Source organism: Labrus bergylta, chromosome 4 (assembly GCF_963930695.1).
Source record: "Labrus bergylta chromosome 4, fLabBer1.1, whole genome shotgun sequence".
Lineage (NCBI taxonomy): Eukaryota > Metazoa > Chordata > Actinopteri > Labriformes > Labridae > Labrus > Labrus bergylta.
In genome coordinates, this window is record NC_089198.1 from 23,111,085 (window position 1) to 23,252,878 (window position 141,794).

General features: G+C 39.9%; 10 protein-coding genes and 1 long non-coding RNA gene across 37 annotated transcripts in view; 4 read left to right on the forward strand and 7 right to left on the reverse strand.

Annotated features, from left to right (window-relative positions):
- Positions 1-31,291: 31,291 nt before the first annotated feature.
- mylk4a (myosin light chain kinase family, member 4a) lies at positions 31,292-49,850 on the reverse strand. Of its 6 annotated transcripts, none has more exons than XM_065954111.1 (15): positions 49,452-49,850; positions 38,884-39,045; positions 38,445-38,541; positions 37,953-38,325; positions 37,055-37,389; positions 35,663-35,768; positions 35,088-35,181; positions 34,621-34,730; positions 34,192-34,333; positions 34,042-34,112; positions 33,819-33,947; positions 33,585-33,737; positions 33,424-33,502; positions 33,104-33,158; positions 31,292-32,886 (listed from the first exon to the last, which is right to left on the reverse strand). In XM_065954111.1, exons 1-14 carry the CDS (start codon positions 49,608-49,610, stop codon positions 33,105-33,107), a joined length of 2,064 nt encoding a protein of 687 aa, XP_065810183.1. In that variant the 5' UTR covers positions 49,611-49,850; the 3' UTR covers positions 31,292-32,886; position 33,104. The 6 variants fall into 6 exon arrangements, with proteins under 6 accessions (XP_065810183.1, XP_065810179.1, XP_065810181.1 ...); XM_065954107.1 differs by lacking the exon at positions 49,452-49,850 and adding an exon at positions 41,510-42,346; XM_065954109.1 differs by lacking the exon at positions 49,452-49,850 and adding an exon at positions 41,510-42,345 and having other exon boundaries at positions 38,908-39,045.
- LOC136179068 (uncharacterized) lies at positions 42,555-47,067 on the forward strand. Its single transcript, XR_010666347.1, has 5 exons — positions 42,555-42,693; positions 43,392-43,543; positions 43,729-43,857; positions 44,484-44,528; positions 45,588-47,067. It is a non-coding gene; the product is annotated as an uncharacterized lncRNA (long non-coding RNA).
- A 3,052-nt stretch (positions 49,851-52,902) lies between the features above and the next one.
- Positions 52,903-59,397, forward strand: wrnip1 (WRN helicase interacting protein 1). The gene is made up of 7 exons (XM_020636356.3): positions 52,903-53,595; positions 54,528-54,722; positions 55,210-55,439; positions 56,269-56,489; positions 57,477-57,632; positions 58,499-58,578; positions 58,713-59,397. Exons 1-7 carry the CDS (start codon positions 52,933-52,935, stop codon positions 58,992-58,994), a joined length of 1,827 nt encoding a protein of 608 aa, XP_020492012.2. The 5' UTR covers positions 52,903-52,932; the 3' UTR covers positions 58,995-59,397.
- Positions 59,265-61,143, reverse strand: LOC109985948 (chymotrypsin-like elastase family member 3B). The gene is made up of 7 exons (XM_020636417.3): positions 60,987-61,143; positions 60,701-60,872; positions 60,368-60,493; positions 60,052-60,188; positions 59,784-59,926; positions 59,545-59,697; positions 59,265-59,462 (listed from the first exon to the last, which is right to left on the reverse strand). Exons 1-7 carry the CDS (start codon positions 61,024-61,026, stop codon positions 59,445-59,447), a joined length of 789 nt encoding a protein of 262 aa, XP_020492073.2. The 5' UTR covers positions 61,027-61,143; the 3' UTR covers positions 59,265-59,444.
- A 1,240-nt stretch (positions 61,144-62,383) lies between these two features.
- Positions 62,384-71,353, forward strand: dhx30 (DEAH (Asp-Glu-Ala-His) box helicase 30). Its single transcript, XM_020636322.3, has 19 exons — positions 62,384-62,589; positions 62,789-62,925; positions 63,048-63,158; positions 63,250-63,543; positions 63,631-63,780; positions 63,860-64,012; positions 64,712-65,179; positions 65,888-66,271; positions 66,366-66,444; positions 66,554-66,658; positions 66,767-66,942; positions 67,065-67,271; positions 67,375-67,456; positions 67,586-67,779; positions 67,913-68,072; positions 68,756-68,913; positions 69,176-69,276; positions 69,359-69,498; positions 70,447-71,353. Exons 1-19 carry the CDS (start codon positions 62,418-62,420, stop codon positions 70,704-70,706), a joined length of 3,531 nt encoding a protein of 1,176 aa, XP_020491978.1. The 5' UTR covers positions 62,384-62,417; the 3' UTR covers positions 70,707-71,353.
- Positions 71,349-77,206, reverse strand: LOC109985917 (alanine aminotransferase 2). 4 transcript variants are annotated; one of them, XM_020636378.3, is made up of 11 exons: positions 77,069-77,206; positions 74,687-74,776; positions 74,127-74,235; positions 73,354-73,487; positions 73,021-73,264; positions 72,861-72,940; positions 72,632-72,768; positions 72,292-72,466; positions 72,062-72,217; positions 71,831-71,943; positions 71,349-71,529 (listed from the first exon to the last, which is right to left on the reverse strand). In XM_020636378.3, exons 1-11 carry the CDS (start codon positions 77,111-77,113, stop codon positions 71,439-71,441), a joined length of 1,374 nt encoding a protein of 457 aa, XP_020492034.1. In that variant the 5' UTR covers positions 77,114-77,206; the 3' UTR covers positions 71,349-71,438. The 4 variants fall into 4 exon arrangements, with proteins under 4 accessions (XP_020492034.1, XP_065810186.1, XP_020492028.2 ...); XM_065954114.1 differs by lacking the exon at positions 77,069-77,206 and adding an exon at positions 76,487-76,686; XM_020636372.3 differs by lacking the exon at positions 77,069-77,206 and adding an exon at positions 76,469-76,685.
- A 71-nt stretch (positions 77,207-77,277) lies between these two features.
- sharpin (SHANK-associated RH domain interacting protein) lies at positions 77,278-85,276 on the forward strand. Of its 2 annotated transcripts, none has more exons than XM_020636398.3 (9): positions 77,278-77,541; positions 80,895-81,069; positions 82,387-82,479; positions 82,594-82,735; positions 82,826-82,916; positions 82,997-83,282; positions 83,867-83,970; positions 84,229-84,330; positions 84,418-85,276. In XM_020636398.3, the coding sequence occupies exons 1-9, from the start codon at positions 77,278-77,280 to the stop codon at positions 84,466-84,468; spliced, it is 1,308 nt and encodes a 435-aa protein (XP_020492054.2). In that variant the 3' UTR covers positions 84,469-85,276. The 2 variants fall into 2 exon arrangements, with proteins under 2 accessions (XP_020492054.2, XP_065810187.1); XM_065954115.1 differs by having other exon boundaries at positions 84,232-84,330.
- Positions 85,277-86,967: 1,691 nt separating this feature from the next.
- gpaa1 (glycosylphosphatidylinositol anchor attachment 1) lies at positions 86,968-92,105 on the reverse strand. Of its 3 annotated transcripts, none has more exons than XM_065954113.1 (13): positions 92,018-92,105; positions 91,456-91,668; positions 91,136-91,315; positions 90,810-90,921; positions 90,543-90,690; positions 90,347-90,448; positions 90,000-90,196; positions 89,709-89,905; positions 89,459-89,612; positions 89,205-89,276; positions 88,920-89,116; positions 88,085-88,255; positions 86,968-87,991 (listed from the first exon to the last, which is right to left on the reverse strand). In XM_065954113.1, exons 2-13 carry the CDS (start codon positions 91,527-91,529, stop codon positions 87,748-87,750), a joined length of 1,848 nt encoding a protein of 615 aa, XP_065810185.1. In that variant the 5' UTR covers positions 91,530-91,668; positions 92,018-92,105; the 3' UTR covers positions 86,968-87,747. The 3 variants fall into 3 exon arrangements, with proteins under 3 accessions (XP_065810185.1, XP_020507852.2, XP_020507853.2); XM_020652196.3 differs by having other exon boundaries at positions 91,456-91,573; positions 92,018-92,102; XM_020652197.3 differs by having other exon boundaries at positions 91,456-91,602; positions 92,018-92,074.
- A 720-nt stretch (positions 92,106-92,825) lies between these two features.
- exosc4 (exosome component 4) lies at positions 92,826-94,583 on the reverse strand. The gene is made up of 3 exons (XM_020652200.3): positions 94,354-94,583; positions 93,414-93,620; positions 92,826-93,315 (listed from the first exon to the last, which is right to left on the reverse strand). Exons 1-3 carry the CDS (start codon positions 94,522-94,524, stop codon positions 92,956-92,958), a joined length of 738 nt encoding a protein of 245 aa, XP_020507856.1. The 5' UTR covers positions 94,525-94,583; the 3' UTR covers positions 92,826-92,955.
- A 920-nt stretch (positions 94,584-95,503) lies between these two features.
- On the reverse strand, positions 95,504-107,322 carry prkacbb (protein kinase, cAMP-dependent, catalytic, beta b). 3 transcript variants are annotated; one of them, XM_065954116.1, is made up of 11 exons: positions 106,991-107,322; positions 103,432-103,485; positions 102,969-103,030; positions 101,905-102,033; positions 101,582-101,680; positions 101,394-101,476; positions 100,631-100,757; positions 100,450-100,545; positions 99,695-99,817; positions 99,441-99,605; positions 95,504-96,987 (listed from the first exon to the last, which is right to left on the reverse strand). In XM_065954116.1, exons 1-11 carry the CDS (start codon positions 107,034-107,036, stop codon positions 96,862-96,864), a joined length of 1,110 nt encoding a protein of 369 aa, XP_065810188.1. In that variant the 5' UTR covers positions 107,037-107,322; the 3' UTR covers positions 95,504-96,861. The 3 variants fall into 3 exon arrangements, with proteins under 3 accessions (XP_065810188.1, XP_065810190.1, XP_020507849.1); XM_065954118.1 differs by lacking the exon at positions 103,432-103,485 and having other exon boundaries at positions 102,969-103,024; positions 106,991-107,321; XM_020652193.3 differs by lacking the exon at positions 103,432-103,485 and having other exon boundaries at positions 106,991-107,319.
- A 28,980-nt stretch (positions 107,323-136,302) lies between these two features.
- The window catches only part of LOC109997634 (adhesion G protein-coupled receptor L2), an 85,855-nt gene continuing 80,363 nt past the window's right edge, over positions 136,303-141,794 (reverse strand). For 10 of the 14 annotated variants that reach the window (XM_020652177.3, XM_020652172.3, XM_020652174.3 and 7 more), the window contains one exon: positions 136,303-138,345. In XM_020652177.3, the coding sequence (XP_020507833.1) occupies positions 137,480-138,345 (866 nt within the window). In that variant the 3' untranslated portion in view covers positions 136,303-137,479. Of the gene's footprint in view, positions 138,346-138,954; positions 139,009-141,794 lie in introns of all 14 variants that reach the window. The other 4 variants (XM_029280830.2, XM_020652179.3, XM_020652180.3 and 1 more) reach the window with 3 other exon arrangements.

The following is a 141,794-nucleotide window of genomic DNA, read 5'->3' on the forward strand; positions in this document are numbered from 1 at the left end:
TTGCCCTTTAGTGTCTGTCGCAAGCTGATTTTATCAGCCGTAGTTTGCTAGCATAGCTATAGCTAATGCGTACATGAAAAACTCACTGCATTGTGAATAGCTCTGTGAGTGGATTGAAAACTCTGTGTCCATCAGAGTTTGTACGTTTCCAGCCGGTTTCATTTTAAAACCAGTAACTCAACCTGTAGTAGTCTCCAAGTTTGGCCATTTGTGTTTGGCTGCTACAGAGGCCAGGTATTTCTCATAAAAGACTATGTTAATCTTAATGGGACTTCCTGGTGAAATAAATGTAAAATTAAAATAAAAAATAAATGTGCTTTTTACACCCAAATGACCAAATAATGATATACCGCCGGCCTAAGCTAGTCCAAAAACGTCAGAATCCTAGCATTAACCCTGTGAGTTGACAAGAAAAATCCCTCATTCTCACTTTTTTAATCAGAATGCTGCAAATTTAACAAGAGAAAGAGACCCATATGGAATAACAGAGACAGCTAGCACTGTTAGTGTCTCAGTTTTGCCTAAAGAGTCTGGCAAAATAACTGGTAAACCAGCTGTTTTGGGTTCACCTGACAAACATGTATAGTTAGTAAATGTTATGCCCTTTTGTTGGGAATGCTAGTACTGTAGATAAACCAGACATGGAAACGTTTGCGTGAAGTTAAATGACCAAGGTTGAAACGATTCAGTAAACCTTGAGTTTTGTAAATAACAAAGACAAACACAACACCCTCTGAACTATTTTCAATCTGTCTCTATTTCTTATTAAAGCCTCGTACACATGGTTTCATTTAGTAGAGAAATCCAAAACATGCTAGGTCTAGCATGCACTTACACAGTTTTCAATGGACTAACCTCTTTCAAACGGTCTCTGTCTGATCATTTCCTAGTTTCCCATCAGATTTTGACCATCTATTGTAGTTATTGACATGATGATTGCTTTTCTGATCTACATGCAGTATTTTGAAATGACAATAAGTCAAGGACAGATGACAATGGAGAAATGAATGCACTCTTCCAGTAAATCTGATCATTTTCAATTTGAATCTTTTTGCTGTTATTTTTGACTGAAACCTTTCTTCTCTTTTTGCCTTCTATTTCAGTTATACCGTTGTTGTTTTTTTATGTGACACAGTAATCAAAGAGACTAGAGCTGCAAACAGCAGTAATTGCAGTAATTCATCCTGAACTGCCAAGAACAATCCTCATTTTTTACAGTCTAACAATCAGGTAGTGACAGCAGGAGTCCCCCCCTAAAGTTCAACCCTTGTCCTCACCCTGGGAGGTAGAAACAAGCAGAGTATTGGATGGCCAATGTTTACTGCGCAGGCTAATATAGTTGTCATGAAGTCCTGCTCGGACCCATTCACAAGCCTGGTGAAATTGGGTGGGCCAAACCCCTCCTGAGTTGATAACGATGATTACAGCAACATCTGCAGTACCCACGGAAATGGAAAAGCTCTGAACTGTGGATGACCCGTACTTTGGAAAGAGAAAGACTTTAAATTATGTCAAGTGGGCAGACACAGCACTCTGTTGGATGTCAACATACTGAAAAATATATCCACTTGCCTTGAGCTTCCAGTGTTATAACTACAGTTGGAAGTTACCTTTTTATTGGAGTTGTTCCAGTAACAGGACCAGAAATGCTTCTGATACTGCCTAACATGCAGGTTTTGGTTGAGTAAGCCAGTACCTGCAAAGATTTGACTCGTAATTTTTGAGCCTTGAATGAAATCAAGGCCGCCATGGCTGCCAATGATAACTACTGATTTACTGCCCCAAAGAAAAGATCATTCCTGGTCATTTATTATGTAACGTTAGCAAACAATACGAGTGCAGAGCTAGCACAGAGTGTTTTGATAGTAAGCTATACTAAAGCAGTTTCATGTTAAAAGTCTGTTTCACTTAAGCGTCATCGGACACAGCCTATCTGACAGAGTGCAGATCTTGCTGCTTCTCTAACTATCTTAGCTTATTTATAATCTCATTTGATCTTTTAGATGAGTATTGTTTGTTGCTCCTAAGGTTTTGAACTAAAGACAAATTAAATGTATCCTCATCAAAACAAACAGAACTCGTAATTTAAACTGGTAAATACAATGAATAAAGCAACTTGAAGTTTAAAATAAATGTTTCTTCAACACCCCTAATCTGACACAAGTGAGCTCCCTAATGAGTCATTATTTTGTTGCATCGCATTAATAAATGCCTTTTGCTCCCTGTCAAACAAGAAAGTAATTAGATCACATTCATACAAGAACAATATTAAGGTGTAATTAAATGTCTCGTACTTGTACCTGATTGATACTGGTCAATTTGCAAATTCAGGTATTGGACTCCATAATATCTGAAAAGGAAAAAGGAACAGAACATATTTTCACTTTAAATCATCCAACATTTCTTCAGTACAAACTTAAAAAAAAGAAAAAGAAATGGAGTTAACTCCCTGCCAAGTCAGTCCTGCTGTGGTGACATCAACCAACAGATGGTGGTTAGGTTAATGCTAGTCATCACGGTTATGAAGGCGATGATGATGACAATAATAGCTCCAGCAGCAGACGAGGATTACAGTTGCAGGTGGGGGGATGCTAGGAGAAGGAAATGTGTATAATTGTGTATGTGTGTGTCCATGCAAACACCTGAGTGTCTTGGCAACACTCAAAGGAAGGGTCCCAGCCATCGGACATCCATGTTGCAGGCCCCACTCCCTTCAGCAGACCACCTAATCAGTAGGAACAAAGAGGGGAGGGAATCTAGAGGCTCCAAAATAGCATGAGGTGTGGAAGGATGTAGGGGATTTGATGCAATGGCTTTTATGGTTGATTTGACAGCACCCCTGGTAAAATGTTGTGCATTTTATGATGCAAATCTTGTAGGTCATCGTGTGTGTATGTCTGTGTGTGTCTGTGCATGTGGTGGTATGTGACTTCTTAAGGTGGTCATTATGAAGTGACAGCCTGACAAACTGTGGCTCTAGTGGTTGCATTGACTTCCTGACCCCACAGGCAACAGTGTTTTCCCTGATTGACTTTTCCTCTCAGACCCCACACAAGAAGGCGAGGCGAGTTGTAGTTTCTGGGAATGATTGCATCACTAATCTCCAGACAAATCTGGCAATTTAACTCAACTAAATATTGAATTAATTTTCTCCAAAGCCAGTGGACAAAGACATGTACAGTATTTGGTTTCATGTGGAGTATTTGCTTTTGTTTTCAAAAAATAATTTCTTAGACTTTCACAGAAATCCATTCCAGCGACACATGCTGGCTTCCTTAAATGTACCGCAAAGCAGGCCTGTCTGTCTCGTGTGTCTCTTTTACGTGATAAGTCCCTGTCCCTATAGAGAAAAGCCCATCAAAAGCAAAAGATGATAAAATGGACAATAAGCGGGGGCCATCAGGTCCCCCCCTCCTCTTGGGGCCACAGATTAGGCCTCCTGCACTTCCTTTGGAAAACAGGCAACCGGACCCAGAGGAAGCTCCTGTCAGCTGCGCTCCTTCACCTCCCTGGCCTCTCTTGCTCTAATTTGTAACTTCTCTCTCACTCTTATTCTCTCTGTCTGCGAGATGAAACACAGGCCTTTCCATCCACAACTGGCCACCGTACTCCACCCGGATACCACAGGCCGAGCCTCATCAGGCTACTGCAGCTTGTCACACTGACACTTTTTTTCCCCCACAAGAAATTGTGGCCGAATTTTAAAATCATTATAAGTTCATCATAATGAACCATACTATGTGTGCCGTGTGGGGGGGTTGTAATTATGGAGGAAGACAGATCTGTGAATAGAACAGCGGAGCTCCTGCTGAGAATATCCTGGAGTCTGCTAAAAAGGGCAGGGGAGTGAGAGGATGGAGGGTGGAGTTAATAGGGTCAGGTGGTTAATAGTGATTGAGTATGAACTCCCCCCCAACTGCAGGGCCAAATCACTGTTTTAGTCATCAGACAGATAATCACATGTCGCCTCCACCCTCCTTCTGTCTTGAAGATGACCCAGACAGCTTTGTCAGGAATATAAGTGGGGTTTTAGCCTTTAACTTGGCTGGAGTAAATTTGGTTTGGTACTTTTTTGTGATCAGAATTTGTTTTTTTTTGTTTTTTTTTACTTTCAAATTAATCGCAAAAAGACATGAAAATCTAAAATCAACATACTCAGAGCGTCATGGCTGCAGCCTCCTTGTGTTTGGCATGATCAGTCTCTCAGGTGCATGGCTAAAAGGTTTATTTTCTCTATTGCCTTGCAATAAGTGAATTGCACGAGTCTTTCACAGAAATTACTACAGCGAAACGATGCTGCTTTTCTGTTGACAAGCTTCCTTTCAGGACAAATGCTAATACAAAAAGCTTACATTTGAACAAAAACAATGGCAAAATGTCCTCACACTTTTCCAAAAAAATCATAAAAAGTATGATGTCCAATTAGCAAGCCCATTAACATTGTAGATAGTGTCTCTGCGTTGCTTCACAAAGATTTTACCAAAATATTTTATTGAGGTGCAATTTCTTCACCACTGTGTTTAGCTTCTATCGGCTTACACATTTAAATGTAACAATATCAACTGAAACTGAGTGGATCATGTTGAACTTTCACTGCTATGCTAGAAATATGCACATAATATGCTTCTTTGGAACAATCTTACATGATGCAAAGTGTCCAAAGTTTCACACTTATGGTGTATTACAGTGTAGAATACAGTATCAGACCTCAGTGTGTTTATTACCACAGAGCAGAGTATAATGTCAATTGAGTATGTGAACCTCATTCTTATAATCAGGTGTGGAGAAACATGAGATAGAGAGTCTTGATGGATGAATGAAACTTCAATGAGTCAACTGCATACAAGTTAAAAAGAATGCTGTCAGGTTAGTCAAAGTTATTTGGAATGGGATTCTAAAGGGAAACATCAATAATGATTCAAGTCTGCAGTAAACCTCTGTCATTTTCACAAGTTGACTTCTTGGTTCAATTTGAACTCTTTTTAGTACTCATAAAGATTTTACAGTGTATTTAATAATTATAACTCTTAGACTGTAAATATTAATGGATGAAGCCTGCGTGACGTCACCCATCTGTTCTTCAGTGGGATTTGGAAACCCATTGATGGTGGTCGCCTTGCTGAAATGCTGTCTCAACCTAACTTTCAGTCAACCTAACAACAGCAGGCTAAGAGCTGGAGCTGAGGCGGGTTTTAAGCCTCCTGACAAACCGTTACATCGTGCCCACCCTTCAATCAGGTCAGACATGCACCTAACTACTACTTGTATTTGTATTGTTTATAAAACCACATACAGTGTGTGCCCATGAAAACAATAACTAATCATACTAAAATCATCCTTTCTGGCTGTGAACATGTTAATATATACAGTAAAAACTGGCTTTTCTTTAATTTGGTGTGTATGTGACTTCCAGGTCTCTTGGACACAGCATCCAGTGGACAGTTGAGGAACTGCAGTTTTGTGCACTTCCGCTTTGGCTTCATTTTTCAACACAGCAGGTTGGTGCTTGTGTTTTTAAAAAGATTTATTTTTGGGCTTTTTGTGCCTTTAATGGAGAGATAGGACAGTAGATAGAGTTGGAAATCAGGGAGAGAGAGTCGGGAATGACATGCGGGAAAGGAGCCACAGGCTGGATTTGAACCTGGGCCACCTGCTTTGAGGACTACAGCCTTGTGCGCACTAACCACTGCACCATCATCGCCCCAGGTTGCTACTTGTTACTGTATAACTAGACAATTGCTCACTTTGGTTTTAACTTCAAAAGGAGATCATCTGTTTTAACTGTCAGCCTGTAAACTTATCCCATTGTCTGAACATTTTTTTGTTGACACAACGATACTATTCTTAAGTCAAAAGTCTTTGTGTCTCAAAATTTCAGCTATTACTTAAGAGATTTCATAACTCCAGGGCCAATGGTCTAAGATCTTAAAAAAATAAAAATAAACCTTGATTATTGATTTCGAAGAATATTCAGAAGTTCTCATGAACAGACTTTCAGTTACCCATGTGACTGTAGCTCAGGCTTTATTAAGTCGGGAACACACAATGCCAAAAAAGCATGCTAGTCACAGACCCTGATGGTGGTTATTATTCCAACCATGGGTTGAGTTCTGTCCTCGTCAAGCAATTCAGACAACTGCAGTACTAAAGGTTCTATTTTCAGCAGTAACGCCACAGGCAATATGGACCTTCATGCAAGCCAAGTAGTTCTTCTGGTGTGGTCGTGCATGGAAAAGACTAAGTGGGTTACTTTGTCAGGTCTCCCTGCAGACCCAGCAGCCACTGAAGGGCTGGCACATAGTGTCCTCTTCACCCCAGTCACTGCCACAGGTAATGTTTTCCTGAAGCCATGCCAGAGTTTTAAGAATTTCCATGCATCGAGGAAAAAGACACAGACCTACACACAAAATACAAGCAGTCTTTTCAGCCAAGACCTGCACTGATGTAGTCAGCCAGCAGTGTAAAGCTCTCCTGTCCTGGAACCACAGAGGTGAGAGGATTAGGGCTGGCCGCAACATTGAGCGGAGTCAAACCTTGTTTGATTCAATCAAGTGTTGTAAAAAGCAGGCTCTGACCTAAACCTGCTGTTTTTGACCCTGCCATGTGGTTGAGTACATTTGTATGGACTTCTTTGTGTGTGTTGCAGAATGACAGATGTCTGGCTCATCGCCACACCGTCAGGAGTGGAGAGACAGATTGATCCAGAAGCTGATTTCATCATGTTTTTCCCCTGACAACGTTGACAAATTCACAGGAAAATCCTTTCATGTGAAATGAGATTAAAGGTGAGACACTGGTTCTTTCAGAGAAGCACTTACTTCACGTCTGAATCCTGAAAAAAGCCCATACAGTATACATGAGTCATTTAATCTTTTAGAAAACTGTTTTCTTCTGCTTAATGTGTCAACTCTATGTAAGTCAGACTGAGGTTTTCTAAAATATTACTAAACTTTCCTAACTCTCCCTCAGGTTCACGTCAGCCTTGCACACCTACTCACTCTGCATTCATTTCTTATGTTTGACTACAAACAAAATCATTCTCAACACCAAACTTACTGCTTAAATTTGACATTTAAAAAAAAAATAAAAGCTCAGGTCCTGAATGAGATACATCTAGATGTCTTTCAGAATCAAAAATCCTTTTCACACATGCACTGCACTCCTAAAAAATCTCCCTACATTCTGCAGGTGGACTGTATGCATCAACATTATTGCCTGAATCTGTTCATCCCGATTTTGTGCAAATTGTTTTCTGCAGTGCCCCTGGTAAAAAAGTCTGAGGAGAGCTGTAGTGTGGATTCAGCAAGTTATAGTCTGGGGGCAGTGACGTTGTTAACAGTACAGATGCACTTCTTTATACTCTTTACTGCTCGCCTCATTTAATATAATCATGTTTTCCAGTATTGCTCGGAAACCTCCTGTAACATGTTGTGGTGATATAAACCTAGAAACAGCCATTACAGAAGTCTCCTCCTCCTGTGTGTTCTACAGACATCCTCAATGTCCTAAATTAAATGAAACAGTATTATAGGTTGTGAGAGAGCATTCAACACAGACACACTCCTGCTGCTGAACAAAAGGCAATTCCAACAAATCCTTGAAAAATAAAGGATTTTATATGCTATCAGAGTGCCTCGGACTTTCAATTTAAGACTGCCTCTCCACAATTCATTTTTCTTTTCATCAGGACAGTCAAACAACTTTTTTTATTTGCTATTCAACTATTGTCCCCTGTTTCGGAAGAGGACCTGATTTTTATACATTTTTTGACCCAGTGCAGCACTCACTTCTACGTTTTTTCACAATTCCAAAAGCTTTTAAGCTCTAAACTTGGTGTTCATGTGTGGAGGGAGCTAAAATCATCTTTGTTGGCTGCAAGTTTGTGTACACATACAAGGAATCTCACTCCAGTCATATGTCACATCTCATGCACATGCACAGGAATAATAAAAAAATATGCTTATGAAAAGACAACAGGCTTACACAAAGGAAACAAACTTTAGACATTACACTTCTATTTACAGGCCTAAATATACATTTGAAAATATAATAAGAAAAAGACATATGAACAACAGTAACATAACTAGACAGAGAGTGAATAGTGAAAATTATTAGTGAAATTATTAGCGGTGCAAAGGATTCCTTCTATTTCTTATGAACCAGAAACCAGAAGCTCAGCCAGACACCAAAACAACCTAATCCTCTGGAGACAGGTTCTGTGATTTGACAGGGTCTGGGCCTCAATCTGGTCGGGCCGGAGCGGACCCATGGAGGAACGACATGTGATAAATGGGTCTTATCTGGAGGTTGTGGCGTTGGGAAGCTGACTCTGTTTCCCTGCGATTGCATTAGCAGGCAGGAAAATGGGACGTGGCTGGAATTCCACAGAATGAGGGGCAGACACTCATTTTCACTTGTTTTGGCCGACTGATAAAGAGAGCAGGAGGAGGTGTGCCTGTGTGGGTACATTTACGTGAGGTCTGAGTATTACTTTTGCCTGACTGTTTTTATCTCACAATGAAGGGTAAATCATGAAGAGCACACACCTGCCTGACTTTCAGTCTCAGGGGTTAATAAAAGGTTTGACACACACTCTGCGCTGACTTTAGCCCCCTGCATTAACACACTGTTTAGAGCCATTATCATGTTGACGGCATGGGTCCACACAAGTGATTCATTGCTAGGTGCCATAATGACACCTGTGCACTTAACTGCACTTGACCGGATTGTTTCCCCACCACATCTGTGTTCAGTGTGTTCACACGTGCTTCACCAGGCTATTTATCAGAAGCAATTTGCTTTCAGGGAGGACAAAAAGACATGAATTTGATCATATTAGAATAACATTTAAAATATCTGAGGTTACTTTAAATGTATAGCGATAAGGATAAATAAAAAAATAAAAACATTTAATTATGTTTATACATTTTCTGGTTATTGTTTTTTGAATATATTTGCATAAATAGCATTTTATATGTTTTCAATTAATGTTTTCTTTACACTTTTTAAAGAATTATACTCCAAAAATAGCTTTAAATAACTACGTTATTTTTCCATTTTTGCAAGCAATTTTAAACAGATTCATTAACCTATTTATAGATTATTCTGTCAATAAATGGCATCATCAATATTTTGGAGAAATCCAAGAGTTTACATGATTCCTTTTTAAATAGTGAAGAATTTTATGGTTAAAATTGTAAGTAAGAGTTGAATGAGAAATCTTTAAGCATAACAGTGCCTACAGAAATGTCATACAAATGATTCAACTCATCCCAAAGATGAAAGGTGAAAGTTATGGTATGAGTCCTAAAACGTTTCAGGCGTAGGAATGGTTTAGTTTTGGGCCGTGTCATATGAAAAAAACAGCATATCCCTGTTACAAATGTTCTTCTTCTGAAAATAAAATAGGACAATGTTTCAAGATTTTGGACGGATACGAAATAAAGAGATAAAGAAAGATGTTGGGGAAGAGGGGGGAGGAGGGGGGAAGGGAGGAGAGAGTGATTGTGATAAGTAGAAGGCAGCGGTCGAGACAAACATGGCGTGGTCCTTCCTCACTGACATCCTGAGGAGGAAGCTGCGGTTCTCTGGCCTCCTCTGTTTCAATCCCCCAGAGACGAGCTCCTCCAGCGGGTCATCTGAGTGATTCCAGATAAATGCTTATTAACACTTTCCCTTCCACTTTCTCTGACTCTCTTTGTCATCTTACCCTTAAACTCAGTATTAGACCAGTACATACGTGCTCTCTGCCTTTTTCATTTCTCCTTGTCCCTGACATGTCATCTTCGTTCTTGCTAGCTTTAGCTTCCACATTGTCTCCTTACCCCATTTTATTTCTCTTTTTCCATCTTTTTATTCCATTTCTTCCCACTCTCCTCATCACTTATTTTCCACACCTGCTTGTCAAAGTTATGAATGTGCATCATCTAGCAAATAACTACAGATATCCACCAGACATGCAGGTCATCTAGCAAGGGGGAAAGCACTACTCCAGGCTCCATAAATCACTACTCAGACAATCAAGCTAATTGCCGCTTAAATGGCTTCCAACGGTGCTCTAATTGAAAAGGTGACTGGTGCATTAAAGCCGAACTCTGGAAAGAATATCCTAAAGAGTGAGTGTGTGTGCGAGGGAGAGCGAGTGTTTTTTAAGCATTGCAGGCCTGCTGGCACCAGAGACGCGGTGGTAAACTGCTCAGTTTAGCATTACAGTGGCGGCTCCCTGCGGGCCTGTCCTCCACTGTAGCAGCAACCTGAGCAATTGCAGGCACTCTGGGAAAAAAAAAAAGGATGGAAAATAAAGAGTGAGACCAGAAGAGAACCAGGTTGTGCCAGTAAAATATGCACGCTGCAAACACACAAGAGTAAGCAGTTTAGACACAGACTCGCGAGTGCATTTTTTTGCTGCAAAATACAAACGAGTCTGCGCAGTTCTTGTCCTGGATGTTTATAGATTTCTGTTTAGAGCATGTTTCTTTTTCAGCTTCGAACGCTAAAGTGTTGATGGACATGTTTTGAAAAAGGCGTCACTGTCGAAAAAACAAAACTTGTAGACACTGAGAAACACATTTTTTTGTCACCGTGTTGAGTCAATATTACTGCGCTGTGTTGTTTTTCTGCCTTCATTTAGTTCCCACATCTCTTCATCCTCTCCATGGTTATCTGCCCTCTCCATGCCTGTCCAGCTCAGCGGGGGTCCCCCGGGAGAACAAACCCACACCGGTGGGTATGGAGCAGTCCCACAATTCCCCTCTCCCTCCCTCTTCCCCTCTCCCACTCAGTCCCACCGTGTCCCTGCCTGTATGCCCCCCCCCCACTCTCCCCAGTCTGCCTTATGACCTGGCTGCTGATAAGAACAGAGGCCCCGCAGTGCCCAACGCCTGGTGCCAGCACTTCCCTCTCATACAAAATCATTCTGACTGTGTCACAGATGGGATAGGTGATCAAAAACCCAGCTAAAAAAAGAAAAAGAAGTACAAACTATTAGACAATAGGGCTCCATGTAAGGCCTGTTAAACCATGTGTAACGATTTCTTGCAATGCTAAAGCAGCATACCTTCAGTGGAGGGATGGTAGGTCAGCTTGTCCACCACTTTGATCCAGACTTAAACATCTAAACTATCTGATGGATTGCTTGAAATTTTATGAAGACTTTTGTTGTTTTCAGACATTGAACCCATTGATTTTGTTCATCTCCTTACTTTTTCTCCTGCTCCAAAAAGAGCAGATCAAGTTTGTGGATTTGAGAGAAAAATTTTGACAAATACATTTCCATGAAACTGACAATGTAATTAGATATTCCCCTGTTGTCATATTTCCTTAATCAGGTCAATATTTCAATGTTATGGAGTTAAATTGTATCTCCAGATACATTTCAATCAGCCTCATCAGTACTCCTGTTTAATTCTAGCACATGTTAGCAAGCTAAGCTAAGATATGATTGTTAATTAAATATGTACATTTGTTTAAACCTACAACACAATATTTTTCTGGTCACTTGGAGGCTGCAAAAACAACATGTTGTAAAAACAACTTATAACTTAAGTTGTGTTAACTTATACTTAAAATATATTGATAATGACAGATAGACTGATATTAACTAGTTAGCTAACAGTTAACACATCCAGCATCTAACGAGGGACAAACTGAGTTGACTTCTCTTCACTTGATGAATTCAATTTTCTCTCTCTTTCCAGATCTTCGTTCTCTGTCGACTCCTTTGAGAAACATTTGATATTTTAGCTACTAAATGATCCTCTCTCCTCAGTTGCTTGTTGCTAAGTATAGTAGAAAAACAATGACTTTACCTTAAAGCACTTCTGTGCCTACAAGTACATTGTCACAGACCTGTTAACATGGATGTAGACTTCTTTTCTTTCTTTTTGAACTTTTGAAACTTGATGAACTAATTTCACCTGCTGAGAAGACTCTGATTTGTTCCATTTCAGTGCATGACTACAAGAAGGTACCCACAAGCTCCTGCAAATACATGTTTACATTCAACCCTTCATTCAGTCCCCCACTCAATCATTCAGTAATTCCTTCAAACGCACACCTATTAACAGAAAGAGAGTGTGTGTGTGTGTATGTGTGTTTATGTGTGTGCTGTCTGGCATGGCTGAGTGCAGTTATTTGTCTGGACACATATAACAAGGCTCATCAATCTTCTTCAGGGACTGTTGGGAGTTTGGATTAAAAACACCTGGGCCTCTGCTGGCCGACTCCTGAAGTGGAAACACGCTCCTGCCCTGTCAGAGCGGCGAGGTGCAGTAAGTCTAACACAGCTGCAGACAGATAGAGATGGAGACCTGGGCAGGGTGAACAACCAGGCTGGTGTTGGAGTGATCTGGGACCTGTCTGAAACATTATCTCCATACTTCCAGAGCACCAGTGGAAAGAAAAAGACAGCTTTTGAACCACTTCATTCAAACCAAGAATACATCAGTTGGGAAAGATTTGAGGTATAAGACAGCAACACTTTTACCCAAAATCTGCACTTATTAATAGGTAATCATAAGAGAACCTGCAATGTCCCGATTGAACATTTTAATGCAAATTCAAATACCCCCATTTATCTTGGGGGACCTTGCTATTTTGTCCAATCTCTGTGATGTTTGCAAATTTGACCAATCACCCTTATTCCCCAATGTTAAGTCATTAAATATGTCACCAAACTCAGTTCTTTGATATTCAAAAACTTATTTGCTGAGGTCAGCCTTTAATGGGTCTTTGATATCACTGAAATGCTCATGGCTCATTAGATAGTTCTCCCAGTCTATAATTTATGTCTTAATTCTAGTTTAGCACCCAAAATAAAAGTTCTGAAGAGTTAAAATGTTTTTTTTAGAACTCTTGGTAATCAATAGCACTCACCACAGTTACAACTTTTTATAGGCCTATATATATGTGTGTGTATATATATATATACAGTATTCCAGCATTTATTTATTTTTTTAAATGCCTCAAAACATCCCAACTTGCAAAAAGCCACCCATAAAATCAAGCATTATAGCTTGTGACTATCAAATTTAAAAAAGTCCCTATCCTGGAGGTACTGGATTAGGGACTGGTCTCACTATGCAATGCACCACCTACTGGTCAATGATTGAAGCAAAACATCTCACAGCAGTGAGAAGGATATTGGCTTCCCTTGTGGTCTCTTTGCCTTCCTGAGCTGTTCTTGGCTGTCCCAAAGACTAATTCAACTACAGGAACAAGAAAGGTGAGACCTGAAGTAGACTTAAAAGTGTGCCCATGTTGAAAGGTTGGTATAACCCACTGAGGAAGGAAGAGCAGGCAGTGTGAGGGTGATTCATAAACACATTCCTGAACAAAGCTGAAGCAGTAGAGACATTAAAAAAATGTTGGAGGAGGCAAAGAAAGACAATGAAGACATAGTGTGTATATCTGTGTGTTGACGTGATCATGTATGCGTGTGTGTGGCTGGGAGAGGTGCTTTGACCCCAGTCAAGTCACTTGACTTCTCGGCACCTCTGCCTACTCCAGCTGTATCAACACATCCCCGCTCCACACAGGCAGGCAGGCAGGCAGGCAGGCAGGCAGGCAGGCAGGCGGGCAGAGGGCCGGCGGTGTGTCAGGAGCCTGGACCTCGGCCCGTCACACACAGACTGACTGGGTGTTTGTGTGAGTATGGGTGGAGGGGATAAAGGGTGTTGGAAAGAGACCTGCATCCCTCACCACAACTCCACTCCATGGAATTCAGATTATTCTCCTCCACCCCCTACATCCCCCGCCAGCAACCATGCCCTGAGTAAACAAGCAGCTGGGGTCAGGGGCAAAGCAATCAGCACCACCAGGTCACTTTAATGGATGGCTGTGTTTGCTGACAGGTGGCTCAGTGGTGCCTCAGAATCAATATGTTATCAGTTGGACCCCTTCTATGATAAACTCTATACTGATTGAACATTGCTCTACTGATATACACATAGTAAACTGCCTCTCTATAAAAAAGGTACTTTGTACTATTTAAGTTTATTGATAACTTTGTAATCAGAATCAGAATCAGAAATACTTTATTTTTTCCAGAGGGAAATTCAGTCGTTACAGTTGCTCTAAAGCACAATGAGCTAAGGATGTTCACTTTTTGTTACTCTGTTGTAAGACACTTACCGAAGGTGTGTCAATCACATAGTCAAGTCCATATTTTTAAATATCAAGATATTCAAAAAGGTAGGTTCCAGTTGCGTTGCAGCTCTAAACGCTGAGTAGCTGAATCATCCATAAGAAATGATTCATAATAAATAAAAGAGCTGGCAAAACAAGTGTCGTTCTTTAAATCGTCATGTGTTTCTTTAAAAAATTGAGTTTTGGGATTGTTTATTTGTTGCAGAATAAAGACACTTGATTCTTCACTTAACAAATTACTACACTGATCATGGGGACTAACAGCAGATAAGAAAACAGAAAAGTCGGCACACTCAATGTCCTTCAAAGGTGCACTATGGAGTTTTGATAGAGAAATGTGAAAGTTGGAGAAATGTACACACATTTAATGTACCACAGATTCTGTGGTAAATGTTTATAACTCTATACACAAACTTTCCTCAGAGGAAAATTTGCTCCCTGTAACACTGTTTGAAGATAAAATGCTATGCGAGAAGCTATGGTGGTGGGCCCGCTACAGTGAAACCCTAACTCTCCTGGTAGCTTTTTAGCTCCAAACAGAGTTCCAGAGACCCATTTATTCCTTTGAATAAAGTTTGTGTATTTTGTTCAGAAAATATAGCATGGAATTGTTTCACTTCTCCAACTTTCAAATTTCAATACCAAACCTACATAGTGCACCTTTAACGTTTTATCATCTGGGTAGAGCAGCAGTGTACAGATCAAAAGCTTCATATTTTACAGTAAATGGAAATTTTCTCAGAATGACTAACAGTATGATCAGTTAATACATGTAATAGAGATATTAAATGGAGTTGAAGAAAGTGGGAATGGTATCTTAACCCAAGGTGATGGCAGGACACCGGCCGGTTATTCATCACATTCATCAACAACATGGTGTTGCATATCTTTGTTTGAACATTTGTCTCTGTTCTACAGTTTGTATATTTTGCACTCATTATGGATTCAGAATTTTAACACACGAGCAAAATGGTCAAAATTATAGAAAATAATTGGATGTTTTTGGTGCAAAGGCCCAGAGAGAAAACCCTTCTTTATATACCCGTGAGGTTTGGAGTTTACTGTCTTCATATCCCACTTCACTTGCTTATTAGGGCCTGCAGCGGAAGAGGATGTGGATGTGGGTGGAGGGTGAAGGTGGAGGGGGTGCACCCTGAGAGGGGATTGTTTGTCTAGACATTTGATATGAATGCTAGCAAACTGTGAAATATGGCATACAGAATATAACATTATATACTTTTCATCAATTAATGAGAGACTCTTGTTGATTTTTCCTTTTAAAGGATCTGCATCCAATCTAACAGCCTCTCTTAATCTTAGTCTAAAACCTCTTTTTATCCAAACTGATATGTAAAAATGATAAGACCCTGTGTTTATGTCTGAGGGTGACACAAATGTCACACCACAGGAAGAATGACTTTCTGTACCGGCAGCTCTGCTTGAGCAGCTGTTAAAAATATGTTGTTTGATTTCGATCCACATGGGTTCCTTTTGGATAGATTTAAGGATGTTGGACGCCCTCAGCAGTGACATTAAAAGAGAAAAAAGATTGTTACTTTGCTAATCCTCTCTGAACCATTAATATCATTACTGCTAAATTCATCTTGGGGGAGGAGGAATGAATAGGCCTCTTTGTTTTATTAGTATTATTTCTGGCACAGAGAACCACCACACACACACACACACACACACACACACACACACACACGTCTGTGCAGTGCTGACCGAGAGGTCTTTACACAGATGGCAGCAGTGCTGCAACTTACTGTACTACAAAACACATCTTTCAGGATGTTAAAGCCAGCAGCAGCTTCTTACAGGCTGGGAGAAGGGCCAAACAATGCATTACCTCTCACCGCCTAACCTCCAGCGCTTCCATCTCGCAGAGTTAGCCCTCCTCTGAACAGGAGCATCCCAATCCCCAGGATGATTTAATGTGTAAGGGATGCTGTGGGTTTCCTGCTCCAAACACAGAAGCCTCAGTCAGACTCAAAAGCAGACAATATCCTTTAAAACTTATTGTACAATAAGTGGAATAAATATGAGCACTGAGGCTTTTAATTGCTTATCAAATATTGCATGCTAGCCGTTGCATGACAAACAACTATTTGGAGTTGAAAGTGTTAGTGGGACCTTGAGTGCTTGGGTGTGCAGTTCTGTACAGTCGTTGTTCTGACAGCTGGCAGAGGAAAAAATGAACCTGGCAGAAAGCTGCTCTCCACATAAAAAAGCAGTCAATAACAGGAACTCAATCAAACTGCCCTGGTTTCCGGTAAGTCCTGCACTCTGGACTGCCTGCTCCGACAGACGCTGGCTCGCTGAAAGACCGTTTGGCTGCAGGTCGGCCCCGACCACAGCAGCAGCACAGAGGTCTCTCACATGTTGGCTCTGTGGCTCTGCACTCATTTGTACCTCATCTGAATGAGGTTTCCACCTTTTTATTCAGCTGGCTTAAAAGAATCAGCTAATTTTGCCGAACACTTCAATGACATGCCAAAGAAAGTAGCATGCGCCAGAATCAAGTTAGGTTAGTGCAACATACAGATCTGTGTTTTTCTGTGCTTCCTTTTCATGCAGCACAATGTGATTTGAACAGAAGACTTTTGGAAAACTGGCGCTTGTTTTTATATTTTAGAAAATACAAGAATGGAGTATGAAAAAAGGAGACATTTTAAAATAATGTATCCTTATAATCCATGTCAATTCCTGGGTGAATAGGCTGTAAAATGTTTAATTCCAATAAATGTTTCATGGCAGAAAAAATAGACAAACATCCATAGAAAGCTGTAGCAAAATTATTTTTACTAAAAAAGATTAGCATTTCCATGTCCAAGTGTATATTCCTTACTGTTTATTCTGGACTGTATTGCAGCCAAAGAGTGTAGGCTCACTGAACCCTTCTGTCTTGGCTGAACTCCAATAATTTATCATTTAATGTATCATACTATTCTACTGCCAATAATGGATATGTTTTCAAGCTAAATATCTGTGCATTCCAGTCAAGGAAGTGTTACAATTTTCTTAAAATCAAATGTTATAGAGGAAACATGGAGTAGGATTATGAGGTAAAATATCAGGACTGTGACAACAAAAGAAAGGTTGTCCATTGTGAAGCAATGTTGTGACTACTACACATGAACTTATGATGATTTTAAGTTTGCATTTTGGGGTTTTTACCCACTAATCTTTTCCTAACCTTTGTCCTAAAATTGCAATCAAACAGTTTGATTATGTAAGGCAAAGCAAATGTATTTATACAGCACATTTCAGCAACAACACAATTCGAAGTGCTTCACAAGACATTAAAAGCATCACGGCAAAGAAGGATAGAAAGATTAAAAAAAATACATTTAAAAATCATTAAAACAACCACAATGTGCCATCATTTCTAAAAGCAGATATTGTGAGGGGGGGTTAAATTAAATTGCCAAATACATTGCAGAAAAAACTCTTGCGAGACTGAAAACATTACAAAATTTGTTCACACTGTGAATTAATTATTCCACCAAAAACAAAGCTCCACTTACCATGTGCTCACCTTCATAAATGAAGAGGAGAAATGCACAACTGAATGAAAGCATCATTAATCAGTTAGAAGTTGTTGCTTTGAATAATATGATAGATGATAGGAGAAAAACACAAATGTGTGTTTCTCCACAGCCGTACAGAGAGGACAGCGCTTTTCACAACCAAACTATTTTCTGCCCACTTCCTGTCCATGTGCATGCTAGTTTAAAAACTCACATAATATGATGAAATTGACATTGATTGTCTCGAGTGTGGGTTTATAAAAAAGCAAACAAGCATATAACTCAAAATGTCAAAATGTGTTCTGATTTTTTTTGGCCTCAGGGAGGCAACAAAAGAAGCTGTAAACACAGTCTGACATGTAATAAACTAATACGATGATTTGTCAAACACAATAGAAAACAGTTTTAGTTTTTTGTTGGTTAACTGTTTGCAAATTCTTACAGAGAGATACAAGCTGGACGGAGGTCAGGCCATGGTTGGAGGTAGAGGTAGCGGTAAACGTGGCACCTACTGTCACAGCCAGTAAACCTGCAGAGTGACACGCAGTTTGAGCAGGGTCCACGTTTGGATTCCACAGCTCCTGTCATCACCTCCACCTTGTTTAGTCTGAGTGTCAGTGTCTATCAGCTCACCGTTACACTGAAATATTCCTCTTTTTTCCCCCTGCAGACAAAAAGGAGAAAATCAGATCCAGAAGCAAGAAGCAAGACAGACGTTTATTGGGACTTTTAATGTGGTGCAGATATGTTTTCAGATGTAATCCTATATGAGACATTTTATTTGAAGCTTCACATAACTTGTGAAAGGGTTCAGCCATGTGACTATGCACAAATTTCTTTCTTAAACCAAAGTCAGAACTTGTGTCCTCAATATTTTCCCCATTTTTTAAGAGCCTTTGTCATTGTTGTTGTACAGTTGTTAAATGACACACAATGATTGTGCATGTGTTTGTTAACCTGCCATTTCAAAGGTTTTGAGCATTTTTTGTTCTTTTTTAGCTTTATTTCATCAACCTATCACCATCCAGCATCCTGTGCATCCTTAGCTGCCTAGCAAAAAAGCTTTTACCTTTTTTAAGTTTTTGGGTCAAACTTCACATATTTGACGATTATGTATGATACAAGGTTATTCCTGTCAGAAATTATCTCCCTAAATACATTAAGCTGATACACATATGAATATGTGTCACTTAACTTTACAAGACAGCTTTACAACACAGTTGGTTATCAGTTAATCAAACTTAGTCTAATGATGTAAATGACATTTTCTTTATCAGGATGTACAACATATCCAAATATATTCACAGCTACTGAACGCATGCACAAATTATGATTGCAAAGTTGATCCATGAATTCATGAAAAACAAATCTCGCTGAGCAGACCTACATGCTGCTTTAAGTAGAAATGGTTTCATGTTTAAGTATTCTGAATAATATGTGAACATTCGGTTTCCATAATTTGTGATTATTTAAAAAAAAAAAAAAGAGAAGTGGCACAGCTTTTTCTAAGAAGGCATTTTTACAGAAGAGGAAGCAGTTGATGACTTAAGAGCTGCTAATCTGAATAGTCCCATTATGTAGTGCTGTTTGAGATTCAGGCATAAACACGACCCCTCTCGACCGGGCTGCAGCCTCTCATGTTCTCTTTTACCAAACAAATATATTAACGCCTACATCTGAGGTGTCATACAGGCGCCACCCTCTGGCAGGAGCTCCGATCTACAGTTTACAACGACTTCATATCACTAAACATGTTCAGTCTTTCATGTACTCTCTGATGAGTCCTGTATCTTTAGTCCGTCATAAAAAAAGACAAAAACTGTTTAATACAAACATTGTGCAGCTCAATCGGTGGCCCCCACACCATCACAGACCACCATCCTCTATCTCCACACTTTCTCACACTCTTTCTTGCCCCTCCATGCTTGGAACCGTGGCTTCGGACTAATTGAATAAGCAGCGACCCTGTGGAGCGCCTCTCTCAGGGATTAGGATATGATCTGAAAAGAGCACTCCTCCGAGGGCAAACACAGCCAATTTAGAACCATTTCATGCTCTGCACTTCAGCCCACGAGAGGCCACACACACACACACACACACAATCACACACACCAGAGAAATGTAATTCATGGCCTTTCAAATCAGGCATGCTTTAAATTCTAGTCTTTTTATCAAGAAACGCAGCTGCTTTTCTTTTTTTCCGACCATTTTTTCTCGCCCTTGCCTACCAAAATTTTTTTTTTTTATGCACCTGAATTACGCATGTTTGTCAGAGAGAAATTCAAAGTCAGGTTTTAAAATGTGTAAAGATTAAAGTCTCACAGGTGAAATCTTTGGATTTTGAAATAACGTAGAAATAAACTTTTTTCTTGTTATGTCTTGTTTTTTTAATATCAGTTGTTATTTATTATTTAGGGTCACCTAGCAGTCATCTCTCTAATGCTTTTTGGCCCACTACTATGTCAGTTTTTTCATCCAATGACATTGATTGAATTCTGTTTTTTAATGATTTATGTGTCCTTTAGGTGCAAAACAAACCCTCCTATGAACTGCTTCTTATAGGTTGTTTTGCATTTGCATTATTTCCTTGTTTTTTGCTTTCCTGACAGGTGTCATAATGATTCCCAATTTTTCCCAGTCTTGAAAATGTCCATTTTTTTTATCATTGAATTGCAACAACATATAACCATTATTATTGAAACCATTGCTATATGTTTTTTAAATTCATAATTTCTTCATGCAAATATTAAATATTGAGTTTTTTCTCTGGGATGGATACAGCGAGTAAAGTTCTGTAATCCTCTCATATTTTACTCTTTTTTTATCCGCCTGCTTTGACTTTTCACTCCCTCCCTAAATATGAAATCCATAAGCGTTCCCATCACCTTAAACACCATTTCTTGAGGCTCCAGGGTTCAGAGGAAGCGAGTCAAACAGTGTGTGTTTTATTACATGCCTCAGTAATCCAGGAAAGGGGAAGCACATGTTTCGCTGAAATACGATCGAATTCAGATTATCTGTGGACGTTTTGCCCTGTTTTAACCTCACACATAAAATGAATCGTATAAAAGTCTATTCTAATTCAGCGTAGGTTATTTGTAACGTGGAAGAGAGTCTTCTTCTTCTTCTGCTGTAGTTTATGTCTGCCTCTCTTTTTCCAGCTGCCTATTAGGATTGTGGCTTCCCCTGTGGCGGTCTATTTCTCCCCTCTGGCAGAAAGAGAAGCATGCCATTAGTTCACCAGACCTGCCGTTGCTGTCAAAATAGAAAGAGGGGAGTAGATCTATTAGATACCTATATTTCCTGCTAGAACGGCCTCAATCTCTGCTTTCCCCCCTTTGGCACATTAAATAGAGAGACAAAACCCAGATGACTGCTTCTGAATCTATGAAAACATGCTCTAAGTACACTGCTTTGGATGTGGATTCTCAAAGAAAATAATGAAAAAGCAACCGCTGGAAAAAAAAGTCGTTTCTCAGAGGACATTTCAATTGAGAAGACACAGTTAGCTGTCTTGGTTAGTAACACCGCCCAATGTAAAAAAAAAATATATATATTATTTTTCTGTTGATTTTATCTCTTTTATGCCTTTGTCTTTGTGTTTGGAAAACTTCTACTATGTTTGCAAGAATTCAACTTTGGCTTTCATCTCCCTTACAAACAAAGTTAATCATTTTTCCTTGACAGAGCAAGTCCTGAATCCTCTGAGCGGTTTCACCTCATCCATCTTTATCATGAGAGTGAAAAACAGTTGGAAGCCATCATTGGTATTTAGTGCAGGGTTTCATTTCAACAATGGAGCGAGTCTGATTCCTTAAGTAGCACAGGGAACGGTGCAAGAAAGATTTGTAATAAAAGCTTGCTCAGGTAAATCACTTTTCAGCCTGTCATCACCTGCCGGGGTAATATTATTGGAAACAGGCGGTGTGTATAACATGTGGATGTTGGCTACTTCTTTCACCGTCCCTGAAGACCTGGGCACCGCCGAATTCCACACTTCTTCCTGAATTATCTTTATCCTCCGTTTGGCAGACAGTTTGATGTCTCTCTTGTTCTCTGCCAAGCATTTGATCGCTCGTCCATTTGTGTGTAAACTTTAAATTGCAGCTGTTAGTTTGAAAATGTCAAATCTTAGTCGTGCAGCACGTATAGAGGTTATTTCCTAAGCAAAAGTTAAACACTGCAAATAACACTTTTCTTCAAATCAAAATCATTCAGAATTGTTCTGAAGAAAAATGTACAACTATATATTTTCACAATGTACCAAAAGAGTAAGAACTTAATACAGATGAATGCATGATGTGAATGCTATAGTGTTAAAAAAAATATATATATTTTTATAAAATTATCTAGTCAACTTTGCTACAAAGCGTTAAACTGGAGATATTACACAACGATTGTATAAAATTCATAATTCACCTGGTTGGTTTCAAAGGCTAAACCTCACCTAGAAACAATGTATTCCTTTGACCCAGTGTTCGTGTTAGTTTTTGTTTTACTGTTTGATTATTTAGACAAATTAATATATGTATTTCCACCAAGCGTTTTACCCATTAAAGCTCAAGTTTGTACTTCAAACTGTCACAATGACTTACACAGTAAAGTCGATATTGCAGTCAAAATATATAACATTCAGTTACACATTGTAACATGAATGTTTAGAAGAAGAGTGGAACATAACAATCGTTTTTTAACAACAATTAGAAGGGCACTCATACACACTACTAGGACAGAAAAAAACAATACTTGAAGACATTTTTCAAAGTAGTGTTTAAATGTATTGTTTAGTGTTTATGTCTATTGGAAAGTTCAGTTGTGCAACAAGGTATTTTGTTAATTCATCATGTTTCATGTGCAAAATAACTCTAAAGCTGAATAGATGTGGTTGAGTAAAGAGAGCAAAACTATTCTTTAAAGCGTGGGACAGTAAAAGGATAAAGATTCAACCCAAATGGTCTGGTAGTTCACGTGAAGCAAACAAATAAATAATTGGCTCTACTGCTGAATAGAATGGAAATGGCTAAAAATATATATTTTATAATAACTTAGTAATTGGGTTCTATAAAAACAAGTTTGTGCTCTGAGGTAAATTAATCCACATTTCTGTGGATCCGTGTCTGGCCAAATCCTGAATCTCAGGGCGGTCCGCTGTTTGTGTGAGCTCTGAGTCTTTGGGCTTTACAGGCTTTCCTCTCCCCCCGGCAGGCCAGGCGGAGAGGCTGCTGACTCCACATTCTCATCTCTCCACTCTTCCTCCATCCCTCCATCCCCCTGGTGTCCTGTTTACTCTCTGCAGCCCTGCGGCTGTGCCACCTCAGAGACACTCCAGACCACCAAGGCCCTGGCGGCCTCCTCTGATTGGCCTGCGACTGCGCCCTCACCATGGGAACAGCGGGGAGAGGTGCTGCAGTGGGCGGGGGAGTGGTGCTGCTGACGGTGGCTTTGGTGGTGGGGATTTTTTAATGCTGCAGTGGACCTGGCAGGAGGTTGACGGTATGATTACATATGGCTGGGCCTTGGCATTTGAAATATATAGAGATGCTGTTGCATTATGGGGCAAGGTGAGCGCTTAAAGGGCCAATGCGTGAAAAAACCACAACCATTAAAAAGTAAGGGCATTTTCCTATAAATACAGAGAATTTAAACTGTTTCACTTCTCAGTTTCAGTTTCTACTTGCAGATTCTACCGCTACAGTTCGTCTCAGCACTAGTTGGCAGGAGCTTTTCTTACCATCCTACTTAAATTTCCTCCATAGCCATGAATGTAACAGGAGATGTTATTTTTGACACTCTGAGAAAATGGGGAGGGAGGTCATGTTGGCCCTAAAAATAATGAATGTCCTGGGATTCTTTCCACAGCTTTGGTTGCCCTCTGCTGGCTTAAACCTGCACTGGCATCCTTTATCCAGTCAGCAATAATGTGGTGTGTTTGCACAGAACTACAGAAAACCACAAAAACAACCACACCAGGGTCCATTATGACATCTAATTTTGTATGGGTGGTCCCATTTTTACATTGTTGAATTGACTTCTGAAAACGAAACGACAGCACTGGCCGGATTTTTGCCAGTTAGAGACATTTTTCCTTGGGTCGGTCTGTCAGCGACCCATCAAAGCAGAACAGCACCAGCCAAACTGTGCTTGCAGATATTGAAAGGTTTTCTCAAAACGCTCACTGCCAGGACATTTAAGTCTGCTAGAAGGCTGCCATTGTGAAATGACAGGGAGTAAAAGCAATACTGGTTTCAGTTTTGGATTGTATATGAGGTGTTCAAGGACTATTATTTTGGGGGCAGACATTTAGACAGGGAGAGAGACTGAGAAGGATACAGGTGTTTGTGCCTCAGCATGCAGCCAGTCTGCAATAATTTTCTGCTGAGTTTTTGGAAAGCGGGTTCCCGTTTGGAGACAATCAGCATGGTTTTCCCCGCTCAGATGTGGTGTGTGTGTGTGTGTGTGTGTGTGTGTGTGTGTGTGTGTGTGTGTGTGTGCGTGTGTGTGTGTGTGTGTGTGTGTGCGTGTGTGTGTCTGTGTGTGTGTGTGCTGATGTGAAGTGGGCTCTGTGGGTCTGCAGGTTGTTGGTCACTAACTCTCAGCAGCAGGGAGGAGGGGATCTGCTGACACAGCACACACAGAAAGGCTGAATCCAAGATTAAGAAGATTTTTTAAAAATCTTGCTTTCTTGTGCTCTTTTAGTAAGCAAGACTCCTTTGGGCTTTCTTAAGGAAGTCTGGGAAAAAAATAGATTGCTATTTTCTGCTAAGATTCCTGCAGTTGTGTCCAAAAAGGAGGCTTCCACACTGAAGCTTCAAATAACCTTGAAATATCCAGACCAAGACAGTGGAACCTCAAAACAAAAACAAGTTTAAAAAAAAAAAAAATCAATGCAACTCTTCACAGAAAGGAATTTGAAAGACAGCTTTCAAGTCTCTTCCAAATAACTCGCCCAAAACTGAAACAAAAGATGGAACCGTGACGGAAAAGGGGGATTGTGGGTTCAGACTCCAAAATGTTTGTATAGGGTCTTCAAGATTTGACAGCGGCAGGATATGTGTGGGCCATTGTTAGTCCCTCTGAGTGCTACCTCAGTGGTACAACTTCCTCTTCTTCCACCGACCGCTTTGCCCACTGGAGCACACACACGCTCACTCACACACATTCACACACATTCACACACAGCGATATGCATCAATCACAATACGCATTATTCTGTCTTTTCTTTGCGGCTTATTTTGCAAGAACTGAATTAATATATACATGTACATTTTAATGCATCATCATACATCATCATCAAACCATCTATGACATCTATGACTAAATGAAAGGTCTTTTGTGATGTCACAGCTTTGTAATGTAACTAAATCCACAGGTATTGCATAAAACAGTCTAATCAACAAAAGCAAAATGTTTAATCTTGCAAACAAGTGAACGCTAAATAAAAGATGATAAAGAAGATGAGGAAAAAGTCTGGTTCTTACTCTAGACTTGATTTAAACAACTATAAATAAGTGAAACATTTCAAGAGCAACAGAATAAATCGTATCTATGATTGATCATTTGAAGAATTAGGAACAATATTTGATTAATCTGGTAGATGCACATATGAAGATGTTAACAATTCATCATAACAAGCTTGCAATTTTTCCATATCTATTTCATTCATTATGAACATTTCTCAAAAAAAAAGAAACATGAAGAAGAGTTTAATATATCTGGAAAAATATTCATTAATGTAAAAGTTGTTTGCTATCTTTTTTTTTCTCTCAAAATCTCTTTATTGGTTTGCACGGAGGATAAGAACACATACAGTTGACTTAAGAGTTGAGATTGTACTGTGGTCATCTTTTATAAACCCCATTCCTGCCTTCTCCCGCCCAGATAGTGCATCACATCAGAAAAATTAATTTGTGTTTACAAAGGCATTATATCATCCGTGTGAGTATATATGACAGATGTGTAAAATTCATTGTTATAATTTGATGGAATAGAAAGGAAATTGACCACTCTTAATTATTGTGGAGTTAGCTGTATATATATATTTTATTCACCTGTTAAAATATAACCATGTCACTGTTAACAGAAACATCTACCTGACAGTATTTCCCAGCGTCTAGAAATCCCCGGCCTCTACCAGTAAGAGCAAGAAAAAACCATCCAAAGCGCCCCTGAACAGACACAGACGCAGTAAATCTTTCTGGCCTGCGCCGCTCGCCACACAACACATAAAATGTCTCCCTCAAAATGGGCTCTTTGTGTGGTCAAGTGAATATGGCCTGAAGAATGAACCGCAGCACTGTGACTCTTTTCCTGTTTCCCCTGTCTAAAAGCAGACTGGACATAAAATGAAGGCAGGCCCCCAAAAAAATGCCAACACAGAATAAACCAGCGAAGCATTTTTAGCTGAAGTATGGTCAGATATCACAAACTGCCCGCAGGTTTCACCAATGACCTAAACCCCAATGGATGTAAATGTTGCTGAACAATAATACAAATGAGGTGTGAGGCCTCTGTGGTTGTATTGTTTTCTGGCAATATGCAACATTGTTTAGCTTTTTCTTTTTTTTCACCATTCATCATTTTTACATCTCAACATTGAGCAAACTGAGGATGGAAGATGGAAGAAATTGAACTTTTGCATCTTTACCTCAGTCTGACCTTTCCTAATGTCAGGGATTTGTCATCAAATGAATTAGTCTCTTCTGTCTGAGATCGTGGGAAACATCTTGCAATACAATAGCAGATGCCGTTTGGGTTGCCATTTGGGTGCCTTGTTCTGTGTTTTTGTTGGCCATGACAGCTGTTTTTGGGAGTCAAACACAAATTTAGGCTGAGGGTTGTTTTTTTTATTTCTTAGTTCGTGCTGCAGGGGACAGGGCTCAGATCATCGATCACTGCACGCAGGGAGGGAGGACAGACGCTGTGGGAGGGATAGGAGAACATCGCCGAGAGATGTCGAATTGCAGCTCATGTGTGTCAAGTATTTGCCATGCTGTAACATGTAAAAAAAAAAAAAAGGAAAATGCAAACGTGTGTGTAAATCTGTGGGGGAGTAGATCAGATAAAACATGACAGGGGTATTTTGTGGGCAGGAAAAGTAGATGTTTGCATGTTTTTAGGGTCAATAAGGAGTTCATTTGTCTGGCTGCAGAGGTCTGATGTGATTAAAAACACACACACACACCAGCATGTTCATACACCCACACGAGCTTGTATTAACACACTAACCTCAGACACAGAGAACATGCTCCCTCAGCCTGTTTGAACAAGACGCTTGGCTCCATTTAGTCCCCTCACTAAAGACTCCTCAGCAAGAGCTAAAGCATAAAAGAGTGAAGCACGTACACACACCAAGGCCTGATGGATGACGGCTATCCCGGACACAGAGGCCTCTCAGCAGGGCTGGCAGACTGAACAGAGACCCCGTGCAGGCCGAGGGGTGAGCCAGAGGGATGAATAAATACAAAGATGACGGAAAGGGCCCCTATGTGGGACTGCCTGACCAGCAGTAGGGCCCAAATGGGAGGTGATACGGAGCCAAGCAGATGACCCAGCAGCAGGGAAGCTCTCAGATCATTAAAGGCTTCAGCGTGGCCATTTGATCAGTGTTGAAACCACCAACCGAAAACACTGGACACAGCAAGCTGCTGTGTTTCCCCCTCGTCTGAAAATCAATCTGTGTGTGGGTGGGAGCTGGCTGTTTGCATTTCAAAAGTGCTGTTGGGCTGTTACTAAAACATAGGGTCCCAGTATCAAAGTGGACATGGCATATTCATACATTCACATAATTATGAATAAACAAGACCATGCAATTATTGAAATGAAAGTTATATATGATGCGTACGTAATTAAATATTCTTAGTCTTTTATCACTTCATTAAAAGGTTTCATATGATGGGAAAAATAGCAGATGTGTGGATGAAATCCGGAATACATTTTAAAGTTAAAGGACTAACTGAAAACCCATCTTATATCCATGTCATGTTTTTATTGATGCCTGTTAGCATTGATATCTATGAACAAATCAAGAAGACAGAAATACTTTAGCTCATTGGATTTGTGTTTATGTTCACCACCAGACGGGAAATCTCTCTTTTATCCAGGTCCAATAAGTCAAATATATATTATTTTGTTGTCACTACTTTTGGTCTCTGACAACTTACTGTGAAATACCTTGGTACTTATACTTACTGGTTTGCAATAGTGACTAATTAATTAAATAAGCAATTGGAGTCAGTGTAGTAGAATATGTATTTGCAGTTTTATTGATAAAATGACAGTGCCAAAATCAGATGACTGAAGTAGAAAGTATTTCAGTGTCATTGATGTAAGATTATAGGCTCAAGAGTTCACATAATCACAAAATAATCACAAATCCTAACAGCAGCATTGGACAGAAGAAGTGTCAGCTGCAAGGCAAACATAGCTAACATTAGCTAACATTAGCAACATTAGCTTCTAGCCGGACCCATCAAGCTTATATTTGTTTTAAAAAAAACAGCTGAATATTGTTGGAGAACTTTTTTTCAATAGGAGAAAACTCTTTTTCTTTAAAAGTTACAAAGCTAAACAAAGAAGACAATTTGTCTGTTGGAAAGACTGAATGTAATCAGTGATATCCAGGTTTAAGACTATAAAGGGATATTTAAACATTGTTTGTTATTGGTGGCGAACCTCAGCACCTTTAAAAACAGATCACTCATCTATGCTTGTGTCCACCGCTGGACGTGGCGACACGTGTACTGCCATTAACTGAACATAAATGTGGTCTGTTGCCCCGACCCCACCCCTTGCAAATCAGAACCACCTGCCCCCCGGCCCTGAGAACCGGCTGTTCCTCTCCCTGGACCTCCTCGGAGAGAGAGCGTCTCTTGTTTGGACAAACGTCAGGGCTAGCTCCGGGGCTCTTACATGAAACGCAAAGTAAAGGAGAGAATCCTACCCTCCAAATACACTCCTACAACCTCGGACCTCATCTCCTCCCTTCTGAGCAGGGCCTAATATTTTTTAATCACGTACAGGAAACTCCTGTTACAAAGGACACTTTCTTAGTCAATCTGCAGGGGAGGCTGTGAGGGGTCAACCTCCCTACTTTTCTTTTTTTTTCTAAAAGTGTGTGTGGGCGGTAAAGGTGTATCGCCTAACAAACTGGAGTGCATGCCACCCAGGGATTCGGGTCACTGCTGACAGCCCACCTTCCCAAGCCAAGATGGCACCTGCATGGCCTGGCATCTCCCTTTTATAATACACACCTCTTACCAGTGTAAAAGCCCCCAATCCCCCCAAAAAACAGATTCTAGCACTAAATTAAACATTACATTCTCCTTCTCATACAGTATAATAATATCTGTACATTTTGATAATATTGTACGTATATTAGCAGGACAATATAGTAGACATGTCAGTTAATTTTTTCCACCCAGAGCTTCTTAGCTCCGGTGGTCTCTAACTGACAGGAACTCAGGCACTATTTGTTATCTTTAGGCCCAATAAGTCCATCTGGTTTTGGTTTGGCTCCTCGAGATCGCCCCTGGAGATGTGGATGGAGGGGGACGTAAGGGTGAGGCGAGGTGGTGGAGGGCGCAGTTCTTCTTGGAGGGGGCTTTTTTCTCCTGCTTAATTGAATTTCTCACCATTTCGACCTGGGCCTTGGACCAGGGCTAGAACGAGTGCTTGCATTCAGCTTACAACCCTCAGGCATTTGGAAATCCATGGGAAAAATAAGACAGAAGGGAAAGACTACTTGGAAGAAATCAGTATCACCTGTTTGCCAAACGACTTGCATGTATGTAGAATTTGCTTTTAAAGGACTCAGACTCTCTCTAACTGGGTTTGTAATAGTGGAATGTGTGAACTCTCTTTGAACCATTTCCTGACATTTAACTCTTTTGTTTGATGAAATGATGTGTGAAGATAAACAAATAGAGCTCGAATAAACAAAGCTGCCAGTCCTTTGTAGGAAATTAGGATGGAAAGTATTTTAATGCTGTAAAAGTTGTTTTTTATTCAATACAGCTGGATTTTATTTAAAACTTGACTCTATAAAGGTCCATGCAGTGTTGATGGTTACAGGGGCAGTAGCCAAAGCCAAAAAAATACCACAAGCAAGCTAGCTAGCTAGCTACTTCTAGCTAGCCGGATGTGAGCTAGCTGTAAACACAGTCTTCATTACTTCAGTCGTTTAAATTTAAATTTTGTTGATAAATTTAATGTTTTCTACTCTTATACGGTTTCTACTGTTCGTATAAAAAGTTAAATTGTTGTTTTACAACAGTGAGTGTTCAAGTGTAGAAGCAGCAATTGAAACATGCACACATTTTTTAAATTAAATCAGAAATCTAGGTCTATCCAAGAATGCCTACGCATTACCACAGGAATATTTAAGCGATTATTTGAGTTGTTTGAAGTTTAAGAAGGAATAATGAGTTTTTCAATGGGTATTTCTGTCATCGTCTGATATGGAACAAACAATCAAATACACTTGTCGGGTAGGCGTATTATATTTTCAGATTTTCATACAAACTGTTTCTCTCTTTTTCATCCATCTTTCTTGTCACTGTTCAGTGTAAACTATATACAACTGTAAAATAAATGAAAACCCAAAAATGTTAGTCATTTCCTCAGCCCTTACACTTTTATGGCCATAATAGTCTCAAACTACTAGATGTAAAGGTGGTCAACTACTGGGTTTGTCTGCCCTTTGTTGGTACAGTTTGGTTCACTGGTATTTCTGTACAATTTGATATATATTTACCATAGCACGCCCAAATAAAGTCTGCACTTATCCCTGACTAATCCTGTGGCGTTGGCAAAATAAGATCTTACTGTCTTTAAAGGATAGCACCGGCTAAAAGTAAAGGTATATTTTGAGGAAATCTAGCTTGAAATGTTGGCATGCCTCTCAACAAGTCAATTTGTTTGTTCTCTCTGACATTGTTCCTCATTTCTTCTGTGCCTTAGTCTTTCCTCTGACCTCAAACCAAAACTACTGATACCCTATTTTTTCCTCCAAAATATGTGAGCCAAAGCCCCATTCCCTCCGACATCATCATAATACCACACACTCTGTTTATTTTCTCAGGTGAACAGACTTTGTTGCTCACACTGGCTCCCTCAGATGCTCTTTATTAGGCTCCTGGAATCAGTTGTGCTTTCATCTGGAGTAAGAGAGTGTTTGTGTGTTTAAGGTTTAAATAGACCCGGCTGGGGATTATAACATTCTCCCCAAAAATAGTTTAAAAAATGTGTCAGAGATAGAAAAAATGCAGAAGTCAGCGTTGAATTGTGTAAACAATTAGCATTAGGGTTAGCATAGCATTACTGCCTACCTCTTTATTAAAGAACGAGGTCTGTAGTTTTATGTAAATGTGGTAGTTTGAAAATGCTGCTGTATGCTGTTTTTAGAAGCACCAGCCACTTAATCCCAGTGTAACATAACATACCTTATTTGTGATGACGTTTTAGGATTAAGTGTCATTGCAAATATGCCTCCACTAAAACCCTCCATGTCTTTGGTACAAACTATTTTCTTTACTCTCTATGTCCATTCACAAATAAGTATAATGGATACCTTATAACTGAGCTTCCAGCAAAGGAAACAGAGGGAAACACACACATGATTTAAGACACTAATTCAGTTTAATGGATGTGTGCACACTTCACAAATACATGCTGAGTTTGAAACTGCTCAAACTCGGCGAGGACAACTTCTTTTACTAGCACTCTGTGTTCAACAATAATTACTATTGCATTCATCATTAAGTTTAAAGACAAAACACAAATGTAGTTCTAACAACAGTTTTGCAACTTAGGCAACATAAGGTAGGTAGTGTTTTACCAGTGGACCTTCACAGAAGGCACATTTACACTGTTATGTGGGGGGAAAAAGCATCTACAGTAGCATGAATATGCTGCTAGAGTGGTGTGACAGCTGAAGAATACAGTACAATAAAAAAGTTTTAAAAAAGTGATTAATCTGTGTTTAAGGGTGAAGCTATAATGATTAATAAATATGAAAACATAAGGACATGCAACAAAGAATTTAACAACAACACAATAACAGCTGATAAGACATGAACTGAGTGGGTGAACTGATAGTTATGAAGTAAAAATGTTTTTCTATAAAAACACCTGGACAAAGCAGGATGAGAAAAAAATATGGATCAATTCTAAACTGTGGTAGCCTCTAAGTATATTATCTTTTTTTTTTTTAAATAAATAACATTATAAAGTGCACATACTAAAGCTCATGACACCAACCACATACAATTCACTTAGCATTGAATACACAGATTCCACTATTACCATATGCACAATACACATATAGCTGTTTTATGCAGACCTTGCACTAAAATAACAAAATATATAATTTTTAATCTACAGTTTGGTGCTTATTTATAGAGCAGAGAAAGGGGATGCAAATTACAAAAACAAAGAAAATAAAAAATAAAAAGAGGGTATTGGAGTATATTTAAAAAACGAACCATGCTGTAGCCTTCACGCAGAAAAAGTTGAGGTATGTTTCTATCTAACAAAACAAAATGAAAAAAAGCAGCAAAAGAGAAAAGCACATTTGAGATAACTGACAGTGGCTCAATGAGAGGATATGTCATTGTGAAGTATACAGATACTTTAAAGCAAAGGTGCAAAGTAATCAAGCATTTACAGTTTTATGAGAAAATATGATGTCCCAATAAGCTAGGTCACATTATGACATTAGCACCGTTTTGAAGAACTGCCATACACAAAGGGATTCAAAAACAGTCATGAAAACTAAGACAATCTAACAGAATTCTTCCACAGTGGTTCTTACCGGATTGGTTTCAGTCATAAATGTTATTATCATTTTATTTGGCCTTTGTTTCCCTCTTATGACACGTGTTAAAGTTTGGGTAAAAAGGGTATAACTTCATTAGTACATTATTGAAGAAAAGATATAATTAACATGCATTAGACTGCATGGCGGGACTATACACTGCTACATCCCATTTGAACAAATTTTTTTTTCTTATTTTTAAATCTGTAAATAATTGTTCTATATTGCTTACAGTTACACAACACATTGGATCACATGTCAGAAAAAGGATTGTGGGGCTGCAAGAATTTACAGCCTATTCGTCCGTCAGGTGCAGAGACTGAAGAATCGGGTAATTTACATGGACAGGAGGGTTGGTCCTATAGTGGCCACAGCTGGAGACGTCGCATCACTGTAGCCCTGAGGAAAGAAAGTGACGGGGGAGGGATTCACTTCCAGGAGACCACAGTTTCTATACGCTATGTCCCACAGTATAACAAGCAGGCATTGAATGACTCTGTTTGCTGCACAAAACTTGAGACATGCTTCCCCCTTGTGGATGATTTGGCAACAAGCTGATCTGTTTTTCTATGAATACATAAACAAACAGCCAAGAGAATAATGAAAAAGAACCAACCTCAGCTATCAGTCGTGGGCACACATGATGATCGCCGTGATCTGCACATAGTTTTCTAAGAAATTAAGCAAAAACATGATTTATTCTTCATGGGAACAAATGTAAGGACATTAGCACATATGCAGTCAGTACCTTCATTTACACGAGTCTACATCTGTTATATTACTTCTTCTACTACTGCAATATTAGGAATGTTGGAATTCAACAAATCATATCTCTTAGTGCAATGAAGGAAAGTTGAATTTGGTGTTAGGCAATATCTTTTTCCATATTCATAGAGAGAAGTAAGTCATGCAGGCCTGGATTCTTGTGTATTCTACCTTTGTATGAAGGTGATGATGAAGGACTGTGTCAGATAGCCAAGGATGTCTTAAAGCCTCAGACGCCCCCATCCTCCAGCTGATGACAAACACAACAACATCATTAATATGTTTTAAATCCTTTAGCACAGAGGCAGACAACAGAGTGAGACGAGGGATACCTTTTATTCACCACGAGTAGTTTGGAAATGAAGTCTTTGGCTTGTTCAGATGTATCCACAAACTCTTGTTCATCAAAGTTCCATTTACAGGCCAGGATGTTATTGAGAGTCTCGTTGTCGTCATCGCCCAGGAAGGGGCAGAGGCCACTCAGACTAATAGGAAGAGACAGACTAATCATTAATACTGAAAAATCTGATTATGGTTTTTTTGGATGCGTTTGTGCGTTTCCTTACAGCATGTAGGTGATAACGCCAAGGCTCCACATGTCTGTGTTGAACGACACAAAGTCGTAGTTGATGACTTCAGGAGCGAGAAACTCTGGAGTGCCAAAGTTCACCCGCAGTTTCTCCCGAGGTTTATATCTAGATGTGGAATCGGTACAACTCATTACATTTTACATGATTACAACAATCGGTTAAACAGTTAATGCAATAAAAGGGAAATAGCTGTACTTACATTCTAGCAAGACCAAAGTCGATGATTTTGATCTTGTTTGTAACTCTGCTCACACACAGAATGTTTTCCGGCTGTAATCATTAACAAAATAAAACCCTGTAGTAACTGTTTTAATTTAACTTTGAGAAATAAAACCAATATTACTGTTACCTTTAAGTCCAGATGTAGGATGTACATTTTGTGCATGTGCTGCAGACCATCACAGATCTGTCTGATGAACACCACAGCGTCCAGCTCCATTAGGGTGTAGTTTTCATCAATGATCCTGTCAAACAGCTCCCCGCCACCAACACTATGGTTAGAGACAAATGGATCAAATATAACTATTTAAAATCCCAGAATGTTAAGCATTGTTAAAGTCTCAACGTCTTCAGTGTTGTTTTTAAAAACATAGTCATTTAAACTACTGAGACAAAAACATTTAAAAATAAAACTTGTAAGAAATGAATTGACCCAAATTCAACCAGGCATTATTGAATAATTTTTACTTTTAAAGTATACAAAGGTTCTCGATAAGCTGTTTTGAAGGAAATAAACATGTGGAGAAAATGTAAAAAAAAAAAAAAAGGAGGTGCATACTATTCAAGTACAAGGATGATGTCATTCCTTGACTCATAAGCTGCATAGAGCTGGATCAGGCTGGCATGGTCCAGATTATTCATGACCTGGATCTCATTCTTCACCACCTCCTACCAAAAACACAGGCGCAGACAGATACATAGCCAGATGCAGACAGGAGCCGACAAACAGACAGAGAGGCAGACAAGTCAAGTAAGCAGACAAACACACACACATGGACACACGGACACAATCAGAGGTGTCAGCTGTTCTCTGCTATGAGACAATGCATCTTCTCTTCTAGGTCAAATATTTCTCACCTAAGTGAGAAGTATTTCCTCTGCTTCTGTTCCAAGTGGCCTTGTCGTGTACTACTATGTACTAAAAATTGTTACTAAGCCTCTGCTTTTTATATCATGTGGTGCGGCTCTCACTGAAGTGTCGACATTTAGGACTAATCCCTCCTCATGAATGCGAGGGTGCTTTACCTTTTCTTTCAGACTCCTGGCTTTGATGACCTTTGCTGCCAAAGTGAGACCAGAGGAGTTTTCAACACATTTGTGCACCTGACCAAAGCGACCCCTGGAGGAGAGGACGGGGAAAAAAGTCAAATCTAAAGTTGCAGAGTAACAGTCAGTTCACATCTCTATTACCTCAAGTAGAACATCTGAGCAGCCTAGTAAAAAGTGTTTTATGTTTCCATGATGAATCAAAAACTGATCTTCCCTCAGGCGGAGGAGTATTACTGATGGACAGTGTTGTTGCTTAATCGGTTATTTCATTAAATCTGAGCCGGGCTCTGTCTCCTCTTTGAAGACTTGGATTAACACTTAGTGATTAGCTACCAGCTGGCACCAGGGATATAGTTTCACATACCACTCAGGCCTGAGGTAAAAATAACCGCTGTGACTCTGAAGTTATGAACCAAGAGAGAGGAGAGGGGGGAGGGTTACGCAATTAGGCTTTATTGGAATTGAGGAGTTCTTTCTCACCTTTGACATCAATTGGTCATCTATAGCATTTGGATTTCATGTGGTGATTTTTTTTTTATTATGTTGCTCACCCGCCCAGGACCTCCTGCCAGTTGATGGCGTAGAAGTTGATGATCTGGTTGGGCTTGGCAGAAACGACACGGTGATTAAAAGGAGCCGATGGAGGAGGGCCGGTATCTGAAGTAGGAGGGCAAAAAAAAGAAAGATATAATCTGGTTTAATAAGATAGGAGGAACGTGAGAACATAAGAGCTTCATTGTTAATCAGCTGTGGTGAGGCTTTTGAATGAGTCCATGGCTGCTATAATCAACTTAGCACATTGTGCATTGAATCACTATGATAAACATCAACCAGACACAGTTGTTGTTTTAAATTACAGAGGAGTAACGGTGCTTTTTTTCATTTTGTAGTCCAAGTGCCAGACTACTTCTAGAGCTTTATCTTACATCACACTTCTGCACTGTACCAACTTAGCACTCTGGCATCCTCAAGGAAGACTATATGAGAAAGACTGTGAATATGTCCAGAAATTTCACAGGGTTGTTTTACGTAAAAGATTACATCAATATATTAGTGCGTTTGAAAAAAAAAAAAGTTAACCATGACATGGCAAAATGTATGATTTTACAAAATCATTAAAACTGAATACGTTAAATAAAATACACTCTTATTTTCATATTCCCCTTACTCCACTCTGTGATGCTCTTCACTCTCTGGACTATATTTTGCACACTCCTGCATAATTTCACATAATGAAAAAACTGATATTTTGTCCAGAAGTTTCTTGTTTGACATCATGAATTTAGAAATATTCATATTTTGTCTACAAAATATTTGTGTCCTTACATTTATTGTGTGCACCATCAGAGCAAGGCCTATTCCATGAAATGTAAACATTACTTGCCAATGAATCTGTTTCTAATTTCAGTTCAATACAGACCCTTCAGAGTTGTTTTTTTTACACACTTCAATTAGTTCAAATGGCAAATATATCACACTTGCAAATTGTTAAGTCTATTACTCTATAGTGAAGCAATTTAAAATCAAACGGTTCAGTTCTAAAAGGAGCATTTTCTCTTTTAGTACAGTACATCATCATCAACCTTCATTTAAGTTCTCAGAGAGATCAACATAATTAAAGCAACTTTAACAGGTTCTTTGACATTCAAGTGTAGTTTTTAATGCTTTTAGTCTGCAAGTGGACTTTTATGCACCAAAACAGTGTTAAAACTCAGTGAATAAAACGTTTTTTTAAAGATTTATCTTTGCCTCTATTTGATAGGGCAGTGGAAAGTAGGAAAGCAGGGAGAGAGAGCGAGAATGGGGAATGACATGCAGGGAGGGAGCCACAGGTCAGACTCAAACCCAGACCGCCTGCCTGGAGGACCATAGCCTTCGTTCACTTAACTGCTTGGCACTCTGCGGCCCGGACTTGTTAATAGTAAACAGGAATGTAAACTCACCGATAAAGTACCGCTCTACATCCTCCTCATCATCATCGTCCTCCACCTCGGCATCATTTTCTTTTTGCGCTCTCTCCAGCCTTTCTTTGAGATCAAACTGGACTTCGACTCCTTCTGCTCTGAAGAAAGCCCAGCCCTCAGACTCAGACCTCTGTTCGCCCTCCTCGTTGTCTTCCTTCTTGTCCTCTTCCATCACCTCTACCACCTGCGTGTTTGTGTGGTCCTCCACTTCAAAGTGTTCCTCAGTCACAAAGGATTTGGTACTTGTGATGCTGACAGCAGATATCTGGTCTTTCTCCCCAGAAGATGAGGAGGCGTCTTTGCTGTCATCACTGCTGGAATAAAATTGTGTAGCTTTGGTTTATACACTGAAGATGTGGAACAGCGTAATCGGTATAGCAAAAGCTTATCCAACATCTTAGAAAATTAAGTCATGATATCAATAACAAGCCTGGATAATTGAAAACATAAAAGGACAAGGCTTATAACAAATGAAAAAAATAAATGTGCACAGATTGGCTGTTTATAACCCAAATCATGCTTTATGTTTGTATAGGGTTTCTTAAATTCCAAATGAACAGATTTATAAGAGTCAATAACCCTGAACTACTGAATTCAAAGAATTACCTTTTTTAAATTCTAATACCAATATATTTATAATGTCATAATTTGTTTTTTAAATTACCAAAACAATGTAAATATAATTTCCTAATTTTAATATTAATATATTTTTTAAATTACACAAAGATGTAACTTTTCAAAAGATGATAGATTCTTTCATTATATTTTCTGTATTTTTACATTCAAAATAACTGAAATGACAAATATTCTGTTAATCAAATAATCGACAAATCAATCTTTCAACAAAATATTAGAAAGTCCAAACACATGATATCACCTTGTAGCAGTGAGCTCCTTCTCCTCCTCAGGGGCAGCCTCGACCACATCCTCAGCAGAAGAACCACCCACATCCTTTTCTTCCTCTTTCTCTTCAAGCTCAGGTTTCTTCTCTGTATCTGCTGCCTCCTCCTCCTCCTCCTCCTCCTCTTCCTCAGCCTGATCTCCCTCGGTCACAGTCACTTGAGAATCCTCGCGCAGGTAGTCCACCAGGTTGCAAGCAGGGTCGTAAAGTTGTTGATCTTTAGGGGAAACTCCAGCCTCCAGGTCCAATAATCCAGAGCTCGGCTGCTGACCTGATTTCTCGGTATTCTCCCTGTTCAGTTTCTGCACCTCCTCCAAAAGCAACGCCTGCTTCTTCAGAGATATATTTTCTGCGGAACGTCCCAAAACAATCTTGGTTTAGTCTCTTAGAATAGCTCTCAAACCGATTTAGACACAAACATATTAAATACTTTTGAATGAATGGTTATATTTTTGTCATTTTCAGCACCTGTTGTGTCTGGGGGCTTCATCTTCTTCTGAGCTTTCAGAACCTTTGGGCTCAGACAAGGCTTATCTGTCCCATCTTTACCTTTATGGTCCTTCAACTGTGAAATCAAATAAAAACTTCAGCGTTTACATTCTGAAAGATGTTACATCCATTAAAAAGTTGTGTCTTTCTTAAACTCACTATGATTAGCTAATAATTTGTGTCTGTATGTACCTTGATCATATTTGGACTATAGAAAGCCCCAAAGCTAAATTAAAAGGCATCAATGTTATTTCTTTCTCTAGCATCTCACAATATTCAATTGTCTTGTCTGATAGATTAGCTAAATGAAAGAAAGCATCTTTAAGATAAAACATGAAGAATGTGACTCTGGCCTGAAGCAAAGGAAAAAGCACATGAAGTGTATTTAGAATAAAAAGACCAGTTCCTGTATACGTACAGTCCATAAGCACAATAAACCTACAAAGTTTCCACATTTGCGAGAGGCGAGGAAATGCTTTGGTCCACGGAGCTTTATCTTGTGAGCAGGCTGTGGAGAACTGGACTCACATGCAGGAGTTATCGCCTGAATCCCTTTACTGGCTTTATTAGAGGTAGATTTCTATTAAAAAGACAAATATGGCAAAGCTTAGTAGGGTTATATGAATGCACATGGAATAAAATCAAATGAACATGTTAAGAAAGAATGTCTAAATAGAGGGATGACATGTAAAACACAACACAACAAATGTATCAGAAATCAGATTAATAACAGAATGAAATGACAGCGACAGGTTGAACCGATAAAGTTAGGGTCACATTTCAAACAGACTTCACAAACAATGAATCAAAAATAAAACGAATATACTTAATGCGACAGGTTGATTTGATGAAGTTAGATTCACATGTAATGCACAAAACATGACAAAAAAAATATAATTTGATAAATGGAAATAGAATCGTTTTTTTAAAAAGAACACTTGTTTGCTGCTCACATATAAGCACATTTATTGCCTGTCTCCATGCGCAGACTGACTTGCATGATGGCATGCCTTTGATTATTCATGACAGATGGATAGACGGGCGGTGAATTTATAGCTTATCACTTGTTGCACTCAGCAATGGAATGCATAGTCGACCCCCCTGAGTGGAAAATATTACAAGCAACCGTAGGCTGTTGTTCAAGTTTCTCAGCTGAGGAAACTCACTAAACACTCTGTGATCAGGTTCACATGGAAAAACCTGTCTTGAACCCCGGGGGTCTCACATTTGTCCTCTGAACGCTGTCGTGAGGTAAACAGCACAGGAGGATATTTCCAGTGCAGTGTTTCCCCGGTGACAGCTGTGTTTACCGGGAGTTCAACACTCTGATTGGGTGATGGCAGAAAGCATGAGGAGGCCATAGTAGCAGGTATTGCATGTGGGATATCTCACACCTATGGAGGTGGAGGCAGAGGGGGCAGCCACCTGACAGGTGCTGTGACGACCACAGAAATTCCCTGAAATGTGAGTCACACACAAACCATCATGCTGGCCAGTGGTCATTAATCATCAGGATATAATCTCGCCGGAAAACTGAGACCCAAACTTTTACTTGGCTTGAGTTAAAAAATGTACAACTTGGGTGAACAGATATATTAGGTCAAAAACGTTGACACACTGTCTACTAAGATATAAATATTCTTCCATGTCTGTGATGATAACGCTGTCACATGACGTCACAGCCTCTGAGGTGAGTTTGCACCCTCGCTTGTATGAGGTCACAGAGAAAATGAGATATGACTTTAACTTGTGCAACCACACAAGTGATAGGAGAGTGGTGATAACATGTTTCAGGTCTGTAAGAGCAGCACTCAGTGACCTTTAATAGGGTCATGATGTATCTTATGGTTGCATGATAAAGCAAACTGTCAGATATGATTTGGGGGTGACCTGAGTGTCAAAGAAATTTAAAAGGGTTAATTTCACAGAAGCCAAAATTCAAACTTAACAAGCTGATCTTTCCATCAATATATTTTTTTAACTTTTCTGAGCCTGTACTAGCAATTCCTAAAACACTGCACGCCATGTTATTTATAGACATTACTGGAACCTCTAAATCAAAGGTTCTGTGAGAGTATTTTTCAGCAGGACACCCAATAAAAATGTATGAAGAGTTATTTTGAGCCACAGGAAGTTCAGTAGTTTGCAACGGAGCACATGGCAGAGACTTAGGGCAATAAAAACCAGTAGCTGCATTCAAACAAATGGTAACTAGCGATGACAGAAATTAAGACTGATTGGTGATAAAACAGAAATGTGCATTGTTTAAGCAAAGGCATCAGGGGAAGCCAAGGGAGAACGGAAGGAAGCCTGACTCATCACAATTCCTTGAAACCCGACTCCTGCTGAGCTGTGGGGGTCAAAGCCCTCCTAGAACACAAACACAGCAGCCCTCATCCAAAAACAGCACTTCTAAACCGGGCCACTCACATTTCCCCCCTGCCCTCACACCAACCCTCTCGTGCACCGCCGGGGGTCCCCTCATGCCTCGGAGGCCCCCTCATGCCTCGGAGGCCATATTGCTATCAAGTATAAATGTGAGTTAAATATGGGCTTTTATATAAGTGATTTGTTTATTGTGCAGTAGCTTACATAACACTATAAAATTAGCTCCTTAATTACTTCAGCTTCAATCAGCACTTGGCAAGTATAAACATGCCAGATCCCAGACACTACCAGTTACCCCCAATATGCTATAAAAGGTACAGGCTATAGAAATGTTGGAGCGGTCAGCATTGCTGCATGATCATTTTCACATGTTCTGCCAGGACCAAGAGGATCTATGTAAGATCTATGAAACCAAAGTCCAATTGGAAAATACATAGCAGCTTATGCAACAGAGACAAGCAAGAGACTAGATGTTCAGTGATGGATCTTCTGCGTGATCTGACAATACCTTTGGACTTGTCACTTTACATCCTAAATTTTCAAAATGTGAAATTTCTCATCCATATAAACATTAACAATAAAAAGAATGTTATGCATACAGTATGGCTGCAAACTTAAAGCAACGATATGAATGCTTGTGGTTATTTCAGGCTCACCTTGTCAAGCTTCTTGCCTATTGTATCTGTAGACAATCTCTTCTTAACGGCTTGCTTTCCTTTATTGTCTTTGGACTTGGAGCCCTTTCGAGCAGCAGGGCCTTTGAACATCAGCTCCATAACCTTTGAGCTCTTCACCGTCTCACCGATGAAGCTGATCACCTGTTGCATGCTGAGGACCAGCTTCTCCATCCCTTCCAGCTTCTGAGCCTGCTGCTCCGACCGCTGGTTCACCACAGTCATTATGGTGCTCATTTCCTGACAGATCTCCTTCACCTCTCGGCCCACCACCTGCGTCTGGTTCACCATCTTGGGTGGAAGATGGATCTCCTCGTGGTCAACCTTCAGGTTCTCCATATCCTTTTCGATGAAGTCAATGTCCTGAGACATACCGTCCAGTCGGTTCAGGACCTTCTCTTGAATGTTGATGAGTTTGTCCATCTTGCTGCTGAGTGACTCAATCCTGTTTTGGATGAGGTCAATGCTTGAGTTGTCGCCATCCTCTGCTTTATTCATTACCAAGGAACTCATGGTTTCCGGTGATACAAAAATCAAGCCTGGACACCAAAATTAGGAATAAGTGGGACCAGAAGCGTCCGGGAAACAGATGAAAATAGCTTTTCAAGATTCGTAGCCAGCTCTACCCTTCAGTGCTCCCAGTAAGTGTGCAAACAATAAAAAAAACACAAAAAACTTTCACGGTGGAAAAGAAGCGGTGCAAGGTCAAAAATCACCAACCACCAGACATCCAGATGAAGGTTTTAATCCTCTAAAGCTGTAAGGCTCTGGCAGCGCGCAAAAAAACCCTCTCTGTTTCTCTCACTCTTTATCCCCAGCCGGCACCTGCCGCTCTCCGTGCTGGAAATGGTATTAAGAATGTAGTGAGCCGGTGTCCCTAAATGTAAATGGACAGCCTACGTCAGCAGGGGTCAAGTGTTTTGGGTGGGGGCTTGGCACTGCTTGGGCTATGAGACATTTGAGAGCCTTTAAGTGTTAAGCCCACCTCCGTCACTCGAATGCTGGCTGTCAAAATGGTCACTGTGCATGGCGCTTCTTCAGTGTGTGACAATGCTCATTCATACAGTATTTCCTATTCAGATGACATTTACAATAAGTCGTTGTAACAGATGAACATGTCTGGTCCAAATGGTTGAGATGTCCCAAAAAAGGAGAAGCAGATGCAGGTTGGTTTGTTTATTTTAAACTTTTAAGTGAAAGGAAACTTTTTTTAAATCATGATTTCAAAATGCAATTTCAACATGTTCATGGTATTCAAAAGTCTGAAAGGAAAGTCAGAGAGTCTGTCGGTTATATGACTCTGTCTATAGATGACTGTGAATGAGAGCCATGTTGCAATGCAAATTCCCCCCTTATCTCCAGAATGCCTGTAACATGCACCCAATGTCAAGGGGAAAGAGGAAGCCTGTGGTTCCTGGCTTAGGGGAGCTACAGTAAGATGTTTAGTCCCTCTGCTGAAAGAAGAGAAGGCTGACTCAGATGATTTATATGATGACCAGTCTTCTGTCAAAAACATCCACTGATAACCTCGTTTGAGTAAAGGATCATTTTTAACTTAGCTCAGGTAATATGATCGGAATCCATGTTCCCTATAAATCCAAATATATTTCATTTATTCCAACAACAGACATGTGTTAATGTTAACTGTCAGGGTATAAACAGATATTTCATTCCTGAGCAAACACTGAGCTACACTGGAAATGAAATGCTTTGGAATGGGCAACTAGATGCACTAATAAATTGTTACTCAACCTATTTATTGACATTTCTCTTTCATTTTGTTCCCATAAATGTGCTTATAATTGACCTTAAATGGAATCCAGCTGTCATCAAGCCACCATGTTTTCAATCTTTTTGAAAACAGAGGCACAGACTTCAAACTGAGCCACAATGACCCCAGCCAAACTCACCTCACTCCCTTGGTTCAGGCCACAACCTGATGTCAGGGGTGGAGACACCGAGGAAGGAGGGAAGTCTACTTGGCAGATAAATTGGAGTCAAGTAGGGTAAGGGGAGGTAAGGTAACAAACAAGACTAGTAACTGAACTGGGCTGCATGTTACTTTTTCTTCTTCTCATGAAAAGAACCGAGCTGCTCTGTGCAAAGCCTTTAAAATATTCCTGCACTAGTAAGAGTAGATTCACTTACTGCATTTCCCCTTTATTTTTATTTTTCATCTATTCTGGGCTCACTCGCAAAAGCTTGCCACAGTGGAAAGAACTCTGACATCTGCAGACACAGATGGGAGTAAAATCAGCCATCAATCACCTGGGACAGAGACGGGTCGCTTACACCTGTCCATGAATTCCAACAGATGACAGACAACAAAGGTCAATTGCTGCATGTTGTGTCAAATGTAGGGGCATGAACAGCCAACTTTCTTAGGCAGACGTGTGCATCAAAGCATGCTGGATTCCTTTACATGTATAAGCCGGAAAAATGAATGCTGACAGGAATTTAACTAAATGCATTATGCAACAGCCTTAGATTACTTATTTTGCAGCGTGTTAAAGGTCAGTGTGCATGCTAATGATTGCACGATCACATTATATCTTTCTCTGCTAAAGGGTTGGGGGCACTTTAAGGTGATCAAACACTGCAGGGGATATAAACAGGCCTTGGCCTCGGCAGCTTATGACACAAAGCAAATATCGAGTGTATATCACTTACACTTTACAGTGAAACTAATGCCAAAGAAAGTAACAGCATCATGACTGGTACTCAAAATCCTCTCTCACCTTCTCTGCCAAGCTCAAGCATGTGTACACACAGACCGAGCAACTGAGAAACACCGGCCATGTCTACTGGTGCATGATGGAAATGTTGTTAAGTTAATCTGACAGCAAGTTAATTAGCATGATTGCACGCAGTTTCAACCGCACTAATGTTCAGAAATCTTACATCACAAGGAATTAAATGTCCCATGTTTGTGTGTGTGTCCTTGATGACCCTGCAGTTAGAATGCCTACTTACTGCTGCCAGGAGTGGAACTTTTTTAAAGGTAAATCGTTATACAGGAAATTGCTTTGCAACTTTAAATAGCAAAACTCCAAACTTTTACTTTTAACATTTTCCATATGTTATTATATAATTAGTAGCCTGTGGAGTGTGTCAGTCTGTGGAAAGGATCATGGAAAAGTTTCTCAGTAGGCATTGAACACTTTTTTAAGACAGACAAATCCACCAATTCGTTATTTTTTTTAGTTTATTTTGGGACTTTTATGCCTTTATTTGATAGGACAGTGGATAGTATTGAAATCCAGGAAGAGGGAGCAAGTGGGGAATGACCCACAAGTCAGACTTGAATCCTGACTGCCCACTTGGAGGAATACAGCCTCCGCCTGTATTGTTGATTGTTTGTTAATTGTTTGTTTGTTTGTTTGTTTGTTTGATTATTGTATTCATTTAGTTGTGTAGTCCATGTAATGTCCCTCACAATCTCCCGCAGTCTAGCCTAACGTCTTCAATCTATGACACGACCTCTGCAGCTAAAAACGAGAGCTAACACAGTAGTGTAAAAACTGCCTCAAAGGATTGAAATGGAAGAGCACGCTCAAAGAAGTGACATCAAGCTAGCACAACAATTGTTTACAGTCTTTGCTTCAAACGTCTTATTTTTTGTTGTACGAACCCTGAAACACAAAGTTAAAAAACTTTAATAATTAAGGACCAGCAAAAAAATCCTAACATACCGCATATAAAAGATGCACCTTGGTGCTTTGAATGTATGCCTCATATATAGGTGCTGCAACATGGCCAGTCTGACTCCAGCTGTAGACCTTTGCTCATGTCCCATTTCCTTTCTGCATTTGCCTCCTCTATCTAATAAAAAGAAAAACAAAAAATAACAACAATTATTATTCAAATATTTTTAGATCATTTTTCAGGCAATCAGCAACTCAATGACTCGTTGCAGCTTCAAATCAAGTGTTGTTTATGATAGCTCAATAAAGATGTGAAGATTTATGTTGATGACAAAATAAAAAATGGCCTGCAAATAAATACATGAATGTTTACAGTTTATTATCTCCTCTCTCTAAACAATATTTTCTTCCGGAAGGTTATACGGTTGAACACTGTGACCTGCATGGTCCTCCGTGTTAGGCTTTTGTTTGGCACTGGGACAAGGTGAACTGTTAAAAATGGAGCAGCACCTCCCTAACAGAGAACACAATGTCCTGGGGAGCGGCAAGGCGGTCGATGTGGCTACTGTCCAGTCACCTCTTCAGACTCTACTCACACACGCCACGGCCTGCCAGCTCTGGCTTCACATTCTCTTGGAAACTTGTGGGCTTAAATGTGTGTGAGAGCCGTGAAACTTAACTCCTCGTGCTAATGTCCAAGACATCTCCTCTGTTCTTTCCCCATCATCTCAGGTTTTCTTCAGGAATGTAAACACATTTTGCCGCTGCACTTTGATAGACTGTTTGGCTTTAAGGTCATCACTACATTAAGTCTCAATATGTAGGTCTTTCTGTATATATGGCCCAATAATATATGTATACACATACAAGTCATTGTGCCTAATGAACTGTAATAAATGCACATGGAATTCATCAAGAGTGTCTAAATGAAAATAGATTACATGTACTGATGCTTTTTGGCTTCTGACTAAGAAAATCCAAATGCTGTTTCATCCAATCACTCACTCACTGTAGATTTTAAACAGCAGGTGTAAAACTCACCTGTAAAAAGAAAGAACAGAGAGACTTCAGAGCCTGAAAGTCCACTGTAAAGTGATTATCCAAACAGAAATCTTTGGATGTGAAACTACTTGGCATTCAAGGTAATTATAGCATATAGCAAAATGCTATTTAAAAAAAAAGAAAAAAAAAAAGCTAAGTTACCTCTAAGGATAATACCCAACAGCATACCTTTAATGACAGTTAGGAGACAAAAAGAAAAGCAAGAAACAAAACCCGTGTTTTTTTTCAAACTACAAATGTTTCTCATGAGTTATAAGACTGTGTGTGAGCTGTGTTTCGCAGCACATATGGGATCTAATATGAATATTTCTAGGATTATATATCTATCTATAGCCTTAATTACAATGTCTGTGGAAATATCCATCACAATCGCTACGAAGCCAAGTTTACATATTCAAATTGTCTGTTTTGACTGACTGACTGATAGTCGAAAAAACCCAAAAGAACTCAGTTTACAACCATGGAGGACTAAACATAACATCATTTTTATATGAGAAGTTTGAATGAGGTCAGTTTTGTCCCCTTTAACATTAATTTATCTATATGAAAATTATAGTTTCAAAGAGATTACATTCATCTTCAAAGGATTAAAGCATAAATAACACATGAATGAACTAAACTGGCTCAGAGTACATTAAAAAGAGTTTTTTTAAATGGGGCACTGGTGGTGCAATGGTTAGTGTGTTTGCCCCATGTATGGAGGCTTTAGTCCTCCAAGCGGGCAGCCTCCTTTCCTGCATGTCGTTCCCCACTCTCTCTCCCTGATTTCTGACTCTATCCACTGTCCTGTCTCTCCATTAAAGGCACAAAAAGCCCAAAAATAAATCTTAAAAAAAAAAAAGAAGAGTTTTTTATTTTATTTTAACTGCAATTCAGTACAAATAATCTCACTTATAAACAAAATTGAGAAATGCCATTATTTGAGAAAAATGGGGACATAAACTATCCTCAACATTTTGGAAAAATAAGATTCAATGATTTTGAATTTTCTATCACATTTCATGCCTTTGACTTTTCCACATTCAGAGCAACAGTGACGTAAACACTGTGCCAAAGCAATGCAGTAACATCTTGAACCACTATATGGCGGCAAATTCAGGTTTTTCAAAAAGTTGTGTTTCATGACGTTGAAACTCTGCCGGTACTGTCAGGCTCTACCACTAGAGCTCACTGTACCTCTGCAATAGGAGTCTCTGAACTTAGCCTCATAAACACCATCAAACATGCATCTCATGTTTTAGCCGTCCTGCTGCAATCTGTTACATATAGAAGCACAAGTTCATCGTACCAACCAGTCTTATCTTTCACTATGATACTGAGCATCACATTACTGCTGAGGATTAGCCACCATATGTTGAGTTTACTAATTCAATCTGACGTGACATTTAGCTGGAGGATCAGTGCAAAACGTACACTCATAATTGGCCAGATTATGCATAAATGAAATTATCTTTAAACGTAGCACAGAAGGCTTAATATGCAGGAATAAAAGGTTTCTTGACAAATACATAAGAACTATTTTAGGAAGACAATATAAAGTTATATTAAAAATGAATATATAATAATATCTAGTCTTTGAAAGTTTTAGTATAATTCAAAATTAATACACTGTTCCTATCAAATACACTTACTGGCCAGCTAGCTATTATGGGTAAAATATATACACACAGGTGCTTAAATGTCATGTGAGGTTTAAATAATTAAAGAGAGACTCATCTCCATCACTTGTTGAAGTTGTTGTAAGTGGCTGAGAGCCTTTACTACAACAAAGCAAGACCATGCCTCTGCTGTCCTCTCCTAGCTTTAATACCTTCCATGTTTAATAGAAGTTGTAAGCTGAATCTTAAAACTTGTTGTACATTATTCATAAAATCATATGTTTGACGTTAATGGTAAACCTTTGCTTCATCAGATAGTACCAAGAATAACGTCATAAAGAATCAAAAGCACAAATAAAGAGTAAGAAAAGACCCTGCCAGAAATCATTCTAATAACATTGTCTAGATGTTTAATAAGTTACTTTAATGAATGACTATAATGCTATGTCAAATGAGAATGTATTCACTTGTTGAACAAGAAGGGAGCCTTTTATCTACTGGACCTAACAGATGACTCACAGAGCATAAGAGAGAAAACACTACAAATAATGAGCATAACAATGCAGCAGGAGAAAGAACGAAGTGATGTGTCAGTCAACACTTGTTGACTACCCTCTCTTACTAATTAATTAATTGGACATTCCCATGAGAGGACACGCAGATTATCAGAGGAGGTTATTAAATGTTGGTCTTTCCCCAGCTGCTGCTGTCCTCCCTGAAGACAGGCCAAAAAAAGCTGGAAGGATCCAATGTGTATTCAAACAGATCAAGGCTTTTGGTTTAATTGCCATAAAGAAGCAAGCACAGCTCTGTGTGAGCTCTGAATACAATAAATGATGTGATACCCTGCAGATTATACTACACCCCAGGATGTGAAAAGCTTCATATTGGGCTGTGTTTGTGCAAAAACCTGGCAACATTTTTAATGATAAAGGTTAAGATTCAATACAATGCAATAGATTGCAGTTTAGAATTATTTTTTTTTTCTTTTTAATGAAACCTTATTGAATCTCAGACTTACCTTATTGTGTATAAAATGCATTATGCATTACCTTAAATCAGTAAAAAACAAAAAAATGTATGGCAAGAGGACAGTTTAAAATCAATACAATATTTGAGAAAGAAAATAACACAAAACATACAACCACGATACTCAAGTTGATCAATATTTTCTAACACCCCTTTACAAAATATTCACCTGAAAACCATCATGACCTGAAAGTGTTTCCTCAAAATCTTTGAACCTTCGAAAGTAAAAAAACTAATAAAATAAACCAAGTAATGTTTTGACGAAATGAGCCATGTTCTTCTGTCAACCGCACCTTTCACATTTAAATGTTTAAAAAACTATCTACATGACGGACATGAAAGATCTTATTCAGAAAGCTAAATGCACAAAACAAAGATTAAATATATATATATATATATATATATATATATATATATATATATATATAAATATATATATATATAAATATATATATATATATATATATATATATATATATAGTCCAGCTAATTGTAGAAGAAATTGCTAGGAAACTAAACTGTTATGGCTCACATCCTAAAACAGAAATAATGTGGAGTAGAGTTCCTCAACAGGTCAAACAGTGTTTTTACCTGAATCGCAGGTGGAGTGGTTGTTCTGCGCCTCCTCCTGAAGCAGAGTAAACCACACAGCCTGCACCAGAGGTAGGAGGCAACCGCACACATGCTGTTGACTAGCCAAATGTCCCAGCCTGTGACAAAGTTCTCCATGGCCTTAACTTTCCTCTTCATCCTTCCACTCTGGCTTTTCTCTTCCTATCTTTAACTACAAAGGACCTCTTGGAGCTTATGGAGAAGCGTCTCAAGTGGTGATTCAGAGGAGATGACAGTTCCCTCCCGGGGTACCGACCGCCCAAACTTTAAGACTACACTTTGCTCCACAGTCTCTGTTAATTCAGTCATCACTCCCATCAGCAGAAAGAGCAAGAGGACGGCCAGTTTGTCCTCGTGACAAAAGAGTGACAGGTGCCAGCAGTGGGTGTCTGACAGACTAACTCTCACTAGCTTTATCTAATCCTTATATTCTCACTTAAAAGCAAGGCTTTAATTCTCCCCTCAGAAAGTGATTCTGAATTAACTTTGAGGAAAAGTTAATTTAATAACCGGAAGCAAAATAAAGATTGAACACAGCACTGACATTGAAAACTGAGAGAATTATGAAAGGGGCTGTGGTCTCGCTGTCAACACACACACTTGGATGTGGTGTCAATAAATGGCCTGTGCTATTGAATTACTCCCCTAAATGTCACGCAGACTTTCTCATGGGTGATTACACAGTTAGCTCAACTGAGGTGGTTTTACATTCACTTATATTGTTTGATCCCTAAATCATAGCCATATGTACATTGAAATATAAATGCGGAGACTGACAGTTGCACTCACTCAATAAAGGCTCAAAGGAATGAAAGGAATGACATTGAGAAAATGGAAACTAATTCAGAAACACTGCAAAAGGAAATGCAAACATTCCAAACAAATGCAGCGGCTGAAACACGCTGCAAATGAAACAAAACATGCTGCAAAAAGCCTTAACAGCTGCATTAACATCAAGCATGCTGCAAATACATAAATTATAAAAATTTAAAACTTACATATTCAGAAAACAACTGCAAATACATGAATGCTGCAAATCCAGCCTTTTTAACAAAAGTGCTCCAGGCCTGAAGGGGCGCTTTGTGGGACAGTTATTTATTGAGGTATAGAGAGTGAGGGAGACCAGGCACTGAAAGCTTTGTTTAGATGGGAAAATGTAATCATTAAACAACACAGAATAACATCAGGGGATTTAAAGTGAATCCAGCCTGGATTTTGACACAGGGTATGAGACAGCTTAGCAGGGGTTCTGCAGCTTGCAGCCTACAGGATGCCTGGAGCTAGCGCTAGCTGTGGCGCTCGAGTTCTAACACATTGCTTTAGTCATCCCCGCTGACAGAGTCCAGATTCGACTTGGCTGTTAATCTCTTAAATGCAGTTTAAGATTACTCCTGGATTTTAAACTTGATCTATTTGCAGTTGTTTTCTGAATTTCTGTGTTTTGTATTTGCAGAACATTTGATGTTTATGCAGTTGTTTCTGCTTTTTGCGATGTATTTATGTAATTTGCAGCACATTTTAGACATTGCATCTGTTTTGGACATTTGCATTTCCAGAGTTTCTCAATTTGCTGCGCGTTTTTCTTAATGCAAGTCGTTTCGGCCTTTGCCAAGCACTTGCACCTGTCATCCGCCGTATATAACAAAATAAAATGCAGATTAATATTGGAGCATATATTCTATCATAGATACATGCAGTATCTCTAAGGACTTTCAAACTCAAACATGTAACCTCTATTATGTATCACCGACACTCTGGGTATGATAGCAGCATGGCCTCAAAGCCAAAAATGCCTCATCTGGCTGGCAGTAGGCAATCATAGTTATGTACAGCATGTCTGGTTATCTAGCCAGCCACTTCTGACTTCTCCAGCGCCTCTGCCAAATACAATAATGAGCTCACTTAAGGATAGAAGCTTTTCTCTCTGCCCTCAAATGAATCTCTCAGCTGACATGGTGTTGAATAAAAAGAAAACTGATCTTTAATTGCTCACAATGTCTCAGTCTTAGTTTGCTTCACCCTAATAAACTCTTTCTTAAATTACATCCTTAACCCTATTTTTGGCATTCTTAGGTCAATACATTTATTTAAATATTCCATTGAGATTAAATTGATTTATCTAAACTACCATTCATTTGACCACACTTGAGTATTGCATTAGCAAAACCTTCTCATAATTTGCTGTTTTATGTTCTCCTTCTTCTGGTTAATATTGTGCTTCTGAACTCTTAACCATCTAAATTCAACTTTAAAATGCTCATTACTTGAAAGAAATACCTTTCAGAGTTGTGGGAAATAATAATCTTTTCACCAGAAGGCTTCTGTGTTAGCATATTGTTTTTAAAATTGTGACTTTTACCACCCTCTGCTGGTGCTTTTGCAGAATCAAAAGGCTGATTCAAAGAAGATATATTTCTTCTGCTTAACATAGCCTGAGTATCTTTCATACATGATTCATTGAATTACAGCTCAAACTTCATCTCCCAGAAGCAGCGCATGAATTTCACCTCCTTCAAGTATGGGAATAAAGCCAACTTGGTCATGTTTCGTCTGTTGGCACATTGAGGAGCTGACTTCAGCTTGGCCATTCTCCCTGAGAGCAGTCTTCACGGCCTGGTTGACCTCTCTGGTGTGTTTTCTCTCTGATGGGTCTTTTATGTGAGAGGAGAAAAAAAAGAGGTGACAGGCTGCAGTAAAAAATCACTTATTTGTCTGGGGAAAAACACATTTTTATCAAATGGGAATGCAAATACAAATTCCCTCTCTTAAAGTCATGTTTTTTTCCCATTTTCAAACTACATAAAAACATTATAGGTTCGTTTTTAACACCTGAGAAACCTTCAAAAGTGTTTTTCTTATGCTTGGCTGGTTGATCGTTGCAAAAATCAAAATAATATATAATATTGAAAAGAATTCTAATAATACTGACAAAATAATGAACATAATTTCTCAATTAATAATGATTGACCGGATAACTTTCATATGGCTTTATCATCATCATTTATCACCGTCAGGAACGTGCTGCATTGACGGACCATACCCTGTAGTACGAAATAATCCTATTGACTTGCTTTACAGTTTGAGAAATTGTTTCTGTCACATTTGACGCGACACGTTGGTGAAGACCAATCCAATGGTCTAACCAGCAGAACCAGCAACTGAAATTCAAGGGTGTTCATCTTTACGTATAATAGTATTTGTTGTGAAAACACGAGCTACCGCAGATACTCTGATGTCGGACCTTCCGCACAGCACGTGAAATGCACACGGACAGGAAGTATACAAATTAAGTTAAACAACAGAAATATTTTAATAAAACACAAAAAGAGTTAAATAAGAGAAGAGGGGGGGATTCGCATGTTTTCATAGATTTTTTTAAATTTTATTTAGGCAACTTTTTAATCTGACAGCAGTGTTTTGGTCACGTGATTAAAGGTTAAAAGTTTCGCGGGTATCAAAAATGGCGAGCGAGATGACATCTACAGCACCGGACTCTGTTCAATGTCCGGTTTGTTTTAAAGACTTCGAGCCTTCCTCAATCAACGGACACCTCGACGTGTGTCTGCTGGGCACCAGTGCCCACAGTATCCCGTCAACAACAGACGACAGTGAACCTCCTTTGAAGAAATCTCGCATTAGTGGCGAGGCTGTCTCGCCCCGTGGTGTCAACAGACCTTCGGCCAACTCACCCCCTTCGTCCTCTTCCTCCGCCTCAGTGTCTGGCACACCATCATCGTCATCTTCTTCTTCTGTATTTTCACTGTTTCAGGCCAACAAGAGTAAAGTTCCGTCTCAAAGTGAACGCAATGGTGTCCTGTTAGGTAAACAAAATGAGGTGTCTGCTGTCAACAAGCGAGTTAAACGTAATTTACAGATCGACTCGGAGCCTGAACCAGCAGGTACTACTGGATCAAGCGGACCGATCGTGAAGGCTTCACATAAGATCCCTCCGCGGAGCCTTCTGCCGATGGACAAGCCTTTAGCGGAGACGCTGAGACCACACACACTCGAGGAGTACTTCGGCCAGAATAAAGTTGTAGGACAGGAGACACTTTTTCGCTCACTTCTGGAATCCCAGGAAATACCATCTTTGATCCTGTGGGGTCCACCGGGATGTGGAAAGGTGAGGTGGGACTCTTACGACTGAGGATAGGCCTACTTTCTCCCGTAATTAATTTTCCCATCTATGAGTCATATCAACAACATGCTTGAAAAACTACATGATGACAACAAGATTTCTAAACTAGTATTGTTTTCTCAGCATTCAAAAAGTATACCAATTTATTATTATTTATACTATATTATAAATTGAAAACACTGTTTATCCGTAGACATATAATAATAATAATAATAATAATAATAACTTTATTTATATAGCACCTTTTAAAAACAAAGGTTTACAAAGTGCTTTGACAAACAACAACAAAGCAAACTAAACCAAACACAGAAGAACATTAACTACAGCAAGAACATAACAAATGCAAAATACTAATAAAAATAATTAAATACAATTCACCAGAAAAGAACCCAAAGTGCACGATACCCTACAGACATATATAACCCGACCATCATATAATATTAGCAGATAATATGCAGAATAAATCAGCCATGACTGTAGTTTAGCTGTATTAATCTTCCCTCTTTCTGACTGGACAAAGAGAAACTTGCATCCATTAAAGTGCATTGAAAGAGTAAGTCATCATGTCTCTGGCTGTCAGGTTGGGGCTCCTAAGTGTTACTCATCCCACCTGAATACAGCATGTTAATGACTTCTTAGGCATGCCAAGCTACTAGCATGGATTGTCATACAAGCAGCTTCCCATACTTCGACTTTGTCAACATGCTTCAGTAACAATCTAACTCTTTAACTCCTCCATGTCAATTGTCTGAAAGCCTCCAGGACTCACAATGCAAGAGTTATCTTTGGAGCTTGTTAGGATTTAGAGTGAAAATGAGATTTTCAAAGGCCTCAGAGTTAGGTGTATAGAATCCACAAGGTATAACACATGTTTTCTTCAGATAACTACATTTGTTTTTCTGTATGCTGTCTTTCAGACCACTCTGGCTCACATCATTTCCAGCACCAGTAAAAAGAAAGGGACAGCCCGTTTTGTGACTCTTTCTGCCACCAACGCGTCTGTCAATGATGTCAGAGAGGTGATCAAGCAAGCACAGAATGAGCTACGACTGTGCAAGAGGAAGACTATCCTGTTCGTTGATGAAATTCACCGCTTCAACAAATCTCAACAGGTGGAGTATTGAGCCAGAGAGATGTGCTCTGGTCAGTTTGTTTTGTAATCGGCAACTCAACAAAATCAAGCCAGCGTTTGCAATAACTGTTGAGGCTGAATTATAAAAAATGGTGACTGGTGCCTGCTTGGAGTGTTTCAATTGACAAATCTCAGTGACTCATTTAGGGCTCTGCTTACTGCTTAATGCTTTTACTTTAACTTTGCAAACTACTACATGTATAAACATTTATATCACAACTAGCAAGGAGCTTCTCTCATTCTCTTGAACTTTTGCATTTAAAGATATAATACTTGTGTTGTCAGTTGTTTTGTCTTTTGATTATGATTGCTAAGTGAACAACTGGAGCATTTTAATAGCAGTATCACAAATACTTACTTTTGAATTTGTTATTTTATTTGTTCATTGTTTCACTTTTTCCTGCCATGTTTGCTTTTTTTTTTTTTTACTCCTGTTTCCTTTTGTCCACATGTAACTGGATCTGCAGGACACCTTCCTTCCTCACGTGGAGTGTGGGACCATTATTCTGATCGGGGCGACCACAGAAAATCCGTCCTTCCAGGTGAACGCTGCCTTGCTGAGCAGGTGCAGGGTGCTGGTTCTGGAGAGGCTCTCTGTGGAGGCGATGGGATTGATCCTGGACAGGGCTGTAGATACACTGAGGATCAGAGTGCAGGGACGACATACTGAAGATACAGACCAATCAGATGAATATGGGTAAGTTCTGCCCTGGGACTCTCTCCTTCTGTCGTTGACTCATTGGGAGGGCACTGGTGATTGTTGGAGCTAAATTAAATTAAAATTGCCCGAAGGTATGAATGTGAGTGTGGCTGGTTGAGTCTCTCGATGCCCCAGCCCTGTGATCGACTGGCAGTCCAGGGTGTACCCTGCCTCTCGCCCAATGACAGATTTCAGGGAGTTGGCTGTCCTGAAATTTTCTAGAAATGTTCAGGAATGCAATAGTGTTCCCTCTCATGCACATTAAGAGTTGGTTACTTCACATAGAGAAAGTTTTTGTTCGGCTGTTTGCGTTGTTCGACGGTTTGCGTTCACATTTAGCCTGAAGACCCTCCGGGTAGCCAAATCTCCAGAGTTCTTTTGTAGATATCCGTATGTGTGAAAAGGGTTAGAATTAAGGAAGGCACCAGGGATATTGATGATGCCTCCTGCTTCGTACTTGTCTGATGTTGTCACCATTGGATTTGCCTCAGGCTCTGAGGAACCAAAAACCGTGGCCGCCTATAGAAGGCTTGTCAGCAAAGAAGGTTTGAGTTGAAGGTAATGGGAAGTCTTTGGTAAGGACAAGTAATGTTTATGTATAATATCCGTGATGGATCTGAATTTGTAAACTCAAATTTATGTGTAATATAAGCACTTCCAATGAGTTTAATCATAGGAATATTTTATATTTATTTTTGTTATAAAATACAAATTATCACCTTCACAAACACTTTTTGTCTTATGTAGTTTTTTCTTGCAAAAAAATCTTTATTTAAGAGTTTTCACATTCTGACATTATCTCTTATACATGTTTTCATTTTCTTAGGTCAAATATTTTCATTGAACAAAAAGCCCTGGACACTATAGCCTTTCTTTGTGATGGAGATGCAAGAGTCGGGCTCAACAGCCTGCAGCTGGCTGTTCAGGCTCAGGTGAACTTGGTCCGGCCTGACTCATCAGGACATGATGGTTCTGAGAAAATAGTGGTGAAGGAGGAGCACATCAAAGAAGCTCTTCAGAGGTCCCATATTCTCTATGACAAAGCAGGTAAGCTCAGATCTACATGTGTTGTTTTATGTTCAAGCTTTTACCAACCAAAGGGAGGCCTTGTCCAACGTCAGGGCACCCTAGATTTCAAACTAAACTACCAGTAAATTCTGGAGCTCAGGATTATTCAGAATGCACCTAAACTTAATAAGTGAAAATGAACATTCAATAAACATAATGTGTTCGATTAGAAGAAGTCTGTGTGATGTTGAAATGCTGACATTGCCCTTTCCAACAGTTTCATTGTGGACAAGAGACAAAGATGGTTTCAACAGAATCAAAAAGCATGTCATAGGATTATTATAAGGGGCCTTACAGAGGGTTGACATCATTTCTTTTCAATATTTAAATCACCTGACCAATATCTTATCTTAAATTTATAAATAACAGGTTTACAGCCCAACATTTTACTTCTATCTACTGTCTTGTTAGAGGAAATTGGGGGGGGGGGGCAAAAAAGTGAATACCAGTGGGGGCTTTTTACTGTTTATAGCTGTGTTCATGGTTGCTTAGAACACACATGTTTGTTGTGTTTGTGCAGAAACACTGGGGGGTATTTCAGTGCACACATACAGTAGGCTTAGCCGCAGTGTCCTCATAAAATAATTAATGAAACCAGCACGGTATGAATCAATGTTGCTTCTACTAGCTCCAATATCTACAGACTATAGTTTCAGATGATTTACACTTTGCCACCTGAGCCACCTCCCTGAGTATCCAATGGATAGCTATCGCTCCCCTTCATCCTACATAATACTCAATGAGTCCTTCATGCGATCCCGTTACACAACACGTCAGCTGTCCCTCTGAGATTTACTGTTCCCCTCACAGGGGGATGAAACTGTCCCCCAGCTTGACAAATTGCCTTAGTGGAGACACTGTTCTTCCCCTCCTCGTAGTTTTATACTGTCTGATAATTCTTGGTTTCTATGTGTTTGTGAATGTTCTAAAAATGAACAGCAGCTTGTATTGTGTGTGACCAAACAGGTGAAGAGCATTACAACTGTATCTCAGCGTTGCATAAGTCTATGAGAGGCTCCCATGAGAATGCGTCTTTGTACTGGCTGGGCCGCATGCTGGAGGGCGGCGAGGACCCTCTCTATGTGGCCCGCAGACTGGTCCGTTTTGCCAGCGAGGATGTGGGTAAGTGAAATAATTCACTTTATTATCCCAGCCTTTTAACTGCTGTATGACCTCCAGCTACCTATAAGGTTTTCAACAATGCTTCTCAACTGGTCCCGCCTAAACACCCACCACCATTAACTTCAATTAAAATCCTGACCCAAATTTCTGTTATTTTTTTCAACCAATCAGATTTATGGAATGAAAAATAGTTCCATTTTGACCTCCAATGGTACGAAACATGTGATGGAACAAAAAGAAGGAACAAAATCAACATGTTTTAAGAGCGCTTCATAGACATTTTTACACTTTTTTTTTTTCCCCCAGTTTCATGTTCTTGACCCACTGAAAACGACTCAGCGACCCACTTTTAAGTCCCAAACCCACCAGTTGAGAACCACTGGTTTAGAAGATGTTATTAGGTTTGCAAATGTGTGTTACTACTAAATGATTAGGAATGTAGCTACATTTTGAGAGTTGTATAAAAATTCATAGAGTAGTGAAACATTTTCTTATTTACAGCAAAGCAGTTTTTAACCTTGTTTGAAATTCAAATCAAATCAAAGCCGAGGTACTTGCACTCGTACACTAGTAGCTGCAGTGTTGTTATAGTGATTATTTTGACACTTTGTCACAAAAAAACAGTTTTCTAGAGTGAGGAAAAAGCTGTCTTTAAGTAGAATGACCAAGTTGTTTATTAAAATGTTCCAAACAATTATCCTTAAACACAATTTAGGACTACTGGCAGCTTTAACTGTTTTATTACAGGAAAGAAAATACTGATTGAATAAATATGCACCCAGTGAAATCTAAGAGAGAGAAGATCCTGAGCCTTTAATTGAATGTACGTAGTCTGACCAGCTGACCTTGTCTCATGTTTCTCTCAGGTATGGCTGATCCTGCCGCTCTTCCTCAGGCTGTGTCTGCTTTCCAGGCCTGTCACTTTATCGGCATGCCTGAATGTGAGGTACGCATCCCTGAAGAGATCTGAGTCTTCCAGTGCCGCAAATCAGTAGAATTATTAGGCATCCTTACAATAGTTGCGTCACAATGTTTTTTATCACTGTTTTTTCTCTCTGTCTTTAATCCGCTGCTCTTCAGGTGATCTTGGCTCAGTGTGTCGTCTATTTGGCGCGAGCACCCAAGTCTGTGGATGTCTACAATGCCTATAGTAACGTGAAGACCTGTTTGAGGAACCACAAAGGGCCCCTGCCTTCCGTCCCTCTGCACCTTCGCAACGCCCCCACCAGGCTGATGAAACAACTGGGCTACGCTAAAGGCTACAAATACAACCCGGCCTTCAGTGGCCCTGTGGAGCAGGAGTACTTACCTGAGGAGCTGCGGGATGTAAACTTCTTCACTTGGACACCTTCAGGCCCCTGAGGACCCGTGGTAATGACTGACACAGCTTGGCACTATTAAACTAAGGCTGCTAAATAATCCCAAATGTTGGGATAAATGTAACTTATTTTCTGCTTTTGTAACAAATTCTCATTCAATTTGAAGACTTTGAAATGCTTTCTTTATACATTTATCAATAAGATAGGTTTAAAAAAAAAAGGATTAATATCATATGAATCCATCAATGTAACCATCATGTTACGGTCAAAGAATCTCATAATAATGTGTGCCTTTCTAATTCCAAAACACATATTTAAATGTTTACCATGTTACATTTCTTTTTCTTTTTTTACATATGTTCTGTCCTTCTTAAACTAATTAAAATGGGTTTTTTTATGTTGAAATCTGTATATAATTAAATGAAATACAACACAAATATAAAATGTTTTCACTGTTTAATGATCCTTCAGTTCGTCTGTTGTTGTAACTTCTTCAGTTTTGGGCCATGGTCTGAAGGGACATAACACCAGAATCAGTTTGAATATTTCACAAACATAAGAGGACTATGTTACTTAATGTGAAGTTCCTTCACCTCACTGATCCAGGGGATGAAAGACGCCACACGGGTGAACATTGTCGGCTTTTTGGGTGTATTACAGCCTCGTCCATCCACAAAACTTGTAACCCCTTCCACGTACCACTTGCCATCTCTGCCCTGACAGTTCAGAGGGCCTCCGGAATCTCCCTGAAAATAATGTCAGATATTGCAGCAATGTATTAAAAAAATGCTTGTTTCAGAAAAAGCACGCAAGGTGTGTGGTTGTTCCTCACATGGCATGCTGACTTGCTCTCTCCTCCTGCACAGACCATTGTTGTCTTTGCAGAGCTCCCCCACCAGTCACTCTGACTGCAGGTACTGTGATCCACTACAGGGAGTATGGCTTGCTGCAGTGTGGTTGCCCGAGGACCACCAGCTACAATGAATGCATTAAAACAACCATTTGAACATTTGATTCATCACTACATGTGCCAAACATGAAGATTTATTTTTACAAAAGTGCACAAGCTGGGTATTGGGATGCTCGGCAGCAGGTCTTACAGAGGAGTCGACCCCAGCCGGTGACATAACAGGGCTGGTTGTGGGTGAGAGTAGCGCCGTGCTGTGGCAGACAAGCTGGCTGAACCTTATCATTTATAACAGCACTTTTCTCCAGCTTAAGCAGAGCAATGTCATTCCTACAAATCAAACACATCACCTATTAAATTGTATTTAAGTGAACAAAAAGCCTGCTTATTTTCTACATGAGAAGATGTTATCATTGACCCTTAAGAAATAATTGTGTTTACCCAGCTGCTGCTCAACTAAAGCTCCCAGGGGAGGCACCTTTCAAGGACATGAATGTTTTATTACCTACCCACAAGATGCACAGTTGTCGTTCCATTTGGGATGGATGAACATTTTTGACACCATTATAAACTGTTCCGGTCCCTCTTCCTTGTCCATGTCATGCTCAGCAAGAACCACCCTGTATGTGTGGAACCTGTTGTGTTGTGTAAACATCTTAAAATTGAATACAAATGACACAACATAAAGAATGATAAAGAAACATTTTGCATCCCCTCAGTGCACCATGGTTCATTCTTGCTTTAATTATGCTATGATTTGATTTTTGCATGCATAAAAAACACATGCTTAAACAATTGTTTATCTGAGAATTGAATGCTACAAAAATATATGTTTCCCTCACGTGATGCAGTGTGCAGCAGTCAAGACCCAGTTTGGAGCGATAAGTGTTCCTCCACAAGTTGGGAAGAAAGACTCCAATGAAATCTGCCATGGCCAGCTGTATGGGCGGGCCTCTTCCCCATTCACAACACGGCTGATGTCGGGCTTGACGCTGGGGACACCACAACCGGACACTATAACAAAAATGAGACAGAGCCAAGAGTAAATGAAGAGCCTTTAGGGGTGTCATGCTCCGATATATGTACTAATTTCCAAGCAACACATGAGTGTGTTTAATGCAAACTCACCAGTTGGGACAACCAGGAGGAGGACAAGTATCAGTTCCATTTCTAATTCATACAAAAGGACTGGATCATCACACAGACCTATTTATGGGCAGCAGTCCAGACAGTAACAGCCACAGCCTGGGAGTTTTCCTCTTATTTTCCAGGTGGCATATAAGACTGTTTTCCCACCTGATTATCAGACTGTACACAGTATGTGCAGAATGGAACATCTTAATACACACGTTTTCACACCTTATACTTAGTCAACACATCAAATGTTCCCTTTACTCTTAAATGATATTGCAATGACCCTATTGACCCACAGCTGTTGAGATCTGAAAATAAGAATATTTTATTTTTATATTCAGGACTTGGTTCAGTCCTTTACAGGAGCCAAAGCTTTACGCTTTAAAGACTGTTTGAAAGGTTTGTAGGTCAGAGTATATGTAAGCCCTTTTACATTGCCCTGACAAAGCAAGAAGTCTTGATTAATTGATATGATTTTGTTTTCCGGGATGTATATGACGTAGCAAAAACCTCATTTCAACTTTTAGTTATAAAGGTGATTAAAATTATTCAATATTGACACAACAACTTTTAACTCTAAATGTTTTTTTTGAACGGATATCCTTAAAGTTCTCCAACTTGTTGATACGATTTATTACTGGGCTTGTATATTCCCCTTAAGCACTTTTTTTATTGAATCTTATTAATAAAGAGTAAATAAAACTGACTGAATGTGAATGGGGATCTCATGAGCTTTTCCAACAATGGCCATAAAACTTAAGTTGTTTGTTAAAAAAACAAAAACATAATGAGTTTAGAAATACAGGTAAATGAAACCACACATTGAAATCATGAAACTGGAATAAGGTTTTATATTATTGTACATAATATTAGGAAAGTAATTTACATATTTGTATATAATCGTTAAATGACAGAAATGGGGTTTAAAATGGATAATGAAATACTGTGAATTGTTTGTTTGTCTAATAAGTTTTACCCAATTAATTCATGGGATGATATACAGTATTTATTCTAAATCAGGGGTGGGCAACTGGCGGCCCGGGGGCCACATGCGGCCCCCATCAACCCTCAATGTGGCCCCCATGTCAATTTTTACATATCAATTAATTGGAAACATGAAGAAAACATGACAAAATCTGCCATGAAATCATGAAAACCAGAAATATGTCCACAATAATATTTGATCACTGGTATATGTTGCGTTAAATCTGAGACATAATCGACTGTATTCGGTTTTTGTATCCTACAATGTGGCTCCCTTGGCAGTGAGAATAAAAATGAATGTGGCCCTTGCTGTGACCAAAAGTTGCCCCAGCCCTGTTCTAAATAATGAGTTGCCACTTCAAGCCAAAAGGTGTCGCTGTCAATACGCCGTGTTTCAACATTTCCACACAACGCCGCAGAAGAAGAAATTGTAGTTTCAAGATGGCGCTACCCGGTGTTTTACTCGTGCGACTGAGAGCGCTGTGCAATGTTACAAAATGTGTTCAACCAGGAGGCCAAACTGCGTGTAACTGGAGCGATGCGTTGCGTGGGTATAAGACGAAAGCACGGGGCCTCCAGGAACACGACACGCCGTATTTACAGAGAAAACGAGGTGAGTGAGTCCGGCTGGTAGCTCCTTAGCTAACAGGTGACAGTCACCGGCAGTGCAAAGCCTCAAGGGCATCATCCTGTAAAACATTGCGTTCATGTTTGTGTTCTGGCTTCTTGCCTTTGTGGTGGAGCCAAAGTAGGAGTGGAAACAAACAGTGGCTGACCTTGCTGGGTGTTTGACCTTTGTGTTTACTCTTTAGGTCACGTGGGTCCGAACCTTTTGAAGGAGTTTCCAGATCCTAAAGGTCTCTTGAATAACATCATCTCCCGTTCACTTGGAGTCAACGATCTGTCCCAGTTCATCCAGTACAGCTGCTCAGAACATGCAGGGGTTAAGGTCAGGAAAAAACTAACAAAACAAAAAAAAAATCTCGCACTGACATGGAGGGATCCTTAAGACACTTTATCTTCAAAAAGCTAAACATCCCTAACCTTTTGTTGTTATTTTTGTTTCTATAGAAAGCTGTTGTCACACTGCAGTGGCCCTGCAAGCTTGAAGAGGTTGGTCATGCCTCCAAGAAGACTGACGCAGAGCGACTTGCGGCTGCTGCTGCATGTCTCAAGCTAAGGGTAAGCGGAAAAATGACTAAAAACATTCAAGTTTGCATTTTGTCCGACCAGTCATGAGTGACATTCCCTTTACTCTGTTTCTTGCGTACAGGAAATGGGTGTCATTGGTCCAAACAATCAGCTACCCGGGAGGAGATCTGGCAGGCAGAGAGGGGAGTTACAATCAGCTCTTTATGGTGATGAGTGGGACTCGACAGGAATTATCCAAATTCCTAGAGGGAAAGTGGAAGAGAGAGAAGAGCAGTGGAAAGTGGACGAGAAAGAAAAGCAGTGGTTTCCTCCTGAAGACACCTGTGACATCTCTGATGCTCTCTGCATGTTCCCTCAACCCAAATCTCTCCTCACCAGGGTGATCCAAGTGGCCACGTCATCCCACAGAATCAGGGTTGGTTGGTCCCATCCTTGGCACGATCGAAGCGAATTACTCTGGAATCATCATGAATCATAAACGAGTCGCTCTATATCCTTACAGGAGCTGATGCAGTTCAAAACGACCGGAGGGAGTATGAAGAGCTGTGAGCTGACCCTGCACTGGCCTGAGGAGATGAAGTTCTCAGCCACAGCCAAAAATCGACTGACGGCAGAACGCAGAGCTGCAGCTCTGGCCTGCATGAAACTGAAGGTGAGAAGAACATTTGCAAACCGATATTCCTTTTATTTGCATGATGGGGCTGTGTAAATGAATAATGTCATTTCTTCAGGAGCTAGAGCTGCTGGATAGAGACAACAACCCGCTTACTCATGCAAAATACCACAGAGAGAAGGTGAGGGAGGCCGGAGAGCGAGACAGACGCCCCCTCTCCCTGGAAGTCCCAGAGTACCTGGAGGAACAAATGAGGGAGTACCTTGCACAGGTCAGTCTTCTTCTCACGTTGTTTTCTGCAGGGAATTAAATGAGCACCTGTCAAATACAGTGTAAATATTGATTGAAAATATGAGATCATTTAGCCTGTTTTTTTTTTTTTTTTTTTTAAAGACGTTGATAATGTTTGGTCGGTATATGTCACAGATGTCAGGGAAACTTCTCCAATGCAGCGTATTGTCAGATGATGATCCAGAAAGCAAGGTCATCCTCTTAATGTTCAAAAGCCAAGTAGCTTTTTCAGTTCAGTCTGTGTGAATGTGAGCTTTTTCCAACCAATATCTACTCCTCAACTAAATGTTGCTTTTGCTTATACATCAAAAATGAAATCCAAGGACTACTTGTTGACATTCTTTCGTTTTGTTGAGGGGTTACTCACATGTTCCAGGTTTCACCTCTTGTGCATATCTAAAATTATCCCGACCACACAAGATTGTCGGGGAGAAATTTTGAAGTTTAAGAAGCTTCGGTAGAATATTGGTATGCTGCCCTGAGTTACCTGGACCTCAAGCTTTCCCTTTTTATGTTTAAGCGTCGCCACACGTCTGTGCAACCATCACAGATAGAAGCATAACTGAAGCCCTGTAGCACCATAGAAATACACTTCTCTTTGTCTTCAATTGTTGATGCTCTTGTTTTGCTGTAAAGTTTGTGGGTTTTTTACGTCATTGTAATCGTCCATGTATCGCAGTACCCAGTGGCAACAGAAGTACAAAGGCTTTGGGAGGAGGAAGAGGCGAGAGGACAGCAGTCAGCGAACCAGGATGAGGAAGAAGAGGAGGATGTGGTGACGGACGCTATCACAGGTAGACCGTACAGGCCCCTGTCTGAACACGAGGCCCGGCAGCTCAACAGCCACCTGCTGGAGGACTGGGAGAGGGCAAACCCTGGGCTTAGTGTGGAGCTCCCAGTGGATGCCCATCGTCAGCGTGTGGTGTCGAAGGTTCAGTCCTCCAGGGTGGTTGTGATCGACGGCGAAACCGGGTGTGGAAAAACGACTCGGATACCTCGCTTCCTGCTGGAGGAGTGCGTGAGAAGCGGCGATGGGGCCAAGTGCAACATCCTGGTGACCCAGCCTCGCCGGATCAGCGCTGTGTCCGTTGCCCAACGTGTTGCTCATGAGATGGGACCAGCTCTAAAACACTCTGTGGGATATCAGGTAGATACACGTTTATGGTTTACTCTTTGTCACTTTTAGTCAGTTCCCAATAATCGTGAGAATTCACTGTAGCTCTAGAGCAAACATTCACAAACTTAAGAATGTTGCAGCTCACTTTGAAATCTAGAGATATGTTGGGGTCGATCCAAACCTTTAATTACAAAACTTTGATGGAACCAACCTTTAGTTTTCCCTTTTATATGTTTTGATTTATTAAACAGAAAGAATAAATATTCCTTCCAGACTTAAAACATTTTAAGAAAATAAATGCAAATAGTGAATAAATTGTACAATTGACAAATATACTGTATATTTTCTTTTGTTTATTTATTGTGTATGACCTCACTGCTTACCTGCAGTTCTTTCAAGTCCCATCAGTTAGCCATAGCCTGCATTTTGGGAATCACAGCTCAGAGAGAGCACTTATAGAATATGTTCCTTCTATTGTTATGCTGGTGTTATTTTCAATAATGAAACTAGTGGAAAATTGTGTGAATGTTTGGAGTGTGTGTGCAAGAAGTAATTTTTTGGGGGGAATTGGGTGCTCTTCAAGAACAGGGGACAGAAGTCCAACGCATAGACACATCCCTGTTTTATAAAGGATTTTTATGCTGCGTCAGAGTGCCTCTGACTTTCAGTGTAGGCTGCCTTTCTTCACATGGACACTCATTAATTTATCAGCTAGTAATTGTTTTTTTATTAACACAGGTAAGACTTGAGAGCCGTCCACCAGAGCACAGTGGAGGAGCCTTGCTTTTCCTCACGGTGGGTGTCCTCCTGAAGAAGCTGCAGTCAAACCCCTCCCTGAAGGGAATCAGCCATGTGGTGGTAGACGAAGTTCACGAGAGAGACATCAACACGGACCTGCTGCTGGCTCTACTGCGCGCCAGCATGAAAGAGAACCCTGACCTACGAGTGGTGCTAATGAGCGCTACAGGGGACAAAGACAGGCTGGCCCAGTACTTCGGAGGCTGCACAGTCGTGAAAGTTCCCGGGTTTATGCACCCAGTGAGGGACAGATACTTGGAGGATGTGCTGAGACTGTTAGGACGCCCACTGCCTGTCCAACAGATAAATAAAAACAACAAGCAGGTGAGACTTTCAGACTTTAACTTGTGCCGTGCAGATATTTGTCTTCCAATATCTACGTCTCCTGATTTATACTATTTTTGTGCTTTTGTTTAAGAGCGGACGAGAGGAGCTTTCACCAGACATAGATTTAGTAGCTGACTTGATCGAACACATCGACAAGCATGGAGAGCCAGGTTACCAAGTCCTCACCTTCGCTTACTTTTAAGAGATTCTTGTAAAGAGGTGTTACAGATAATGCCATGAATAATTTTTTTAAAAGAATTCTTTCCCATCATGCTTCAGGTGCAGTGTTGTGTTTCCTCCCTGGATGGCAGGACATCAGGGCGGTCCAGGAGAAACTGGAGGCCAGACGTCACTTTTCCTCCGGCTCACACATGATCTTGCCGTGTAAGAAAGTACAAACAGATTCACAAAGACTTGTTCTTTTTGTCCTTTAAGTATATATTTTCAGTGCATTTCTTTCTCTTTTTTTTTTTCTTCCCTTGTTTCTTTTAGTGCATTCTAGTTTATCAGTGTCAGACCAGCAGGCGGTGTTCCAGCGCCCCCAAGTGGGCCAGAGGAAGATTGTGCTCACCACTAACGTTGCTGAGACCTCCATCACCATCGACGATATCGTCCATGTGGTGGATGCAGGGACTCACAAACAACAGAATTATGACACACACACTAAGGTTAGTGTGTTTCATTGTCCAGTATTTGAGATCTAAAAAAAAAAACAAAGCTGCATGTATGCTGTATTTGTGATGGAAGCATGTAAAATCCAATCCATCTAGTTTTACTCCTGGTTTTGCAGGTCTCCTGTCTGGACACAGTCTGGATTTCTCGCTCTAACGTTACCCAAAGAAAAGGGAGAGCAGGGCGATGTCAGCCGGGGCAATCCTACCACCTTTTCCCAAGGAACCAGCTGGAAGCCATGAGTCCCTTCCCCATCCCAGAGATCCTCCGAACCCCACTGGAGAGTTTAGTTGTGCAAGCCAAGATCCACAGTCCTAACGGCAAGGTAGGGACTAAGAACAAGAGAGTTTGTGTCATTTATAAAGACTTATTTCATGTATGTTTGACATATTCAATCATGTTTTTTGTCCTTTTCTTTGTGTGTGGAGGCTGTAGATTTCTTATCCCAAGTGCTGGACAGTCCAGAGAGGGAAGCTGTGAGAGATGCCGTCCGAAATCTACAAGACATCGGTGAGTGAGCTGCAGATAAATTCTGTTTTGGATTGTGTGGTTATGTTTAAGCCATCAAGTGTATCTTACTTTACGTATTCAGTAGAATTAATTGAATAATGTCTAAGCTGTCAATGTGTACTTCTCTAGGAGTTCTGGACAAGACCGAAACCCTGACGCCTTTAGGAGAGCGTGTCTCCCGCATGTCATGTGACCCTCGTCTGGGCAAAGTGCTGGTCCTGAGTGCTATGTTCAGATGTGTTCTGCCCCTTCTGTCTGTGGCCGCATGTCTGACCAGAGATCCTTTTCACAACAGCCTGCAGAACAGAGGACTAGTCGGCAAGGTGGGATGTTTTTAACAGCTACCTGTTGGTCACTGCAGTTTAAAAAGAACACGAACACACACACACACAAAAAGTCACACAAAGAGTGATCATAAAGAGTTATCACTCATTTGTCTTTGTTCTGTTTGTCCAGGCGAAAGAGGCTCTGAGCGGCTCCAGCTTCTGTGACTACTTGGTGTTCTCCAGAGCCGTGTTGGGCTGGAGGAAAATTCAGTACGAGGCCGACAGAGAGGACAGAGATGCATATGTGCACAAACACTCTCTGTCCTGGTTCAGCTTGAGATTTATCAACGGTCAGTTTGAAATGCACAGAAAGACACACTTACTGTACAGAGGCTTTTCTCAGACTGAAAAAAGTCAGAATAGCTTCTCTGATCAGATTTTGTAACTTTTGTTTTATTGGTGGTTTCCATTGTAGTTAGTGAAGTCTTTGTTCATTTACATTCTAATCTACACATTTTATAATGACATAGATAGATAGATAGATAGATAGATAGATAGATAGAGATATATATATATATATATATGTGTTTCACATTCTGTTTCAGTTATGTATGTCTTTAAAGGAGTTTATAACATGTTGCCATATTGAGTGCAATACATCAACCTTCCCTCCTCCAATCAGATTTTAAAAGCAAGCTGTCTAAACTGTTTGCAAGTTTAAAAATTGGATTTGTCCGTACACACTTCCCTCACCTATCGGTATCTGTGGCTGTCAGTCAATATGTATGATGTTTATGTAGCTTTCCAACATTGAAGCATGATAAGAATAATCCCTGAGGCTCCTGAGTCCAGTGCATCTCCATAAACACTTCTGTTGAAATGAAATGGAATCATTCTTCTGTCTCTCCAGATTCTCCCATATCAATCTGAATTTGGCCTGTCGGTGTAAACAAAAAGCTCTAGAAATCTTCCTCAATGACTTAGAGTTTTTAAAGACTACTTGTTAAAAAAATGGATGTGTGCTCTGCTGCAGGTCTCATCTCTCAGTTCAGTGAGAATCTGCATGACGCCGAGCTGGTGTCTCGCACCAATGACTGCCAGCGTTACACGTCGCTCTACAACGAGCACAGCAACCAGGATGAGCTGCTGAAAGCTGTGCTGCTGGCTGGACTCTATCCAAACCTCATTCAGGTACAAAGGAGTCTTTTTTTTTTGTTGTATTTACTTTATTAAAGCCTTGAAGATTTGAAGTCAGATTTCCTAAAGATCTTGTAGTATTTGGTAGAAGAGTGTCTCTTATTGTCTATTTTTTTGATGAAATTGTTTCCACATTCCAAATATCATTTAAATGATCCCTGCACTTTTTCATATGGTTTTTATTCCAAAACCTACTTGCATCTGTCTGAAATCTGACCTTTTATGATTAAACCATGCACGTCCTTTTTTTTCTCAGGTGAAGAAAGGTGTTGTGAACAAAGGACGCTTCCGCCCCGATGGCATTTCTTTACGCACATTCAGTGGACCTGTAGTCCTCCACCGCTCCTCAGTGAACAGGTTTGAACATGGAAAAGTATTTATTTATTTATTTTACATTTACAGTGCGCATGTAAACTTACTGTCTTCTTCTGTGTTGTAGAGGAAAAGCGGAGCTCCCCAGTCGCTGGTTGACCTTCTTTAGTGCCGTCAAGTCCAGCGGGAATGTTTTCATCAGAGACTCTTCGACTGTCCATCCACTCGCCCTGCTGCTGCTCACAGACTGTGACATCACAGAGACAGGTAGGACACGGGCTGTCATGTGGACCTGACTTAACATGAACTATTAATGTGTCCCACAGAAATGTGTTGACTTAAAATATACAAACACCATCTAATAATAATAATAATAATAAAGCTTCACAATCTACCAACACCCCTTCCAGCAGTTATCATCCAATCACGATCATTCGTTCCCCCATCCCAAATAAGTGTTAGATCTGTCTAAACAGGGCGGATTTATTGATGAAGATGATACTGCACCCTGACCTGCAGAGCACTCACTGAGTTATGTCTCCTTCCAATAACCTCTTGGTTGGATTTTTGTTTAACTAAGCTTTTTGGAGAAGTTAATGTTTGTCACACTATGAAAAAATATAGTTATAACGGTCATTCAGTTTACAGCAAGCGGTGTTAATCTCATTGAGACTTTTCACAGCTTTTGAGGCCGTGTTTCTTTCACCTTCAGGCTCAAGAGGATGAGCTCTCCATTCCTCATGTTGAGAACTGTATTCATTTTAAAGATTTATTTTTTGGGCTTTTTGTGCCTTTAATGCAGAGATAGGACAGTGGATAGAGTCGGAAACCAGGGAGAGAGTGGGGAATGACATGCGGGTGGAAGCGAACCCGGGCCTACCGCTCGAGACGAGAGCCTCAACACATGGGACGCGCGCCCTAACCATTGCGCCACCAGCACGCCCTGTATTCATTTTAGAATGTCATTAACATGGTCTCTCTTTTATGTACGGCTCAAATGCAGGTTACAGCTTAGAAATTGTATTTTACCTCAACCTCTGAGAACAGTTTGATACCTTTTTTTAAAAGCATTTAATTCTCTCAGGAATGAAAAGCGTTCTTCTCAAAATATGATGCTAAAGTGTTTGCACTTATCACATAAAGTCCCTTTTGAATCTCAGCCTTGAAGCAAACATTCCTCTCATAAACTCTTTTTTTTCCTTTCTTTAATTGCAGTGAATGGAGACCGGGTGGAGGTGTCACTTCCTGGGCGCTCTCTGGTGCGCTGTGAGTTGTCCGTTGAAGCATGGGAGCTGCTGTGGGAGCTGCGCACATCCATACAGACCATGCTATACCGCAACCTCAGCCATCCCAGCAACGCAGTCAACAACGCCACCCAAGATGGAGAGCTCATCTCTTTACTGGTGGAGCTGCTCAACAACACAGAATCGAACCCTTTCACTCCGAACCACAACAGTGACAGTGAGGTGGATTAATGCCTCTTTAAGCACTTTCTACGTGTGTTGTGTTGGATCTGCTGGCTGGTTCAGAGGAACAAAAGAGGAGGATGGTATCTCGTTTGTACGTTTTCTGTGTGTGAAAGGAGACTGTGATAACTTTTACTGATAAATAGAGCCAGTCGACAACTTCACGTCCAGACATTAACTCTTTATTTAGAACAGCAGGAGTTATTTTACAGGACTCTGCTGTAATCAAGTGTATTGTAAAGTAAAGTTCCAGTACAAAGCAGAAAATAGGGAACCATAAACCCCAACAAATATAATATCTTAAACAACAGCTCCTCGTAGTGGAAGCCAGCTATACTGCAGTTAACCTAGTTTGGTGTTACAACCGATACCTTGAGTACTTGGAAAAGTAATTCATCTGCTGAAATGGACCCTAGGAGAGCAGAAATCCAAAATGGACTGTTGTCTGCCATTGTTGTTTTTGGGATGAATGATGAACTTGGTGTGTTGAAATCCATTGGTTTGGATTTTGGACTATCGTGGTTATTTGCTCACGAATGAGAAGCAGAAGTTGAATATTACTTTAACGAGTAAAGAGTATCATTGGCCAAAGGTCAAAGACTGTGCAGAGTAAAATGTCATATTTATTGCAATAAATATCAACGTGAGAAAAATGATCAAGTTGTTTTATTGTTTGTAATGAATAAGCTAACGACAGGTAGATGCAGAAAGAAAATAAGACGTTCTTCTGTCTGTGTTTGTTTAAGAAACTTCCCTCATAAACTGTGTGTGAAAGCAGGATATGCGTCTCAGAACTTCCTCCATAGTTTCCTGAGGGTTCAGTATGCAAAATCTACGGCGAGAAGAAAGGGTCAAAGGTCTTAGGTATAACATGTTCCATATATCAATTTAAATTTGACACTGTTATTGAACATAGTACACACACATGCAGTAACAGGCCCAAGCCCCTACAAACTGAGCTACCGCAGAATCATAACTGAATCTCCCCTTGCAGGATTAATCAATTATCTCTTCTTCTAAATTACATGATGTGTGCAACTCTGAAACAATGGTCCCCTCGTCCTTATCAAACAAGGCATTAATAGCTTTACTTTGGAATAAAACGTGCTTGATTTTGGAATATGTTATTTTACCTGACGTGATGGGTGTCCTCCTTTTGTCCGTACTCGCATCCAGGCAGGATTAACACACCGGCCTCCTCGAGCAACCTCACACAGTAGAAAGTGTCTGGTTGCATTCCCATTTCCTAAAATTCAAAAACTTAACCAGATCTGAAATATTCAACGACATATACATCAGATATGTGGCATATCTGAGCACATATATTGCTCTGTGTTTTGTTAAACAAACGCAAGCTTTGTCACCTTGGCTTTCTGGATGGCTTTGGGTGGAAGAAACAGTCTGGGGAAGGCGAATGCTCCTCCCTCCACAGGCTGGCAGCAGAAACCCGGCAGGCTGTTCAAAACCTCGGAGACTCTCTTGACATTATGAACCAGCGTCTTCCTGATGTGCTCTCTCTCCTGCAGAAAAGAGAGTTGAATTGTAACGTGAATGTGATCAAACTTGGGTGTTCAATGTGTCATATCTGTCTCACCATATCATCAAGGGGGTATGAGGGATCTCCTGGCTGGGGAGGGTTCACCATCAGATCCAGGGCCATCTGACCCAAAACAGGAGCGCAGCTGTCTGTGGAGAAGAGAGTGTGGATGTGTTTCATAACAGCAGGGTCCAGATTTACCAGCTCCACATAGCCACCGCGCAGACCACACCTGGTGGAAGAGAAAAACAGAGATTTTTTTTTTGTTTTTTGACATCCTAATGGTGTGGTGAGTGTGTATCCAAGGTCAGCAATTCACTTTCCACCTAAAATCTGTTTTTCTTCCATTTTATTTCTTAAACTTTCAGGTAAGATTTTGATAGTAATAAAAACCTACTCTCCTATGAAGCCTTTGGATGCTGAGTGGAAGGACGCCAGCTCCACTGTGTCTGCATGAGGAGGACCCATCTCGGCCAGGACCCTCTTGTAGGAGATAAACTCACTATGTTCACCATAAACCAAATCCTGATACACCTGTGGAGGAGAACGCTGAGAAAATCAAAGCCTTTTCTACACAGATTTGGAATCTTTCTTTACTGTGCTTGACAGTGCTTTTAGACATCCACCTCATCAGCCAGAAGAAAGAGTCTGTTCTCCCGTACAAACTGGATCACCTCCTGCATGGATTTTCTGCTTTGAACCTGACCTGTAGACATGAAAACTACCACGTGAAACATTATTTTTGACCAAAAGTTTGTTCCCTTCTGGTGTTCAATTTACTTTTACCTGAGGGGTTTCCAGGGTTGATGATATACAGAGCTACAGGGTTACAGATTCCCTTTGCAGAGTCCAGAGCACGCTGTAGCTCCTCCACTTGCAGCTGCCAGCCATTCTCCTCAGTGAGGTAGTAGGGGACGATGACTCCTCCTAGACCCACAATGGAGGAAGTGGTGGTGCAGTGGCTCGGTACTGGAGTGAGCACACCTGTTCTGGGTGAGCTCTCGCTGTTCACCAACACCTTCAGCATGTTCTTAAGAAAATAAAGAAAGTGATTGGGTCAACTCAAAGATGATCTATAAGAAAAAAAAAAGAATATTTAAGGAGATTATTGGCTGTTACCATGAGGCACCACTGTGATCCAGGGCTTATGTAGATGTTGTCAGGGGAAGATGGGACCCCGCCATCTCGTCTTGTTATGAATTCAGAGATTCTTTGGACAACCTCTGGTATACCCGCTGTAGCTGTATAAGAACCTGGAAAACAAAACACAGAAACACAAAGACTGATCGGAAATGAATTTACGACGTGTGCTGCCGGCCATGTGAAAGAGATCTTTATTGCAATGGGTTAATTTCCTGTTTAAATAAAGGTTAAATACAAAAATGCAAAATAAAAAAGAAAGCCGGAATGAAATTGCAGAGTGAGATAATATTTTTTTATTTTATGTCAGTTTATGAGCATAAAGCATAAATGCAGTTTTAATGTATCTACATGTTGTATACTTGTGTGTATTGTTTGTATAATGTAACCATTATACATACAGTACTTACACCTTACACCTTACAAGCTTCTAACAAGGGAGTTAAAGAAACAAATGATTTCATCATGAATACTTAAAGGGTTCATTCATAGAAATTACTAAAGAAAATGCCTTGAATATTTCTGTTGCCACAACTAGGATGTTTACTGAGTTTTATAAGCCCCCTAAAAATGTCAAATATAAACCTTAATGGACATTAAAGCCTTACAGAGCAACACACTCAGCAGTAGATATGATTCATGTTTACACTGTGAGCACTTCATACAAAATGTATCTTATAGTTATCGTATAGTAAAAAGACATTGGCTTCATTTCTGCTTTTTCGTAGAAAAGTATCTGACACAGCCCTCACCTATACTTCCCCCAACACATTCCCCGAGCAGCCTCTGAGCTCTCTGCCTGACGTCCACTGGCAGTCTGCTGCTGTTAACAAGCTGAGGGTAAAGACACGCTGCGAGGACCTGCCAAAGAAGATGCAGAAACATGAACTATCAAAACAGCCTGAAGAAGAGTTGTCTTCAAAGGCCAAAGAATACTAATTATAATAATAAGAGACATTATTCATTGAGCATTTTTTAGGGCTTTTATCAAACAGCACTGGTTCCTTATATAAACAGATGGAAGTGTGAGCACATTGAAAGACTAAAGACATATACTGTATAACTTGTGAAAAAGAAAAAGAGGACAAAAAAACAAGGAAATAACAAAAATGAGCAATTACAGAATATAAACTGTTTGATTGTGAATAAAAACTAAGAACAAACTGTTGAATTTAAAACTAACAACAGTGCAAAATTGAAGTGCACTAAAATAAGCTTAAATGATGGTGTTAAAACCAGCAGTTATTTTTCTTTTTTCTGAAAAAAAAAAAAAAACCCAAATCAAAATAGGAATAGTAAGAAAAGTAATAACCTGTCTGACAAATGATAGAGGCTTCAGACCAGACGTGTGCAGGTCGCCCATGGAGACATTTATCACCTCTTTGAAGGGTTTTCTCACTCCCTGTGGACGGGAGGACAGAAAGCAGATGACACAACACAAGTAGGAAAACGTATCAAAACCTGTTCTTTTCTTCCTTCTTTTACCTGTCTGAGCTCTTTCATCATCAGGCCAAGTCGCCTGGCCAGGATTTCATACTCTAATGGCTTTATGTTCTTTATATTCTGACTGATCTTCTGCAGGACAGACATCTCTCCGACTTCTATTCTTTATGACCAGCGGCTGTGTTGAGCGGATCTGAGCACAGCTGTGTGTCTTCTGCTGGGATTTGCATGGACATTAAGGATTTCTAGTTAAAGATATAAACGGGTGCACTCTGTCACTGGTGTTCACTTACTTCCAAAGCAGCATCTGAATAAAAATTGACTTCTTCATTACATATCAACCTTCTGCTGGACCCTGATCGACATGGTGTGTAACTTATATCCATGTAAAGAGACAAAGATGTTAAGTGCAAATAGGTAACTAAAGTTATAAAAGTCGAAGAAATGTTCAGCATGAAATAAATATCTCAGCTGTCTGTACGTGTTCTTCTCTAACACAAGACATATAGGAGGTGTATGTTCTGCAGCGTCTTCACAAATGGTTAGTAATCAGTTACAGCTCATACAAGACTGACACATAATGTAGCCGGTTGTTTCCTTCTGTTGGACTATGGAGGGTCTGTGTCTCTGATGTCTATGGTCCAGGAATGACGCCACAACAGCACAGGAGTTGCTCTCACTCTGGTTACCTTTTTTTTTTATTCTGGAGCTGGTGTATAAATCATCAGCACACAGTCAGTACTGATATGAAACTGTAAGGACTCACATTTTCAGCTCAGGACAGATTTCCTTTGCTTAGGTACTACGGTGGCCAGCTAGGAACCCTACAGCTGCGCTATTGAACCACCAGGCGACGACAAAGTAACATAAATATGACAGCAACATCAATTTTGCACAAATTCAACAAAGCTTTATTCTAACTCTGTAACAAAAGCAAACAGCTGACATCCCTCCAGCCCTTGAATCTGTGCAAAAGCTCCTAGATCTTTTTTTTTTATAATATTATTCAGCTATTCTGTTCCCACAATAAATTTCATGCTTGTGTTACTTTACCAGAAAATTATGAAGACAATCTAAAGAGAAATAAAGAATCAGTTTGTTGTTTTTCAGTGAGATCTTACATTCAAGGTTATTGGGAGAGCAGGGTCATATCTATATTTTGTCTGCAGCATTTCCTTTCCTTCCTTGACTGAAAAAAGATCAGAGCAAACTTTTTTGAGCATGCCATACAGCCTGCAAAAAACCCCTGAAAATCCACGAAAAAAATCATTTCCCTTTCTTGTCGAACAAGGAGGCCCCAAGAGGGCTTTTGTTTTTTCAATAAAAACAATATAATAATAAAAGGGAAACATAAGATTGAGTCAAAAACTTAATACTTGTGTCAAAAACTTACTACTTTCCCTAGCTCTAAAAAAACAGTATAAACTGCCTCTGTATGATTCTGCTGCTGATTGTAATTTGTTTTAGTTTCTATATTTTTTCATGACTTACTAAATAATATTGTTTTCACCCTATCTTTAAAAAAAAAAGTGGTTGTAGCTATTAATTGTTGTCCTTAGTCAATGTTGTATATATTTAAATCCAACTGGTACCTACACTGACTAATGTTTATTCAGTGAAGCCGAAGTTGTTTTTTTATTTTTTTACTCACTATTGGTTTAGCACTCACTGTGCTGAACTGATCCGGCTCTGGTCCGCCGTGGTCCTGGTCTAGAGGAGACTCTGTAGCAGAGACGTCTTTGAGTTCAAACAACATTTCGGTTGCAAAAGTGCCATTGCTGCTTCTCGGGTCGTCGCTCATGGCTAAATAACCTTGCTGAACTTACTCTTCAGTTTATTTATATGTGTGTGTTTATTTGTTGTGACGGCACGGAGTGAGTGGGCGCGTCTTACCCCCCCCTGCACCCCCCTCTCCAAGTTGATACATTGACGCTCTAAGTCTGTAATTCTAAACTTAAAGCAAAGGCATTTAAAAAAAAAAATTCCAGGGCAAAGCCAAAGACTGGGCAGAGCACTACAGCTGAAAGTCTGGGTTTTAGTTACACTGTAAGTGATGAATCAAACACATAAAGTGTAGTCATGTGTGTCTTCTATATCAACTTGATATATGCTTTATTGCGGTATTCATAAAGTGTCTAATAATTAGTTAAAATGTAACACCATATTTCTTAAAGGTTGATCTTTGATTTATGTGAGGTATAATATTACTTGTAAAGTCAAGTTTCTTCACGGACATAAATAAGAGACGTACCGCAGTACTTCCTGTTTTGTTTTTCTTGCGCTCCGTGTAGCTCATCTCCGGTCGATATGGAAGAATTTTCGAGGCGTGGATGCAACCACAGCCTCACCGTGAAGAAACACAGCCTCTGCGGACACGGCTGGACCTCATAGATCAAAACATAAAGCAGCGGGTAGCGGCACCACCCGCCGCGGGGCTTCCGACACCTTCACCCCCGCGACATGGCACTCAGCTCCGGAGGCTGGGCTCCTCCAGCCCCGGTGTCTGCCTCGTCCCAACAGACAGCATGCGGCGGGCTCACGCTTACGGCTTGCTGCAGTACTGTTTTAATGTCAGTCCGGGTCTCGGTGTGCCATTCCGGGATCCGGCCATTGTGCCTCCCCGGAGCCGGCAGCGAGGCTCTGCGGCTGCAGCTCAGCATGGACCCGAGCCGGGCCGGAGAGTTCCGATTGGCGCTGCGAGATACGAGCGGAAACCGCAGTGTGGTGAGATGTCACACACACACACACACACACACACACCTGTGTGTTTAGAGGTGGTTTTGCCGTTAGCCACTTTGACATGGTTCCGAGTCGAACCGGTTTACTGTATAATATAAATGTATAAATGTAAATACCCGTGCAGGCCTGTGCGGGCCATTTTATTGAAAGCTTTAAGAGTCCGCATGCAGCATCACACAAACATTCAACCGATGTCATTCAAGAATACGGATATACAAAAAAAAAAAACTTCTGCAAAACCATCTGATGAAGTATTCTAAATGTCTTCTTTATTAGATGTCAAACACAGTATGGTTCAGCAAAAGTCAAACTTTACTTTTTGATTTGCTTCACACTCAACTGTGTGTAACACCTGTGTAAGCATTTAGACAGGAAACAGCCTACTTTGTTTTCTTGCTGTGAGTTTTTTTAATTTTTTTTTTTAGTTTCACTTTCAATTTCATTCTTCCTGGAACCACTACAGAGTGACATTTATAAGACACACTCGGGGTGAATCCTTTTTATAGTTTTGATCAGCAGTCAGACTGTCAGCAGTCTACTAACAAAGTTCAATATTTTAGTGTTGGGTTCGTCATACTGCTGTACCATCAAAGTTTGTCTCTGGTCTTTAATCCAACCTTTCCAAACTCTGCTTCAGAGGGGTCCCAGAAACTATAAGAAACTGACCTTGCATGACCTTACCCGACAATAATTACAGTATGTAAAAATGTAGAACAGTTGTAAGTGTAACAGGAAGTGTTGTATCCAACACATTCGCTTGCAACCAATGCTCAAAAAAGCGTATCCGCCTGCTGTAGCCTAGAAACTTTACCACAACTTCAGCGTGTATGGAGCTCCCACAAAGCTAAACATGGTTTGTTAAGCAGTAAGAAGCTCTGGTCTTCACTCAGATCTTCACTTGATCACTGCTGAAGGTTTCTTGGTTGATGGAAGCATTGATAACAACCGTGTTTTGGTCTCTTAAAGGATAATTTCTTTATGAATACATGTGCTTGTTGAGCAACTTTAAAGGGCAAATCCGAATCAGAAATGCATGAATGTGCTTCTGTGCATTGCCTGCAGGTCATGAAGAGGGCGGTAGGCATTGGGATGCTGCGTAACTTAGACAGCATCCTGTCAGAATCCAGCTCCGCTACAATCACTGGCCTTGCAGATGAGTTTGTTGAGTCTGTTCCCATCAGCCTGATGCAAGTGTTAAAGGAACGGAGCCTTCTCAGGCCCTTCTTGTAGACGGCCTCTGTGTTCTTCACCCTGTCCAGTTTTTTTTAATCAGCCACTCCCTGCTAAGTGCTAAGGCTAGCTCTTTAATTCAGTAGAATGCCAAATAGAGCAGCAGGAAATTCAGCCGGTCTCACGGATGACTGGAGTAGATCCTGAAGTATTTACTAATTCAAAAATAGACTTCAATCATGAACTTTGAATCATTATGAATCGAAAATAGATTCTCAATCGAATCGTGATCCCAAGAATCAAAATCGGATCGAGTCGTTAGACACCCAAAGATTCCAAGCCCTACTTGTAGTCCTCCCCAATGTCCATAACCCCCCCCCCCCCCCCCCCCCCCCCCGCAGCCGATGGAAACGCGGGTCGGTAGTGCCTTTGTCCGCCTGAAATCCACAACCAGTTCCTTCGTCTTCACCACGTTGAGCTGGAGATGGTTCTCCTCACACCATGTCACAAAGTCTCCCACCACCACCCTGTCCTCGGCCTCCTCACCCGTGCTGATACATCCAACCACTGCCAAGTCATCAGAGAACGTCTGAAGATGGCAGGACTCTGAGTGGTAGTTGAAGTCAGTGGTGTAGAGGGTGAAGAGGAAGGGAGACAGGACCGTGCCCTGTGGGGCCCCAGTGTTGCTGACCACTCTGTCTGACACACAGTGTTGTACTATACTGTGGTCTGCCAGTCAGGTAGTCAACAATCCAGGACACGAGAGTAGTATAGTATGTACTCGCATATGGGTACAGCTCAAACAGATCAGTTCCCAGAAAGTCAATCTGCATGTATTTAAATGATCTTTTTCAATCTATGGTTGTTTTGAGCAGAAACGTTGAACATTGACAAATGAAAGCTTCTCTGGTGTGATCAATTGCTGCTTTTTGGTTTGTGGAATTTAACAACCAAACTGAACAGACTATTCTAGACTTTGGCAATTAAGATGGAAGTATCTTTTCATATTTCCTGGCATTTTTGTGCAAAACAATTCATCTGTAAATGATCAATTCATCAGCTGATCAGATATCCTGGGGTTGACCCTCCGTTGCACTTTGCCTTTTTCACCTCGTCCTAACTTCTCTCCCAAAATTTTTCCTTTGTTTGTCGAGTTCACTCACACACTGTGCAGTCTCCCGAAAAACCCGACACGCTCCGAATCGCCTTTTCATCTCTGCAGAATCTCAGTCAGACAGATTCTCCCCTGACGATGGAGAAGCTTCTTGATTTGCACGCTCTCCCTTTGATCCCCGCTTCTTTTTAGCTCGGCTGTCTGGGCTGGCAGACTCTTCTCACACAGTTTTAGATGAGTGTGTACTACACACACGCACACGCAGGCACACACACAAACGCACTCACACAGATGCGCACACACACACACACACACACACACACACACACACACACACACACACACACACACACACACACACACACACACACACACACACACACACACACACACACACACACACCCTATGGTAGGAGGCAAATCCCTGCACAACAGACTAAAGCACCCTAATGATTCTCTCAGTCACCACAGTGAATGTTTAACAGCAGAATAAGTTTCAAATCTGTTTAGTAAAACTCTATTCTCAGTCTGAATGGAAATATTACTTTGTTTTCTCCATGTTTAAGACGTATTCATCAAATGTAAGAAAAGGGTTTGAGCAGTGTTGTACGATGATTTTGCAAATGCTGCTTTATTGTCAAATCCCTGAATTTAAATTGGCTGCTCTACACTCCAACTAAGACAAATGATCAGTGGAGTTCTCAACAGGAAACTAAGACACATTTCAGTGTCAATGTGACACTTTAGATATCTTTTTTTAACCTTGTGATGCTGATACAACAAACCCATATTTGCCACTTTGAATGGTCACTTTTCACAGAGTTCTTCCATTTCAAAAAGGTAATAATAGTAAGTTAGTTAGCTGAATATTCAGTAAAGAAATTAGTTTTTGCAGTCTTGTGGTACTTGCAATTATAGACTCAAACTGTGCATGTTTTAGGTTTCAGATCATTCAAACTGAAAATTCTATATTTTTCTTTAATTTTTCTTTTAGTAGTTTTCTTGAGCCATGCCCTTTAATACTGACTAGCTTTTTTTAAATGTTCACCTTCAGTTCATTGCAGAGTTTGACCTGCGCCTGGTGCAGTATGAGGTGAAATCTTCGCGCTGCCATGAGATGCGTCTTGCTGCTCCGCCCCACGACTGCATCCGCTTCAACTTCCGCTGCGACCGTGAAGCCGAGGAGTGGGCCACGGTGGTGATGTCATCACTAAGAGAGGCACACAGAGGTCAGTTTAACCGCTGTTGTATTTAGTCCCTGAACCTGCCTTTCCACCTGTCTCTGTGTTTTCTGGTCCAAGGGATGAGATAAACATTAGATGATGTTACATATTAAATGTTGCATATTATCCTCCTTTTCCACCAGTTTAAATAAGTCTTAGAGCTCCTCAAAACATGTCTGTGAAGTTTCTTGTTAAAAATCCATTCTAATCCTGTATTTGATCATGTCTATAAACCCCTCTATTTCAGCCCTGCTCAGAACAGGCTGTTTCTGTGTCTGTAGCTTTAAATGCAAATGAGCTGTGGCTGACCACGCCCCTCTGGAAGGGGGTGTGGCTTGGGCTTTCTTGCACCATGCTCAAATGTTTACGAGAAGGCAGACTCAGAGGGCAGAACAAAGACCCAACTGCTGGAGTGTCACCCACCTGGGGGAGGGGTTACTGCCCTTTGTGATGTCATGGAGGGAACAATTTAAAATAGAGTATGCGTATATACATTTATGGACTAGTTCAGCTTCTATTGAACAGCATAACACTCACAATGACTCTGACTCAATATTTTTGGATAAAATCAGACGAACTAAACTCCACATCTGTGGATTTTAATATTTTTGTTTCTCAGTTGTTTCGCTGAGATTTAAATGACAGTGTCTGCAAATCTGCATCCACCAAAATGTTTTCACTTTATCTGTAGGATTTATTCTTTTTGCAACTGGTTTGTTTCTACTTAATAGTGTAACCATCAGATAGACACATGTCCCTATCTGTCTCTGGGCTATTTGTCATGATGTGAAAATCAATTGAACAACATAGAATAGCAACACAGCATGACATGGAGGATAAAGAAAGTGTTAGAACATTTACAACAAGGAAGGCTTTAGAGGACTGAGTCAAGTCCTCACAGTCAAAATGACTCGACCAAAAGATTAGTACCTGAAGAAGTTTCTGCTTTTCATTTCTGTCTGTTTGAGTTAAAACACAGTTGATGCAGCTTCTGTAAAAAAATGACATTTAGACTCAATTTAGGGCTAAAACAAGTTACTAAGGGGGCTGCTTGGAGGATTTGAAGTCTCCTTTAGCGTGCCATAGTTGCTACAAGAATCTTTTGATGTAGATTATTTGTTGCAAACTGAATTATACATATTATGATTTACTTTGACAGTTTGATTGTTATTTGTGTGAATTAAATGCACACAGGGAGATACTAGAAGCGTGTCAGTGAAATTAAAACACTTCTGTTACCACAGCGTTCTATTAAATTGTGTTGCTGACAATCACATCCTTGGAGCACTTTCGCAACAAAGTTCTTCTCCTCTCCTCTGACAGTTGCAAATATCAACACATGTGAATCCGACAGCAGACACATCAGCACGGCAGCCGCTACAGAGCAGTGGAGCTCCGCCTCGCTGCCGCTCACTGGTGTGTATCTCTGTTTACTGCCATGTGGTTCTCCTCTCTCCCTGTTCAGGACGTGCTCTAAAAATGTCATCTTTTGACTGCTGGCTCTTTATTTTTTTTTTTTTTTTTTTTTAGAGGAGTTGTGCTTGGAACTCGCCAGGGCGATCGAAGCAGGGGACACTCAGGCGGCTTCACAGCACGCCGCCGCACTGGCCCGACAGAAAGCAGCGCTGACGATTCAACTGTCTGAGAAGAACTACGCCGACGGAGAGATCAGGTGAGAGATGATGAGGACTCACTCAAAGTTCCCGTGACTGATTCAAAGTACATTCAAAGTGTACCTTACTGTGTTGTACCTGTGTTACAGATTGTCCGTCGTCGTGGAGGATGTTTCGTCTTCCTGTTGTGTCACAGTTAAAGTCTTTCCTTACATGACGGTGGCTGCACTCAAGCAACAGGTTAGAAAATGATCAATGATCATCATTAAGAGGCTGTTCTTTTGGCTGGCTGGCTGACTCCCTCCGCTCTCGTTCTGCAGGTGTTCCTCGAGTACGGTTTCCATCCTCGCGTGCAGCGTTGGGTGATTGGCCAGTGTTTGTGCACCGAGCCGAGGTCACTGGCCTCCTACGGGGTGCAGAAGGACGGCGACACGGCGTACCTCTACCTGATCTCTGCCCGACAGGCCCGCATTACCCGCCAGCTGTTCCAGCAGGACCTGGAGAGCGCCCTCCTCGCCCCACCCCTCCCACCAGGCAATGGTCCCGCCTCCCAAGACTGGAGGGGCTACAGCACCCTGCCCTCTAGGCTTACCCACAACAAGCAGGGTGAGCATCTTAAATGTGGCTGTTCTGTCGCAGGTTTGTTCTTCTGTAATCTTAAACTGATGATGTTAAAGTGCTGCCTCGCTTAAGAAAAGTGGAGGAATGAGTGACAGTAACTGCCTGGTGTGTGGCCCTCAGACTTCAGTCAGTTTGTAATAGTTATGAATGTGTGAACTTACTTAGGCCTTAAATAGATAAAATCCCCCAAAAAATATGCTCTTACAGTGCACTAGACTATATGTTTTTCTTTCCTGTGATTTATAAATCTTTTTGTAAACACAAAGGACTGCATTTTTTTAATCAATCAGGTTTATTTTTTATGATTTATATTATTTTCTGACTTTTCGTAAAAACATTTATTTAAAAAAAATCTGTAAAACTTGCATTCCTCCTCTACATTGTTTATCCCTGCACACACTTGGCCTTCTAGTCATTGATCCGCAGCAAATTGTGTGTGTTCAAGAGCAGCAGAAATCCCAGAAGAGACTTTACAAATACTTCACAGACTAATTGTAAATACTACATTTAAGTTAAAGAATGCATGACTTCATGAACGTTTTTGTATTTTTTGTTTTGTCCAACTTCAGGGAGCACGAGTAGTGGAAACGAGAGGACGGGTGACATCATAGATGTTCTTGACATTGAGAATCTGCAGCTGAATGATCCCACAAACAAAGCCAGTAAAACACAGGTATGTTAGAAGTCTAAGGTGTTGGTCAAATAAAAAAAGAAACTGGACACAATGAAGATCCACTTTGTTTCTAAATCTTTAAATGTTTGTGATCATTTTAGAAGTATAACTTGTGAATCTCTTAAAAGTTTCTGTGAACACATTGTTTCCTCAACACAGCTAATAGAAGGCTTCATTGAGATAAAAAAAAATGTTTCTGAATGTTGCCTGTCTTTGAAATATAAGTTTCAAATATTTTCACTACTTGTTCCCTCTCAGCAGACAGAGTGGGCTTGTCCCTCATGCACTTTCATCAACAAGCCGTCACGTCCCGGCTGCGAAATCTGCGCCACAGCTAGACCTGACACACACATCCATCAGGTACTACATAATACCACAAGTCAATCAATACTCCTCAGGTCCATTCCCTTTAGTGAAAACCTCTTCATGTCTTATGTTCCCTCACAGGAGAAAGGGAGGAGGGAGGACCGAGGGGAGTCTGGATTAAGCAGCAGCTGACTGCCCATCATCGCTGTCCTCTTGACATGTCTCATCTCACTCACTTACACACGCACATACTCACAAATACACACACAGGGAAGATGCTAAATCTGCCTCTTACATGTTGACAAATACTCACATAAAGCCTGTCGAGTGCACTGAGAGTCCTCTGACAGCTGTCTGGCTGCTGACGACCGGAGCGTTTGAAGCACTGTAGCATGACGCAGAGCTGCACTGGCCGAGGATCAGACCGCAAACTGCAGACAGAGAGCGTCACATCTCTATGGACATGACCATGACATACTTTTGGACTGACCTCTTTGTTATTTATTTTACAGGGTGTGTGTGTGTTCGTGTGTGCTGAGAACGACACAGACGGCCTGATATTTATTTTAGGGGAGACAGATGTGATGTAAGTTCTGAAACTTTTTGATTGGAAAAAAAAAAAAAAAAGAGGGACTTTCAGTTTGTGTAACTGTGAAGTGAAAGAAAAGGTGAAGCCTTGTGCAATACCCTGCTCCCTGCGCGTGTGTGTGTGTGTGTCCGTGCGTCATCTGTTGGTGCCAAAGTCATGTCGGAAGCTCTGGCTGAGAAGAGACGAGTTGTCACGTTTACAGGGTTGTCAAGTGCTTTTATTTTTTTATATCATTGTATTAAGTGTTTTATTTTTAACAAGATGCATTGAGTAATTGATGTACATTTTAACAGTTGATCTAATTTGACTCAGTTTCCTCTCAGCTGTGACAGCAAAGGAATGACCTGTTTTCAGTACATAGGACTGTAAAAAAGATGCATTAGCTGAATAAACATAATGGAACTTAACAAATCCAGTCTCTGGGTGTTTTTCTGGGATACACAGGGAGAAAAAAATGATTTGAATATTCCCGGTTTTAAGCCTGCAGCTTTAAGAAGCCCCTCACCTCTTGACCTCTGGAGTGTAGTATCCACACTGTGACAAAAGCACTGCATCAGGAAGTTAAATTATTTCAGGTTATTGTGCAAAGATGGACCAACTTAAGATGAATATGAATGGTCAATAGATGTGCTCAACTCCTTTGCAGATGAAACAAACAGAAAACCAGTTTCATAGCAGGTTAAATGAAGCCTTTCCTGAAAAACATTGTTGCTTGCACATCAGTATGAAAAAAAAAAAAAAGGTTGGTATTTGAAAATGCGACTCGACATAAATTTCAAACATGTTTTTTACTCCGAAATCCTCGGTACGTCATTTCTGTGTATAACCCCGTTTCCAAATCAGTTGGGATGTTGTATCAAATGTAAATAAAAACACCTAAGGAATATTTGTATTACATTTAAAACTCTGGTTAAAGATAGAACAGACCAGATGTCAAATCTTGGAATTTAGAAATGTGTTTCTTGGAAAATAAAAGGCACATTTTGAATTTGATGCCAAAAAGTTGAGACAGTGGAAACAAAAGAACTGAAAAAGTTGTGAAATGATTGAAAAAAGATTAAACATTTAACTGTTAATGAAGTAAACTGTCATAGGTTAACATGTTAACATGATTTAGTTTAAAAAGAGCATCCCAGAGAGGCTGAGTCTTCAGAAAGTAAATATGGACAGGAGTTCACCCCTCTGTGAAAGACTGTGCTGGCATAATCCTCTACAGTTCATAATATCATGAAAGGATTCAATGTCTGCAGGGGACAAGGACTAAAAACTATTTTGGAACGCTTTGATCTTGGGCCCCTCCAGATGGCGCCACATAAAAGAAAACAGACATGATTCTGCAGTGGATCTCATCAGGAACACTTCCAATAAAACAAACCAGTCTCCTGTAGAGGAGAAGGACCATCTGGTTTGATATCAGTGCACAGTTCAAAGGTCAACATCAGTGATGGTGCAATAGTGCACATGGCAACGCTAACAATGACATTTTGAAGCACTGTTAACACTGAACCCTGTATACAGGTGTGGATCAACATACACTGCCTAACAGACAACTTTTTTTTTTTTTCAGGAAAGGCATTTGTTATTTTAGTAATACAAAGACAAACCTCATTCTGCATGTATAACAACAGCATAGCGAGATTGGATGCTAAACTGGCCTTCTTGCAGTCTGACTTGTCGCCCATTGAAATGTTTGCTGCATTATAAAGAGTCAAATGTTTCAAAGTTGACCCTGGACTGTGGAGCAGCTCAAATCTCACATACGTGATTAAAATGTCAAAATGATAGAAACGTGTCTCACCAGGTTCCTAAACACATCACAGTGTTGTTAAAAGAAGAGGTGATGCTGCAGAGGTAGTAGACATTAACCCGTCCCAACTTTTTTGAAACGTGTTCTCTGCATCATATTAATTACATTTTCCAAACATGTGAAAGGGATGTGAATATTTAGTAAATCATCAATGTGTTTTTATATACATTTGACACAACATTCCTCACTGATTGGAAACAGGGTTGTATCATGCCCTCCATGTAAAGACCATGAACATAGCAACATGTTTTTGAAGTTTTACTCTCAATGTTAGAGGACAACACATGGGAGGCGCTCTTGTTTGACTTTTTATTTTGGCATTTATAAATATGACGTGAACACATTTCAAAGAAAGTTATCAAAACAAGTATAAAAATATGAACGGTAGTGATGGCTTGTTCAAAAGGTGCAGTTTTACAGACATAACTGCAGACGACAAAACAAAGCCGAGAGTTTCATCCATTCAGCAGCCATGTCATCCGTCACCTACCAAGGACAAACAAAAAGATGAGAAATAAACTAAACAGTGCAGTCTTGTTCTTCATGTACCACAAAGACATTCATAAATAAATCCTTGAACCAAAAGCAACCCAACCTTTATATTAATATTTACTTATAAAACATCCCTCGAATTTTAACTGTTTGGAAGTGAGATCTGGAGTACAAAACTATGGAAGCAGAGAACTGCTGTTTGCCTTCAACTCAAGATCATGAGTTAATTCGTTTTTTTTTTTATCTTGATATAACAAGATAATCAACCCATTATATAGAAGCAATTTTTGTCATTTTTGTCAAATGCAAGCATGGTTATTCTTAGCTTCCGCACATATTGTCCGTTCTGCTTAGTGTGTCAGGAACCAGAATTTTCCCAATGTTTTGAGATGAACTGAAACAAAATGTCTAAAATAAGGGAGTCACGGCATTCCTTCCAGGACAACTACATGTATTCTTGTTATTGTCCAACATCTCCAGTAGATTTAACTTGTCTGTCATTCACATTTCTCCAAGACAAACCAGAGGGTTTTTTTTTTTTCTCTTCCGATGAAAGCCTTCAGTTGTCCTGTGTGACTGACATTTACTTCCAGAAGAGAATGTTCCAGAAAAGCAGCCAGCAGGGATAGACCAGCAGGGCTATGAGAGGGTAAACCAGAGAGCCGTACAGCACGTGGTCTAAGATGCCCTGAGAGATGACTGACAGGTAGAGCACCCATCCGTCCTGGAAGCTGACGGGCAACTCCACCAGCTCTTGGTAGAAAAAGACGCAGAAGAGGAGCGTGCAGGCCGGGCTGAGGATGACCAGAATGAAGGCAGAAAGGACCCTAAGGCAAGAAGAAGAAGAAGAGTGAGCTTTTGATTTCCTGTGTCAATCACGTGGCTGTGTGAGCTACAACGTGTGTGTGCAGGTGTCTTACTTTGGTACGTGGGGTGTGATGAAGGCAGCTATGGGCACCAGGTTGAGCGCCAGGATGAAGCCGAGGGAGAAGTTGATGAGGGCGGTGCATCCCAGCAGAACGGCAAGGTACAACACAGCGACCAGCTTGAGGATTTTCCAGCCCTGCTCCGTCCCCTCACCTGACAAGAGCCTTCAACAAACAGCAAGAAATTCTCATTCTCCTGCATCACAGTGCTTCCAAGGTGGAACATGGTACTAGCTTTGCTCTTGGTCTCTACTAAAAGCCATCCAGCTAGTTATAAAAAAAAACAACAGGATGAAGTCGGGGTGGTAAAGTCTATGAGCTTGTAACATGATGATAGAACATTTTCTAATACTATTGTTTTCCAGCAGCTTTCACAAACCTGTGAAAAAACCTCTATAGAAGAAGTCCAATATTTGTGGTAAGAATTTATTATCATGTCTGAATATAATGTGCGCACAAGTGATATGAAATAATTAAGGATTTAGGGGGCTCAAAGTCATACTTGGATGTGAATGTGACTGTGTACGAGTACTTCACTGTCAGACAAAGTGTGGGAACTTGAGGAGTCCTCTGCTTTCATTCTGTTCACAAAAAGCTTGTGTTGTTTCAGATTCATTGTTAAATCTCAGTGTTACTATAGTTAGTGTGTTCATCTTTGGACGATACAATCTCTGAGAAAAGTCACAAACAAACTGGATAAATTACACTCTTCTTAGAGAGTCCGCTGAAATATCAAATCACTAGATAGTGACTATGATTCAATAACAAGAACAATAAACACAAATGTTAAAAATCCTAAACCTCGCAGTTGCAAGGAGTAAGAAGCTACCTGTGTGTGTTGTGTGGCAACGCGAGTCCTGCAGTGTACACAGCAATAGCTGTCAGGACCACAGCCTCGGTCTCTGACACCGGGAAGTGTTCCACAGCCATCTCCTGAAAGCGGATGGGCAGTGTGTACAGAGCTACACCTGTCAGATGGCTGATCACCAGAGGAGTCAACACCGACAGCACACCTGGATTGGACATCTGGGAGGAAGACGATTAAGTAAGAGGGGTGATTTAATAGACTCAAGATCAGTGAATTGTCCTGCTTGTCTAGATGTGTGAGTTTTACCTGCTCAGTGTCAGCGATCCCATCTTCTGTTCTAGGTGGAGGAGTCGAAAACTGCACCCACAGATCTAAGGCCTGTGTCACAGTCAAGGGCAAGCCCGATCAATTACATGGTTATAAGCCCCCCTGCAAACATTTAATCAGTGACCTGGGCTGCAAACAGGGAACATTTGGCCATATTCTGAGAATCATTTGTGTATAAAAATCTACATTTTAGATTCAATCCAACTGAAAATAAAACCATTTCCAAAGGATACACGAAGCAGCAGAATAACAGCGAGCAGGCCGAAAGCTGGCATATAGTAACCGATGGAGACAAAGTGAGAGAGGGACGGCATAAGGTAGAAGAAGTAGGACTGGTGCAAGCGCTCCAAGAGGTTATTCAGCTTACGATACATTCCTTCCAGGAGCCTAGACAAAACAAAATCAGCATTTTAGTGTCTCTTTATGAGGGTCAGAAATGGAAGAAAAAAGAAAAAAAGCACCTGAAATATTTTATTTAAATACCTTCCAATGGTGGTGGCGTCAGTTTTGTACTGACGGAAGCTGTTGATGCCCTTGATGGTGGCAGCCTCGATGTGGTATCGCAGGAAGAGGCCATGATCCCCCCAAGGCCGCCCACTGGCCTGCTTCATCACCATCAACATCATCGTCTGCACTGAATGACTGTAGCCCGAAATGCTGTCCCAGTCATTCCTCTGCAGCTGTAGAAACATACAAAGAGAAAAGTTTCATTAAAACTTAAACCTGGACCTTGAAAGCCTCGGGATTTGGAGCGATCTCATTACGAGTTCTCACCTTGCCCTGGATGGTGCAGAGGACTCCTATCTTCTGGCAGAAGGCATAAAAGAGATTGGCTAAATCAAGGTTGGGAAGCTGGCCGTTTAGTCCTTCCAGTACCAGGTCCAAGCTGGTGATGACATCACTGCTGAGCTCAAGGGACAGAGCTGCCTGAATTGAACCACCCCGGCCTTGAAGTGGGGACCAATCCATACCTGGATTCACCATCACAGAAAACAACCCAACTGAAGAATTTAGGAGTTTTGCATAAACTGTGCAAGACTACTAAAATTTGAAAAAGAATTACAAGATCTTCAAGGATCTTTGTTGATGTGTTTCAAAACCTGCTGAATGCTGGTTCTTACCTGTAGTATTGGTGTGGTGGTAAGCTTCCAGCCAGGCTTGCATACCAATCAGATCATGCTCATTAACAAGGAAGATGATGTCCTTGGCCCAGTAAACCTGATCTGTTCAGGGACACACACACAGCAGCCATTATAACATGTAAAACATTTCCTTTTCCTTTAAAGGGTGGAGAAAGTTTTTGTATCCTCTACTCACTCCTGAAGTATTGTGCCAGGCCCAGTAGCAGCCCCACTGCCTGGTTGTTGTTATCGCCTGGGGTGCACGGGGCACTGAGTACCAGGGCTTCAGTCCGTGGAGCTCTGGGGGCCCGAAGGATCCCATATACATTTGTGCCTTTTACCATCTAAGGAAAAGGAGGAGTAAGACAAAGCTCAGCAAAGGAATATGGGTTCAAATATTTTCCAGTTTAAACCAGCCAGTCTCTAATCCAACAAATTGCTAATTCTTCAACTACAAACTTACATATCTCTCTTTGTTTTCATCGGGGAAGGGCAGAGTGCGAGAGAAACGCTGGGTAAACACCTCCAGGCCTCGATCCTTCATGGTCTTCACCAGCCAATCCACTGGCATTCCACTGCAGAGAAAAACTGGTTGCATTAAACTTGCTAAAAAAAAGGGACAAATATTAAGAAAAATAATGTGTATCAAACTCTGTAAAGACTCAGTATAGCACAAAACCCCTCAATGCCCTTGAACAACATTTATCATGAACAAACAATGTGATTGTAAACAGATATTTTTTTTTATTAATGCTGTATCTCTTTTCTTCCTAGCTTTGCACTACTCACCCTGCTTTCTTCTTATGAGCGGAGAACTCTCTGCCCGTGGCCAGCGCCCTCTCCCCTGATGGAAAGCGCTCCTCCACCATGGTCGAGCCCATGGCATTCTCTGACATGTATGTCCGCAGGGTGAACGGCTCAAAGGCCAAACCCATGAACCAGGCCACACCCGCCATGTAGCAGACCACACTGAGATGAAGGAAGGGAAATAATGACAAGTGATGTTGTACATTTTGGTGTATGTGGGTGCTTCAATAAATTGGGGGGCTGGGGGGGGGACAGTATTTATCACAGTTTGATATTTAAACTTTGCGTGACTGAAAACTCACCAGATTGGGGCATTGAGTCGAGTTAACAGGCTGGTCAAAGCCCGTCTTCTGTTTGGGTCAGACAGCAGTCCCATGTTGTGGTCAGTTATAACAGTATAACGCCTGGATACACTGGATCCTGAAGGCAACACACACACACACTGGATCCTGAAGGCAACACACACACACACACTGGATCCTGAAGGCAACACACACACACACACACACTGGATCCTGAAGGCAACACACACACACACACTGATAGTTCACCTTTCTACACACTTTGTAATATCAAACATTAAATATAACTGAGGGGAGGAACCACAAGATAGATTGTGATTTTGTCTACATATGAAAACATTGTATGGATATTTCAACACAGCTCACAGACTTGAGAATCGTGTTTTCTGTAACCCTTTGTCACTTCATATGTTGACAGATGTGGTTAGCTGGTTGCTAGCAGCCTCTTAGCGATATGGTAAAATGTTAGAGACCGTCGTTCTCTGTTAAATCTGATTACATGATGTCATAACTATGCAGTGAATCCTCAAATATTTCTACTTAAAATATTTTAAAAACATACCTCTTTCCAGTGTTCAGCGGCTCACATCCACCTGCAGAGGTGGGGCTTGTTCACAGCAGCCGCTGTTAAACCTATTTCCTTGTTCCTGCGGGAACGTTAATGCGGCGGATCGACTTCCGGTCAGGTATATTATAGATGACCAAAAATAAAAGATTAAAAACAGCACAAAAAGGAAATGTAAAAATTACAATAATAATAATAATAATAATAATAATAATGGGGAAAATTAAACTTAATTTTTTAAAGGATTTTACATATATTATGGTAATATCAGTTTTATATTTAGTCAATGGTTGTATCCAAATATAAGTTCTTGATGAGTTGCAATTTCTCACCTGCTCTTAATTGCCATAAACCATTAAGTATTGAACTTAAAAAAAGCAAACCCCAAGACTTAATAGAAGCTGTTTCTCACACAATTTATTACATTATTTTACAGACATGAGGTCTGAAGTAATATTAGTAGTATATAGTATAGTGTAGTATAGTATACCCCTGTGCCTTTGCCCAATGACTGCTGGGATTGGCTCCAGCCCCCGCGACTCCAAACGGGAAAAGCGATATAGATAATGTATGAATGGAGGGTATGACATCCCTGTTTTATTACCATTTTACCATACAATAGTGAATTACACACATAATTACATCTAAATCATTAACAACTTTGCATCTTTTGTTTCCGTGGCTTGCATTTTTTAATGTTGCAATCCTTAAATTTGCATGAAGATTTAGGACAGAAACGTGAAATACTTATACAAATTGTTCACAATCACACAATTATCACAAAAATAAAGCAGAGTTGAAATACTTATTGTTTTACAGTCTTTATTTTTTTTTACAAAATAAAACAACCTTAATGAATACAAATTTTACAATCATCCCTCCTGACTCAGTCTAATAGCAGTTTCAGGTCTGATGGCCCCTCGTCCCTCCCAGCATCACTCTCCTGATAGCACAGAAACTTCTTGGAGATGTTGTCGCACCACTTCATCCAGCACCTTGCTCACACCTTTACAAGCTGTCATGGCAGCTTCAATCAGAGTCTCTAAGTGATCCTGATGCAGTCTGGCGTCCATCTGCAGCAGAGCGATCTGTCCGCCTCGGGGAAGCAATGCTAAAGCCAGAGAGCTCACTCCTCCACTTTCCTCTGCATAACAAAGGTCAGCAAGCGGCGTCTCATCCACGAACCCGACCGTACAGGCGCACACATAGTCGCGCATGGGGATGCCGGCGTCGATCACAGCCAGGGTGGCAGCATTCACACACACGCTGTAGTTGCCTCCATCTGACTGCAAAATCTGTTTGGAGAGACATCTCGTGAATTAGCTTTTTTTTTTTCTCTCCCCAAAATGGTAACTCCAACAACCCACCCCACCTCTCAGTGTCCAATATTAACCTTGACATAGATGTCGATCTGAGAGCGTGGGTAGAGCTGGGTCATCACTGCAGCCTCAAAGGTTTGCTTCAGGTGGAGGCTCATTTCAGTAGACTTGCGGTCTCCGTGTGGTCGTCTCTTCCTCTCTGCTGTGCTGAAGGTGGCCATGCTGTACTGACAGTTGATGACAGCTTGATCGTGACGAGTCCGGCTGCGCGAACCTCGCATCTATGGGACAACAAGCACTTTATCTCCAAAAGTCTAATGCATCAATCAACCTTTACTTGATTTTCCTAATAGAAGTGCAGGGTCAGACTGATACGGCAATATCTAATGTGATCTGATGAAAGAGCGCAGCAATAACTATACAAATGTACATCGTGTGAACATCCCCTAAATTGAGAACATTGTTGAAATGTGCATTGACACACATTTCAACACAACACACGTCAGTGCAACATGAATTCACTATAACTCTGAAGAAGTTGAATATAGTTAGACAGTAATTAGCAGTTAAAAGTGTCAAATAGCAGAATAAGGGTCAGGGCTGTTATCCTGCTGCATCTGTGGCCTAGAAATGTCAATAAACATGAAAAAACAACAACTTTGAAAGCATTAATATACGTGACATTTAGATTCAATTTCGACTTGATGTATCTGTTGAGGGAGTATTTTCACTTTAATTAACTTTCACTCTCAATCTGATTAACCCTTAAATAGATCCAATGACTCAAAATAATGTTGTTTTTTTTAATGTTCAGAACATACACTGGACCATCCAAGTCAAAGACACTCTGCATGTCTGTTCTCTCTGGATTAACAGTGATACACAAGATAAAAAACAAATCATTACAAAATATGTTCTAAGCTAATGAAGACTTTCTTACTCTTAAATATTTAAACATGTTTGCTGCTAGTGAGTCATGCTTGTCTCCTCGCACCCTTCATCCTTGTTACTTACTTCATGTGGCCCGTACACCACAGCCAGCGCTTTGGTGTTTCCCTGCTCTAAGTACGCGGAGCCGTCAGCCTGAGCGAACACTCCCATACGGGCCTGAAACTTCCGCAGCTCGGTGGCTTTTCTTCCATCTAAACGGTATCCCTGATCGGACAGCAGCTCCATACCCGCCATGTTTTCCGCAAACTCACAATGATGCACGGACAAGTCGGCAACGGAACGCCCCACGTGTCTTCCGCTCTACTACATTTCCCAGCGAGTCGGTCGACGAAAGAACTACGGCAAGGCGAAAGGCCCAAAAATACCGAGGTCGACATAACAATTGTAAATGCGAAGATAACAACATACGGGTTTTTTTTTTTCTCACAAGGGGGACAATAGTATGAATGATCCACCTTCATTTACTAAAACAATACATTTAACCCAGTATTTACTTTACTGTGAAATATGTATGTTGTAGACTCAGCAGGCTACTCTTAAATTTTAAAGAAAATTATTATATTTGATCAACCAGTACTAGTTTATTACCATACACTGTAAACATTAGGTTTATGTACTAGTTTATTACCATACACTGTAAACATTAGGTTTATGTACTAGTTTATTACCATACACTGTAAACATTAGGTTTATGTACTAGTTTATTACCATACACTGTAAACATCAGGTTTATGTACTAGTTTATTACCATACACTGTAAACATTAGGTTTATGTACTAGTTTATTACCATACACTGTAAACATCAGGTTTATGTACTAGTTTATTACCACACACTGTAAACATTAGGTTTATGTACTAGTTTATTACCATACACTGTAAATATTAGGTTTATAACCGATCTTGTTTGTCAACTTTTTTTCAGTTAAGTGACCCTTTTTGATCATTTAATTGTAATAACTTATTGCCTGACAAATTTATATTATAATTCTGACTTTCATGGCCAGTCTCTGCCAAAATGTACCTGTAATAATTCTGAACTAAATTAAAAAAATAAGCCTATCACGAAGAACTCAAGCCCAGTTTCTTCTTCTCAGTATTCATCTAGTCTGGACTACTACGTGTTGAAATTCAGGCGGTTAATTCAGTGGGTCAATATGTGAACAATTGAACAGGATTTGGCGTCTCACATTTCACAGACAAGAACACATCCTCAACACTTTTAAAAATAAAATTTATTAGCATCTCTAATGTGTATAAATAAAAACATATATGAAACAACGTATATGCGTATGCTGTAATGAGTTTAACAATAACAAGGTTATATGTGATACAAAGGAGCAGTCTTCATTTGAGCCAGTGTATTGTGAGGAAAACTGTACCTTGAAATCAAGTTTTCAAATATGCATACCTATAAGTCGCAAATCAAATCTGCATTCTTTAATAAGAATAAAACTTAGAAATACAATGGGGACTGATAACAGGGAGATTATGGTAAAATATTAAGTCTTGAATTCCTGTTTTGCAACATTTCAAAACATCCTTGATTCAATACATTACTTTTTTTAGGTTGCAGTAACAATGTTGAGGCACAAGCCAAAACAGAATCCATAATGACTATCTTGGCTTTTCATTAACTCAATAAAACCCCTAAATGGGAATTTAGCTCACTCTCTTTACCAGGTACGAAGGTCACATTGTTCAACAGACAAAGAATTAAGGGTCCTTAATAAGCAGACCCAGACAGGGACAACATTACTGTAATTTTAGACATAGCAACAAAAAGAATAGTCAAAATGAAAACATTGTACATGTCACTAACAGACCCCAAAAGGATCAAACAAACGACTCTTCTTCCCGAGTTTACACGCTATCTCACTTTCTGAGCCTTGGCCAGAACGCTAAGTAGACAGTAACTGGGTGCTTCTGTTGAGGCTCTGACAATTTCAATTCTGGGTTAAAAGCAGATAAGGAAAAATCTCCCTTCTTGTGTTTTCCCTATTTGGTCATTCTTTCAACATCAGACGAACCAGACGTATGCACATAGGGCCAATGCTACCTCTGAAAGCTGGCCAGAATTAAACACAAGCCAAAGTGATGAGGATCCGTAACAGACAGCTACATACAAACTGGCGACCAGAGGGAACAGTATACAACACACACATGGTCATGTGTGCGGAGAACTGCCATGGACATGTCAGGTACAATATGTGGACTGTTATTGGCCATTGTCTGAGTTTTCTCTCAAATTTAAAAAAATATCACATTTTTTAAAAGGGGTAACAACATCCAAGACTAACTGCTTTAAAGTAAAAAAAAAAAAGAAAAGAAAAAGGTAGGTACAAAAAAAAGAAAAAGAAATAAGTGATGTGTCTGCTTTAATACGCAGGTGTGTAGGTGACGTGACAGTGAGAGGTTATCGGCACCCAAGGATCGCGGAGACCTCATTCAGCCTTGTGGAATGAAGGGACTTTGTAGTAGATCTGAAAAACGATGGTCTCTGCTCCATCCAAAGTCTTTAGAAGAGTGCAAAGATCCCCTTTATTTCCCTGATATATCCATGTTCTCGCATCCTAAAACTCTGCAAACTCCTTCGTGCATTTTTCTGTTACAGAAACGCGGACTTCCTCCTCTTCGTAGTCGTCGAAGTTGCTGGTGTCCCCTGGGCCTCTGCACTTTGGTATGAACGGTGCTTCAACCTGCAAGTACAAGAGAGTTACATGTTTAAGTGAGCAAGATTTATATATCGATGGCTGCCCTGCCAATTGCAAGAACATCTAAGACGCACAAGGGAAAGGCAATTACATCTCTCAGAAATGATGGCAATGCACTGCACTATAAAAAAGAAGAAGTCTACAAGGGAGGGAAGGTATGAAGGATGCCATAACACACTGACATTCTGACAGCTTGAGGGGTCAGTATGCATTAATAGCACTGCTTGACAGAATATGAACCTCTTTTCCGTCTGCAAGATTGAGATTCATTGGGTCCAAGAATTTCTGAAACTTTCCAACACCAACTATCAGGAATACTTCAGCAGCTATCTGTAAGGTCACAGAGTCGGCAGGGCCATAAGTTCTCTCAACACAACAGGGTCTAAATCCCCATTTAACAACTATCAAGCCCACTCCCTCTCGTTGACAGCAGCCTTTTTAATTCCAACTTCAAAGTGTCGCCATTCAAAAAAAGATATCAACACTCGTTTATTCAGACACGGTCAGACGCCACTTTGTACAAAGTAGTTCATCTCAAGCACAACACCCGCTCCTAAAGGAAGCTAAAGACGGGGATTTTTGTTTGGCACACACCAGAGTGGACTTTTATTAACTTCCTCTACTACCTCAATGATTTATTTTTGAGGAGATACAAAATAACTTGACACGTCACACCTCAATGATTGAGATTAACCATCGGTAAAATTAAAAAATAAATAAAATTCTTCATTAAATAACAAGTATTCCTAGTTTAAACATGTTCATATCTTGACATTTAACATTTAAAAAACTACAACCCTGCAAATGATTTCAAACCGGCCTCTCTGCAGTGATTGGACTGAAGGGCTACAATGCATCAATTGCCCAGCATTGGAGCTCCCTCTCTTTTCCTTATAAGGTTATCAGCCCGTTGTCAGTAAATGTCATGGTCATGTCAGTGTGCAATGCATGTTTCATTTTACAACACAGAAGAATCTGTATTGCAGAGTATGTTGTTGTTCTTTGAGGCTGAGGACACAACACAAATCTAAGTCTGCTTTATGCTATTTCTTCAGAGTTGTCAGTCCACCTTCCTCCTCTCTGTATTTACTAAACATTCAGTGTTTTAGCTGCCAGTGAAGAGGTAATGTAGGTGGAAAGATACTGAGCGACATAGCTTCAACAACATACCGGGATGTGTTTGTGTGCAGACATATGAACACTGCTGTAGTCTTAAACTGGGACCAACTTGTATTTCATAATCTGGATGACATGTATGGCTATAAGTTTGTGTGCTTGACACTGTAAGAATTGAGTTTTTTTTGCACATTTACACCACATGTCACACCTACCCATTCACACACTGATGGCAAATGTTGCTACTGTGTGTAAAGGGACAATCAGAAGTAACGTACACATTCATATGCCGGGGTTAAGTGTCTTCACACACATCGGACATGTGGCTGCAGGAGCTGGGGATCGAACGTCCAACCTTCCAGTTGAGAGACGACCTACTCTATCAACTGACTCTACCAACTCAACCACAGCAGTACTTCGTGAAATCATTCGGTCAAGTCATTCAATATTAACATTTGAGGGACTAAGCAGTTAACAACAATATACATTTTTGTCGTAAAGACAGAAAAACAGAAGACTCAGTCATCAGGAAGTGAATGGGCTTCTTTAGTAGCCTAAAACTTTCTTAATATAAAAACTACATGAACCTTATTTCTTCCTGTAAATGAATCAAAACCACAACTTTAAGCATCAATTCCGACTGAAACAGATACATTTACCCCCTTTTTTTTTTTTTTTTTTTTTTTTTTTAAATCACAAAATGCAGTGACACTCCCTCATGTGGAAGCAGTTTTTCTAAACCAGTGATGAAGAATGGGATCATCACTAAACTTGGGAAGAACATAAATAGTAAAGGTAATCGGTGCTGAAATAAACTGAATCAAAGCTCATAATTTAAGCGTCTTTGAGTATTTAGAAAAGCGCTATACAAGTCTAATTTATTATTATTATTAGAATTCAAATGATTCACAGCTGGTGGAGTCAGATTTACAGATGCTTTCAGAAAGTCTGAACTTTTGAAAGCAATAGCGTCACTGTATAATAATGAGGTTGAAACAGAATCAACAGATCAATGAGGTTCAAGCCGGGGTTAAATATCTACTTTGATTAATCGAAGAGCTTCATTAACATTGTCACCCTGCAAAATTGCATGTGGCACTGATAGCTCACAGCCGGTGAAGCAGAGTGATTTCAAAGTGTGAAAAAACGTACAGCAACGACTGCAAGCAACAGACGCCACAGAGAATAACAAAAAAAAGACAGAAATAATGAGACATTAGGATTTTACTTTCTAGAAACTTAATATGAAATAATACTGTTAGAGCATCATGGCTGGGAATTTTACCCCCCCTCCCCCGTGCAAAATGTGCTTTCTTTCTTGCCTTTCTCTCGTAGATTGCGATCCAGTCTGTCGTGGCGAACCATTTGTGGCCCTTGATGTCGTTGACTCCGTTTTTCAGGTTGCCGTAACGTTTGGTCAGATCCACCTGTAGCAGGTTTCTCAAAAGGTCCTTCAAGTCAGAGCTGAAGTGGGAGGGGAATCGTACCTGGAAAGAACAGATACATTCTGTTTTGTTTGGTATACTGGAATTTTTTTTCTTCATATAGAGATTTACAAAAACCAGTAACGCCTTACCTTCCCAGACACGATCTTCTCATAGATCTGAATCGGTTGATCTGCAAAGAATGGAGGGTAGCCAGCTGCCATTTCATAGATGAGGACTCCGAGGGCCCACCAGTCCACAGCTTTGTTATAGCCCTAAAAAGATTCAAGACATCATAACTGAAGGGGGAGAACTATTCAGTTATCAAAAAGCTTTGACCAGCAGGATTACAACAACACTTTCTTACTGCCTCTGATGTAAAGGAGCCAGTCTTGGATTGAGCAAACACAGTTTAACTAATGCATTTAATATGAACAACACACAACCTGAGTGAAATAATTACATAGAAAGCTTTGTAAAAATAAGACAATTTATTTACTCTATCTTTTTTAAATCAATTTTTTGTACATTTCTTTTGTAATTTAAATTGTGCACTGTGTTCACTTTTGTTTGCAATCTTTGCTGCTGTAACACTGTAAATTTCCCCGTTGTGGGATAAATAAAGGATTATCTTATCTCACTCAAAGCATACTAACTTTCTCTAGCCTCCTGTCATTTTGCAAAAATTAGGCCCTTAGCAAAGCAAATTAAGGATCCCTGATCTGAAGGAACAGAAACCGCACAACAAAAAAAAGTTTACTCACAAAAATGCAAATTGCAAAGCAAAAGAAAATTGTAACAGCAGTTTTAAAGTCATTTTTATGGTTCAGTCCAGAGGGAGAAGTGCACTTGCATTGAAAATATCCATTTGAACATTGCAAAAGATAAGAAAATAAAACCTTCATACTTTGCTGAGAATGATTTCTGGTGCCAAGTACTCTGGTGTCCCACACAACGTCCAGGTCCTGCCTTTTACACGCTTGGCAAATCCGAAGTCTGTCACCTAGGAAACAAGAGAATTTATATGCTTTAAGCAAAGTATAAGACGGAGCAGCTTTTCGTGATTCAGTTTTTGTGTTCTGGCTCACCTGAATGTAGCCGTGATGGTCGATGAGAAGGTTCTCAGGTTTCAGATCTCTGTATATGAGATCTAGTGAATGGAGGTACTCAAATGTCAACACTATTTGGGCAGCATAAAACCGTGCGTGTGGTTCACTGCAGGAGGGGAGGAAAGAAGTGTGTTCACACACACACACAAAAACAACAACACTTGAAAGCTATCACAGAAGGGAATAAATTGTATTTGTATGTGCTGAGTTCAGGGTCCAAAATTATCCACTCTTATGGGCACTACTCTGCTGCGTTACATCCAAACACTGAAGATATGGTGCAGGCTAAATGCATGCTAACCACTTGACTTACAACACAGGTCGCAGGAGCACAGTGATGCACACACAAATGAACAGTCTGCTTGTGTTACATGTTCAACTTTGTCAAAGCTCAATCGAGAGGAACTTTTTTTTTTTTTAGATAGAAGCAAATGTAATACAGATAAATTTTTGTTTTATACTGTAATGCAATTTTTTTTAAATTAAAGGCGAGCCCTCTCACTGTCCTTATCTGATAAAAAAGGATCTGTGACCTAAATCCGGGATCTGATCCAATGTAACATGTTAGCTTATGAACTCGCATAATGTACTGAAACAAATGTTTGTAAAACACAAATATATTACTTTGGACGGTGAGAAATATACTTGGCTGGTATATCTTTAAATCTAGCTGCCATCTTGAGTCAAAGAGGGAGTTTGGGACTCTGTCTGAGATCATACAAGGTGTTTTTAGAATACTCACCTGAACCTTCCAATTCGTCTTAGGTGTGAGAACATCTCTCCACCTGGAACGTACTCCATCACCATGTACAAATTGGAGTTGTCCTATAGAAAGTAAAAAAGACTCTCACCATGATGAATTAAGAATTTCCATGACCTTATATTACTACAGTACTACATTTCTTTGAGCAAATAAAAAGAACCCTGTACCTTAAACGAATACTCAAGCTTGACGAGAAAGGGGAAGCTCACGGCCTGTAATATCCTCTTCTCATTTAATGTGTGTTCTATTTGCTTGAGTTTCACCACCTGTCAGATAAAAAGAGATAAGACAAACTTGTTAGAGAAACCCAACTGGCAGGATCTACAGCGACAGTAGACACTGAGAGGGAGTTTTACGTTTTTTCTATTTTGTGTAATGCAACAACAACAAGTTTTGATTGCCTCCTTTTTTTTTAAGGGAGATTGGAGTGCAATGGTTTTAAGTGTGAGTGCACATGTCAACACCTCTCTTGATACATGCTTCCACTGACCTTCTGCTTGTCCAGTATTTTCATGGCAAAGTATTGCTCTGTTCCTTTGTGTTTCACCAGCATGACTCTGCCAAATGAGCCCGTACCCAGGGTCTTTAATCTGTCAAAGTCATCTAGGCACGTTGTACTCTGTGAAAAACACAACAGCAGTGTTAGCCGACTCAGTGCATCTGGCAAAAAATATATGTTTTTATTAGAGTCCACCAACGTCATTGGAAAATGTCTATCAGATATTTTAGTATTAGTATGTATATAAATTATTCTGATATGTACTGAGCCAGACCGGTGACATTTTTGGGGCCTATATTGATTTTGGGGGGGGAGAAAAAAAATCAAATACCGATATATTGGCCGATATCTTACTTAGATCTGTAGAGATAAGTACATAAAGATATACACATTTATTGTGTTGATCCCAAAAAGCAGTTATCAAACACTTGTGGAAAATGAAGACAAGATGGTCATTTAACTGGAAAGTAACTGCACACGTACGTACATCAACACTTGACACTTATTATAAGTGTAGTCCACATAGAACACCCTGCTGGTGACAGAGATCTGCTAGTGTAATACAATCAAAATAAAATAAAATGATATTTGACTGGTAAATCACTTGAAACGCTAATATCGGTCGATATTATCGGATGGACAATTAATCGGTCAGGCTCAAGTGCTGATATGAAACCTTTTTATTGAATACGTCACACAGAAATAAATGCTTGTGGTGACTTAGAAAAGGTGTCATGGTGTCAGGTAGTTTCCCTGCACAAGTGCTCAGACTGGATTGTTTACAATACTTTAAACGTTGTCTGCAGCACATTTAGAAAACAATACAGCTGATCAGATAGTCTTCCTCACTAGAATCAGTAGACAATTTTTGAAGAAAGTTTTTTATGAAGTAACTTTGAGTACCATTGCAGGATCAAATCTGGGCAAAATCTATTAACATTTGATTCAGAAAATATGTATTTTCCTTTAAGATCATGATATTTGCTGTATATTATTCTCTATTGAAATTGGTATAGGTATTAAAAATCTCAGGCTCTGGATTTCATCATTCCTACCTGTGGTGGACATTCCCATTTCCGTAAGAAATCTTCTTTGGCTTTTGCTAGAAACTCTTTTACTAAAAGAGCAAAGAAAGATAGAGTTAGCTTCCAGCTCATCTGGTGACACAAACTTAACTGTTAATATGAAAACATTTGGCTTTTAGAATTAACTGTCAAAAATTCCAAATGCTTTGGTACTAGAAGGGGAAAAGGGGAGACAGGTGGGAAATGGAAATCAAAAGTGTAAGTAAACGGAGAAGAAACTGGGGAAAGTCAACTCTCATCTGGATATTAAATAAAATTGGCGGCTAAAAGTATCACAGACTTTGTTCTAAAGATTAGACAAAGCACAAACACAGGACAACAACATCCAAGACAGGCAAGACTAGTGATGCATGCCAAGAAACTCAGTATATTTGCTTCTGTTATTTAGTAGCCTTATTCAAAAGGGAAGGGGAAACACAACATTCAAAATTACAGGGGAAGTTTATCTGAGCATCTTGTGCATCACTTAATACGGTTTGGGGAAAGGCTATTAAACACAGTGTAAAAATGGTAAGCAAAGACAAACCAATGTATGGGTAATCCAGATTGAGAGAATGTGGATAACAAAAACATGGACTTATTATCAAAGCACACAATCAAAGCAAGCACATCTAGAAAAGTTGTCACATCGAGACCAATGCTGCTCTGCCATTCTGGTCATCTTTTGGAGGAATGAGCATACCAAAAGTCTCTATTGATCACCAAGGTTTTGCAGGAACAATCACCCACATGGATGGGATGATACGGAAGAGAAGACAGAGAGAAATATAGAGTTCATGTACATAACAACAAGTGTAACACATCAACAAACATGAAGCATGTGTAGTGAATGAAAAAAAAAAACAGGAATGAAAACAGGGTTGATGTTAACCTGAGGAATTTAAACCGAGACTGACTGCAGACTGTGGTATTCGAAGAACATGTGAACCAAAATGCCATGTAGCAGAAATTCAGTCGTGCATATTAGGTGAGATCGAGAAGATTAGGACTATACCAGAGAACAAACTGTTCAAAATCTACTTGACAGCTTATGACTGGTGTGACACTCAAAATCAGGGGTTTCCTGCAATTTAACTTTAACAACTTTTGCAGACATGTCTTTGAAATAATGTGGACTGCTTTGAGAAAAAAACAAAGTTTTAAGGATTTGAAATCCCCACAAAAGACTCTTTAACTGTTGAAAAATCAGTTAATTGTTTTTTATTTTTCAGAGTGCAAAGAATATCCTATTTTCAACCTCTCAACTCTTTACATTATTGATTAACCAACAGTCTTTTTATCTCTTAATAGTATGGGCACCAGACCCGTTAAAATGCCAAATCTTCACGAGCCCAAAATGATGATGTCTGACCTACCAAGGACATTTATTATTAGTATTCATTACTCAGAGAAAGTTCACATTTGAGATACTGGAACCATCGAGAGTATAACTTTCTTTTTTGACTTATGACTACAACAACTAATCAATCATACAATATTTGTGGATTCATTTTCTGAAAACGCATTATATAATGAATCAACATGAACAAAAAATGGTATCTCTAGTCGAACACTTTTAGATTGAAAAAACAAACATGAAAATAACCTGCAGACCAATTCATAATGGGGGAAAACTGTACTTGCTGTCCATTGGATATCAAACATACCAAGTGGTTAACTAGAAGGAAAACTCTAATACACCAGAGTATAAGAGGAAACACTATATGTCTGGAATCACTGTTTAATTGTAAATGTATTATGCGAGTCCTAATTGGAAGTATTCCACATGCATTACCTTTAAAAAATGAAAACAGGATGTACATGTTTTTACTAAGATGAATGGCTAAAGCTGAAATAATATGCAGCTTATTGTAAAAAATAAAATAAAAAATCAACAAAACTGTATGTTCACAAGGAAATGTATTTATAAATACATTGCTAGTACTTTGCAAGTCTGATCTGCTCTTACTTAGTCACCAGTGTTACACTTAAGTTCATATTATTTGTTGGTAGATGAGTCAAATCCAGGTCAAACTTAATGGATGTTCCATGTCTTATGCTACATTCCTCCACCACATTTTATTAACATTTGGCAAGCTGTTTTTTTCACTTAATATAGAATACATTGGCACAGTGAGTTTAAGATGTCATGATGGTAGCTGTTAAAACTCCCTGGGCAGGCTTGGCTGCACTGAGACTCTTCCAACTGTCCCAGCTGAAGGCAGCTATATACAGTAAACACATGGTCTGGTGTATATACAGCTCCGTAGGTAACCAGGTCATGTGGCCGGAGCTGCTACAGTCGAGACAGATCTGCAGCTAAGGGCACAGTGTCAGCTTAAACAGGTTTAGCAGTTTGCCAGGGTGCAGGATCTAGGGATCATAGTAACACTCAAAAGAAATGCCTGCCAGCATTGCAACTGCTGATCTGATCATCTGTGTCCACCTGAGCGTGTCTGGTTGGCACTGCGCACTCTGTGTGCCTGGTCTCTCTCAACGGGTCAATAAATCTCAGACAGCGTAATCAGCGCATCATTAAGTGACTCTACTATATACAGACTAAATGCCTAACTGAACAGAGACTGTGCTCTGTATATGTATTGAAGTTTTAGAAAAGTGCATGAAGTAGTTCAAAATTTAAGTACTGAAGGGACTAATTTTAGGTCTCACAGAATTGCAATTAATTCTGCAGAAAATACTTCACAGCTTTGATGTTTACAACAATGCATAGGTTTTTCTCCCGGGATGCTCAATGATGCGCCCATCAAAGCATATGAGTGCAAAGTAACACTGGCCTAGTCCTAGTTACGTCAAACCTTTCAAAGCTTGTAATACCCCTTATCCTCTGACGAAGGTCCGATGACAAGCTGCTCTAGTCAATGACATGCTGAGTGTGAGAAGTGAGCCTTGATGGACCTTTGTCACAGCCGTGCTTTAAATAAAACCAATCCAAGTGTGTTTACGTGATCGTGTGACAGTGTGCAAATGCCGAAGACAGTAGTAGGCCCCAGTTTTATGAATGGAAAGTAAGCATTTGTCATTTCTTCTCCATATTTGGTCACAGTTGCAGGGACAGAGGGAAAGCTGTGTTTGTGTAGCCAGGAATAAAACATGGCAGAGAAGCCTGAGGCAGAAACAGTCCCACAGGGCCTTCTGGGAAACAAAAAAAAATAATATGCTATTTAAAACAATAACACATGGGTTTGTGGCTTCTAGCTGCAATCTTAACATCACCAGGACAAAGTTTGTGTGTGATACAGCTAGCTGTTCTCACTAAAGCTGCAGCTTAACACAGCAATAACTCATATTAACCTAAGTGAAGGATGACAGCACACAGGAGATGATGATGATGATGATGATGTGATGCTAGCCTGGGGTTTTGAGCTATTATCTAAGGCTTTAGATGGGAAGCGACTCTGTTTGTACAGGCCTGAGCAGCTAGCACCATCAAAAGGCAATGAAATGACAGGGGCCTTCTGAGGGCTAATCCCCCTCCTCACAGCTAAAGTTAGCATGCTACCTATGTGGTCATCCAGCTTGATCCTCCTTTTGCTCCAGTTGGCATACAAACACCCTGAGACGTGTTGCAGTGTCAACATTGTGAATGTATCGATATTAGCATTGCCTTTAATAGGCTGTTTACACTGTAAGCTTCCCCCCCACCCCACTTCCCTGCAGCGAAGAAAACTACAACATTCAAGGGGGTCTTTCTTGCAACTTCTTGCCAATTTAACTAGGCCGTTTGCTCGTATTTAAATTAAAAACATGAAATCCCGAGCATGCACATGTATATTTAACTAACTGTGTTGTTTTTTCTTGTTTTGTTTGCAGCGCTGGTGAGATAGCTGTACGTGGATGACGGATGGACACGGCCCTCCCCCTATTTTTTTTTTTTTACTGTTAGCAGGCAGCTCGGATAGTTTAAGTGCAACAACATGCTAAAGCTATCCACGTTGAAGAGGCTTTATTAAATGTCAAAACACACAAACATTAATGGAGCCAAAGAAACTCACCGCTCTCCAGCTCGTTGCCCTTCTTGGCCGTGGCAGCGTTCCCCATGACTCCGACTCACAAGAGAGAGATGGCGGTGGCTGCTAGCTTCACGTTCCTGCCGCTGATATCCCCCCCCCCCCTTAGCTGCCTTCAAATAGGTGAGTTTAACCCAAAATCGAAATAATCCAAAAAGGTGAAACTCTCTCGCACCAAAAAATTACAGTCAGGTGTCCCCTTCCAACCGACCCCCCTTACTCTCCCCTATCCCGTCTCCCACACCTCTCCTTCGTCCCTGTCAAGATTTCCGCTGTCGCTAGATCAGTAATGTCTTTATGGTTGACATGGAGCTAGCGGTCACTTCTGTTTCAAACTAGTCTGCTGCTGCTCCCCCCTCCTCCCCCCTCCTCCCTTCTCCTCCCCCCTCCTTCTCCCTCCTCCCTCCTCCATCCCTCACCACTCAGCTGCATTCACGGCACGGTAAGATGTCTGTAAAGATAACAGACTTGACTTCACTACTAGACAATAGACATTTGAATATTTATATATATTTTTGGCGCAAAGACTGCTGCTGTGTTCATCTTGTAGGCCTATTTTAAGATTGGGCAAGAACTTGACAACCTTTCTATAGTCTTTTTTTAAGTAGGCTAAGTAAGTTAGTCACTTTTTTTTTTAAATTATGTGAATTACGGAGCTGAACGTTTATTTTATTATTAGGCCTGATGTAAACATACGAGTCATTCTTTGTTTTTGTTCCCCCCCCAAAAATCTTTATTGAATCTATTTTTAATAATAATTATTATTAATTAATTAAACTTTAACTAATTAAGATGTTATTCAATATTTTTTGCATAATTTATACATAAAATATTGAATAAATGATTCCCATCCCACCCATTATTGACTGTCTCCGACTCCTGATTCATACATTAAGGTCAAATTAAAATGTAAAAATGACGTCATTTTTTTTTTTTTTGCTTACTCTATTTAAAGTCTTAAAATCAATTCCATGAAATATTCAATTTCTGTATTATTTAAAAATTTAAAATATGCCTAGCTCAAGTATAAACTTTATGAAATACTGAATAGCCTACTCAAGTGTTTTTATTTTTATTTCTTTTACATTTTTGAATCATTGTCCTTAAAGTTAAGCTCCTTTTTAAATCCAGCTTTAAGGTAGGCTACAATCTAAACATTTAGAATACTGAAGAATCAAAGTCCCTCAAATTTGAAAACAAGGGAATGGGCCTACGTTAGTTATTCATCTGATTGTAGAAAATGTAAATCAAGTCTAATAAAAGGCCTAACGTCTCTAGATAGAAAAGTATCAACATTTAACTAGGTAAGTTATTTATTAGGCCTATATTGAAATGCATTACCAACAAATGAAAGCATAATAATCTTGTTCAATGAGCAGGTTATGAATGCAAGGACAAACTATTTATCTTTCTTAATAAGCACAGCCCCAGTGTTAGCCATCTTTGAAATCATGTAGGCCTACCTCTTTAATCAATGTACTTCATCCCCTGAAGAATGTCTTACGTTTTTTAAATGTTTAATGATAAAATCAGTGAGATACAATCCACAATTTTGGCTCCTGGTAATTGTTTTTGAATGTCCCATGTCCCAACCATTTTTATGCCAGTTTCTTAGAATGCTCTTATCACTGCACAGCTAAAGCACTCTTCAAGCCCTGTTGATGTACTGTCCCCTAAATACTTCTTGTAATTCATCAAGGTGATGGCCCTTAGGCTACTTTCAATAGTTAAAAGTTCCCTATCCTCTGGCCGTGTCCCACAATACTGCCTGTGTTCAGCCACCTGTTTAAAAACAAGGCCTCAATCCATCGGACTGCAGCAACTACAGACCAATTTCAAAATGATCATATTGCAAATATCCTAGTGCACTTCATCAAAGTACTGAAAAATAATTACATTTATGAATAGTTCACACAAACTGTGCTTATTAAAGTTAAAAATGATCTTTTAAGAATGGCTGATACTTGTTTGCGCTGTCCTTGTGCTGCTGGATTTAGGTGCAGCATTTGATACAGTAAAACATAAAGTCCTGATTGGGACTTCTCTGAAGTGATTTTACTCATATTTAACGCTCAAAACTGTTTCGTATCTATTGATGATCATGCTTCCCCTCACTCCACAGCAAATTGTGGAGTCCCTCAAGGGTCAATACTGGGACCAATTTGATTCTCTGTATGCTCCCTCTTATCACATTATACGAAGACATAATGTTCAGTTTCACTGCTACACTGATGATACACAGCTGTATCTCCCAATATAATAAATGGCTTCTACAAACCTCTCAGATCACTTGTTTTACAGACATAAAACATAAAACAAACATAGAAAAAAACATAGAAAAATAGATTTCTCAAATTAAACCCTGATAAAACTGAGATTTTTGGTCCTGATAGGTTGCACAGATATTTAGTTATCCCTTGGTCCTCATTTTATTGTCTGGCCCCAGAAACTATATCTCAACTCGAGTCCCCTTAACAGCCAGTGTGCAGCCTGAGATGCTCAGGCAGAAACCTCCTCACTGTTCCCACCCTAAACTTTAAAACCAAAGGAGACCGAACATTTTCTGCTATGGCTCTTGGCCGTGAATCAACCTGCTTGCATGGATCTCAGACTAGCAACATCAGTATCTTCTTTAAAATCACTTAAAAAAAGAAATATTTTTTCCGAAAGGCCTTCTTGTAGTTCTTGTTTGAACCATGTTTTTGTTTTATTAATTTTTACTGTCTCCTTTGGTCAATCATTGTTTTGGTTGTTTCTATTTTATTCTCTATGTCTTCTTGTTTTATACATTGTTGATTTTATTTTCATGGTTTTATTGGGACTTAAGAGTTGTCTGTTTCACTGTTTGGATATTTATTTTCCATATAAAGCACTTTGTTACCGTGGTTTATAAATTAACTTTATTATTATTTTCATTATTATTATTATTATCATTATGTTTTTGCTATTACTATAGAAATAGTTTTACCTTTTACAGCTACAACATTTAAATACTATACTTACCATTTTATCATGTTTTTGGCCTAACACTAAAAGTCATTTTGTCTATATAGAGAATTTGTACTTTTGGTCCATTTTGATGATCGTAGATGCAGGACATGTGATTGAACATATTTTCTTAATTACAGTATAAAGTTTTTACTGTTCAACTTAAGTGAGTAATGTATAGCCTACAAACAGTTCACTGTACTTTGCCAAACTGACTACTTAAATCCAAGGTGGACAGATGCTCCATCAGCCCAGTGTCATGAAGACCACTAGTAAGTTCAGAAATAATTGGATAACCAAGCATAAGCCTAATCAGCATAATCAGTGTTCAGAAGACACAGTGCAGGTTACTGTAGCTGTGGTGGCTTGGTTTGCAGATCTCACTTCTCAGCCCTGTGCAGATATCTTGCATCTAATTATCATCAGCATGTGGATGGGAGGTCCCCTCCTTCACTGCGCCAGCTGTCATATTTGGATAAGGTATCTGATGATTGAGGTTTCCTATTTGAATACAGAATAACTGTGTAGCCTTGCCTTCCACTTAAGTAAGTTAGAACAGTCTTCTCCCAGTAACAACACGGTGAAAGACAACTGTTAATACACCATATGGATACGTTTTGTAGGCTGCTCCTTAAAAATCATTTTATAATTGATCTCTTAATTATTAACTAGTGTATGGTCTGTCTGGCCTGTATTGGTCTGTATTGGAAAAATCCCATCAAAATCCAAAGGCAACCAAAGCATCTAAATATATTAGATTTTAAATTATGTAAAACAGAGAAAGCAATAGAGAGTGTTTGGTATATTTGCTGAGAAATTTTAATACTATTAGCAAGATGGGGTCAATAAATTGGTCTGGCAAGCAATGGCACATTTTTAAAGCCACAAATATTTTTTTGTAATTATAATCACATGAACTATTATGCAATAAGTAAGCTAGTAAGTACGCTCATTGACTCAAGTGCTCTACTAATAAACAAAACTACCAGAACTTGGGTTTTAACTGAGTAATTACATTTTATGCAACTTTACTGGACTACAATCGAAAGGGAATTATGTCTCTCCATTACACAGATCCTGATTGTTTTCAGATTTTAATTTAGTACACTCACAAAAATAACGAGCTCTCTACAGATTTTATGAATGTAATGTAAAATCTTAATATTAGCTCCAATTCAACCATCTAGAATGGTACATTTGTATTATACATTAACACAATAATGTAAGAAATGCAATGCTATTCATTTGAATATTTTTGGTTTTTTTAAGTTCATCTTGCTTGTAATAATTGTTTTTGGTGAAGTTTTTTTTTTGGTGCATGAGTAAAACTCTTGAAGTAAATGATCTGAATACTTCCTTCACATATGTTTGATCTGCAAGATGTCAAGCATGACGTTGTGATGTAGTGACGTTTCTCTACACTGGAGGGCAGCAGATCTCTGTTACATAATGTGAAACCTGTTCCACTTCTGTGTGCTGTCATGTTTGTGCCCTGACCGCAGTCAGAGCGACTTGATTTAATTTCTTGATTTAATTGTGGTCAGTTTTTCCTTTCGATTCAGTGTTATATTGCATTTGGCTCCTGCAGGTCTGTTGTTTGTCTACTTTGTGAAATTTCCAAACAAGGCTTATTCTTGTAAACAAACTTTTTGTAACAAACATGTGAAAGTGCAGCATGCCCTGTTAGAGCTGTGGTATGTCTGATGGTAAAAACAAGAAGTATTTTGTGAATTCATTGATATCCAAGATTTTTTTTCTGTCCCATCAAAGAATAGTGCCTCATGTTGTGTTTCAGAGAAAATGCATGCTAGCCTTCCCTTGAAGAGATATTTTCATTTATTGGATGTGACGCTCATCTGTTTTTACTCTTTTATCTCCTTATTTCTCTTTTCTTTGTATTTTCACCCCAACAAACAGCATGTCATGTTCTTCCCAGCTGACCAGCTGTTCTCCATATTGGCTTTCTTATGTTTGCCGCGAACAGGCCCGACTGTGCTTCAAAGGGAATGATTTATGCGCTTACAAAAAATGAATGAAAAACCATAACTTTCCTGTTTTCTGATTTGGTCTGTTAAGAGCTCTAACTATAGACTGTGCTGCATTTCACACTCTCATCAAAAGATTAAACAACAAAAATAAGGATAATAATGTTTTTATCCCCCCCTGTAACCAAGACACACCATGTTCACTTGTTTACAAGACTAATCAGAGTAAAATATGTAGCAATTTCAATTTTAAGCCTTTATTTATCCAGGCTATTGAAATATTGTGTAAAGTGGCTGTATATCAGACACACCCTGCTGCACATTCACACAGGAGCTGCCGAGTACAACCACAGATTTCCTCTGTTGGCTACTGACCAACTCCACTCCAGTGGTTGGGGCTTGAGTGCTTTCCTCCATAGCACATCAACTGGATTTATAGGGAGTGGGGTGTGCGATATTTGCAGTTCTCCAGCTTCTGGTTGTCACTGGATCCCTAAATTTCCCTTCTCTTGTACGGATTCAAACTAAAAACATTACAATTGCCAGCAGGCTTTGATCATTTAAGGATAACTGAGACCTGAAGTGTAATAACTAGATTCATTCTGCTTAAAAATTATTTTTTTGTTGGTGTGGCATGTATGATTAGTATGGAAATACTTGTGTTACAAGAAATTTTCTGTTAAACATGATTTGTTGCACTTAATTGTTTAAAAAAGCCATCAACTGAACCATTTATGTGTTGAAATCAGCGTTATCTCAAAGATATGTGCTGTTAAATGGAGAAACAAAAGGTTACAGGTCATAAGCAGACAGAGATGATCTGGTTATCTCCTTCTTATCAGCCACCAGCTCCTATTAGGATGTTACCATGTGGTTCCAGGACATTACCCATTTCCTCCTCTGTATATCAAAGCCTCAAGGTCCACCTCCCTCCCACAGCCTAATTCATTCCAGATGAGCACAATGGGACATTTGATTTAGTGTGCAAGACACATGTATACAGCTGTGTCAGCCTGCCTCAAACAGCTGGCGGAGAGCTGCAGTACAACTTTTAATCATGCATTTGTTTATGTAATTAAGCTTTAAAAAAAACAGCACGGACGGCTGTGTTGCATTGTCCTCAGCTGTGGACCGATCAGATCTTTCAGCATGATGTAGGTCCTGTCTTTGTTGTAGATCACACTGCTAGCAAATACTTGTGGTTTTAATGATATGCAGGTGATACAAATCATGTGCAAACTGCACAAGGTCTTCCAAGTGTGTGTCAACACACATGACAGCTCTCCCACTGAATATATTCCAGTTCAATATGTACCTTGGATCAGGGACAAGAGGCTCAAATAACATGTTGCAAAAGCCTAAAGACTGATTTTGTTACCAAGATGTAGTGAGATTTTGAACTGCTTTTTAACAGTGTTTAAACATTAAGCTAGGAACAGAAAATGAGGGACTACAAGTATGCAGAACATGCCTGATCTTCACTTCCTGTGTGTGTTTTGTAGTATTGGTGCTTGTACATGAAGCTCAGTGCCCTTTTGCAGCTCCGAGCAGGGTAAGCTCCAGGCATCAAGAGGTATCACATATATACAGAAAGTCTGTCTGGGAATGTTGATCTAAAAACCATGAGGGCTTGTCTTTATTCAGTCTCTATTCATTGAACCAGGTCTCCTTTGTGGCCTCATGCAAGGGGAATAACCACGCTTTGTTTTTGTTTTTTTTGTCCTTTTGGCATGCTTAGTGGTGCACTACAACGCAAACGCCTGTAATTTCACAAGCACAAGATAATGTATTCTTCCTAACAGAGGATGGTCTCAAAGTGCTAAGACAGTTGCACAGGCAGCTAATTTGGGATATATGCACACAATATCCCTTTGAAGTTGAAGTTTTAGTGTTGGTTCTCTGAAAATCTCCCTGTTAGAAAACAGCACATAACTGCTTTCTGTTTTACACTGTGTCCATTGCTGAAGGGAAGGTAATGTTGCGTTTGATTAAGAGGAGGGTTAATTCATTAACAAAGCAGGGCATGCATGAGGAAGTTTAAAGTATTGCAAGAAAAGTGGTCCAGGTCACCTTGGTAGCGTCACACTTGTGTATTCCTTTTTCAAAGAATGCCTCTGTAGATTTTTCTCCACTTTTTACTCGCAGATAAGGTGATTCATGCTTACTCTGCCAGGGGTGAAAATATTGACCAGACAGAGAGCAACACAGTCAGTGTCTTTTTTTTTTTTTTCAACTGCAGTGTTTCAGAGATGGCAGAGATTATGGAAGGATAACACTGCACAACATGGCCGCCCCAAACCAGATCAAAGCAAAGACAATCAAAGCCAGAGTGAAAGCTACAGCAGTAAGCTCTTTTAAATGTCTGCCTCCCGTCTGCCCGCCCCAACCCGAGCTAGAGAGTGTTACCCTCAACTCAACTGTTTCCATCCCAAGTCTTTCCACTTCTGGGACCGACATAAGCCCCCTTGTGCATGGACACTGGACAGTGAGTCGGCCGGACATAAATCCTTCAAAGCAATGCAAACAGAGCAGTCAATGACCTATGATAATATTAAACCTGAGCCGGCGTGCTGTAAAGCCTATATAATGCCAGCGCTGATAAGACATGACACTGGTCATAATCATTTACGGTTCTGGGTTCAGGCTATAGAAGATCGTCATGACAAACGACATGTCATGACTCATGTATGGTTTTTACATGAAAGGGTGGAACCACAGGGGCGCTCACACTACACGGTCATATCAGACTCGCAGTTTTGACCCACTTTCTCACGAAGGTTGAAACGCAGCCTGTGGAAACAAACGACACCTCACCGTACATCTGAGAAGTCAAGCCTCCTTGACTTTTGGACCCTTCCGACCCTCTGACCCCTTTAACATGCACCCATATGTTTTTAGATTGATGAATGCATTTTTTCTACCTCCCAGACAGCCGCTCGTTTCAGTTCATTGCAGTATGGTATGAAAATCAACATTAGAGAGGTGCTTGAAAAGGGTAATCCATCATAACGGACATTTAGTCATCATTATTCTAACTGGAGGTTATGCTGATGGTTGCATGGTGATGCACATGAAAGGCTTGGATCATTTTAAAAAAAGTGTTTTTTTGAGTGCTGATAGGATAATCCAACATCTGGTAAACTGCAAATACACAAAACTTAATCCATATCTTCATCAAGTGACAGGAATTAAAAAAACTATTAACATAGAATATTAAATCTTTAGAGGATCTAACTCTCAAAAGATTTAATTTCATTGTGTTGGTTCTCCTGAAAACATGTGTTGATTGGTTGAGTCTTATTGCTCCAATCAACCTTTCTTAATGAACTAATAGGACTTACATAACCACAGACAAAATAACTGCACCATTACCAGATTTTATTGAAAAGTGCTGAAATCAGTGCTGGAGGAGAAATCGAGCAGATTTTAGCTTTTATTTTTTCAAAGCACAGCTTGAGGGTGATTTAATATTGAACCCCTGCTCAACAGGTTATGCCCATGTTGCTCTTTGTCTACTCTTTCCTGTTAGCAAAAAATCTATAAAATACACTATTTGAGCTGGATTGGTTTTGGAGTCCAAAATTTGTGATCTAGTGGTCATAAATCACTCCATGAAGCTTTTACACTTTAACGGTGAGCGAAGTTTTCACTCCCTTTATTGACACACTTCTAACAGAGTCTTTTTATTAGTAGGCAAGCATAATATTGCTACTCTGAGGAAACAATGATCCCTTAAATATGCCTTGATGCCTATGACTTGGATAGAACTACTGCACTTTTTATTTGAAAAGAAATATATATATATATTTAAACATACCATTAAGTTGCACTCAAATCTGTCAAAGTCATTTTCCTATGTCTGAATTCTTTTAACTAAAAAGGTGCAGGTCCACAAGTTTTACAATCAGAACTACCTGTCAGCAGCACTCAAATGCACCACCGTGAATACTTCTTCAAGGCAATCCATAGTTTCATTTGTATTGTCATGTTTGGTTAGTGTTAAGTCAATGATTCATAAATCTATTAACTATGAACTATATTGATTATCTTTCTGAGGCAGGTGTCCAACTCCTGTAAGTTATTTTTCAAGCTGAACTGACATTAAACAGAGGCTAACCATAAGGCTAGAGATACACATCAATATAAAATGCTGCTATGGGAAATGTTGGGCAGAAACAGAGAAAATACACAATTTCAAGTAATTGGGCAATGTGGCAAAAACATAGGTACAGGTCTGTGGAGCTATCCAAAGCCTCTGCCTGTGACTCTGCCGTCTCTCATATACTTGATTTCGCCTCAGGGACAGAGGTGATGGCTTGACAGCAGCACCTCCCGGGAACAGGTTTACTTGAGGGAGTATGGATCAAATGTTTCACCTGGACCTGCAGCAGGAAGGGGACAAACCAGCATCAATTAAGAGCAACAATGATTATGACTGAGATCAAACACCCGACCTGGCACTGCTTGTCAATTCCACAGACAGCAGCTTTCAGAGTGCCTGTAAAGTGTGTGTGAGAGCAGGAACGAGCAGGCTGAAGGGGGGAAACTCTCATTCTGATGATGTTTCATCAATCTGTTTGAAGTTCTTTTTTTGTCCTTTTTTTCCCTTCTTGGCTGCACTCTTGCTTGGTTTGCAAAAGCCTTTCAGTCTTGGTGACTCATAGGCATGTTTTGATGCCCTGACTATCCCTGAACCTGGATAAAAGTTAGCTGACAGCTCTTTATGGTGTTACCAGAAGTTTTTATGGTATAAATGTACAATGAAATTAAACAAAGCTGCAGGTTAAGTGGTTTGTTGGCTGGTTTGTGAAGAAATGTCCAGAGATAGGTCACATTGAAAATGACCATATGGATGTCTTTTTCTTGTGAAGCTCTTTGACTTTAATTATGTTTTATCTCAGAAATGCATGATCCTGTCAGCCATTTGCTGTTTGTTTTAGCAGTGCCTTTGTATCGTTTTTATTATTAGTCTCATCAAAACAGTTTCTGTGTTTATGACAGCTCAGTTTATAACTTCTTGAACAGTTCTGTTTTCCCACTCCGTAAGGAGCCTTTTTGGCATCAGCACAGCAGACTGTGGTGGTGTGTTTCAAGCAAATAAAACAACTTCTGCATCTGCTCTAAATATTTAGCCACTGCAAACCTGCAGTTCATGCACCGTCTCAGATTTAATACCACATGACTGTGTCTGGACTTAAACTCCTTTCACGTTACTACAATTTTTCATTTTTTGCCTTGGACTTTGGAGACACGTTTGGCCTTAGGTACCAGTGTTCAGCAGGGGAATGGGGTGGTTAAATTACTTCAAATAAGAGCAGAGAAATCTCACACATACTGCTTAAAACATTGACGATTCAAGGTGTTCTTTCTGAGCTTTTAGTATTCATCTTGACTCCAACTTTCCTTTTATAAAGCTGGAATGTTTGAATGGTAATTTTCACTCAACTCAGTTTTTTTTTTTTTTTTAAAACCTCCCATGATAGCTCTGCTTCCTATGTTCTTCATCGTTCAGCTCGGCCTGCTACGGCTGCAATTAAGACCAAGAAAGATCAGACCTGAAAGGCTCATAAAGCATGGCTGTATTCAGAATTCAGCTGTATTCAGAGTGCCAGCAGCCAGCTCTGTTACAGACTTAATTCATATTCCCTTTGTTCATCCCCAATCACACAGAGGACTTGAGGCAGGTGAAGGACTGGTAGGCCTAGTGGCAATATAACAGGTATTAAAGAGACCATTGCCAGTGCCACCATGTGTTAACTGGAGGCTTCAAAGAGCCAACAATTTGCTATGAAATTAAACCAGGGATCAGTCTGGCCCACATGATACCGAATCTCCAGCACTGCAATATGAAGGGTTATGATGCAGACATTAAGCAAACCCACAACAGAGACCCCTAAACAACATTATTTTCTTGAAGATATCAGCCCACTGTGGAAATCATGTGAGAGACTTATGTTCCCTTGTACTGTGTATAAATCATGATGTGTTTCCTGAGCATGTGGTGCCGACTGGAGTGTGCTACATCATCTGTTTTGCTTCTTCTTCTTTTTTTTCTTCTTTTTTTTTGGGGGGGGGAGATGTTGCAACTCTATTTCTGTAAACATATCAGAAATTATGCCTCCTAAACTCACAAATAAACAGATTTTGTTTGTGAAGCCTGTTTGGTATTCCAGTCATTCCCAGCTGAGCCATCTGGTGGCGGTCTTTGCTCTCTCCCTGTGGAACATTACTCTTAGTGATCTTGTTGTCCTATCACTTGCTACCTCATTAAAATGAGTGATGATAATAAATCCCACAGGCCACGTGCAATGAAATCATATTGATCTGCAGGCACACATGCATATATGCATACGCATCAATCGACAAACAAGCCCCCGAAGAGACAGAAAAAACACTGGTTAAATATATTTCATTTCACATTCTTTTTCTCGGCCCGACGCCTTTGTGGGTGCTCAGTACACTACAGACACATGTCGAAGGTTTTCAGAACAAGGAATGTTTAATCAGCCAAGGTCACTGTGTGCATCCACTGTTGTTGAAGGGGCTTGTGGGAGAACGGAGGGAACATCTCTCATCTGTATTCTCTTCACATGGCTTGGGTTAGGATCATGCAGATATGGGATTTTTCTCCCAGAATTAAAACACAGATGTCATGCTAACAGACACACATCCACCAAAACACAGCTAAACATTATTTATGGCTCTAGAGTCAGCGTATCCTAATGCCACACAAGCAGCAATCACTCAGTTGGAACGATGCAAAAAAAAAAATAGTCCTCAATTTGAACTCTTTGGCGATAATCCATTCCCACCCATGAGCCAGAATTTATCTGCCTCCCTACCTCTGCTCACACACACTTCAAACATTAAATTGTTTCACTGAGAGCCACCAAAAAGTGCTGTTCACTTGATTTTAATCTCACAGAGGCCTCTGTTATTTCTGGATGATAGCATGACTGTCAAAAGCATTGAGAGAAGAGACCCTTGCTTTTAATGAATCCTTCTCATTTACGCTCGGAATACTAACTCTATAATGTTGAATGCACAGAGAACACACAGTCTATTGCATCTGAATATTTCATGTGGTGTTATATTTGAAAAGTGTGAATCTTAAATGTAGTTGATCAATAATTTCATAGTGAGGTGAAAATTTAAATCCAGCATTTACATTATATATGCAATATCAAATAGCCTTTTCACGATATAGAACTACACACACACACATGCAGAGATAAGATGACAGGTTGAATATCAGAGGCTTCCCTCACACAGAGACTTTTTAATGCATTTCTTCTTCATTTAATGTAGTTATGATGAATTCATGTTTGCAGAGCATCACTGTTTCTGCAGATAAATTTGACAGTGTGACATGTTCATACATTTTGTTGTGTGGCGGAAATCCCAGTTCCATCCTGAAGTGGCAATTGACTACAGATACGAAGCTGCTGAGAGCCTTTCTGCTGTTTTACATACAGAACAGAGGCTTTGATGTCCCCCAATGAATTGTGCTGCAATAACTGTGTCTCCACAGAGGAAATAACATCGACACATCGCAGGTACAAGCCAATATGACAAATGTGTTTCATGCAGTATTTGATTATGCTAATTTACCAAACAAATATGGACAAGGAATGAACAGAGACCAAAGAGACGTTTTATATGTATGTTCTATATCCATTCAGCTCATAGAAGCAACAATATAATCCTCGGTTTTTTACTTTTACAAGTAAAACTACTATTTAACAGCAAATACCCCCAACTTCTTTTAAAACTGATGGGAGAGCACACAGCCTTACAAACGCAGTTGAACACTAGGGTATAATGTTTTAAGACTGGCTGGCAAAGTCGTAAGATACAGAAAGATTATCCCCTTGATGTAATTTAATAACTTTATCTTTAAATGATAAGAACCTCCATAATAATTACAAAATGCAGATACTGTATTGTACCCTTGGTTAACTATCACAGATGGCAGAGAAAAAAACACATCACATGATTTAAAACAAATGTGTAATTTAGCTCTTTCAATTCAAACTACGTTGTTGAACAAATTAGACTGTATGGTTCATATTTCTCTTTAATTTTAGAACATGTAAGTGTTTTTCATCAATTTATGGTCGCCTAAATAAACAACAGCTCTTCTTTTGCTATGCTGCAAGACCTTAGCTGTTATTCTTTCTCTGTAATCACTCCCCTTTGTTACAAGATCCTATATTAATGCAGAATAACTAACTGAATCATGAAGTTCTTTTAAATTGGATATCTTTATATTACAAGCAAGGGAAACGTTGTCGTTTTGTGTTTTGAGGTTCTGAAACGTTTTGGGTGAGCAAAGTGAAGAGAATCATTTAATGATCTGTTAATTTCTCTGTTCACTGCAATTACACAAAGTGAGCCTCTTGGGCTAAAAAATGATGCCAAAGCTCACCTGTTTAAAAATATATTAAGGCTTTAAGTTGTGCATATTTAGGGGTGTACTCTCTTTGAGTGACAGGTGGGTGCTGCTTGCTGTCTGCACATAAACTAATTCAGTCACTAAACTTGACATCTTGGCTCTGTTTGTGACTTTTTGAGAACTTTTCATTCAAATAGCGAACAAAGTAGCAGGCCTACTTTGCAGTTAATTGGACTAACAGATGGTGCAAGAAGACTCCAGCTTTTTGTCAGTGGGTGGATTCTATGGAATTAACACGTTATCACTATTAAGCAGGTTTTTTTGGTGACTCACCTTACCTGGCTTGTTGGGTTGTCAAGTGTTTGTCATACATAGATTTATTCATGGACTTTCCCTGCAGACAAGGTAGCAGGCCGTACTGATGTGAAGAATGGTTATCTAGTTTTCTGAGTTGTATAAATAAAACAAATACCATCAAAGATAGAATGTTATTCTCTTGGATAAACCTTAGGCTATTCAACTATTTAGCTAGCTAAAAAAATTGCCTTGATCATATTGACAACAGCAGAACAGTTTGTAACTAGCCTAAGTACGCTAGGAAAAAGAGAAGACACTAGAAGCTCCAGTTGCACCTCAATCATTTAACAAATAGTGAACAAATGTTTTAAACAAATGACTCAGTAGACTAAAAAGAACAGTTTTAAGCTAGGTATTGCTATCTTATCAGTTAGCTTTCACTTAACACACTTTGCTTTAGTTTTTCTATGTCGCTATTTCATGGCTGGATTCTGAAATAACATGTTTGAATGCTTGATTATTTTCATTGAAAGGACCAATATGTAAGCTAGCTACTGAATTAAATCATAAAATTACCTAACTATCTCATCAGACATTAAGGAAACATGAAATGTTCAAGTGCTGGCTTCTCTGACAACATTGCAGCAGCCAGTTTTGATTTGGTCAGGAATGGTCTGTATTTGTTTTGACCAGAGGGGGTGGGCAGTATAAAATGACCTCACCTCTGTTTTAGACGCACATCGGTTTGCCAGATATGAGACTAGTTATCACGGCAAACCAACAGGTTTTGCAGTAATGGGAGCAGGCAAATGAACTGGTTCAGATAGAACTGATTCTACCCGACCTAAAAAGCCTCTGCATTTTTCTAATAAGCTCCACGACCAGAGACTTTGTAAGACTAGGATAAATATTGGAGATGCTGTTGAAAAATGGAGAGAGGTTAGAACGCAGAAACTTTTCAAGACCGATGCAGAGCTAGTTAAACACTGAAGCTTCAGTGTCCATGACATGGCAACTTGGGTGCACATCGGCTCTAGGGAGGAGGGAGCGGGGGGAGACTGTGCTGTGTTTGTTTTGAATTTGGACTGCAGTTAAAACAATTGTCCATTTAAAATATTGTGAAACAATGTCAGAAAGTCAGTTTCAGGGCACAACTAAATTTTGACCAATATACACATGAAGCACATTATCTTTGTAGCACAGTATCCTGTAGAGTAAAATGCTAGCCAGGGAGATGAGGGTCTTTATCATTTTTTTGGCATGTCCTGACATTCCTTGGCAAAACACACCATTCATGGTTACCTGTGAGTAAAACGTTTTTGAGCCTCTCACATATCATTCCTCGTCCTGTCATTATAATTCCACACAAAGGAAAAGCAGTCTGAGCCTGTGCCAGCCACCTATACTTAGAGCGGAAGACATTAAACGGAGACATACCTGAAGTGACACAAACTTGGCAGGGCCCAAATAGTTTCCAGATAGTTAATTAACCTTAGTGACTGGTACAGCAGTCATGCGTGGCTGGTCAGTCCCAACCTGTGCCGGGATAAATACAACCAGTCATGTTGACATGTCACAGTCTATACATTTCATGTGTGTACTGCCAGCCTTATACTTTGTTTAGAGCTGAGCTCACAGGGTATTTTTATCAAGGAGGGGGAAAGGCTGCATAGCTTTCTGAACATAATTAAAGTAGTTTAAAAAGTGTTGTTTATGTAGCCTGATGGTACACGGTTTCTATTTTTTTAAATATATATTCATAATAAAGTCATATATTTCTTTAAAGCGGAGAATGATTTTTCTCCCTCCAACTATCTCACTTAACTATGTATCTCAACTATCTAACTTAACTATCATACCAAAATAAGTGTTAAAAGTTAATATTTAGGTTTTGTGTACAACCAATTCTGTTATTTCCATTTTGAGTGTATATCTGAACCTCTATCTTCAAAACAGGGCTAACAGGTAAATGGGGTAATCGGTAAGAAAAAATGGATTTGAAAGAAAAATACATTTCTCAATATTATTCAAAATTAATGTAATAGAAGAGCAAATCCTCAAAATGTTGTCTGGTTCCAGGTCCTCATATGTGATCATTCAGGTTCTCCTTAACAACCAGGAACTGAATTTAATTTAATTAAACACGTTTAAATTTCACTTGATACATTTCATTTTCATTGACACTCTTAATTAAGGTATTTTTATGTGCTTTAGAACCGTGTAGATAGTAGGCAAAAGCCATCCTGACGTTTGAAGAATTGTTGCAGCAGTGTGCTGCATGAAGTCCAGATGTCACTCTGCTGTGATTTTATGGGGAGAAAATGTCAAGCTAAGAGGTGGCAGACCAAAGTAACCATTAAGTCTACAGTGTGACATAAAAATTAATGTGAAATTCTCTCCTGGTTTTTGAACATGTTTCTCACAACCAACGCACACATAGTTATATTTCAACAAGATCTTTAAAAGCATATGTCTCCAAATCAAAACGTCTCCATGAGTGGAGTGAGAATGAAACATCTGGTGGGTAACACCTCACAGCTCCCGCTGAAAGAGATTGCATGTGTCAGAAAAATGGATATAAAGTTGGTGGAGTGAACCCCAAACTGAAATGAGGGTATGATGACACTTGTATGGCTGCAATTGCCCAAATGAATAGAAAACAGGTGGAATTGGTATGCAGTCACCAGAGACATTCAATTTTACTCGTGTTAATTTTTTACAGGCTGTCTTTCAACCATCTTCTTGTGAGAAGACTCCTTCTCTTTTAGCATGCCGACGAAGAATTCATACACGCTTTCTTAGCCGCAGAGCCTCCATGTAGCTTCTCCCAGTTACAGTTTCTCATGCCAGGCTCATCCTCTTAGTTCAATCACTGAGGAATGAGATCTTTCTGCCTCTACCTGGAACAAAGCCAGTTATATCAGTGCAAGTTCAGCACACAACTCTATTCAATTCCTTTAAATAGAGGCCTAAAGACTTTTGATCCAGACAAATGAAATGACAGCAATATTTGGTAGCAATTTGTTGGGCAGACCCAGTCAGTTTGAGAAGTTATATTAGCATGATATTGATGCCAAAAACAATCATGGCTGACACCTTGGATATTCCAACTTCTTTCCTATATAAGCTCTATGAACGTCATACCCCCACAGCCATTGACTGACGTGTCCCTGTCAAAATGAGACCTGATATTTTGCATTACCGGTGCCGAGGTGATTTAAGAAACCCTAACAGAAGAAGACATGCGGTTTGTATTCTCATGGCTGTCTCAGCTTAAATGTCTCCAGATTTTTCATGGAAGGGATTGTAGGGGGTTGATTTGCTGACGTTATTTACATGGAGGAGGTTTTTTAGCCTCCCAGTATGCCAGAACATCAGGATTTGGGAATTTTTTGGCAGTGACCTACATCTGGATTTCTGCACCAGAGGGTGCCCCACCCCCTGTCAGCCTCTCACAGAGCCGCAAGCCTGACTATTCTCCCTTTTTCTGAGTCACACTGCAAGCCACACCGCTGTGAATGCAACCCTTGGATGTTCGCTGTCACACCTATCAGAGCACAGTCCGGTTAAGCCCTAAATCAACACTTCCTCACTGTGTGTCTGTTACAAATGTGAGGCAAAGAGGAAAGAGACAGAAAGCGGCGTCCTTTGGGCCTTATTCTTTATGCTGCATGTGGAACAGAATGTGGAGCACCCAATCTGGTTTTTATCCTTGGTGCCCCACCCTGGCTGAAATACAATGGATTGAGAGAGGGCCTGCGACTTCTAACTCACTCTGCAGATTCTATGCTCTGCCGCCAGTCTGGTCAATCTGCAGCCCAGAAAATTCCCTTGATGTGTCTGCCAAAGCAGCTTTGAATCCAATCATAAGGCCATAGGTTTCCTTGTAATAGTTCATCCATGTTCTTTCACTTAGACACAGGGGAATTGCGTTTATGGTCAGCAATGTGGAAAAAGATTGATTTTAACCTTGAATCTCTGCTCCCGAAGATGTATTGTAAGACACATAGTTTGGAAAACCTTCTCAATAGTTAATCAGTGAACTCCTGGGCATTCCGAGGCTGGAAAATAGTTAAAATTGAATTCTTCCCTCCAGTTGTTGAAAGTTTATCGTAACCTTAACTTACAGTCAAATATACCAATTGGCATACCGCCCAGGGTGTGTAATCAAATCTAAATTTGTCTTTGTTACTTCTGGTCTGTTATTGAGGCACAGTTTTCCATAATAGATCCAGAATGGACGCTTTAATTAAAGAAAGCTGTGACGGGTGAGTGAATGACTATGTCAGTCTTTGAAAGCCCAGTTGTTCATCAGTCAAACTTTAAACTGCTGTTCTGCAGACTGAAGTGTCACCACAGTGGGTTTTGAATGATTTTCTTGTTGTAGCCACCGTACAAACAAAGGCACCCCTGTAGATTTATGTCTCATCCCTCTCTCTCATATTGGACTCTGAGGGCTTTAAGGCTGTAATTAAATTCCAATCCCCACTCTCACTTCTCCACCGACTGTCCCCGTCTCTGTGGGAGGCTGAGAAGCCGGGTTTTACCGCCTGTTGTGGTTTGTTTGAAAGATCCAGAGTTCTCTGGAAACCCAAGCCCATTACGTTAGAATTCACACATGTGGTGCAGCAAGAGACAAAGAAAAAGGCCTTTGCTCATGCACAGAGGCAAGTCTGGTGGGACATCCGGTCTGGCCGATCGGTTGAGACATGTGTGCGTGTTTCAACCACGTCGCCATCTCTGCCTGTGAACTGCAAGATTTGAGTATTCTCACGTCAGAGCCAGTGATTGCCATTCCAACACGCTGCTATTTCATGCATATGATACAGCTTGTGGGGCGTTCAGATGCCCATACCAATAACTCCATCTCTGTACCTATCAAAGCTTTTCCTTACCAGACGGCCACCCACTGCCAAAGCACAGATTGCTTGCATCGGGCCATAGCAGGGCCAGCAAACTGGAATCAGCTGCAGCAGCAGGCTGTCAGTTGGGACTCCTGACAGCGAGATGAGGGGCTAGACTGAGCGAGTCCAGTCCGGAGGGGACCAGCGGGAGAGGAAGGATGAGTTCTGCACCACTGATCCAGAGTGACAGTGATGGACAGGTTCAGAGAGGAGAGCTGATGGCCAAGGTTTTTCTCCTGTCTGGACAGTGTTTGAAAAGATGGACATGACGGTCGCAAGGCTTCAAAGTCCAGCAGGGCATTTGTGCCAGAGTCTGAGTGTGTATGCGTGTTTGTGTGTGTGAGTGCAAGCGTGTTGATGTGGGCGTGCATGCATGTCAAACGGTCAAGCAGAGCAATAAATGTGAAGAGTGACACTGAAATCTGAGATAAAAAACTTGTTTTGCTCATTTTAAGTTCAGTTTAAGATAGAGTGATGTGTTAAATACACAGCATGCAATGTACCAGAAGTGAAGTTCTGCATTTTTATTCATCAAATATTTGGGGGTCAATTGATTATTTATTTTAGCTTATACAATGTCATAAAATTATTAAAACTTAAGATCAAAAAGAAGCAAATTCAACACTAACATTGTGAGATCAGTTAGTCCTTATTATAAAAAATGTTAAGTTTGGTTAATTGAAGACAAAAAAAGCAGCAATAAAAGAAATGTTGCATTATAGCTTAAAAAACACTAAATAAGTGAATGAATGAATTGTAAAGAAGTAACAATTTTTTTTGTTTTGAAAAAATAAAAAAATAAAATAAAATCAGTTATTATATAAACCAAATGAGATAAATATTATTTTTTGGCTTGGCCTAATCGCGAACTGCAATTACTTTACAAAAACCAATAACAGAAAGACTCGCTTGTACTTTATAGTTTTGGGAATCAGCTCTCTCTTGTTAAACTTGAATTATTTGTCACAAACATGTTTCTCTGCCGCTCATGCTTCATAGAAAGTCAGGGTTCCCTCTGACAAGTAATTACGTCAAGAGCAAACGTTCCCAAAGGCGGCAATTAATGCTGAACTCATAACACACAATGACGCCCCAAGGCCCAGGATCTAATATGAAAGCTGGCGCCCCTTGTTGTGCAGTTTACCCAGTTGTCTGCTTTGATGACTCACATTCTTACACAGTTTTTCTTATTAAGTTGCGTGCATCTGTGTGTGCATACACATCTTTCTCTGTGTCTTGTATTCTGGTCTAATTTCCTAGAGGCAAATTATACATGCTATCATATCCAAGGACAGTATTAGAACTCATTTTTCCCCAGAAGGAGAGATTTTTTTTTAGACACATACATTATCCAATGGTAAGACTTCCAGATGGAGCCAGGCTGTATATCCTCTTGATGTTGAAATGAATCTTTTTTGACTATGACTTCACCTACAAGATTTGCTGTTCCTCTAGGAAATATATGCCCAGTACATCCAGGACAGATTCCTCTTTCCCCCCTCTGGAAATAAGCTATAACACAAACCCTGTCCTCCTCATTTCTCCTGGATGCCTTCAAGGTCTCCACTATATCTCACACTCCCTATGTCCGAATTTGAACTATGTTTATAACAATTCAACTGTAGTCAGGAGATTCTGTCAAAATCAATACTCAATAGGGTTCAGTCAGAAAAATGAAAGTGAAATGACCATCGTGTTCTGGCCCGTGTGGAAGATTGACGTGCAGCATTTGGAGTCTGCAGTATGAGGCACTGCTTCCCTTTTTTTAGCGTGAGGTTGTCAGAGGCAGCTCCGGGTTTAAGCTTCAGGGCTTTGTGAGGTTGTTAAAATGTTCCTGTTCACTTTTCCAGCTGCAGCCTTTTAACGGTGCATTAAACGATGGCTCCCCCCCCCCTGAAAAGTCACTAGGGAAAACAAGAAATGCTGTTTGAAAATCAAGGGAGGGTCAAGAACAATCCTTCTGCACTATTAAATCTTTTTTTTTTGGATGATGTTGAGATGTGTAATGAGGAAATCCAGATGCATTTTTTAGGATATATTAGATAGGAAACGATTATCGGCTTAGGATATTTTAGGTATAAATTTATGTGCGGTACTTTATCGATCATAACATCCCCTATTGAATATATAAAACGTCACATCTCGTGTTTTATAGTATTGCAACTGTGTCTCACTGAATTCATTATCTGTGTATACACAAGCCTTAAAGGTGCAAAAAGGAGGAGTCATAGTTTATAACAAAAACCTTCAAACACTTTCTGCTCACAGCTTTATTTTCTGTTAATCATGTTTATGCATTTAACACAGAGTGATAATTACTGCTACATTTCATGCTAAATAGAACGTCTAAAAGTGCAAAGTGTTGTCTAGTTATATTTAATCTATCATGTTTTTTTTTTTCTTCTTAGCAAAACTGCCATATTTTCATTTTGAACTTTACAATCAAAAACTTCAAATAAAAAAAATAAAAATAGTTAGCAGACATGTTTTGAAAATAGTGGATTTACAGGATTGATTGTCTGTAGTTTAGCCAAAGCTGTTGTTTGAGTCTGTATTTTAGTTAGCATACACCAGTGCTAAATGTTAATGTCAGCATGTTAATATATGCCAATTTAAATGAAACAAATTGTTATTCATTTACAGAATTCATCAATATAAGCATGATAAAATTTGCCAATTAATACTATGCTAGCAGCAAAACTCTGCTATCACTTGATTTGCATTTAATGTAACAATTTTGTTGCTATATAAGCATAAAAGTCATTTGTTTTTTTATATATACATTTCACTTACTACACCACATATCATATAATTATTTTCATTTTTATTTGTATAAGCCGAAGAGACCTACTGCTGCACAAACCATGTAGTACTCTTTATATTCTCCACAAGGTTGCATTCAGCCAGGTTCACAGTAGAGCATTCACATTCTCAGCACTCTTAAAGCAGTGTTGAGCCAAGACCCTTTCTCAGTGTAGAAAAATCAAAGTGATAAGTAGACTAACAGAGGGCACACAGCTCGGGCCCTTAGTGCAGTCAGGAATTCTCCTTTATATATTTACTGGAAAGACCTCCCGAGCCCTTTTGTTCTTTGTTGAAGCTAGAGGTGTGAGTTCACCAAATGTACCTCCTTATGAGGTTAGAGAAAATTTTGATCTGATTACCCCCCCCCCCCCCCCCCGCCTCGCGTTGCACTTGTTTATGATGTCACTTGTCTGTTTATTTTGACTTATTATTGTGGTGCATTACTTTCAATTTTAAAAGCTTGTACATGACAAAATAAATATTGTACTTACCTTTTGGCAGGTTGGCACCCCACCTGCACCCCCCTAATGTCTGAAAGAAGATTTCGCCCCTGGCTGGGTCCAGGCGGGCAGGAACAAGTGTTTGACTCTGCTCTCCTCAGACTGAAAATGTAAGATGTATGGAGGTGTGGGGTGAAAACTTGGAAATTCCTCTGACTGCCTCGAGATTTCCTCGGTCTGATCTCTCAGAACAGAGAACACAAAGCTGCAGCTCAAAATATCATGGATTCACTACTGTTGCTTTGTGAATGCTTTTTCTTTATGGAATGAGAAGAAAGGGAATTTCTTCTGAACAACACAGAGGAAATTTCCCTTGCGTTTATTATTTATTTTGTATTAAATCTTTAAAATGTTCAAATCTTTTCTTTCCAGGAAGTCTAGCAAATCTGAGCTGATTTTTCACCAGCACTTTGACTCACATTCATACAGTCGCTGGCAATTGGAAAAAAATCTTTTGAGCAGTTGGAGGAAACACAGTCCAGCTGTGAACCTCATGTCTGTGAGCCTCTGAGAGAGCAGCGTCGGGTCCCCAGAAAGTTAGATGTGACACTCCCATTAGCAGCCTGTTTATTTAGTTTTCTTTTACAAGGCTTACATAGTCAAATTTCTCTGTTCAAGACTTTAAGTAACATTAACAAAATTGCTTTTGTGAGGGGAAAAAAAAATACTGGCAATCGTTCTAGTATAGGGTGATATCATATGCTTAATTACCCCCAAATACACCCTGGTTGTAACATCGTGAGACGGTAATTAGCTTGGTAATTAGCTGCTTGAGACGCTAGCATTTATGTCACTTCTGGCATAAAACTGGAAACACAAACAACTTGTATTAATGGAGTTTCTCAATGCCTTTATAACTGCTTCTTGCTGAGGATGAAAAAGAGGCTAACCATGAAGAAATTAAAAATTCATGAAAATCAACAAAGCTAATGCCAAACAGCAAATTAGCTAACTAACAGCATTTCACATCTTCATCAAGAAGGTTGGGTTCTTTTTAATCCCTCCATACTGATGATAGATGATGAAGATAATAGATGTGACTGTAGCCTACAAATTTAACTACAAGCATAGCATAGGGAGGACAATTTATATCAAAACTATTTTCTGATATTTTGGAAATTGTTTTACTGCCCAACAACGATCAATTAACAAAATGGCAAAAAAAGAAAAAAGGTATATTTGGCTGGCAAAAGTAGCCTACATTTAAATTTCTGTCCATCATTTAATTCCTATGAACTAATGGATTGTTACCAGCCTGTATACCTTCATGCTTACCCAGACTCTGCTTCTGCAATCATTGCATATGAGCAAAGTCTTCTTCAAGCTAAAGCTAGCAAGCTGGTGCTCAAACATACAGAGAAAGATAGTTGGATGAAGTTAGCGTTGACCAAGATGGACTCCTTTACGGAGCTCTCCTTCACCAGTTAAGAAGCAGTTCACTTCATCCAAACTTCATCTGCATTTAAGCTAGCTAGCAGGGTCTGACGCATTAGCATTCTGTTGGTACTGCTCTTTTTCGCGTACCCTGTTTAGTAAGTTAAATGCTAAAGTAAGTTTCAAATGTTTTTTTAATGTTTTTTTAATGACTGAAGTTAACTTTCAATATCTTAACCCTTTTTGTGACGGTATCTAATGTATCAGATAACAGACCATAGGCTATTTATTGTCCAGAGGAGTTGTAATTAAAAATAAAAATAAATAAAGTAAAGTAAATAAAGCCTACTGCTTTTATACTTTAATGACAGAAATGTAATTGCTGCTCTCACTTTTTTGGATTATCTACACTTGTGTGTTCTGCTGATAGATTTGATTTTAAAAGATGTCTTTCCCATGGCAGTCAGAAGATGTTGAATCAGCTGTGGAGCCTCTTTAAAAGTGTGATGAATCTTTCCAGAGCGATGAAGTAAAACAATTTTTTACACAGTTATGAATATTTAGAAAGTATTTTTTAAACATTGTTTACAGAGAAAGACTTTTCCTAAACAAATGTCATGATGAAACATTTTGGGGATTTTGTTGCAGCTCTTCGTTTGTTTCCGTGTGTTTGTGGGTGTCTTAGAGCTTGTGTGTCTGTCTCAATTCTTAAAACAAATATTATGAAGAAACTTGAAACTTTGTTGATTTAGTACTGTAGTAAAGGTCATTTAGTGACTACAGAAAAGTAATAATAAAACATGTCACCATGTGTACAGTCTCATTTCATCACAGCCCAACGTTTTCAAAAGCTGAACCTTTATTCAACTTTCTTTTCATGAACACATCACTTTGATTTTCAAAACCAATGGCAAAAAACATTGCTTTGAGAATCTTTTGAATGCAACCTCAAGCATGACATTGATTATGTTAGCTTCATAATTATCTCCACATGCGACTGTACCACTGTATTTCACAGTGCGATGAGGCTCTGTACATCCTGGGTGAGTGATTATAACAACTGTAAGTAAATTAGCTGTGAATAAAGGCCTTTTAAATACAGCATCAGTCAAAGACACCCTGCAGTTTAATGCTGTAAATGTTCTCAGCCATCCAACAGTGAAGTTGTGGCAACAGAAAAAAGTACACACAGCCACAGAGCGAGTCTGAAAATTACTTACGGGTCACTCCTCCAAAAAAAAAGCTATTATCGTTCATTTTCACATTTGCACGTTGAATATGAAGCAGTGCCTCTATTTTGTGTGTTGTCTCTTTTTCTGTTCATATATAGTTTGGGCACTAAATAGGAAATGCAACAGAGGTCAAATGTGTTTAGAGTGGTTCAGTTTAAATGTAAATAATGGCTATAAAGTTTCAGAACTGATACAATAAAAGTCAGCAAGAATACTAATTAGCACTCTGGAAAACCACAAAACAAAACACAAATGAAGTATTGTATTGCAACATTTATTTTCTGTGCTGCACATGTTTAAGTCAGGAAAAATAGATCTTCCTCTTGTTTTATTCAAGTTTTTTCTGTCAGAGCTAATTTTATCTGATGCTACTTTATATCTGATTTGACATATGAAAACTCACATCATTTTGAAATGGTACATACAGTGAAAACGGTTATATTCAACGCCAAAGTGTTTTTTGTGTGTCTTTTTTACATGTGAAGCTGTGCCAGAGAGAATTGACTTGAACTGTTTCACTTTTTTTTTCCTTCCAGTCTTGCATCTTGAAAATTGCAACTATTACATTTAGTCCCAAATGGCCAAAAATCTGTGGGACCAATCGCTTAAAGTTGGGAAAAAATTCCTCTCTTGAGCTTTTGCTAATACCAGTCATATGTTATGTTTGCACCCCGGAGGAATGCATCGCTATTATTTTAACAGAGACAGCCCAACAAAAACACAGGCCCCTGTTGAGTGTTTACTGTATAATGGGCGTGACAGTATACCTTAGCCCAATTCTCTGCTGGTGTTTCCTATGAGGTATGACACTTTTACAACAGCCGGGCTCGGACTCGGATTGTTTTTGACATTTTTTGACTGCTACTGCTCTCCATCCGTCTCACAATCTCGCTCCCTTTTTTCTCCCACTTTCTCCTCTGTGGTTTCTCTGACGCTCCGTCTCAAACACTCACTTTTTCTCTCTTTCATTTCCTCACACGCACACAGGCCAGAAATTTTATCACGCCTTTCTTAGCCGAACTCAAAGAGGACTCTTGAGCATATTTTAAGCCTAGAGTCTTAATCTCTCATAATGGGATCCTTTGTGGAAGTCAAGCAGGAAATCCATATTTCTCTTTGAACAGCTCTTTTTTTAAGATTGGTGATAGTTGTGGTGATATCCCAACAAGCAGTAAAACAACAATCTATGAATGCTATTAAGTTAAAATGATACATTTTGTAGTACATTTCAATTGCAATGATTACATTGCGCGCAAAAAAACACAAAAGCTAATTTTAACAGTGCAGCCGGATATTTTTAAGCCAACATTTTGTGGTTTACATTATAGTCCGTGGAGCTTTGTCTTCTCACACACACACACTTCTCACACACACACACACACATTGTAACACAGTAACACAGTCTAGAAATGCTACATGAGTTGCTTGCAGAGACTAGGAAGCGTATATTCTGGCTTGTTTTTATACTTCCTGCATTTAGGAATTCTCTGTCTTCACTGGAACTTTAAATGCACATGGGGACACTGAGTCAGCCAAGGCGAAGCGGTGTTGTTCGGTGGGACAGTGGCAGCAGTGCCCGAGTGATTTCAGATGTTCTTTATCTTCCTGTTGCAGTGAAATGTAGAGGGAATGTAAGCTGTACATTTACAGAGGCCCTGAGGAAATATAATACTTCTTCTGCATTGTGGCTGCTCTAATGTGATTATGCATAGTTCCTGCGCAAGCTTAAGAAAAGATTTCTATCCAAGAATATAAAAACAGTTGTTTGTAAGAACACCTTTTAATTTCAGTAATAATCATGTTTGAATATGAGATGAACAAAATACTAATTTAATGTTTGAGATAAGCGTAGGATCATTCATGAGTAAAACCATGTATATGTCAGTGTACACACATTTACAAGTATATATATATATATATATATATATATATATATACACATTATGTATATGCTACATGGAGCCTGGACACACTCACCACATTTTTGCCGAGGCTCTGTGATCTGATTTTGAATTTAGCATCTTGTTTGATGTCTTTTTGATGATGGACATGAAATAATGTCCAAATCACCAGAGGCTGGAACATCAAACAGATTCAAATGAAAACACGGTAATGTCTTCTCAGACCGAGCCTTATTGCGCCTTCATTTGCCACTGCCCCATGGAAGCTGGGCTTCTAAAAGATGAGTCGATAAATGAAGCACTTTCATCTCCCACAAACTTCGACGAGTTCTTTTTTTTTCTTTTTTTTATTGGCAACACAAACACTGCATAGCTAATAATATGCTGCATCCCAACACAATCAGATAAGAACTGAGGGTCATGTTGAGGACTGGCTGAGAAGTCAAAGGTGGAGAGATTACCTTTGAAGAGGATGAATGACCAGAAATCATCACAGGAGGATGAGGGGAGCACGAGATATGCTGCTCGTCGTATCAAGAACTAACCCCATTCTTCTACGAATGGGACGTGATCATCTATGTATTTTACAATTTCAGAATCCAATGTTCTTTAAGATAATAGGGTGAGAGAGCTAATACAGAGCACAGGTGACTTAGTGATAATGAACCAATATATATGCATCATGCTGGGCAAAAAAGAGCTCAGCACATTCATTCATCACTAGTTGGTATGTTATGAAACTGCAGATGAGGAAACTTCCTTTCCTCGTAGTGACATCACACGAGGCCTGAGGGCTTTGACTCATGATGTGAGGCAGCTTCTTTAGTGTTTATAATAAAGATGCTTTCTCAGACAATGCTGGCCAAGGCGTGAGCAGGTCATCAACTTTTGCATGTCATTTTGAATTCATAACGTGCGAAGAAGCCAAGTGTGTGTTAAATTCACACACCCGTTCTGGAGTCTCTCTGGGCTTCTGGACTGCTCTGTGTAAACTGAGAGGCTGATGTTCAAACAACAAGGCAGACAGCCATGGTGGACTCACAGCTTTGCTTTGGCCTCCGTGTCAGTCTCCTGACAGCAAACTGGCACCCAGCTACAGCTAATAAAGTGCACCACCCACCCACATCATGTACTTTATTGTACGTGTGTGTGTGTGTGTGTGTGTGTGTGTGTGTGGTCAGCTGGAAAGCAGCAGGAAATTCCTGGAAAGCTACGGATGAAAGACATATTGAATGCTAAATCTGCTAAATCCATGATGTGTTAAATCTCCAATCTTCCTCCTCCTTGGATGACGGGGTACATTTCAACACATGTAATGATTTAGACAGACACAGATTATTAATAATTATTGAACATCTTGTTAGACTTGCATAATGACTTTCACGGTGTATTCATACAGTTGCTGTCATAGCTTACAAAGCAGGTGATATTCTATACTTCCATCAAAATGAATGAACAGAACAACCCAATCATACAATGAGCTTACAAAGAAGTGACGGGAAAGCCGGAAAGAAAATAGCAAGTGTGTGTTGTCAACTTTTTTGCCATTTTCAAATACTGTTAAGTTTCTCTCAGATTCTTTGACAATCAGATAATTAATTTCTTGTTGCTTTCATACAAAATTCCTCACATATGAAAATTATTTAGAGAATAATTATTTTGCTTTTCTATTGATTCATGTTAGTCACAGATGTGTCCATGAAAATATCCTGTCTTGTTATATAACCTATATTAGAGACAATTGTCATTAACTTCCAAGAAAAATATCTTTAAAAAATGTCCATAAATTGCATAATTATTACAATTTTAAAAAAACATTTGTAATATTTACATTCAGTATATCTTAAGGGTCATTTTTCACTAAGTGTCAAAGTCTACATTTGTGTTTCCTCTGCTGAAACAGCCCCGGGGTTGAAGCTTAGATAAGCCTGTAAGCATAAATATCATAGAGAATAACTCAACTGTCATATAGAAGAGTAGATGGAACTATAGACTGAGTGCATTGTATTTTTGCGGTAGTGATGAAGTAGTGAATGTAGTTTAAAATCACATTTAATATGTTTGAATGAGCACACTGAAAGGTTGGACATGATAGAACTATAAAACATATCATACTGTTTCTGGTAACACACGGCCAACGTTGCATCTCGTTGTAAGCTGGAGCGAGGACCATTTTTCTGTAGAGTATAATGTAAACCCTTCAGAGATTTAGAGACCACCGTCATTACAGTACCTCCAATAATTATGTGTACAGCATGTAGTGCAAACTTAAAGCAACACCAGCTGCAGACAACATAGTCCCTTACATTTCCACCTCTGGATAGCATACTGCAGCTGGTTTGATAATGGCACTTTCAAACTAGTTGTTTTTGTTTTCTCATAATAATCTCATCCCTCCACTCCTGACATAGTGGTTCATTGTTCCAGACGACTAAAAAATCGTTGGTTTCCCTGTGGAATAAGCTGAACAGAGCCACACATTTATTTTAAGTCAATTCCACAGACATCATCCTGCTGCTGTTAATCCTCACTAGCACACTAAATGTGTGTAATCTGCAGATGAAAATAGTCCCCCCCCCAAAAAAAAAATACATGATTTGTTCCCGTCTGAGACACTCTGAACATTTGCTAAAAAAACACCAGGGCTTTGCTGTTTAAGTAAATGATTCTGTTTTTTAAGCCTGACTTTATTGATTAGCAGTTATTAAAGTTAAATGTCTTCAACAACAAGGAAGAGTTTTGAATCTAATGTACCAGACAGGCTTTTGACAATCAGGACTAAAAATAACACTGTCGTTACTTTCAGTCTTCTAATGAGAATTTTAGACGGTAGTGAAAATTGTTTAATAACCTCCAGCCTTATCATACTTTCTTCAGAGTTTATGCACAAAATGAAAAAGCAGCCAGACATCTGCGAACAAGAAAAAAATTCACATTTATTTGATATCAAACAGGAGTTGAATTAAATATCAGCTGATGATGGGCTCTTACAAAAGAAATCAAATGAACCTAATCAGTGTTGCAACAACTTGTTCACACTTTTCCAACCATGTTCTTTTTTTTTTTTCTCTCTCTGAATAGTCCAGTTAATAAATTAATTAGTGTCAAAGGATGAAACAAGTCAGCAAAGACTGTCCTATCGCGTTGACACAAACATAAGTTTTTAAAACCTGACAATTTCTTTCAAGTAAAATAAATTACACAAGTTTCCAATTCACTCCAAATCTGTGCATGGCCTGGTGTTAACAAAGACTACTGGCGAGAAAACTCATCATTCATGAAAGCAAAAAGCACTTCACAAGCAGAGACGTGAGCATGATTTCATATGGTTGTAATCTCTCAAACTTTTTTTTTTTTTTATATTCAAACATACTACAAGAGTCAAGTGTGAGAAGGAAAAAGCACATTTCCACCGTTTGATTGAACTTATCTGAAGATTGGTTTTACCATTGAAAGGGCATGACTACAGAGTGGATGCCTTCTCCGTTTTTTTTTTTCTGCCTTTTTTTTGTCAACTTTTTACACTAGAGGTACAGCAAAATATATTTTCTTTAGCTGTAACTGGTACAACAGTTAAATGTGCAACAGAGAAAATATAAGGCCTGAGTCTGAATTAGTGGTTTCTTAACTTTACAGTCCTTTCTGTGTAGTGGAGCCACACTAGTTCTAGTTACTTCATGACTAAAAAGACCCTGGTCCTGCAAAGACTCCCATGAGTATGTCAGGAGTTTCATAGTTCTTTGCTTTGCAAGTTTTTTGTTTTTTTTATCCCTTATTCTTCAACAGCACAGAACAACAGCCAGACTTGTCTCTGACACAGCCGCCTGTGTGTTATCCTCTGCACCTCTTGAGTCCAACAGCAGAGCGTTCACAGTCCACATTTGTCCGGCCTCGGATTGGACGTGTTATGTGTGTTAATGAGATCTGTGTGCAAAAAAAAGTCAGTTCTTAATTTCTTTTCCCACTCAACAACATTTCACTTCCCCTCCCAACAGGAAGGGCATGTGGAGTGCAAGGCAAGACTGGTCCGCTCTCTGGACCTCAACCCGAAAGCGCCCATCTATTAAACCCTGTGCAAAACAAAAACTGGTGCTCAGAGGCTGGTTATGAGCTGCATCTGTCCATCGCTGGGCGCCTCTCCCTCCTGTGCACACTCTTCATTATTGGGCGGTATGATGCACCCTTCGCTGGTGCCTCGGTTTATGTGGTAATAGGACATGGGCTGGGGGGTGTCACCCAGCTCGGGCATGCTTTTATGATACGCATCCTCACTCTCACTTCGAGGTGAGGGGGAGAGCTCCTCCTCCTCCTCCTCAGGGGGGTACGAGGAAGCTGAGGGTGAGGGGGAGTCTCTTAGATTTGGCATGCTGGTGTACAGGGAGTCTCTGTTATTGTTGGGTGAGTTTGAGCCCGTGTCCTCCATGGCAGTTACAGTCTCAGAGCCATGGCCGCCCTGCCCCTCCAGACGCCGGGGGGCCTTCTGGGCACTGTAGAGCAGGGAGTGAGTCCTCTGAGGCAGGAGGGGGGCTTCAAGCGCCTCCTTGTGATGGGGATGCAGGAGCAGCTCCAGGGTTACGTGGCCTCCTCGTCCACTTCCTCTCTGGGGGGATGAGGCCTCGGTGTGATCGGCCACAATGGCGTCATCCTCACTGCCGCTCCCGCCCCCACCTCGGTCCACTGTCACTCTGGTCTGGGGAGGCGGGGCTCTCTCCCGCTCCCTCTGGGCGTCACGACCTTTAGGGGCCCCGCGGGGCCTCAAGTTGTTGTGGACAATCTCAGATATGATCATCTTCTCAAAGGCAGCGTCGTCCAGGTTGAGGCCCCCCAGGTCAGCTGGGGCCCTGACGCCCACAGCCTCATAGTCGTCGTCTCGCAGAGAGTAGCTGTTGTTGAAGTTGCCGTTGAGGGGAAGGGTGTCCATGGCGCTGATGTCCCTGCTGTTGCTCAGAGAGTGCTGTCCTGCAAGGAAAGGCAGAAAGAGTCGATGAGCTGTAATCTTTTGCATTCTCTTCAAACAAAACAGAGCCCACTACACCATCAACACACAACTGATACTGCTCAGGACACTGCACCCTCGTGCTCTTTGATCTCCAGGTTAATTTCAATTTTATGCAAATACAAGAAACTTTCAAATTCAAAGGAGAACCCAATTAGCTCCCCATCATGTCCATTCTCATCAGGGCTGAATATCATTAAAGCCAATCTAAGAGATTATCCTGAACAATATTGGAGAAATGAGAACAAAAGATGACTTCAAACTGAAAAACTACAGCACAGCAACACGCTATATAAAGTAGCTGATGACCAGGTAGCAACACAGCAGCACACAGGAAGCAGCAGGATAGGATAAGCATCCAAAAAATAAAAACAAGCTGATGAGGAAGTGGTATGACATTAACAACGGATTAAAAAAAACAAACATAAAAAACATTCCACCTGTTAAAAGAAGGCAAGACAAAAGAGTAATGTTGAACACAGATGGCCGGCCCCCTCTCAGCACCGGGGGGCCCACAAGCACAGCAACAACCCCCACACACTACAACACAGAGGCACGGTGCAATGACTCACTTTGCCACCACTCACATCAAGTGTGTCTGCTCAGGCTATCTGGCCTAAGAACAGCTGATGTGCAAAAAAAGTAAAACAGATGCTTTTTTTCAATTGCAGCAGAAACAATAAAATCACTGAAATAAGACAAAAGTGGAAGCTTGTAACATCCAGCCCGGATTCAGTCAATCCTAATCGGATCATGTCCTTGTAATTAACTATAATTGATCTAGTGTGATGCTTTTCTCAAATTGTTGTTGCAGGTTTAAAGGAGAGTGACAGTGAAGTGATGAGTAATACTTTGAGAGAGCTAAAGGACAAACCAAGGACAACTGAATCCTGGACTCAGCAGGTGAAAGGGTTCAGCAGCAAGCAAAGTCTGTTCTCAAATAGTCTTCAGTAAAAAGAAGGAACATTATTTTTCTTTGAGTGACTTTTAGAAGTGTACATCTATCACTTTTATGTGAAGAAAATGCACACACTCCCTCACACACACACATACACATACACAGACACAACAGCCAAGCACTCTAATTTTGTGCAGCCCTGTGACTAAGCTCGAGTAGAATGATGAAAGTGAAGGGGGCTTGTTTGATTTGATATGAGGATTTTATTTACTGGGTACACCAGGAGCTTGCAAGTGAAAGGCTTGACATTTTGTCGGGTGAGAATGTCGTCACAGGCAGTCATTGCGCACAGAATTATATATATATATATATAAAAAATAACAGGGAAGTTGTAGTATTAGCTTTCAAATGAGCGTGTCAGAAAGTGGATGATAGCAACTGAGAAAAAAAAGTCTAAAAACAACATCAAAGACTTTCTCTAAAAAAAAAAAAAAAAAGAAAGTGAACAGAGCGCAGAGAGCAAAAGGGCAACATACGGGAAGGGAGGGGGGAGATTATTATACTTTTCTCTGAATAGACTCTACTTCCAAATTTGCATTTGTTTATGCACAGGCAGTGATTTTCATTGCAGACAGGTATTGTCTACTGGGAGCAGGGGAAATGATGTGAACAGAATTCAACTGGACACGGCGACAGCTGCACTCTGGGAACTGTTCCAGCAGAGATTCATCCAAGATGTTCTCTGTACAGATTTTTTACTGCATCAGAACATCTGCAGAGCATTACTTAGTATTAATACACTCACAATAGAGGACACGCTCATCCTCTTCCAGGAGCTAAATGTAATGACTATAGCAGGAGAATTATTTTGTGCAAGAGGTCATGTTAAACTTCACAGTCTCTCCGTGCAGATTTCTACCGGGTCGGGGATCTTCACACCCCTTTTTGACATTTGTGTGTCATACTGTTGCCTGCCATACAGAGACAAGTTTCCATTTGTTAAATCTGTGAGATTTTGTCACTTCTTCCAGATCTGCTTTTTGCTGCTGTTGTTTGAAAATGGGTTAGTACAGCGGCTCGCCTCAGGGAGAGAAGAAGTCTTCTGCAGGTAAAGGAAGATGTTTATGTCGTCGCTAAAATGATCTGCTAATTAAAGCTATCTCCACTTTTAAATCTGTCTCCAGTGCTCCGCTGTTAAATGCAATTATCACGCGGGATTAAGCAGGTAAACATTTTAGGGCAAATAATGCACAAGCTCTATGTACTCACACACAAGCACTGACTTCTGCGTCTGAGCTGTTGCTGAGCTCACAAAACAGAAGAATTATATTCACAAAATGTCTTGTTTTTCTGACAGTGTTTGGTCCCCAGCTTCATTACCACTGGATTTAAGCAATAAACAAGACAGTGATGACTGTATAGGGTCAAAGCTATATGTTACTTCAAATCCTCTCCTTACCCATTTTGGCCATACTGCTGTTTTTCTATATTCTCTTTTATCATCAAATGCCTGTGAATATCTGAGAGCTATGACTCTGTCCGCATTGCGTCATGAGCTTCTGTTTTTTTCCCCCGCCTTTGATTGGGTTTCTTTTGCTCTGCCAGAGAGGGAACTAGGTCACCATAAACACTGAAATGTTTTAAATCAAACTTGCGTCTAATTTAAAGTAAGAAAGTACCGAAAATGTAAAGAAATAATCCAGGGATAGAGGTTAACAACATAAATGATCAACCAGCATGTGAAGCCCTTTGAACATAGAAGAATTCCCAGATGACATGCTCGGAAGATGAGATAAGGTAGCACTGACAACTCTGAGTTTAGCTCTTTCTGTGTTTACAAAGGAGAAACCCTGCACAGATAGTTACTAAAAATACAAAGAAGGTGTGAAGAACAGGCTGTTAATCTACATTAATTATTCTCAACATGTTTGCATGCATGCAGTGTGCCTCAAGTCTTCTCATGTTGTTAATAAATCTGCCACACTTAAAGGAGAGAGTAAAATGAGAGGGTTAATATCACACTCGTATCTCTTCTGTTTGTTTAATATGAAGCTACAGCTCGGCGCTGGTAGGAAGCTTAGATTTGCTCAAAGACTGGAGAAATCTGCCTACAAGCGACTCCACATTTTTCTCATCTTTTTTAATGCAAACACAAACTGAAGTGTTCGAAAAAAGAATACAGAGAGGGGTTATTTGCCGGACTTTTTCTCGGTTATGACCTGTAACTTTTTAGATCACAGTTTGTTGCCTAGCAACGACTCAGAGCTATGAAAGTAACCCTACAAAAACCTCTTATAAAGACAAAACCATTCAACTTTGTAAAGTTTGATAACTGAGTTCAAATGATAAAATAATGTGGAGTCTAGTCTTGGTTTAAAAAAAGGGTTGTTGGTATTAACGTGAAAATAATCAGGTGCTTTTTAAAAATAGGGATAGAAACAAAATTAGAAACAACATTTCTTGTCATGGAAGACAATAATATTTAATGTCTCATATGAATCAAAAGCATGCTGA

Coding starts and splice junctions, on each gene's coding strand:
- mylk4a (XM_065954107.1), bottom strand. CDS start 42,040: ATGAGTTCCTTGGTAATGAATAAAGCAGAGGATGGCGACAACTCAAGC. Junction 34,334..34,620: donor ATCATCCTTGTACTTGAATA/GTATGCACCTCC, acceptor CTCTAACCATAG/TGTTGGTGGCGGGGAGCTGT. Junction 33,738..33,818: donor GGCGTTATCACCTACATGCT/GTAAGGAAACGC, acceptor TCTTCCTATTAG/TCTGAGTGGCCTCTGCCCCT.
- wrnip1 (XM_020636356.3), top strand. CDS start 52,933: ATGGCGAGCGAGATGACATCTACAGCACCGGACTCTGTTCAATGTCCG. Junction 57,633..58,498: donor TTTTGCCAGCGAGGATGTGG/GTAAGTGAAATA, acceptor TGTTTCTCTCAG/GTATGGCTGATCCTGCCGCT. Junction 58,579..58,712: donor TCGGCATGCCTGAATGTGAG/GTACGCATCCCT, acceptor GCTGCTCTTCAG/GTGATCTTGGCTCAGTGTGT.
- LOC109985948 (XM_020636417.3), bottom strand. CDS start 61,026: ATGGAACTGATACTTGTCCTCCTCCTGGTTGTCCCAACTG. Junction 60,873..60,986: donor CCTCCTGGTTGTCCCAACTG/GTGAGTTTGCAT, acceptor TTTTTGTTATAG/TGTCCGGTTGTGGTGTCCCC. Junction 60,189..60,367: donor GACAACTGTGCATCTTGTGG/GTAGGTAATAAA, acceptor TTTGATTTGTAG/GAATGACATTGCTCTGCTTA.
- dhx30 (XM_020636322.3), top strand. CDS start 62,418: ATGGCGCTACCCGGTGTTTTACTCGTGCGACTGAGAGCGCTGTGCAAT. Junction 66,445..66,553: donor CGACAAGCATGGAGAGCCAG/GTTACCAAGTCC, acceptor ATCATGCTTCAG/GTGCAGTGTTGTGTTTCCTC. Junction 68,073..68,755: donor CAGCTTGAGATTTATCAACG/GTCAGTTTGAAA, acceptor GCTCTGCTGCAG/GTCTCATCTCTCAGTTCAGT.
- LOC109985917 (XM_020636372.3), bottom strand. CDS start 76,618: ATGAGCGACGACCCGAGAAGCAGCAATGGCACTTTTGCAACCGAAATG. Junction 73,488..74,126: donor ATGTGTTGGGGGAAGTATAG/GTGAGGGCTGTG, acceptor TTTGTTTTCCAG/GTTCTTATACAGCTACAGCG. Junction 73,265..73,353: donor GATCACAGTGGTGCCTCATG/GTAACAGCCAAT, acceptor TATTTTCTTAAG/AACATGCTGAAGGTGTTGGT.
- sharpin (XM_020636398.3), top strand. CDS start 77,278: ATGGCACTCAGCTCCGGAGGCTGGGCTCCTCCAGCCCCGGTGTCTGCC. Junction 77,542..80,894: donor CGAGCGGAAACCGCAGTGTG/GTGAGATGTCAC, acceptor GTTCACCTTCAG/TTCATTGCAGAGTTTGACCT. Junction 82,917..82,996: donor TGGCTGCACTCAAGCAACAG/GTTAGAAAATGA, acceptor CTCGTTCTGCAG/GTGTTCCTCGAGTACGGTTT.
- gpaa1 (XM_065954113.1), bottom strand. CDS start 91,529: ATGGGACTGCTGTCTGACCCAAACAGAAGACGGGCTTTGACCAGCCTG. Junction 90,922..91,135: donor GCTCATAAGAAGAAAGCAGG/GTGAGTAGTGCA, acceptor TTTTCTCTGCAG/TGGAATGCCAGTGGATTGGC. Junction 88,256..88,919: donor TTGCCACACAACACACACAG/GTAGCTTCTTAC, acceptor TGTTTGTTGAAG/GCTCTTGTCAGGTGAGGGGA.
- exosc4 (XM_020652200.3), bottom strand. CDS start 94,524: ATGGCGGGTATGGAGCTGCTGTCCGATCAGGGATACCGTTTAGATGGA. Junction 93,621..94,353: donor TGGTGTACGGGCCACATGAA/GTAAGTAACAAG, acceptor GTTGTCCCATAG/ATGCGAGGTTCGCGCAGCCG. Junction 93,316..93,413: donor AGATCGACATCTATGTCAAG/GTTAATATTGGA, acceptor CTCTCCAAACAG/ATTTTGCAGTCAGATGGAGG.
- prkacbb (XM_065954116.1), bottom strand. CDS start 107,036: ATGGGGAACGCTGCCACGGCCAAGAAGGGCAACGAGCTGGAGAGCG. Junction 102,034..102,968: donor AATGGGAATGTCCACCACAG/GTAGGAATGATG, acceptor TGTTTTTCACAG/AGTACAACGTGCCTAGATGA. Junction 100,758..101,393: donor AGACGAATTGGAAGGTTCAG/GTGAGTATTCTA, acceptor CCCCTCCTGCAG/TGAACCACACGCACGGTTTT.